Source organism: Salvelinus alpinus, chromosome 3 (genome assembly GCF_045679555.1).
Source record: "Salvelinus alpinus chromosome 3, SLU_Salpinus.1, whole genome shotgun sequence".
NCBI classification, from domain to species: domain Eukaryota; kingdom Metazoa; phylum Chordata; class Actinopteri; order Salmoniformes; family Salmonidae; genus Salvelinus; species Salvelinus alpinus.
In genome coordinates, this window is record NC_092088.1 from 40,172,255 (window position 1) to 40,299,382 (window position 127,128).

Here is a 127,128-nt window from a genome sequence, read left to right on the forward strand (position 1 = left end):
AACACAATTCAATATAACTTTTGAAATCCAATACATTTAGTTTATTAATTAACTTGTCGACAAGTTAACAAATGATATGCTGAATTCACATCTCCAACTCAATGGAAAATATAAGTTAAAGAACGGGATTCAGCCAGTGAGTCAGATGGAACTATCCAAGCGGTAGATACATCTCCTTTACAGTTTGATATTTGGTTGCGTTTTCAACCAACCACAATTGAATATTACTTTTGTAATATGGTAAGTACAGTGCTTAAAATTCAGGCTATCTTACAAACTAATGTAACATTAAACCTTAAAATGAGTAACACATTCATCACCACATTTTGAGGTTACTGTAACCATAAATGTCTTCTTATATAATCATAGAAAGCGTGCATGTTCAACATAGCATGGCATGCATAGGTCGTCTCAGGTTTGTGGAGATCCTTACAATTGCTGTAATAATCTCGAATTTGCACCATGTAATCTCAACTGCAATCCAGGTCATTTGGTTATGCAATTGGATGAAGCACAGTGATAACATTAATCTGTTGTATAAACAAAAACAAAATATCTGACATTGTATTCCTGTTTGACTTTTGCTTTACTTTTAAATGGTTGAAAGCACAGTGATAGACATTTGGGTGACTAAACCAAAAATCATACATTGTTTTTCCATTGGAATTTGGTTTTGCTTTTAGGTGGTTGAAAGCATAGTGATAACACATTATAAATCCAAATAATTTGGGCAGTTTTTTTGAGTGGGTGAATATAGGTTGTAATCTCATTGATCAATGTCTCAACCAAATATTACCCAGTTATCCACGTTGAAATGACGTGGTGTGCCCAGTGGGCCAATTCTTGTGAGCCTATCAGGATGCAGCTCTGAAAGCTACTTTGCTGCTTAGGGCCGATACAAACTAAACATGCATAGTTGTGCGCACATGCATGCGCTTGGGTAGAGTCAGTGCATACTACAAGGACGAAAAATGACACTCACGTGCTGCGTTATGTTGCATTTAGATTTGTTGCTTGAAGCTTGTATCGGCTTTTATGGCCACCCTACTGAAGGGCTATAGGTCATTTACCCTGGATCACCTGTCAGCCCACAAATTATTCAGTCTGTATGTTTGCCGAGCACATTCACACATTGGTGTTATGGAGAGTTCATAACCCAAGTGCTCTGCACAGGTGGACTCCCAAACCCCACGGGTTGGCTAGAGAAGCAGTTGGCACCTCATTTGAATACTAGTGTGTGGGTGTTGCGTGTGGAAAAACTGACTGTGAACACTGTGTGGTAAAGCATGTGCTCTTCTGATGAGCCTCTGAAAGGTTTGGATAAATCAAATCAGGTTTTATTGGTCACATGCACATGGTTAGCAGATGTTATTGCGAGTGTATCGAAATGCTTCTGCTTCTAGTTCCGACAGTGCAGCAAAATCTAACAGGTAATCCAACAATTCCACAACTCCCTAATACACACAAATCTAAGTAAAGGAATGTAATTAGAATATATACTGTATGTGGTGTTAGTGATGGCTGTTTAACAGTCTGATGGCCTTGAGATAGAAGCTATTTTTCAGTCTCTCAGTCCCAGCTTTGATGCACCTGTACTGACCTCGTCTTCTGGATGGTAGCGGGGTGAACAGGCAGTGGCTCGGGTGGTTGTTGTCCTTGATGATCTTTTTGGCCTTCCTGTGACATTGGGTGCTGTAGGTGTCCTAGAGGGCAGGTAGTTTGCATTGTGTTTATGTGTTTCGGGGCAATTGGGCACATATGCATATGTGTTGTTTGCTATTGTACTTTGCTACATTTCCATGAACCACATGGGGATGCAGAGAAATGCAGAGATTGTGGTTTATTATGGTTGATCATGTTAAATTACTTTCTAAAACCGTGAAAGGAAGCCATCTTTAATCACACCAGCGCTCTCCTTTGTCTTGTTGCATATTGTGCACTGGGATGAACCCAGTTTCTGTCAATATTCTGATTCAGCTCATTTCTTGAAAATTGCATTGGAACACTAACAAAGATCTGGCCTTGTTGAATCCATTAGAGTTTAGATGTCGTAGGAAAGAGCTATATAACAGCAGAGTTCCCTTTGTATCAATCAATGACATACAACCACTTTTGATTACAGAGGTCAGATGTCAATTTATTGTGTTGATGCAGGCTAACTGCCATACATCAAGGTCATTACAGGCATGGCTCACTCAAAGCAGAGCAGAGATAGTTTCCAAGAAAGTACAAACATCCTCAGAAAAAGATCTACTATATACCAGCGATCACTAACTTCGATTTGGATGAAGTTTTCTACTTTAACGAGTCGGCAGCTGTGGATGAACTGCTCATCCCGGACAAGGACCTAATCCCCCTGACTCGAAAGAGGAAGAGACAAAGCAAGAGGCAGATGAGTGGGCTCCATGATGAGACTATGTCGATGACTAAATTAACCACGTCTACACTCTGTTCTATTGGTGAACGTACACTCACTAGAGAACAAGCTGGAAGAGCTCTGTCCGAGACTTTCCTATCAACGGGACCTGAAGAACTGTAATATCCTATGTTTCTCGGCGTCGTGACTGAACAAGGACATGGATAATATACATCTATCTGGTTTTCCTATGCATCATCAAGATCGAATGGAAGGTTTGGGTAAGTTTAAGGGGGATGTGCGTCTTTGTTAACAACAGCTGGTGCGAGATCTCTGTTAAGGAAGTCTCGTGGTTTTGCTTGCCTAAGTTAGAATACCTCATGATAAACTGCAGACCATACCATTTACCAAAACAGTTTATTTGTAACGCTTGTCGTCTGGAGGAGAAGAAGAGGACCAAGGTGCAGCGTGGTAAGTGTTCATATTCTTTAATCCAATACGCAACACTAAACAAAACAACAAACACGACAAACAGTCCTGAAATGTGAAACTAACACAGGAAACAATCACCCACAACACACAATGGAAAACAGGCTACCTAAATATGGCTCCCAATCAGAGACAACGATAAACAGCTGCCTCTGATTGGGAACCACACCAGGCCAAACGCATAGAAAAACAACAACCTAGAAAAAAGAACAGACTGCCCACCCTAACTCACGCCCTGACCAAACTAAAATAGAGACACAAAAACGGAACTATGGACAGGACGTGACATTATTCCTATATTTTTCATAGCTGTCTATTTACCAACTGATGCTGGAACTAACACCACACTCCTAAGCAAACAAGAACATGCACAAATGATTATACCTTTATTTCAACATTAAACAAAGACTGAGACCAAGGTCACTTTGACAGGTGTGCCCTGCGTATACATGTTTACACATACAGTTTAGCTACAATGATTAAGAAACTACACAAGACAAACAAAATGATCACAGATAACACAAAATAATACAGCAGCAGATTGTTACATTTACACACAGGTTATTCCCCTAACAGCACAAGAACTTGCATTACCCGAAGCAGTTACAAGCAATACAAAAATAAAAATCCTCCAATAAATGTTTAAAATGGGCATGGGGGACAAGAGTCTCAAGTTTAGTCTGCAGGCTATTCCATAAGCAAGGAGCATAACAGGAAAAGGCAGCCATACCCAACTCTGTGGAGATCGCATGGGCCTCAAGTGTAATCCATGCTTGAGACCTGGTTTCAGGAATTATAATTATAATGTTGATGAGTGATAATAAATAAGGTAGTTTATTCAGAAGTGCTTTATAGGCAAACACGAGAGCATGTTGTTCTCGTCTCATGGGCAGCGAAGTCCAACCCACATTTGATATTAAACACAGTGGTGAGTTCTGTAGCTAGCACCTGTAATAAACCTAAGTGCGCAATGATAAGTAGCATCCAGCGATTTAAGTGTGGATGCCGTAGCATGCATGTAGATAATATCCCCATAATCTATAACAGACATAAAAGTAGCTTGCACAATTTGTCTTCTATTTGTAGAGGACAAACATGTCCTGTTTCTATAAAGGAAGCCTAGCTTGATTTCTTTTGCCGTTTACAAAGTTCGTCAACATGCATTTTAATAGACAGTTTATCATCCAACCATATCCCTAAGTATTTATATGCAGAGACCTGATTGATTCAAGAGCCATCTAAGCTTGTAAGTGTATTTTCAACCCACCCTTTGAAACAAACAAAATAAAATGTAAAAATCATAAAATGTGTTTCCTTTGCATTTAAAACAAGTTTCATCTGTATAAAAGACCCTTGTAATATCTTAAAATCTGTTTCCAATTGTGATAATGCTTGGTCAGCCAAGCAATAGAGTACATGACGGTGTCATCAGCATATAGATGAATTTTACACTTTCTTATCTCATCACCAACATTGTTTATGTAGAGAGTGAACAGTAATGGACCAAGTGTAGAACCTTGTGGGACCCCTGTAACCAACTCCAATGGCTCTGACTGGATGTCGTCGACTCTTACAACCTGACTTCTATCCTTTGGATAGTCATGAAACCAATGACAGGCATCCGATCCCAGTCCTATTAACGACAGCTTACCCAAAAGTATCGCATGGTCTACAGTGTCAAAAGCTTTAGACAAATCTATGAACAAGGCGGCACAGTACTTTCTATTATCTAGGACATTAGTAATATCATTTACAACACGTACAGTGGCCGTAGTGGTACTATGTTTAGGTCTGAAGCCAGATCGATTGCTAGAAAGAGTATTGTTAACAGTTAAAAATGATTGTAGTTGCCTATTCACCAATGACCAATGATTTTAGCCAAACAAGAGAGCTTAGAGATGGGCCGATAATTATCCAATTCACTACCATCACCTCCCTTGAGGAATGGTAAAACAAAAGCTGTTTTACGACTAATGTTTTCTTACGACTAATGTTTGATTAAAGATATGTGTCACTGCACGAGGAATAATAGATGCCACACACTTGAGTAAATATGGATCCAGATTGTCAGCGCCTAACGATTTCTTAGAATCTATAGTAGATAGCGCAGATAAGACCTCATCTTCTGTGGCTTTTTGAAAATTAAAAAACGGCCTACTGTTTTCCACATCAGCTGAAGGCCGAGGAGCTGAAACAATAGACCGGTCAGGATCATGTTGGCCACTTTTTATTTCAAAAAGAAAACTAGGAGAAATAAAGTGCTTATTAAAAACATCATTAATTTCAGTTCGGTCACTGATGATCCCAGATTCTGATGTAATTTGCTTCGGAAGGGAAGTCGAGGAGTTTCCTCGTTTAAGTGAGTTAACAGTTTTTCAGAATTTAGAGGGATCACCAGCAGACTCTGCCATAGCGTCAATAAAATACCTAGATTTAGCCTTTTTTATTCCTCTGGTCCATTTATTTCTCATTTGTCTAAAAGCAGCCAATCCGCTGTTTCACCAGTTTTCCTCGCCAAGGCCCATGCTTGATTCTTTTGCAGGTAAAGGATTTTCAAATCAGAGAAGAACCAAGGATTAGTTCGATTTTATTTTACCCTAAGTCGCTTTAACGGGGCGTGTTTATCAGCCATGGAGGTAAAAATGTATGAAAAGAAAGAGAACGCTAAAATTGGGTCCATTATGCAGTTTATGGATAAAAGCTCTGCGTAATAAAGGTCATGGATAAAGGCTTGCCCTGAGAAGTGTTTATAGTTTCTCTTTAGAATTATACGGGGGTCAGGGTTTTTTAGTCTAGTATCTCTTATGCATGCAATAGGGCAGTGGTCACTAGCTATGTATTTGTAAGGTGTATTTGTTAAGATACGGTCTATTATTGTAGATTTTTTCGGGTTTTTTGGATTAGGACAAATATGTATAGTTATTAGTTGAGTAAGATTTAGCTCGTTACAAATGTCTTTTAATTTAAACGATGCTGGCATCAGCCAGTCCAGATTGAGATCTCCGATAATCAATAATTCAGAGTTTGAATAATTAGACATTATCTTAAACAATTTGCATAGAGCAGATACCGGAGCTGAGGGAGGGTGATAAACTCCCGCTAGCATTAATATTACATTATGGCCAAGGACGACATTTAGAACTAAGCATTCATACTGTTTAATATGTTCCGGCGCCGACCGAGATGGCCGCCTCGCTTCGCGTTCCTTGGAAAATATGCAGTATTTTGTTTTTTTATGTGTTATTCCTTACATTGGTACCCCAGGTAATCTTAGGTTTCATTACATACAGTCGGGAGGAACTACTGAATATAAGATTAACGTCAACTCACCATCGTTCCAACCAGGAATATGACTTTCCCGAAACGGATCCAGTGTTTTGCCTTCCACCCAATACAATGGATCTGATCCCAGCCGGCGACCCTATGCGACGCCGTAAAAGGGGCAAACGTAGCGGTCTCCTGGTCAGGCTTCGGAGACGGGCACATCGCGCTCCACTCCCTAGCATACTACTCGCCAATGTCCAGTCTCTTGACAATAAGGTTGATGAAATCCGAGCACGGGTAACATTCCAGAGAGACATCAGGGATTGTAACGTTCTCTGCTTCACGGAAACATGGCTAACTCAAGAGACGCTAACGGAGTCGGTGCAGCCAGCTGGTTTCTTCACGCATCGCGCCGACAGAAACATACATCTTTCTGGTAAGAAGAGGGGCGGGGGTGTATGCCTTATGATTAACGAGACGTGGTGTGATCATAACAACATACAGGAACTCAAGTCATTCTGTTCACCTGATCTAGAACTCCTCACAATCAAATGTCGACCGCATTATCTACCAAGGGAATTCTCTTCGATTATAATCACAGCCGTATATATTCCCCCCCCAAGCAGACACATCGATGGCCCTGAACGAACTTTATCTGACTCTTTGTAAACTGGAAACCACACACCCTGAGGCTGCATTCATCGTAGCTGGGGATTTTAACAAGGCTAATCTAAAAACAAAACTCCCTAAATTCTATCAGCATATCGATTGTGCTACCAGGGCTGGTAAAACCTTGGATCATTGTTATACTAACTTCCGCGACGCATATAAGGCCCTCCCCCGCCCTCCTTTCGGAAAAGCTGACCACGACTCCATTTTGCTGCTTCCAGCCTACAAACAGAAACTAAAACAACAAGCTCCTGCGCTCAGGTCTGTTCAACGCTGGTCCGACCAATCTGATTCCACGCTTCAAGACTGCTTCGATCACGCGGATTGGAATATGTTCCGCATTGCGTCCAACAACAACATTGACGAATATGCTGATTCGGTGAGCGAGTTCATTAGAAAGTGCATTGACGATGTCGTACCCACAGCAACGATTAAAACATTCCCAAACCAGAAACCGTGGATTGACGGCAGCATTCGCGTGAAACTGAAAGCGCGAACCATTGCTTTTAACCAGGGCAAGGTGACCAGAAACATGACCGAATACAAACAGTGTAGCTATTCTCTCCGCAAGGCAATCAAACAAGCTAAGTCCCAGTACAGAGACAAAATAGAGTCGCAATTCAACAGCTCAGACACAAGAGGTATGTGGCAGGGTCTACAGTCAATCACGGATTACAAAAAGAAAACCAGCCCCGTCGCGGACCAGGATGTCTTGCTCCCAGACAGGCTAAATAACTTTTTTTGCTCGCTTTGAGGACAATACAGTGCCACTGACACGGCCCGCTACCAAAACCTGCGGGCTCTCCTTCACTGCAGCCGAGGTGAGTAAAACATTTAAACGTGTTAACCCTCGCAAGGCTGCAGGCCCAGACGGCATTCCCAGCCGCGTCCTCAGAGCATGCGCAGACCAGCTGGCTGGTGTGTTTACGGACATATTCAATCAATCCTTATCCCAGTCTGCTGTTCCCACATGCTTCAAGAGGGCCACCATTGTTCCTGTTCCCAAGAAAGCTAAGGTAACTGAGCTAAACGACTACCGCCCCGTAGCACTCACTTCCGTCATCGTGAAGTGCTTTGAGAGACTAGTCAAGGACCATATCACCTCCACCCTACCGGACACCCTAGACCCACTCCAATTTGCTTACCGACCCAATAGGTCCACAGACGACGCAATCGCAACCACACTGCACACTGCCCTAACCCATCTGGACAAGAGGAATACCTATGTGAGAATGCTGTTCATCGACTACAGCTCAGCATTTAACACCATAGTACCCTCCAAACTCAACTTCAAGCTCGAGACCCTGGGTCTCGACCCCGCCCTGTGCAACTGGGTCCTGGACTTCCTGACGGGCCGCCCCCAGGTGGTGAGGGTAGGTAACAACATCTCCACCCCGCTGATCCTCAACACCGGGGCCCCACAAGGGTGCGTTCTGAGCCCTCTCCTCTACTCCCTGTTCACCCACGACTGCGTGGCCATGCACGCCTCCAACTCAATCATCAAGTTTGCGGATGACACTACAGTGGTAGGCTTGATTACCAACAACGACGAGACGGCCTACAGGGAGGAGGTGAGGGCCCTCGGAGTGTGGTGTCAGGAAAATAACCTCACACTCAACGTCAACAAAACAAAAGAGATGATTGTGGACTTCAGGAAACAGCAGAGGGAGCACCCCCCTATCCACATCGACGGGTCAGTAGTGGAGAAGGTGGAAAGTTTTAAGTTCCTCGGTGTACACATCACGGACAAACTGAATTGGTCCACCCACACAGACAGCGTTGTGAAGAAGGCGCAGCAGCGCCTCTTCAACCTCAGGAGGCTGAAGAAATTTGGCTTGTCACCAAAAGCACTCACAAACTTCTACAGATGCACAATCGAGAGCATCCTGTCGGGCTGTATCACCGCCTGGTACGGCAACTGCTCCGCCCACAACCGTAAGGCTCTCCAGAGGGTAGTGAGGTCTGCACAACGCATCACCGGGGGCAAACTACCTGCCCTCCAGGACACCTACACCACCCGATGTCACAGGAAGGCCATAAAGATCATCAAGGACAACAACCACCCAAGCCACTGCCTGTTCACCCCGCTATCATCCCGAAGGCGAGGTCAGTACAGGTGCATGAAAGCAGGGACCGAGAGACTGAAAAACAGCTTCTATCTCAAGGCCATCAGACTGTTAAACAGCCACCACTAACATTTAGCGGCCGCTGCCAACATACTGACTCAACTCCAGCCACTTTAATAATGGGAATTGATGGAAATTATGTAAAAATGTACCACTAGCCACTTTAAACAATGCCACTTAATATAATGTTTACATACCCTACATTACTCATCTCATATGTATATGTATATACTGTACTCTATATCATCTACTGCATCTTGCCATCTTTATGTAATACATGTATCACTAGCCACTTTAAACTATGCCACTTTATGTTTACATACCCTACATTACTCATCTCATATGTATATACTGTACTCTATACCATCTACTGCATCTTGCCTATGCCGTTCTGTACCATCACTCATTCATATATCTTTATGTACATATTCTTTATCCCTTTACACTTGTGTGTATAAGGTAGTAGTTGTGGAATTGTTAGGTTAGATTACTTGTTGGTTATTACTGCATTGTCGGAACTAGAAGCACAAGCATTTCGCTACACTCACATTAACATCTGCCAACCATGTGTATGTGACAAATGAAATTTGATTTGATTTGATTTGTTTCGGAACAGAAGTTGAAATGAACACATCTATGTTGCATTTAACATATATGGCAATACCTCCACCTCTACCCACTCTGTCTGCTCTGTAGATATTATACCCAGCTAACAGAACATCTGAGCCTGGAACAGAGACACAGAGCCAGGATTTAGATATAATCAATGTGTCAACATTGGATTGTGAGACCAGTATTTCAATAAAATCTAACTTTTGGATTAAGTTTCTAGCATTCAAATTAATAATTCCAAGGCCACTGTTTCGAGAGCTCATATCAGATGGAACATTCAAGGTAATATTAGATGAGCGACAATAAGTGCATCGATGACGTCATCCCCACAGTGACTACATACCCCAACCAGAAGCCATGGATTACATGCAACATCCGCACTGAGCTAAAGCTGACACGCTTTCAAGGAGCGGGAATCTAACCCGGGAGTTTATAAGAAATCCCACTATGCCCTCAGACGAACCATCAATCAGGCAAAGTGTCAATACAGGACTAAGATTGAATCGTACTACATTGGTTCCGACGCTCGTCGGATGTGGCAGGGCTTACAAACTATTAAAGACTGCAAAGGGAAGCACAGCCAAGAGCTGCCCAGTGACACAAGCCTACCAGACAAGCTGAATTACTTCTTTGCTCGCTTCGAGGCAACATTGCAACATGCATGAGAGCATCAGCTGTTCCGGACGACTGTGTGATCACACTCTCTGTAGCCAATGTGATTAAGACCTTTAAACAAGTCAAAATTCACAAGAACGCAGGGCCAGACGGATTACCAGGACGTGTACTCTGAGTGTACTCTTCACTGACATTTTCAACCTGTCCCTGACTGATTCTGTAATACCAACATGTTTCAAGCAGACCACCATAGTCCCTGTGCCAAATAACACCAAGGTAACCTGCCTAAATGACTACCGACCCGTAGCACTCACGTCTGTAGCCATGAAGTGCTTTGAAAGGCTGGTCATGGCTCACATCAACACCATTATCCCAGAAACCCTAGAACCACTTCAATTTGCATACCGCCCCAACAGATCCACAGATGATGCAATCTCTGTTGCACTCCACACTGCCCTTTTCCACCTGGACAAAAGCAACACCTATGTGAGAATGCTATTCATTGACTACAGCTCAACATTCAACACCATAGTGCCCTCAAAGCTCTTCAATAAGCTAAGGACCCTGGGACTAAACACCTCCCTCTGCAACTGGATCCTGGACTTCCTTACGGTGGTAAGAGTAGGTAAGGGTAGGTAACAACACATCCGCCACACTGATCCTCAACACAGAGGCCCCTCAGGGGTGTGTGCTCAGTCCCCTCCTGAACTCCCTGTTCACTCATGACCGCACGACTCCAACACCATCATTAAGTTTGCCGATGACACAACAGTGGTAGGCCTGATCACCAACAATGATGAGACAGCCTATAGGGAGGAGGTCAGAGACCTGGCCGTGTGGTGCCAGGACAACAACCTCTCCCTCAACGTGATCAAGACAAAGGAGATGATTGTGGACTACAGGAAAAGGTGAACCGAGCACGCCCCCATTCTCATCGACGAGGCTGTAGTGGAGCAGGTTGAGAGCCTCAAGTTCCTTGGTGTCCACATCACCAACAAACTAACATGGTCCAAGCACACCAAGACAGTCGTGAAGAGGGCACGACAAAGCCTATTCCCTCTCAGGAGACTGAAAAGATTTGGCATAGGTCCTCTGATCCTTAAAAGGTTCTACAGCTGCACCATCGAGAGCATCCTGACGGGTTGCATCACTGCCTGGTATGGCAACTGCTCGGCCTCTGACCGCAAGGCACTACAGAGGGTAGTGCGTACGACCCAGTACATCACTTGGGCCAAGCTTCCTGCCATCCAGGACCTCTATACCTGGCGGTGTCAGAGGAAGGCCCTAAAAATTGTCAAAGACTCCAGCCACCCTAGTCATAGACTGTTCTCTATGCTACCGCATGGCAAGTGGTACCGATGCACCAAGTCTGGAACCAACAGGACCCTGAACAGCTTCTACCCCTAGCCATAAGACTGCTAAATAGTTAGTACGGATTCTATCATGAAGTGGTATATTATGTGTGTGCGTGTGCATGCGCACATACATGCATGTGTGTGGCTCTTGCTAAAGGGGAGAGATTGTGCTGTGTGCACTCTGCAGATGAAGTCACATTAATATGTGAAGCAGGGAAATGGAATGCTATTTTAGAAGTATCCTAAGGGTAAACACAAATGATTCTGTAAGTAACAGTACACCTAGACAATGTCAATGAAACTGATGCTAACTGAAGTCTGATGTTAGAGTGTAATAACAGCTTCACATTGCATCCACTTCAGTTCAAATATAGGAGTATTGAGAGCAAGTTCAGGGAAATACAGTTTGAAGGCTTTAAGTTTTGTTCTTATTTGGTTCTGTATTTATCTCTGAACTTGTTCTTATGCTGCTAAAATGTCTTCACTTATTGGAGTATTTGCATAAAACTGTGTGATATAAAGACAGGCATCAGCTTACCTTGAACTAATGATCAGATTGTTTGTGATGAGTTAATAGATTAACCAGAAAACATGTGTGAATTAATTGGCAATTAGCTTAAAGTGGCAGAGAGGTGAAAACAGAGATAGGAAAAGGTGCTAATTGTCCATGGTAAAATATAAGGCAATTCTAAGAATAGAGTGCCTTTTAGATAGTGTGATTTTGTGAAAAAAAAACGATTTATTTCACCTAAATGAAACATTCTGTCATGAAGAGCACATGTTCAACTTCATAACAAGCATGTTTCCCAATCTCAAGGTTAAATTAAGAACAATTACTATAAAAGTGACTATAAAAGTGAAAGTGTTAACCATAACAGCACTGCAGGAATGTCCACAAGAAATGCTGCCAGAGAATTGAATGTTCATTTCTCTAAAACAATTAGAGAATACGTCCAACCGGCCTCACAACCACAGACCACGATTAACCACGTCAGCCCAGGACCTCCACATTCGGCTTCTTCACATGCGGGACCGTCTGAGACCAGCCACCCGGACAGCTGATGAAACTGTGGGTTTGCACAACCGAAGACTTTCTGCACAATCTGTCAGAAACCGTCTCATGGATGCTCATCTTCATGCTTGTCATCCTCACTAGGGTCTTGACCTGACTACAGTTCGGCGTCATAACTGACTTCAGAGGGCAAATGCTCCCCTTCGATGGCCACTGGCATGCTGGAGAAGTGTGCTCTTTCACAGATGAATCCCGGTTTAAACTGTACTAGGCAGATGGCAGACAGCATGTGTGGTGTCGTGTGAGCGAGTGGTTTGCTGATGTCAATGTTGTGAATAGACTGCACCATGGTGGCGGTGGGGTTGTGGTATGGGCAGGCATAAGCTATGGACAACAAACACAATTGCATTTTATCGATGGCAATTTGAATGCACAGAGATACCGTGATGAGATCCTGAGGCCCATTGTTGAGCCATTCATTCGCCGCCATCACCACATGTTTCGGCATGATAATGCACTGCCCCATGTCGCAAGGATCTGTACACAATTCCTGGAAGCTGAAAATGTCCCAGTTCTTGGCCTGCATACTCACAAGACATGTCACCCATTGGGCATGTTTGGGATGCCGCAGATCGACGTGTACGACAGCGTGTTCCAGTTCCTGCCAATATCCAGCAACTTTGCACAGCCATTGAAGAGTAGTGGGAAAACATTCCACAGGCCATAATCAACAGCCTGATCAACTCTATGCGAAGGAGAAGTGTCACGCTGCATGAGGCAAATGGTGGTCACAGAAGATACTTACTGGTTTTCTGATCCACTTCCCTACCTTTTTTAAGGTATCTGTGACCAACAGATGCATATCTGTATTCCCAGTCATGTGAAATCCATAGATTAGGGCCTAATGATTTGATTTCCATTGACTGATTACCTTATATGAACTGTAACTCAGTAATATTGTTGAAATTGTTGCATGTTGCGTTTATATCTTTGTTCAGTGTATTAGTATAAAATAACATAATTTCCCCAAAAAATTTGACATACAATGTAGCTCAGTATTTGAATTATTTATTTTATGCAGTCATTATTGCTCATCTTTATCAAGGGTCTCAATACTTTTGGACCCCACTGTATGTGATCCTACTTTTAAATTGAGTGTTTTATCAAAATGTACACACATAGGGCTCTATCAAAGATTTTTCTAACTAACCCAATATCGAACATAGCCTGTCATTTCCAATCGGCGAAAAATGAATCATAGTGGGCAGAGAACAATAGAGGAAGTAGGCAGAACCAAGCTGTCGCGAACGTCGTCAGGAAAATGACCGGACCAAGGTGCAGCGGGGTTAGCGTACATTTCTTTTTATTTAAGAATGTAGCCAACAAAAACAAGAAACAACAAAAACGAACGTGATGCTTACTAGGGCTATACAGGCCACTAACAAAGTCAACTACCCACAACTAAGGTGGAAAAACAGGCTGCCTAAGAATGATTCCCAATCAGAGACAACGATAGACAGCTGTCCCTGATTGAGAAACATACCCCGCCAAAACATAGAAACAGAAAACATAGAAATAAAGAAACTAGAATGCCCACCCATGTCACACCCTGGCCTACCCAAAATAGAGAATAAAAGCCTCTCTATGGCCAGGGCATGACACAAGCACGAGCTAGTGAGATCCTATTGGCGCATTCTAGCATTATTTACATATTTTCATTCGGGAACGCCTACTCTGTGAAGTGCGCAATATCTACATTCACCACTGCACTCTTAAACAACACAATCTTTTGAAACTTTGTCAAAAGGTCAAGTCTACAAAACACAGTCCACTCTGTTAGATGCAGATTCTAGTTTTGGAAAAAGAAAACTATATGGAGATCAAATATTTCATCAATGAGAAAATTAGCAGAATATCAGCCAAAATTCATCTTTCTCCATCTTCTCCCACTGCCAGCCACTGGGCTCTTATCACCATATTTTGTAGTAAGTGGAAACGCCAACCGGAAGCTTCACATTTATACATCCAATGAAATATCTGGCTCATTGTTCGATCTGTGGCTATATTTTAGCTAACACAATGGTAAATCTAAGCACTGGTGGTAGTGCTATAGGTCCAGGGGTATTTCCAAAATTTTTGTTATTTTCACAGTCGGAATGAGCGCTATGAGCACTGTCGTTCACTGGTGCGCGAAAGGGCTGGGTTTTGATGAATAAGCATTTCGCTGCTCTCGCAATATCATCTGCTAACCATGTGTATGTGACCAATAAAACTTGATTTGATATGCCTTGACCTCTTTTTCCCCTCTCTTTCCAGATGAAATCCTGCAACTAGTGAGGTCTGGCCGCCTGACAAACTGCCTGCTCGATCCCATCCCCTCCTCCCTTCTCCAGATCAATCTCTGGTGACCTTCACCCATTCCTCACTTCCCTCATCAACTCACCCCTGACCACTTGCTGCGTCCCCTCTGACTTCAAATGGGCCCGAGTTGCTCCCCTCCTCAAGAAACCAACAATCGACCAACATCAAAAACTACAAACCGGTATCCCTTCTTTATTTTCTTTCCAAAACACTTGAGCATGCGATCTCTGACCAACTCTCTCGTTATCTCTCTCAGAACAATCTTCTTGACCCTAACCAGTCAGGCTTCAAGACGGGACACTCAACCGAGACTGCTCTTCTCTGTGTCATGGAGGCTCTCGGCACTGCTGATGCTAAATCTCTATCCTCTGTTCTCATCTGCTGCATTCGACAGCATGAACCATCAGATCCTCCTCTCCACCCCCTCAGGGCTGGGCGTCCCAGGCTCTGCACACTCTTGGATTGCATCCTACCTGGCAGGCTGCTCCTACCGGGTGACATGGAGAGGATCTGTGTCTGCACTACGTACTCTCATGACTGGTGTCCCCCAGGGCTCGGTTCTAGGCCATCTTCTCTTTATTTACCAAGTCACTCGGCTCCGTCATATCCTCACATGTTCTCTCCTATCATTTCTATGTGGATGACACTCAACTACTTTTCTCTTTCGCCCCTTCTGACATCCAGGTGGCAACACGCATCACTGCGTGCCTAGCAGATATCTCAGCTTGGATGTCGGCCCACCACCTCAAGCTCAACCTTGACAAGACAGAGCTGCTCTTCCTCACAGGGAAGACCTCTCCATCACGGTTGACAACCCCATGGTGTCACCCTCCCAGAGTGCAAAGAACCTTGGCGAGACCCTGGACAACACACTGTCGTTCACTGCAAACATCAAAGCAGTGACTCGCTCCTGAAGGTTCCTCACACAGGAAGGGGTGCAGGTCCTAATCCAGGCACTTGTCCTTTCCCGTCTGGACTACTGCAACTCACTGTTGTCTGGGCTCCTCGCTTGTGCCATCAAACTCCTACAACTTATGCAGAACGCTGCAGCCCACCTGGTTTTCAACCTTCTTAAGTTCTCCCATGTCTCCCCGCTCCTCCGCAAACTCCACTGGCTTCCAGTCAAAGCTCGCATACACTAAAAGACCATGGGTACTTGGAGAAGCAAGAGGAACATCCCCTCCCTACTTTCAGGGTATGATCAAACCCTTCACCCCAACCCGAGCACTCTGTTCTGCTCGGGTTGGGGTGAAGGGTTTGATCATACCCTGAAAGTAGGGAGGTCTCTTTGCAATCCCATATGGGAGGGCAGCTCCTGCTCAGCCCAGTCCAAGCTCTTCTCTTTCCTGGCACCCTAATGGTGGAACCAGCTTCCCCCTGAAGCTAGGACAGCAGAGTCCCTTCCCATCTTCCCAAAACATCTGGAACTATATCTTCAAAGAGTATCTTAAATAATCCCACAGCACCCCCTCGAACACCCTTCTTACCCCGACCCCCAAGATTAACTTTGTTTTCTTCCCCTTAGCTTTGACTTTGCTAATAGATACTTTATTGAGGAAAAATGTATTTACTATGACTGTGATATGTTGTTGTCCCACCTAGCTATCAAACTTCTTAAGCCTAGGCATCCCGCTAGCGGGACAACTTCCGGTGAAACATGACGGCACGCAATAAATAATCATAAAAATTATGGATATTAAGCATTTAGGTACATAAGTCTCTTATATCGGTTGAATTCTTAAATTATTGTTAATCTAACTGCACTGTCCGATTTACAGTAGCTATTACAGCGAAAACATCCCATGCGATTGATTGAGGACGGCGCCCCAAATCAAAATATTTTTACACCGGCACAGGTTTCATAAATTCACAAATAGCGATTAAATATTCACTTACTTTTTTGAAAATCTTCCTCTGATTTGTCATCCAAAGGGTCCCAGCTATAACATGTAGTGTCGTTTTGTTAGATAAAATCCTTCTTTATATCCCAAAAAGTCTGTTTAGTTGGAGCCATTGATTTGAGTAATCCACTCGTTCAACATGCAGAGAAAGGAATCCGAAAATACATTTCTATTTACTCCTCAGATACCCTAAAATGTAATCAAACTATAATATTTCTTATGGAAAGAAGTATGTTCAATAGGAAACCGATTTTAGTAGGTGCGTCCTCTCTTCATCGCGCGCGAAAACACGAATTTCCAAGACTGGGTCCCTGTACTAAAACTGATATTTTGTAATTTTTTAAAAGTTACAAGCCTGAAACCTTGAACATAGACTGCTGACACCCTGTGGAAGCCACAAAAAGGAATTGCATCCAGGGAGCTAATTCTCAGTCTCTCTCAAAAAAAAATTGTTGTTTTTTCTTTGGATTTTCTCCTACCATATCTATTATGTTATATTCTCCTACATTATTTTAACATTCCTACAAACTTCAAAGTGTTTCCTTTCCAATGGTACCAATTATATGCATATCCTGGCTTCAGGGCCTGAGCAACAGGCAGTTTACTTTGGGCACATCATTCAGGCGGAAATTGAGAAAAAAGGGCTAGAGCCCTAAGAATTATTAAGATGAATGCACCAACTGTAAGTCGATCTGGATAAGAGCGTCTGCTAAATTACAAAAATGTCAAATGTCAAATTATACTCATGGCCACTATCAACAGGGGGAGGTGTGGGTTATAAATACACAATAGACCAGACTACGTGCAACCAAATAGGCCTACCCCATGTGGTTCCTAGGGCCATGTATTTCACGCAAGGCTATACAGCTGCTAAAAGCATGAAATGTTGTAATGCAAATAAACCATGGCTAGACAAATTATGATTATGAAAAAAAGTTCGTAGACCCAGTCCTAAATAATAAAAATGCAACAACACCAGTCATTTTTAGTTTGTCTATTCTGCAATGTAATATAACACAATTACTGTATGTTACAATGTAAGGTGACACAATTACTGTCTATGATCTGCTCAACCACCTTGTCAAAACGATATGGCACATATGCTAACCGGTAGAGCGCCTAGGCTATGTCTACATGATACGGTGCAATCTATACCTCCGCACGCTCGCTTTTACACTTTCTCTCCTCAAAAGCGCCTCTCTATTTTGGCACGGCACCAGATCCAATCCATTGGAATACAGAAGGAACAGCTGTGTCTTTGAGTTTAGTAGTCATCATCTATGAAGTGCTTACTACACACACATAGATTTGTAAGATTGGCTACAGGAGTGTTTACATCGTATTTGCTGTTTTTTTTATCGCTACTAGCCATCTTCTGCATCTCTCTGTATCTTTCTGCCCTAGTTTTCTTATATAAAGTGCAGTCACGCACCGAACACAAGCTTGCTCTTGCTGCCATCTCTTTGGATTTACACTTTTCAGAACTAACTTTAGGCTACCAGTGATAAGTCTTTCGAAGTCAAGCTCCAAATAAGTGTATATACGTCATAGAGTTTGCCCCACGAGAGCGCAAATGCACAGTTGTTACCCATCTCCGCTGTTGCAGTTGGCCACATAAAATAATGATATAATCTTTTAGTTTTAGCTAATTCAGCAGTACGCTTTCAATAAAACAAAGAATTTGTCAACAATTTGAGGATTTCGTTTTCGCTTGTTGTGGCTGACAACGGAGCAGAGTTAGGAGTGCACAATCACGAGTCACGTGACCTATTCCCGGCAGCATGTTAATTTGGCCTAGCTACTTTTCTTGTACATTCCACCTTGGGATTCAGTTAATGAATTAATTTCTATATAGTTGTCCAACAAATAGCTGGAAATAATGATTGAAAGGTGCATAATTGTGGTATTCGTGCACATTGCCTACTTGTTTGTCTCTATCTTTTATATTCAATTTCCCATGTTTCTTCAACATTCATTCAACCAATTTATTAACATTATTCATTGTACTTTCTATGGGAGAATAAAAAAGAAAATGATAATAAACACGTGATGATATCATGTTGCCCACATTGATAACACATATTTTTCTATTCATATATAAATTTCCCATAAATTTTTCATGCCTTAATTCGGGCAAAAGTAAATTACATTTTTTAAAAGAAGGAAGGGAGAGAGAGCAACGGGGAAAAAAGTACTGTTTGTTTACAATTTCTGTGTCCTTAAGCTGTATCACATCCCAGTCTTTTTTTACATAAGGGCCATTTTAAATTCTTCCCACCCACTTTATAGCGTATTGGTTAGGGAGCATTTAAAAAGAATGGTGCAGATCATAGCAATCATCATGTTGTCTTGTTCACTTGTCAGTTTGTTACTTAAACAAATAGATCATGGCTATAGCCTACCAATTAATGGGTTACCATTTAGACTGCTTAGCCAATAGTAATCAGTGTTATTAATTTATTTTGGGTTGTGACCAGTTGTAGACCCTGGCTGCAGCGTGTGTCATCTAGTCTGAATTGTAAATTCTTAACTCACATGTTTTATAACCCAGGTTAGAAATGGGCGTTTCCGTCTTCATGGCAAGTTCTCTCGGGCGTATCTAGTTACGAGGCAAGGTGTCAAGATTTCTCTGATCCAGTTTAGAAAACTAAATTCACAGTTCACTTTTACAAAAATATTCTCTTTGATCTGGACATTTTCCACACAATGAACAGTATGTAAACATCAGGTAAATATTATGAAAACTTTTCAAGTTACAATGTTTTCGTTATAACGTCGTCATTTAACTTTTAATAACATAACAGAAACGACATTCATTTTCATATTCCATTTATCGTTATTACCACCATTTTGGCTGATGAAATATATTGTCCCAAAGTCCATTTATTGCATGTTACTGTTCTGAAGTAGATTCTCCATAGGCCCACACAAACATTCCAATCCTCCACACTGAGAGGACAAAGGATTTTGTCAGGCTGCCTTAAGATTTACAATGGGCGTGAGGTGTCATAACCCCCCCCCCCCCATCAAACCTCTATACCTCTCCCTCTCTGGTGGGAGTAAGAGATGATCCACAGTAACCTGACCCGAACAGGCCAGTCATGACAGGGGTCAGTGGTCAAGTTGTTGTAGTGTGTCTGCAGACTGTCAATGGACCCAGATTAATTCACAGCCATCGCTATGAAACTGATAATCCTCATCACCATATACCCACTTGTTGACATTTACGAATGTGTGACAATGTAACGTTTGCCATGGTGTCAGTAGCGTTACGCAGCCATGTCACAACCAAAATAACTGTTCAGGAAATCAGAGTCCACCTAAAAGCCTAAACACTGACCTGAAGAGGTTCCTTCAGCCGTAAGGACATCTTTACCTTTTCATACCGTATTTTAATGGAACCGTATTAATACAAGCGGATGTATTCCTACAAGTATTCTGAAACTCTGGCTGGGAAGGAGATGACAGAAGCACCAGCACACAACAGAGACACTTACAACCTCATCCAATCAGATAACACGATGATTAGACTAGAGCCAACTTTGATAAATTCCATGACTACAAGTGATTCCTCAAAATAATATATCATTATTAATATCAATATATTATTGATGGAATTTTGGTAATCACTCAAAGCTGACATATTTGGAAATCAATATTATTCCTTTGATGGTCACTTAGAAATATGTCACTATGGGACTGAGCAGGAATGAAAGATTGCAAGAAATATTTTTCAAAGTGTCACCTCTTTAAATCATACACTTAGAAAAAAAGGTGCTATCTAGAACCTTAAAGGGTTCTTTGGCTGTCCCCATAGGAGAACCCTTTGAAGAAACATTTTTGGTTGCAGCTAGAACCCTTTTGGTTCCAGCTAGAACCCTTTTGGATTCCATGTACAACCCTTTCTACAGAGGGTTCTACATGGAACTCAAAATGGTTCTACCTGGAACAAAAAAGGGTTCTATTTGGAACTAAAAAATAGTTATCCTATGGGTACTGCCAAATAACCCTTTTGGAACCTTTTTAGAAGCCATATTTTCAGCTGAATAAATCCCCTGGACCCAGAGAGATGTCTGTGCAAATCAACACTGCTCAAAATAACATTTCACTTGATGTCTTTATCATAGTCTGCACATAGCTTTACAGCTCTCACTATCAACCAGTGTCAGAGCTGAGAGAAGTCTGTCTGGCGCTCCTGTCTTTAGCTTTACAAACATCATGCAATTTTAACAAATCAAATACTTACGTGGATATTTTTTTGTTCCTGCCTCTCTCCTTCCGTCGGCGCAGAGCTGCTGAAATATAGATGTGCCCCCTGTTTGCCCTCTCTTTGACTCTCAGAAGAGGCAGCAGGGCTAGCCAAGTATTATGACACATGTTTTAGTAGGTTCAAGTTAGTAGGCCTATAGTGAAAGTAGATGTGACCCCTGTTTGCCCTCTCTTTGTCTCTCAGAGGAGGCTGCAGGGCTAGCCAAGTATTGTGACACACATATTTTTTTACTAGGTTCAAGTTAGTAGGCCTATATTGAATGTGAATGTAGTAGGCCGTGTCTGTGGTGAATGTGTCGTCAAGCTGGAAGTCGCTGTGACACTTGAGGAAAGGACAGCGTAACAGCAGGCGATAGAGTCCAGGCGTGTTTGACTCCCTCTCTTGAAATAGCTTACAGATGTTTTCAAAGGAGACGCTTTCGCTGTCAACTGAGAAGGGATAAATCATCCCTTACCATCTCAGCACTTAAATGTATGCTTGATGACTCATTCAACATTTTTCACAGAATCACATTTTGCACAAACACTTGACTCTAACAACACACACCTGAGATGAATGGAAGACAGACCAAAACATCTGTCACTGCCGGATGTTTTAATAGACGGCACTATGTGACTTAAAAGAAAGCCACAATAATCATAGGCTACTCTGAATGAAACAGACGCATCACATTAGAGTTGAAATGACTAACACCTTACATACATCTTTCCCATAGTGTAAAATATGTTTATCAGAGATGCAATTCGATCAATGAAGCTCCGGGCATAGGCCTACTAGCCTGCAATGTATACTGTAAAATATCCAATATGCATATTCACTTAATTAAATTGGGATGCCAATGACTTATATCATGGCTTTGGCTAGCCCTTGATCATGACTGTCAGTTCCCTTACGTTACACATAAGAGTCATTGGAAGAAGGCGTCTTCTGTACGGGGGACTTATTCAAGAGCCCTGACGCTTGGTCGGAACATTAACATGCATCACTTGCGGTAAGGTTTTAGAAGCATAAGGACCTTATCTTTCGTATCAGCGAGAAACAATTAAAACAATTTACAAAACGTTCAATTGATACACACCTTCATAGGGTTAGGTTTAGAGTTCCCACACGGCCATATCTTCATGTTACAGCACATGTTTACGGGAGACGGATGGAAAACAGAGGGACCACCTGTGCTAATTAGCTATCTGAACCCCTATGTGTAACGGAAGTAGACAGCCAGAAACGTGTTGTCACTGAAAAATACTGTCTGCTGCAACTGTGATAAAGCCGGTTAAAACGATGTACAGTAAGTGCGTATTTTGCATTTGTTTAATGATTTACACTGAACAAAAATAGAAAGGCAACATGTAAAGTGTTGGTCTCATGTTTCATGAGCTAAAATAAACGATCCCAGAAATGTTCCATACGCACAAAAAGCCTATTTCTCTCAAATTGGTTTACATCCCTGTTAATGAGCATTTCTCCTTTGCCAAGATAATCCATCCACCTGACAGGTGTGGCATATCAAGAAGCTGATTAAACAACATTAAAACATTGGGGACAATAAAAGGCCACTCTAAAATGTGCAGTTTTGTCACACAGCACAATACCACAGATGTCAAAAGTTTTGATGGAGAGTGTAATTCGCATATTGACTACAGGAATGTCCACCAGAGCAATGACACGCCTCCAATGTCGTTTTAGAGAATTTGGCAGTAACGTCCAACCTGCCTCACAACCGCATACCACGTGTATGGCATCATATAGGCAAGCGGTTTGCTGATGTTAACGTTGTGAACAGAGCGTCCCATGGTGGCAGTGGGGTTTTGGTATGGGCGGGCATAAACTATGGACAACAAACACAGTTGCATTTTATCGATGGCAATTTGAATGCAAAGAGGTATTAAGATGTGATTGTCGTGCCATTAATTCGCCGCCATCACCTCATGTTGCAGCATGATAATGCACATGTCGCAAGGATTTGTACACAATGTCTGGAAGCTGAAAATGTCCCAGTTCTTCCATGGCCTGCGTGCTCACCGGGCATGTCACCCATTGAGCATGTTTGGTATGCTCTGGATGGACGTGTACGACAGTGTGTTCCAGTTCCCGCCAATATCCAGCAACTTCGCACAACCATTGAAGAGGAGTGGGACAACATTCCACAGGCCACAATCAACAGCCTGATCAACTCTATGTGAAGGAGATGTGTCGTGCTTCATGAGGCAAATTGTGGTCACACCAGATACTGACTGGTTTTCTGATCCACACCCCTACCTTTTTTTAAAGGTATCTGTGACCAACAGAAGCATATCTGTATTCTCATTCATGTGAAATCCATAGATTTGGGCCTAATGAATTAATTTCAATTGACTGATTTCCTTATATGAACTGTAACTCAGTCAAATCTTTGAAATGGTTACATGTTGTACTTATATTTTTGTTCAGTATAGATGTTATATGAAAGTAAAGGGCTTTATATTTCTATAACCATGTCGCAATCGAGAATCGATTCACGTTTAGATGGAGTATTTGGCTGTTTTGGCTGCCAGCGCCAGTCTACCTCTGAAAATAACATACTGTATAAGGTCCTTGGACTTTAAAGAGTAACGGTAAACATTAGGCTCCTTATTAAGAGTACACTTTGGGCTACGCTTTGGCTAGAGTGAAAAATGTAGCCTAAAATCTGTAGATTCCCATTATTAAGTAGCATACAATAATATATGAGTTCACATTCAGAGCTCCTAATAGTAGACTAAATGGTTTACATATATGAAGATAGAGGAGTGGCTGGTGGAAGGAGCTATAGGAGGACGGGCTCATTGTAATGGCTGGAATGGAGTTAATGGAGTGTATCAAACATATGGAAACGACATGTTTGACTCCATTCCATTATTACATTCCAGCCATTACAATGAGCCCGTCCTCCTATAGCTCACCATACCAGCCTCCTCTGAAAGATAGCAACTTTGAATTGGTAGGCTACAACAGCGATTTACCTGGTCACCTGACAAGACTCCTCCTTCCACTGTGCTACTCAAGGCAGCGCTAGGCACAAATCTTAGCACGTTCCGATAGAGTGGTGTGTTTGTGGCTGCTAAGCAGAGGGGATGTAGTCAAACCAAGCTCTTAGAAGAAAAAAAAATCAGGGCTATGTTTGCACCATGTCTGGCTTCAAATCAATTAGTGATGAGAGTGGCTGATGCTCCGGGTGCGCTTCAATGAGAGTGAAAGGGTGACAGACAGTTATATCTTCTAGATTCGACTGCTGGGCTTAAAAGTGCGATCCTTTGGTTCATCTGCGACTGAACTAAAGCCAGACCGATGCCTCCCGGAGATTCCATAACTATCACCGACCTCATGCAAGGTAACCAGATTTTTGTCTCCCAGGACGTAGTCTACTTCTCCGTACATTCTAGTCGAATATCTCTCTCTTTCTCTTCATTTGCGACGCAGGTTTATTGCTCTGTGATTGCATTCTGAAATAGTGTTCTTTCTGGTTTTTGGGTCAGCCGGGAGAAGTTCCAGCTCAATGTATGACCGAGTTTTTTGTAAAATATGTAAAGTCATATTCTGGTAATCTACCATTGTTCCTCGTTGGACAATTCGAATGACTTTTGATCCATTACCAATCTAACGTTCTATTGAAACCAGATAAATGTTATCTTCTATCATGTTCAAAGATAATAACATGTTTGTACACTTAATATTCCATATTAACATATTAATTATATTAATAGGAAAGCTCTACATCATTTATGCACATCAACAATTTAATATCCATGCCTAATTCTCTATTTATTTAATCCCAGCCGTTCTGGAGTGCACATTGCCTATGATACAGTGTCACTTTAATCATAGACAGTGTATATTGGCTCCATAGAAATGATTTAATACACGTTGACGTAAACTGAGGCCTTTTTTCATTTGCGTCTTAAAAAACAATGGAGTTCAACTTTGAAGACCCCAGATCTGATTATGCACTGCCGCTGATTTTTCACTTACATCGATAATGGGGCATTAAGTGGTAAATAGTCATGTCTGTGTCAGCGATTTGAGGCTTGAATCACAGAAATCTATCAGCAGTTTTTCTGGGGCAGTAGTAATTATCATTCCCCTAGAGGGGGGCCTCTTGGGTTCTCAATTGCAACCTGGGCTCAGGGGTCAACGTAACATATTAAAATTGCATTCATATCCCTCCATTGTTTGATATAGTTATGCTTCGTTTGATATGTATTTATTGTCCTGAAATTCGTGTTATACATTACATGGCCAAAAGTATGGGGACAACTGCTCGTCGAAAATCTCATTACAAAAATCATGGGCATTAATATGGAGTTGGTCCCCTCACCCCCTTTGCTCCTATAACAGGAACCACTAAATGTTGGAACATTGCTGCGGGGACTTGTTTCCATTCAGCCACGAGCATTAGTGAGCTCGGGCACTGATGTTGGGCGATTAGACCTGTCTCACAATCTTCGTTTCAATTCAGTTTCAAATCTAAGGTGTTAGATGGGGTGGAAGTCAGGGCTCTGTGCAGGCCAGTCAAGTTCTTCCACACCGATCTCAACAAACCATTTCTGTTTGGTCCTCGCTTTGTGCAGGGGGGCATTGTCATGCTGAAACAGGAAAGGGCCTTCCCTAAACTGTTGCCACAAAGTTGGAAGCACAGAATTGTCTAGAATGTCATTGTATGCTGTAGTGTTATTTCCCGTCACTGGAACTAAGTGGCCTAGCCCGGACTATGAAAAACAGCACCAGACCATTATTCCTCATCCACCAAACTTTACAGTTGGCACTATGCATTCGGGCAGGTAGCGTTCTCCTGACATCTGCCAAACCCAGATTCGTCCAGCCAGATTGTGGAGCGTGATTCATCACTCCAGAGAACCCGTTTCCATTGCTCCAGAGTCCAATGGCGGCGAGCTTTACACCACTCCAGCCGACACTTGGCATTGCGCATGGTAATCTTAGGCTTATGTGCAGCCATGTAGTGCGTGTTACGAATTCCAAATCATAAAATATGTGAAACATTTGCAATAATGTATGATATGTTACGAATTCCATTTTTTTGTAGCTAACGTTAGCTAGGTGGCTATCATTAGCTAAGCTAGGGTTTAGGGTTAGTGGCAGTGTAAGCCGGTCTGTGAAAGTAAGCTGGTCCGGTACGGCATACTGACAAAATAAATAGTGGGGGTACGTCATACTGGTTCAAACATGAGCCAACACAATATATTAAACAAAATGCCAAGAAAACGTTATGCTATTACACTATTTGTCATTACTGCATGTCAGTTGCATGAAAAATGAGAGAATGGACTTGAAAACGGGTGGTATACGCTCCAAAATTATGTGTGGATCGACGAGAACACTGACATTTTTTACCAGAGATGAGGGGCTGAGACCGACGTGCGTAGACACAGGCTACACTCGCTGTATGTCATTAGACTTTTTGGTGTTTCTTAAACCATTGGCAATTTTAGCATATAAAACTTGGTGTGGCAAACTCACCAAAATGTTTTGGATGCATGCCACCGAAGCCACTACACAACACTAAACAATACATTAACTACACTTATAATAGTGCCGGAGGGGATGGCTGCCGTTTTACAGTCCCGTAACCAATTGTGCTATTGTGTTTTTTCACGTTATTTGTAACTTATTTTGTACGTACTGTTTCTCTCTCTGCAACTGGATCCTGGACTTCCTGATGGGCCACCCCAGGTGGTAAGGGCAGGTACCAACACATCCGCCACGCCACACATCCGCCACACATCCGCCACGCTGAGGGGTGCATGCTCTGTACCCTCCTGTACTCCCTGTTCACTCATGACTGCATGGCCAGGCACGACTCCAACACCATCAAGTTTGCCGCTGACACAACAGTGTGATCACCAACAGCGATGAGACACCATGTAGGGAGGAGGTCAGAGACCTGGTCATGTGGTGTCAAGACTTCAACCTCTCCCTCAACGTGATCAAGACAAAGGAGATGATTGTGGACTACAGGAAAAGGAGGACTAAGCACACCCCCATTCTCATCGACGGGGCTGTAGTGGAGCAGGTTGAGAGCTTGATGTGGACACCAAGGAACTTCAACAACAAACTATCATGATACAAACTTACCAAGACAGTCGTGAAGAGGGCTTGACAAAGCCTTTTCCCCCTCAGGAGACTAAAAAGATTTTGCATGGGTCCTCAGATCCTCAAAAGGTTCTACAGCTGCACCATCGAGAGCATCCTGACTGGTTGCATCACTGCCTGGTATGGCAACTGCTCGGCCTCCCGACCGCAAGGCACTACAGAGGGTAGTGCTTACGGCCCAGTAAATCACTGGGGCCAAGCGTCCTGCTATCCAGGACCTCTATATCAGGCAGTATCAAAGGAAGGCCCAAAAAGACTCCAGCCACCCTAGTCAGACTGTTCTCTCTGCTAGTTCTCTCTGCTACCGGAGTGCCAAGTCTAGGTCCAAAAGTCTTCTTTACAGCTTCTAGGCATAAGTCTCCTGAACAGCTAATCAAATGGCTACCCAGACTATTTGCATTTCCCCCCCCCACCCCTCTTTTACACCTCTGCTACTCTCTGTTAATTATCTATGCATAGTCACTTTAATAACTCTACCTACATGTGCAAATGACCTCAACTAACTGGTGCCCCCGCACATTGACTATGTTCCGGTACCAGCTGTATATAGCCTGACTATTGTTATTTTACTTCTGCTCTTTAACTATTTGTTTAGTTTTTACTTCATTTTTTTCTTAACCAACAATGCAGTTAAGAAAAATAAGTGTTAAGTGCTTGTAGGTAAGCACCTGTTGTATTTGGCGCATGTGACAAATATAATTTGATTTGACTATAACTGTGACACACGTTGCCCCCAAACTGTTAGGGCCTATATAAAGCTGTCCCAGTAGCAGAGCTTTCCTTTCAGCACCATGGAGGGATTCCTTACCAATGCTGACTTCTTGTGGATTTGTTTACAGTAAGTCGATAATAACCGCGTTCTATATCAATAATAACGAACACCAAAATATGAGAGAGAGACTCGGTTAGCCCACCATTTGAAGTATTTATTAGGAAAATACAATCATGAGGGTTCACTTTTATATACACTACTGTTCAAAAGTTTGGGGTCACTTAAAAATGTCCTTGTTTTTGAAAGGAAAGCAAAAAATGTTGTCTCTTAAAATAACATCAAGTTGATCAGAAATACAGTGTAGACATTGTTAATGTTGTAGCTGGAAATGGCAGATTTTTTTTATGGAATATCTACATAATCATAGAGGCCCATTATCAGCAACCATCACTCCTGTGTTCTAACGGCATGTTGTGTTAGCTAATCCAAGTTTATTATTTTAAAAGGCTAATTGATCATTAGAAAACCCTTCTGCAATTATGTTAGCACAGCTGAAAACTGTTGTCCTGATTTAAAGAAGCAATAAATCTGTCCTCCTTTAGACTAGTTGAGTATCTGGAGCATCAGCATTTGTGGGTTCGATTACAGGCTCGAAATGGCCAGAAACAAAACTTTCTTCTGAAACTCGTCAGTCTATTCTTGTTCTGAGAAATGAAGGCTATTCCATGCGAGAAATTGCCAAGAAACTGAAGATCTCGTACAACGCTATGTACTACTCCCTTCACAGAACAGCGCAAACTGGCTCTAAACAGAATAGAAAGAGGAGTGGGAGGCCCCGGTGCACAACTGAGCAAGAGGACAAGTACATAGATTGTCTAGTTTGATAAAGAAGCCTCACAAGTCCTCAACTGGCAGCTTGATTAAATGCAAAACATCAGTCTCAACGTCAACAGTGAAGCAGCGACTCCGGGATGCTGGCCTTCTAGGCAGAGTTCCTCTGTCTAGTGTCTGTGTTCTTTTGACCATCTTAATATTTTCTTCTTATTGGCCAGTCTGAAATATGTATTTTTCTTTTCAACTCTGCATAGAAGGCCAGCATCCCGGAGTCGCCTCTTCACTGTTGACGTTGAGACGAGTGTATTGCGGGTACTATTTAATGATGCTGCCAGACAGCACATTGCGCAAACAAACAACCCTCGCTATATTAACCGGAATTACATGGGTCTATTAACTTTTTGTCGACAACAAATAGTCTCTTCCCATTCAAATGTCTCTGGCAATCATATTTACAAAACAACATTAAATAACATTATATAGTATCTCCTCCTCCCAACAATAAAATCATTCCAAGATTGTGTCAAATGATGAATAAGATACTGAGATACCTACAGTAGTATATAAGCAATAGGCCTATAACAATTGATGTACAAACTATGGCATAAGGGAACGATGAGCGGATAAGAGGCAATCCGTAATTTCGATTTAAGACATTAATGAGCGAGCTAAGATGGACTTAGTCAATATAACTGTTAGTTCAGCACCTTTGAAATATACAATGGCAGAATTCAGAACATGGGCCTTCTTACGGTATTCTCCCTGTACACCAAGTCAGGACCATAGGATAAATAAAGGGGGCATATAAGCAGACAAAGAGAGCTTTTACAATATTCAATGATGACATTTCTATATAACAGGCTATAGGCTACATGTGCACCACCAAGTCAGAACAGTAGGCTAAGTTATGAGGGGGAAAGGGACCAACTTAGTAGCCCATGTGTCTTACCCTAATAACAGCTTACTACACAACATACACATAGTATTACTTTCTTAGCTACAGTATACATATCTCCCTGGCATATTACATAATTTATGCAGCAGCATACTAGACATTCTTGGACTCACCTTGTTGTGCTGTGCTCAATTGAACAGGAATGTGGTGCGGCAGTCCTTGTGTGCAAATTTTGTCATCAGGGGGCCTCCCGAGTGGTGCAGTGGTCTAAGTGACTGCAGTGCTAGCTGTGCAACTAGAGATCCTGGTTCGAGCCTGCCTAAGACTCATGGGGCGGTGCACAATTGGCACAGCGTCCTCAAGGGTTAGGGGAGGGTTTGGCCAGCAGGGATGTTCTTGTCCCATCGTGCACTCCTGTGATTGGCCTGGCGCAACGCACACTGACACGGTCGCCAGGTGTAGGGTGTTTCCTCTGACACAATGGTGCAACACGCTTCCGGGTTAAGCGGGCATTGTGGCTGGATAGTGTTTCGGAGGACGGACGGCTCTCGACCTTCGCCTCTCCCGAGTCCGTACGGGAGTTGCAGCGATGGGACAAGACTGCAACTACCAATTGGATACCACAAAAATTGGGGTGAAAAATGGGCAAAAAAATATACTATTTGGTTATCAGAATCTGGAATTCTCTGGATTTATGGTGCTTTCAAGACAACTGGGAACTTGGGAAAAAACAAGGTTGAATCATGACGTCAGTGATCTTCAGGTCGGAGCTATAGAAAGAGGTCCGAGTTCCTAATTTGGAAATTCGAGTTGGATGACCGTTCAAAACGTATTTCCCCATTTGGAGCTAGTTTTTTCCCCCCCACAGAGTTCCCAGTTGTCTTTAACTCACTGAAGTCTGAGATTACCCAGTTTCCAGTTGTATTGAACACGGCAGAAATCATGCTGGATTGACAGCATGGCCAGTATATTCAACCTTTTCTGGCCCAGGGTGACTGTGTGAGAGCGAATGTTTATCCTTTTTAAGCTTGGAAAAGAGACCTTTTCAGACAGATGTTTTAAATCCTTAACCCCAGACTTCACACCCTTTCCACCGAATAGCAGGCAGGGGAAGCAAAATAGTGATTGCTTTGCAACGCTTGCAGTTAGCCACTGATTCCTTCCATACTACTCATTGTTGAATTTGCGATTTCCAACTTGTTGTGTAATGTTAATGTCCAATCGCCGATGAGCACCGATACTGTTTTATCTATAATTTCTCTTCATATGACAAGGATTGAAAAGGATTTGCCAGTAGATTGTCTAGCTTGATAGCTAAGATTTTGAAAGTATGTTGACATGATCAGTACAATCAAAGCTACGGTAGATATAACGTGATTGGACATCATTTATCTGTGGTCAATGACCTTGAACCTTCTTGGATGGGCACTTCTAATGTAAATCTATGGCAGCACCCAAGGGAGCTTGAACTGCCTAGCTCTCCCTGTAGATTATGCGGTGACATAGTGTCCCCATGAGTGACGGAACACTGTTTTTACATTGTTTGCAAACTGATATGTGACTGGAATTAATGCCAAAATAACATGCAAAACAGGCAACAACAAAATAATTACGTGTCGCCACCGTTCGTAACAGATATATCTTTACATTAATCAAATGGCAGGTTCACAGTGCATTATTTGGATGCTGGAATTATTTTGTGAGTTGACGAACGTCCGAAATCTTTTTTGCCTACTACTTACTAAAATGTTTCCAACAATTGTTTAGACAGATTATTTCACTTATAATTCACTATCACAATTCCAGTGGATCAGAAGTTTACATACACTAAGTTGACTGTGCCTTTTAAACAGCTTGGAAAATTCCAGAAAATTATGTCATGGTTTTAGACTATCAGAAGATTCTAACTGATACCTGTGGATGTATTTCAAGGTCTACCTTCAAACTCAGTGCCTCTTTGCTTGACATCATGGGAAAATCAAAAGAAATCAGCCAAGACCTCAGAAAAAAAATTGTAGGCCTCCACAAGTCTGGTTTATCCTTGGGAGCAATTTCCAAACGCCTGAAGGTCCCACGTTCATCTGTACAAACAATAGTATGCAAGTATAAACACCATGGGACCACGCAGCCGTCATACCACTCAGAAAGGAGATGCGTTCTGTCTCCTAGAGATGAACATACTTTGGTGTGAAAAGTGCAAATCAATCCCAGAACAACAGCAAAGGACCTTGTGTAGATGCTGGAGGAAACAGGTACAAAACTATCTATATCCACAGTAAAACGAGTCCTATATCAACATAACTTGAAAGGCCGCTCAGCAAGGAAGAAGGCACTGCTCCAAAACCGCCATAAAAAAGCCAGACTACGGTTTGCAACTGCAAATGGGGACAAAGATTGTACTTTTTGGAGAAATGTCCTCTGGTCTGATGAAACTAAAATAGAACTGTTTGGCCATAATGACAATCGTTATGTTTTGAGGAAAAAGGGGGATGCTTGCAAGCCGAGGAACACCATCCCAACCGTGAAGCATGGGGGTGCCAGCATCATGCTGTGGGGGTGCTTTGCTGCAGGAGGGACTGGTGTACTTCACAAAATAGATGTCATCATCGTGGTGATCCTAACTGAAGTAAAACAGTGAATTTTTACTAGGATTAAATGTCAGGAACTGTGAAACTGAGTTTAAATGTATTTGGCTAAGGTGTATGTAAACTTCCGACTTCAACTGTATGTAGAAACCTGCTTCTCCAATAGAAATCCATGATCACACTTGTAAGCGATGTCATGCGCAGAAACAAAACGCATCAGGTCTTACCGTCGTCTCGTGCCGAACTGAGCATGTGTCGGCCGTCAAATCAAAGGCTGTCCTTCGATATGAAGTTGTTTTAAATGACTGTCACAAGGTTGGAGTAAGTAACATGTTCAGCTACTTAAAACATTGGCTCGAATCTAGGTTGTGCCTTTAGATTTAGGGAAAATGTAACTACTAATTTGTTTACTTCTCTCATTGACTTTTTATACCCCACTCCCTGGTCTGGTATGCGGAGTCTGATTCATAGGCATTCTCGGGAAGTCTCGTAATGTTGGGTCTCTGGGTTTCGATACTCTCTCTGACGATTCTCTTCCTCAATAGTGTGCAGCGAATTCTACTAAATGAAAAGACGAAATGAGTATGACATCCTGGAATGTAAAGCCCCATGCAGTGTTTTCAATTGTATTTTTTAAATCATCACTGTATGTCTAAACACTTTATTTCATGTTCATGTTGACGTTCACTGAGCCTGCTTTTGTCATTGAAATGCTCAGTCTCATCGTGTGGGCATGTTGATGCAAATATTTGTGTTAACATACACGGCCCTGATTGCTGGATAGGATTGTCTGGACTCTAGAGCCTCTTCCATTTTTTTTTTTTTTTTTTTTACTGGATCATGTACGGGTGGAGGAGAGGCAGGTTTGCTGAAAGACAAATTCCAGAAATATAGGTTAGAGAAAACAACAACATTTATTCATTCATATCCTATAGCTTGTTGTTGACTGTGTTCATGCAGCACAAGTCAGATTGAAAGGTAATATATTTTAACTTAAATGACAAATCTTTACTACTACACCTATAGAGATCCTATGTAAATTAATAGGAATTCTATATGTAATTCTATGATTAGGCCCATAAAATGTTTTCATGCAAGCGTGTGCACACATAGAAGGTACCATACCCAGAAGAATTCTACTTTCACCCCTGGTTAGAGGTTAAAGTTAGGTTTCGGGAAAGAGGTTAGGTTTAGGGTTAAGGTTGGGTTAGGGAAAGAGTTAAACCTCTACAGGATCGCCCCCCCCCCCCCCCCCCCACAGGACGTTTGAGCTAATGTGATTAGCATGAGGTTGTAAGTACAAAAAAAAATCACAGGACATAGACATATCAGATATGGACAGAAAGCTTAAATTCTTGTTAATTTCACTGCACTGTCCAATTTACAGTAGCTATTACAGTGAAATAATACCGTGCTATTGTTTGTGGAGAGCACAATTATGAACTTAAATGTATTAATAAACCAATTATGCATATTTGGGCAGTCTTGATACAACATTTTGAACAGATATGCAATGATTCATTAGATCAGTCTAAAACGTTGCACATACACTGCTGTCATCTAGTGGCCCACATCGAAATTGCACCTGGGCTGTAATAATACATGATGGCCTTTCTCTTGCATTTCAAAGATGGTACACAAACATTTTTTTTTCCTTTGTATTATTTTTTACCAGATCTAATTTATATTCTCCTACATTCATTTCACATTTCCAAACTTCAAAGTGTTTCCTTTCAAATGGTATCAAGAATATGCATGTTCTGCTACAGGCAGTTAGATTTAGGTATGTCATTTTAGGCAAAAATTGGGGGGAAAAGGGTCAGATCCTTAAGTTGTTTTAATGAAGCTCCCAACGAACAGTTATTATGCTGACGTTGCTTCCAGAGGCAGTTGGAACTGTGAGTGTTGCAACCGAGGACAGACTATTTTGACGCGCTATGAGCTTCAGCACTCGGCTAACTTGTTGGAAAGATGGCATCCTTTGACGATGCCACATTGAAAGTCACGGAGCCCTTCGGTAAAGCCATTCTACTGCCAATGTTTGTCTTTGGAGATTGCATGGCTGTGTGCGCGATTTTATACACCTTTCAGGAACAGGTGAGGCTGAAATAGCCAAATCCACTAATTTGAAGCTGTGTCCACATACTTTTGTATATATCATGTACATGGGTTTTTGATAACAGAATTTGAAGGCGCAAGGTTTATTAAGACCTTAGAAGGCAGAAAATTATCATAAACTACATTTAAGTGTTGATATTAGTTGGCAGGGGTCTTTAACATTATTGTGTTTATGTATTTTTAACACCTTTAAAAATACAGATATTTTCTAAGATCCTTTTTCCATCTGTTTGACAAGAAATCAAAGCCTTTGCTTATTCCTTTTTTTTGGGATGGAAAATGGTTGAAAAATGTATATATATGCCTTAATTTCTGGAAAATATGAACTCTTAGCTTTCATTTGATACCCAATTTGACATGCTCCTATTAACTTCACATGTTGGTGCTCATGGGTCCTTTTACGTGGAAATTACCATACTTTAGATCTAATGAAATGGAATACAGTAACATGGAATACAGTAACATGGAAAACACTCAAACCCTGAGATTTAATTTTAGTACACCAGAGATGCCTTCACTCTCAATATCCCCCTCTCTGCATTGCTGGTTATTTGGTAGGAGTATTTTCTCCAATGACCTATTTTGGCATTGCTCGCTTGTGCATTACCCAAGTCTCTGTAGACTGCATTTGGCCAACCATGTGTTAATGTGACATCCTGACACAGTGGGCTTTAGGCTGTCCCTCGTGTGTTGTAGGCCAGATCATAGTAACATACTGTTGGTAATAACTGAATTCCAAATAGACCCTAGCCCATCCGATTTGGAATTCAGCATCTGAATCAGTCACCCTCCAGCTATTCACCCCACTTACCATTCCCTCTGCCTACCCTGTCCTTGGCTACTATAGAAAAAAGGAAAGCAAACAAATAAACGTGACAACAATGATTCAACAATGAACCATTCGTGGTAAATCAGTGAAGTATGAAGATAATGATCTGAGCCTTCCCCCTACGGCCCCGTCGACCCTCCATCCTGAGTGATTGTCCATGTGGCGAAGCCTTGTCTTCTCTGACCTGCTAGAGTTTCAGGGAGCTACTAACAATCCTCTCATAGTAGTTATATATTACAATACCTTGTGTGTTATAAATGGTCAATGGCAATGGACACTGCCTTTTTAAGTTATACAGGACTGGATTGCAGTTTTGTATCATCTGGCTGAAGCTTTGGATCTTAATGAAGACTTTCTTTCATCAAAACAGAACTGTGTATTTTACCTTTCCAAAATAAAGCCGCATTAAAATTTGTCTACACCGGGGATGAGCAACTGGCAGCAAGCTCCCTTTTGTATGCCCGTGGATCAATATTGTTTTGTATACATTACCAGTCAAAAGATTTAGAACACCTTCTCAATCAAGGGTTTTTCTTTATTTTTATTATTTTCAACATCGTAGAATAATAGTGAAGACATCAAAACTATGAAATAACACATATGGAATCATGTAGTAACCAAAAAAGTTAGACTTATATATACACTGCTCAAAAAAATAAAGGGAACACTTAAACAACACAATGTAACTCCAAGTCAATCACACTTCTGTGAAATCAAACTGTCCACTTAGGAAGCAACACTGATTGACAATAAATTTCACATGCTGTTGTGCAAATGGAATAGACAAAAGGTGGAAATTATAGGCAATTAGCAAGACACCCCCAATAAAGGAGTGATTCTGCAGGTGGTGACCACAGACCACTTCTCAGTTCCTATGCTTCCTGGCTGATGTTTTGGTCACTTTTGAATGCTGGCGGTGCTCTCACTCTAGTGGTAGCATGAGACGGAGTCTACAACCCACACAAGTGGCTCAGGTAGTGCAGCTCATCCAGGATGGCACATCAATGCGAGCTGTGGCAAGAAGGTTTGCTGTGTCTGTCAGCGTAGTGTCCAGAGCATGGAGGCGCTACCAGGAGACAGGCCAGTACATCAGGAGACGTGGAGGAGGCCGTAGGAGGGCAACAACCCAGCAGCAGGACCGCTACCTCCGCCTTTGTGCAAGGAGGAGCACTACCAGAGCCCTGCAAAATGACCTCCAGCAGGCCACAAATGTGCATGTGTCAGCATATGGTCTCACAAGGGCTCTGAGGATCTCATCTCGGTACCTAATGGCAGTCAGGCTACCTCTGGCGAGCACTTGGAGGGCTGTGCGGCCCCACAAAGAAATGCCACCCCACACCATGACTGACCCACCGCCAAACCGGTCATGCTGGAGGATGGTGCAGGCAGCAGAACGTTCTCCACGGCGTCTCCAGACTCTGTCACGTCTGTTACATGTGCTCATGTGCTCAGTGTGAACCTGCTCTCATCTGTGAAGAGCACAGGGCGCCAAAGGCGAATTTGCCGATATTGGTGTTCTCTGGCAAATGCCAAACGTCCTGCACGGTGTTGGGCTGTAAGCACAACCCCCACCTGTGGACGTCGGGCCCTCATACCACCCTCATGGAGTCTGTTTCTGACCGGTTGAGCAGACACATGCACATTTGTGGCCTGCTGGAGGTCATTTTGCAGGGCTCTGGCAGTGCCCCTCCTGCTCAAAGGCGGAGGTAGCGGTCCTGCTGCTGGGTTGTTGCCCTCCTACGGCCTCCTCCACGTCTCCTGATGTACTGGCCTGTCTCCTGGTAGCGCCTCCATGCTCTGGACACTACGCTGACAGACACAGCAAACCTTCTTGCCACAGCTCGCATTGATGTGCCATCCTGGATGAGCTGCACTACCTGAGCCACTTGTGTGGGTTGTAGACTCCGTCTCATGCTACCACTAGAGTGAGAGCACCGCCAGCATTCAAAAGTGACCAAAACATCAGCCAGGAAGCATAGGAACTGAGAAATGGTCTGTGGTCACCACCTGCAGAATCACTCCTTTATTGGGGGTGTCTTGCTAATTGCCTATAATTTCCACCTTTTGTCTATTCCATTTGCACAACAGCATGTGAAATTTATTGTCAATCAGTGTTGCTTCCTAAGTGGACAGTTTGATTTCACAGAAGTGTGATTGACTTGGAGTTACATTGTGTTGTTTAAGTGTTCCCTTTATTTTTTTGAGCAGTGTATATATTTCAAATAGCAACCCTTTGCCTTGATGACAGTTTTGCACACTCTTGGCATTCTCTCAACCAGCTTCACTTGGAATGCTTTTCCAACAGTCTTAAAGGAGTTCTCAAATATGCCAAGCACTTGTTGGCTGCTTTTCTTTCAATCTTCAGTCCGACTCATCCCAAACCATCTCAATTTTGCGACCTGCGTCCAGGACAGTGGAGACAGGTGGTACAAGGGGACACCATCTTCCTGGACCCAAGAAACATGTCAGACGTCTATAGCAACTCTGGTTGCCCTAGACATATGCAACAACCTCGAGGTCTACTTTCTCACACCAGCTGGACGAGTGTCTTTTCAGGATGTTGCTATCACGTGTGGCACACTACAGTAAATGTTGGAGTGTGGTTTGGAAAGCATGTGCGCACATATGTTCTCTTCCTCTGGTTGATGACTGTTTATATGTCATGTGAGCTACACACTTGCTTTTGCTGTTGGATTTTGCTGTTTTTCTTATTCACACTTTACACATCACAAGACTACCATAATTACAGTCACACCAAAGGATTCTCAACTGTCTTCCTCTTTCAGCCACTGGAGCTGGGTCTAGGAGATGGGGCGGAGGTTGAAGTTGCAGGGCAGAGAGCAAGGGTGCGCCTGGACGGTGCGTTGGTGAGAAGGGCTTGGGTGTTGGGGAGAGGGGCGGGGAGGTGATGAACCAGGCCGGGGAAAATAATGAACCACCAGTAGACAAGCACTCGCCACTCAGCTTTGTCTCTGAGCTGTCCAAAAACACAACCCCCCCCCCCCCCCCCCCCCCACCTACAGATGGCGAATACATTGCAAGCAATCTTACACCATATGCATGGGCTCCTTTTAAGTTAAAATGCTTACTCAAAATAACTGATTCCGTAAACATCGCAATCTAATTAGCACACACCACAGGAGGTTGGTGTCACCTTAATTGGGGCTTGTGTTAAATGGGTTTCCGTGCCCATACAGCTGCACACAAGCCTAAGAATACCATGTGCGATGCCAAGTGTCGGCTGGAGTGGTGTAAAGCTCGCCACCATTGGACTCTGGAGCAGTGGAAATGCAATCCGACAGACAAAACTGAGTTTGGTGGATGCCAGGAGAACGCTACCTGCCCAAATGCATAGTGCCACCTGTAAAGTTTGGTGGAGGAGGAATAATGGCCAAGGGCTGTTTTTCATGGTTCGGTCTAGGCCCCTTAGTCCCAGTGACGGGAAATATTAACGCTACAGCATACAATGACATTCTGTGCTTCCAACTTTGTGGCAACTGTTTGGGGAAGGCCCTTTCCTGTTTCAACTCGACAATGCCCCTGTGCACAAAGTGAGGTCCATACAGAAATGGTTTGTGGAGATCGGTGTGGAAGAACTTGACTGAAACTAGAGTTTTATACATGGGATGGCCAGGGGGTGGTCATGGCTACTTCAGGGGGTCCATAGACCATGACAGAAAATTGGTGTGTTAACCCTAACCTGGCATCTGAGGAGCATGAATGAATCCTATGATGGCTGATTAGAGGTAGAAGTGATAATTCGCTTAACCCAGAGTTCTTCAATGTGGCAGATGGTGTGGTCCAAAAGGGTCACTTCACTAGAATTCTTTAACGTACTAGTTATAGTCAGTGTCTCTACCTTGGCACTGCAGCTCAATTTCTCTCTCACTCACTCTCACATACTGGAGAGACTTGGGTCACTCTGTTTTCATGAATATATAATCTGGGTCTTTTAGTGTTGACCATCCAAAAAAAAATCAGAAAATATCGCTCAAGCATTAAGGAGATAAGATCGCATTTGTGTGTTACATGAATTGCATAGTTTATTTACAAAAAAAGTAAATTGACAATTTGACATACCAGGTATCAAGCAAAAATGGACTTTGTAATATTGATTGACACCAATTATTTTAAAAACTTATATGTGTGTGTGTTAACTAATAGCAAAGAAAAGTTTGAATTGGCCTAATCAAGACCAAATTAAATCTGTGTGACATGTTACCCGTTGGATTTATCATTTTAGAATGTCAGTGTACTAGCTAGTACACAGTGCAGGTTAGGTGCCAAATTATCCTAGGTAGATTTAAAACAGCATAATTCTGCGGTTCTGGTGAGAACTGGCAAAATGTTTCACAACCTCATCCATGTTGAGGGAGCGTGCCCTCCTCGACTCAACACTGAGAATTCCGAGGTGACTTAACCTGTCATCAACCATTGTTGTTCTAAGGTGGGTTTTAATCAGTTTTAAAGCTGAGAAGTTTCTCTCGCAAGAAGCACTGCTGACTGGTGTAACAACAGAAATCTTACAAAGTCGAAATAGCTCATGGAAGACCTCCTTTATAAGGTTCTAGAAACACAACAAAGTCAAGGAGAGTAGACGGTCTGTCCTTTTCCACTTTTCTTTCTCCAATCAAGAAGCCGCTTGGTTTGATGAACCTCATGTTTGAGGTCCTCAATCTGACTCAAAGGTCTGAGCGACGGCAAACAGAGGATCCTCATTCAAGAATGTTGTACTCTTTGGGTTGAGAGACTGGACCCCTTACGTTCTCGCCGTTCTTCTTTGAAAAATGCCTCTGCAGCTCAGCTGTGAGACTGTCAAGCACCTGATGATAAAAGAGCTATTTGGAAGCTCTCACCATCACTTTGGTCACCATTTTTCTGTCCTACAATGCTTATCAATGAGTCGTGAAATCGTACGTTTTTTTTAGGTTATCTTTTACACGCCGTTTGCAGAGCACTGCAAAATAAGTGTACAATCTCTTCCTCTTTCCATAGTTATCCAAAGTAACCCTCACTTCTGTAGTCCTGTAATGTCTGTAAGGGCACCTACTAGATCCACAACCCTTGCTAGGTCAAGAGAGCTTGATTGGAGCATGTCAGAAAGACATTTGCTATCACCAAGCACTTTACAAAAGGTAACCAAAAGCCCTAAGATTTACATTTCGATCTGAGAAAGAACGCCCCTTGCCTCCACTGATCTATCACCACTATTTAAGTGTGATATCCTGTAGCACTCTCAGAACTGCTGGAAGCATGTCCCTCAGATTACGGCATGCCATATACAGTTGAAGTCGGAAGTTTACATACACCTTAGCCAAATACATTTAAACTCAGTTTTTCACAATTCCAGACATTTAATCCAAGTAAAAATTCCCTGTTTTATGTCAGTTAGGATCACCACGTCATTTTAAGAATGTGAAATGTCAGAATAATAGTAAGATTTATTTCAGCTTTTATTTCTTTCATCACATTCCCAGTGGGTCAGAAGTTTACATACACTCAATTAGTATTTGGCAGCATTGCTTTTAAATTGTTTAACTTGGGTCAAATGTTTCAGGTAGCCTTCCACAAGCTTCCCACAATAAGTTGGGTGAATTTTGGCCCATTCCTCCTGACAGAGCTGGTGTAACTGAGACAGGTTTGTAGGCCTCCTTCCTCACACACGGTTTTTCAGTTCTGCCCACATATATTCTATAGGTTTGAGGTTAGGGCTTTGTGATGGCCACTCCAATACCTTGACTTTGTTGTCCTTAAGCCATTTTGCCACAAGTTTGGAAGTATGCTTGGGGTCATTGTCCATTTGGAAGACCCATATGTGACCAAGCTTTAACTTCCTGACTGATGTCTTGATGTTGCTTCAATATATCCACATAATTTTCCTCCCTCGTGATGCCATCTATTTTGTGAAGTGCACCAGTCCCTCCTGCAGCAAAGCACCCCCACAACATGCTGCCACCCCCGTGCTTGACGGTTGAGATGGTGTTCTTCGGCTTGCAAGCCTCCCCCTTTTTCCTCCAAACATAACGATGGTCATTATGGCCAAACGGTTCTATTTTAGTTTCATCAGACCAGAGGACATTTCTCCAAAAAGTACGATCTTTGTCCCCATGTGCAGTTGCAAACCGTAGTCTGGCTTTTTTATGGCGGTTTTGGAGCAGTGCCTTCTTCCTTGCTGAGCGGCCTTTCAGGTTATGTTGATATAGGACTCGTTTTACTGTGGATATAGATACTTTTGTACCTGTGTCCTCCAGCATCTTCACAAGGTCCTTTGCTGTTGTTCTGGGATTGATTTGCACTTTTCGCAACAAAGTACTGTCATCTCTAGGAGACAGAATGCGTCTCCTTCCTGAGCCGTATGACGGCTGCGTGGTCCAGTGGTGTTTATACTTGCGTACTATTGTTTGTACAGATGAGCGTGGTACCTTCAGACATTTGGAATTTGCTCCCAAGGATGAACCAGACTTGTGGAGGTCTAATTTTTTTTCTTCTGAGGTCTTGGCTGATTTCGTAAGTCTCGTAATTCCCTAGGCTGCTGCTGTGGATACAGCTCTTTTTGAACTGCAAGCCACTTGATGAACGTACGAGCCAGATACAAAGTTTTATAAAGCTTCTACAGGAGAGCAATAGGGCTTCTGCAGGAGAGCTAAAAAGTTACCTGCCTCAGGCACTGATTTTACAGCATCGACAAGAATCAAATTCAAACAATGTGCATTACAGTGCACATAAAATGCAAATCTTGCGCTGAAGGACAGAATGAATGGGGCCATGTATCGTGAGATTTTGAGTGAAAACCTCCTTCCATCAGCAAGGGCATTGAAGATGAAACGTGGCTGGGTCTTTCAGCATGACAATGATCCCAAACACATGGGGCCACCATAATTTGCAAATAAATTCATTAAGAATCCTACAATGTGATTTTCTGGATTTTTCTCTTCTCATTTTGTCTGTCATAGTTGAAGTGTACCTATGATGAAAATTACAGGCCTCTCTCATCTTTTTAATTGGGAGAACTTGCACAATTGGTGGCTGACTAAATACTTTTTTGCCCCACTGTGTATATATATATCTATTCTGAAAGGCCCCAGTGTCTGCAACACCACTAAGCAAGGGGCACCACCAAGCAAACGGTGCCATGAAGACCAAGAAGCTCTCAAACAGGTCAGGGAAAAAGTTGTGGAGAAGTACCGATCAGGGTTGGGTTATAAAAAAATATCTGAAACTTTGAACATTCCACGGAGCACCATTTAAATCCATTATTGAAAGAATATGGCACCACAACAAACCTGCCAAGAGAGGGCTGCCCACAAAAAAAAATAAAAATAAATAAATACAAAAGTTTGTTTGTCAAAAGGCATGTTGGAGACTCCCCAAACATATGGAAGAAGGTACTCTGGTCAGATGAGACTTAAATTAAGCTTTTTGGCGATCAAAGTAAACGCTTTTTCTGGCACAACCCAACACTTCTCATCACCCCGAGAACACCATCCCCACAGTGAAGCATGGTGGTGGCAGCATCATGCTGTGGGGATGTTTTTCGTCGGCAGGGACTGGGAAACTGGTCAGAATTGAAGGAATGATGGATGGCGCTATATACAGGGCCATTCTTGAGGGGAAACCTGTTTCAGTCTTCCAGAGATTTGAGACTGGGACGGAGGTTCACCTTCCAGCAGGACAATGACCCTGAGCATACTGCTAAAGCAACACTCAAGTGGTTTAAGGGGAAACATTTAAATGTCTTGGAATGGCATAGTCAAAGCCCAGACCTCAATTCAATTGAGAATCTGTGGTATGACTTAAAGATTGCTGTACACTAGCAGAACCCATTCAACTTGAAGGAGCTGGAGCAGTTTTGCCTTGAAGAATGGGCAAAAATCCCAGTGACTAGATGTGCCACTCCAAGAGACTTGCAGCTGTAATTTCTGCAATATGTGGCTCTACAAACTATTGACTTTGTGGGGATGAATAGTAATGCACGCTCAAGTTTATTGTTTTGTCTTATTTCTTCTTTGTTTCACAATAAAAAATATTTTTTATCTTCAAAGTGGTCATGTGTAACTCATGATGCAAACCCCCCAAAAATCTATTTTATTTCCAGGTTGTAAGGCAACAAAATAGAAAAAAGAAAAAAGCCAAGGGGGTGAATACTTTTGCAAGCCACATGCATTCATCCTTTTCTCTATGAGAGGGTCATGCTTTGCTATTTCTTCTAATATTGTCAAAAAATGACCCTCGAGAGTCATCAGACTCTCGATGACCTCCTCTGCGCTATATGTTGAGTGACTGTTAATAGGAGCACATCTGCAATTGTTTTAATGTAAGTACAGCTTTCCTTTTTCCGGTCCTCATTTATGACATCTAACATTGAGTTGCTGTCAATAGCCCTTTTATGGTGATTCCAAGCATACCTAGCATTGATATGATGCTCTGCCTTCAAATGGAGCTTAAACCCAGAATCTTTAAACGGCACCTTTTTCCAGTTACAAGAACCTGACAGTGATGTGAAGGCAGATTCGGTGTATTGGGCAGAGAAACATGCCTACAGGCGAAACAATAAGTTGAATCTTGACTTACAGAATATTCAAGCCTTGAATTGTCATCATACCAGCTGTTGTTGAAAGCCCATTTAAAATAATATAAATAATTCACCTTTATTTAACCAGTTAGGCCAGTTGAGAACTTGTTCTCATTTTACAACTGCAACCTGGCCAAGATAAAGCAAAGCAGTGTGACAAAAACAACACAGAGTTACACATGGGATAATCAAACAGTCAAAACACAATAGAAAAATCTATGTACAGTGTGTGCAAATGTAGGGAGTTAAGGCAAATAGGCCATAGCGGCGAAATAACAATTTAGCATTTGATACTGGAGTGATTGATGTGCAAGTAAAGATACTGGAGTGCAAAAGAAAGAGGATAAATAACAATATGGGAATGAGGTAGTTGGGTGTGCTATTTACAGATTGGCTGTGTACAGTGATCGGTAAGCTGCTCTGACAGCTCATGCTTAAAGTTCGATCAGCCGATAAGAATGCGGTGATTGACAGTCGAAAGCCTTGGCCAGGTCGATGAAGAAGGCTGCACAGTACTGTCTTTTATCGATGGTGGTTATGATATCGTTTAGGACCTTGAGCATGGCTGAGGTGCACCCATGACCAGCTCGGAAACCAGATTGTATATGTGGAGAAGGTACAGTGGGATTCGAAATGGTCGGAGATCTGTTTGTTAACTTTGCTTTTGAAGATTTTAGAAAGGCAGGATGGATATAGGTCTATTACAGTTTGGGTCTAGAGTGTCTCCCACTTTTGAAGAGGGGGATGACCGTGGCAACTTTCCAATCTTTGGGGATCTCAGAAGATACGAAAGAGGTTGAACAGACTATTAATAGGGATTGCAAATATTTCGGCGCATAATTTTAGAAAGAAAGGGTCCAGACTGTCTAGCCCCGCTGATTTTGTAGGGATCCAGATCTTGCAGCTCTTTCAGAACATCAGCTGTCTGGTTTTGGGAGGGGGGACATAGGCATAGGCAAGTTGCTGCAGGGGGTGCTGAGCTGTTGGCCGGGCGGGGTAGGGGTAGCCAGGTGGAAAGCATGGCCAGTCGTAGAAAAATGCTTATTGAAATGATCGATTATCGTGGATTTTTGTCTCTGGGCTGCCCAAAAACACAACCCCCCCCCCCCCCCCCCCCTCCACCAAAACTTATTGGAATTAGTGATACAGGATGCAAATTTCTGTTGTAGACAGCAGACGTGTATTTAGAGGGCAAGTTGATCAGGATGTTATCAAAGAGGGTGCCCATGGTTAGTTTCTGTGCGATTGAGGGCCCTCTAGCTTAGATTTTAGGATGGCCGGGGTGTTAAGCATATCCCAGTTTTTAGGTCACCTAACATTATGAACTCTGAAGATAGATGGGGGGCAATCAATTCACATACATTGGGGGCTGAAGGGGGTCTATAACAAGTGGCAACGGTGAGAGACTTGTTTCTGAAAAGGTGGATTTTTAAAAGTAGAAGCTTGAATTGTTTGGGCACAGACCTGGATAGCCTGCAGAGTTCTGTCATACTATCTCTGCAGTAGATTGCAACTCCGCCCCCTTTGGCAGTTCTATCTTGTCGGAAGATGCAATAGTTAAGGATGGACATTTCAGGATTTGTGGTGGCCTTCCTAAGCCATGATTCAGACACGGCTAGGACATCCGGGTTGGCGGAGTGTGCTAAAGCAGTGAATTAAACCTAAACCTTCTAATGTTAACATCCATGAAACCAAGGCTTTTACGGTTACAGAAGTCAACAAATGAGAGCGCCTGGGTAATGGGAGCGGTGCTGGGGGCTGCAGGGCCTGGGTTAACCTCATAACCAGAGGAACAGAGCAGGAGTAGGTTAAGGGTACGGCTGAAGGCTATAAGAACTGGTCGTCTAGTGCGTTCGGAACAAAGAGTAAAAGCAGCAGATTTCTGGGCGCGGAGGAATAGATTCAAGGCATAATGTACAGACAAGGGCATAGTAGGATGTGAGTACATTGGAGGTAAACCTAGGCATTGAGTGACGATGAGAGATTTTTGTCTCTAGGGGCACCAGTTAAGCCAGATGAGGTCACTGCATGTGTGGGGGGTGGAACAAAAGGGCTATCTAAGGCATATTGGGCAGGGCTAGGGGCTCTACTGTGAAATAAGACAATCACTATCCAAAACCGCAATAGACCAGGCCTATTGACATTAGGGAGAGGCATGTGTAGCCGAGTGATCATAGGGTCCAACGAGTAGCACTAGATGAGTCAGGGAGCCAATTCCATAGTCGCTGCTACGCTAGGCGAGCTGGAGACACGGCGATTCAGACAGCTAGTGGGCCGGGGCTAGCAGATGGGCATCCGGCGACGTCGCATCGGTAGAGCCTGTTGAAACCACCTCGGACGGTTATGTCGGCAGACTAATCTTGATGGATCGACGGGGTTCCGTGTCAGCAGTGAAGGGTCCAGGCCAATTGGCAAAATAGGTATTGTAGCCCAAGAATTGGATGGTGGACCTCTTTGGCTAGCTGGGAGATAGCCTGTAGCTAGGCCTAACTGGTGCTTGCTTCGGGACAGTAACATTAGCCAGGAGTAGGCACTCTGATAGCAGCTAGCTAGCTGCAATGATCCGATGTAAAGGTTCAGAGCTTGCGGTAGGAGTCCAGAGATGTGGTAGGGAATAAGCATCCCAAATGCTCTGGGTTGATGTCGCGCTGTGCAGACTGGCAAGAATTGACCGGGTTGAGGCTGGCTGATGTCAGCGTTAACGGCGAGGACTGCTAGCAGTGACTGACTACTAGCTAGTAACTAGTTAGCTGGCTAGCTCCTGATGGGGGTTCCGGTTCTAAAGTATAAAAATAGCAGATCCGTACCACATTGGGTAAGGCAGGTTGCAGAAGAGTATATTCCGTCCTTAGATGGAAAGTGAGATTAAAATATAAACGGAGAAAACGATACATACACGGGATGGGACAAGACAAAGAAAACACACGTCCGACAGCTACGCCATCTTGGATCTGACTTTTCCTAGTACCATGCTGAGTTTTTGGAAATGTTTTCACCCGGCTGTACCAGGACCCTCTTCTCTGGATATTGAAATGTCTGAAATACACGTTAAATAATGTGTCACATCTCTATGGAAATGTATAATTAAGGGATCCAGAAGATTAGATACTAACAGCTGCTAACTAAAATGTGTAGTTTAAAGTATAGGCCTGGCCTTCCATTGGGTCCTTTTAGAACAGAAGTCTATCTTTCCCTTTTCATGTTTAATTGACCCTATGCAACCATAAACGGTCTTATTTTTGCATCTAAGCATCCAATTACCCACATTTTAGTTTAATCTTAATTACAAATCCCCATTATCATAACTGTACCTTAAAATCAACTACCAGCCTACTGTAAGTTACTAGTTAGATCATGGCTAGCCCTACTCTGCAGTAAGTAACTTAGCTAGCGATAATTTATTAGCCTGTTTGCTATCGTAAAGGTGTATCTGCAAAAATTGTGGTAATCTTTTGAGTAACGTTAACAGATTAGTAATAACAATTGTTCGTTTTTGAGTTCCATTAACTCAGATCTTCGTAATTGATTTCAAATTGCTGAATGTTAACTTGCTGAACACTGACAGCTGTGGCCTACTAGTTGCCCCACATTAGCTAAACATTTGTATGCTGTAACTTACGACACTGCACTGTATATGCGTGCATTACTAGCACAGATGTAAACATAATGTTAGGCTAAATTGGGAACCGATCTCTCATCTGATTTAACTGTCTGTTAATGGAGCATAAGGTCTAATGTTAACTTACACAGCCACTCAACTTTCGTAAAAGTTGTTCAGGAAAGCTAAACCCAATGCTAAACCTTAAAACTTACTTCAAATATGATGATTTTTCCAATTGCTAAAAGAGCTTGTGGAGCTGTGGAAATGTTCTCTTCTGTATGTTCTTATTCTTCTGTATCTCGCAACTAGCGTTAATATTCTCTCTTCCTCGTCCTCACTTTGAAAAATGCGCCACCGAATGTCAAGATAAATGTTTCTTTCAACGAGGTGAAATGATGTCAATCAGCATCAAACTGCCAGTAGCGAAATACATTTTGGGTTGGCACCCGGGGTGGCCAATCAGATGTCAGGGGTGTCCAGTGCCTCCCCAGACACCCCTCTGGCTCCGCCCCTGCCTCCAAAGAGCCCTGAACTCAACCCCATTGAACACATTTGGGATGTATTGGAACGCCAACTGCGAGCCACGCCTTTTCACCCAACGTCAGTGCCCGACCTAACTAGTGCTCTTGTGGCTGAATGGAAGCAAATCCCCGCAGCGATGTTCAAACATCTAGTGGAAAGCCTTCCCAGAATAGTGGAGGCTGTTATCGCAGCAAAGGAGGGACCAATTCCATATTAATGCCCATGATTTTGGAATGAGATGTTTGATGAGCTGGTGTCCACATCTTTAAGATCAGTTGAGGCTCCTCAGAGGAGGAAGGAGAGGACCATCCTCCTAATTTAACTAAATAAAAATTGTGAAACTAAAAAGGATAACTTTAATGTTAACTATACAGTATGTCACCAAATAATTGATTAAAATGCATTGTTTTGCAATTGAGGTCTACTGTAGCCTCAACAGCCCTCTGTAGGTTCGCACCATGGTGTAGCCAGAGAACAGGTCGTTTCCATCCTCCTCTGGGTACATTGACTTCAATATAAAACCTAGGAGGCTCATGGTTTTCACCCCATTCCATAGACTTACACTGTAATTATGACAACTTCTGGAGGATATCCTCCAACCTATCAGAGCTCTTGCAGCATGAACTGACATTGGGAGGACAATCAAAGGGTCGGAGAATGAAACTAGTACCAAAATCGTAAGCTACAGCTAGCTAGCACTGCAGTGAATAAAATGTGTTGCAGTGGTGTAAAAATACTTTGACTTACTACTTAAGTAGTTATTTTGGGGTATCTTTACATTACTACTATTGAACTTTTACTCTACTATATTCCTGAAGAAAATAATGTACTTTTTACTACATACATTTTGCCTGACCCTGAAAATTACTCGTTACATATTGACTGCTTAGCGGGACAGGAAAATGGTCCAATTCACACACCAGGTCGCAGTTGTAAATGAGAATTTGTTCTCAACTGGCCTACCTGGTGAAATAAAAAATTCATAAGAAATAAATGTATCAAAATAACCTCTCTGGTCATCACTACTGCCTCTGATCTGGCGGACTCACTAAACACATACTTCATTTTTAAATGATGTTGGAGCCCCTGGCTATCTGTAAATAATAAGAAACCCGTGCTGTCTGGTTTTCCTAATATAAGGAATGTGAAATGATTTATACTTTTAATTTTGATACTTAAGTGTTGCAGTAATTGTGAAAAATCTACTTAAGTATTTGGTTTTAAATATACTTTTGGACTTTTACTCAAGTAGTATTTTGCTGGGTGACTCACCTTTTACTTGAGTAATTTTCTATTAAGGTATCTTTTCTTTTACTCAAGTATGACAATTGGGTACTTTTTTCCATCACTTAGTAGTTGACTCAAAAGAGAGAAAATAGTTGAACAGTTTTCAACAAAATGAGAGAGAGACTTAATGAATTGCCACCAGAGCCTGCCAGTGTAACTGCTAAACTGCTTGCTGACTGTACTGCATGACTGTAGCGGGTTTACTAACGGGTTAGTTTTAATAGCTATGTTGACTATGACGTTATTTAATATGGTGATGATGTAGGCTGTGTATAGCGGTTATGATAGGAAGGTTTGGTTTGGAAACGTTTTTCGTCTGGTCACAGACAGCTGATGTTGTGCACTGAAGTCCACAAGTGAAGGGAAAAGGTGAGAAGAGGAGAGTGCGTAGATGGGAGAAGGAATTATACAAGAAGGAAAGTGAACATGCTGTTTGTATGTGGCTGCTATAAAAGTGAACTGTGTTTGCGTGTGATGACGGGTGTATTCATTCTGCCAATTCTGTTGAAAAACATTTCTTAAACGGAAGCAAACGGAATGAAACAAACATACAGTTGAATTCGGAAAATTACATACACTTAGGTTGGAGTCATTGAAACTAGTTTTTCAACCACTCCACAAATTTCTTGTTAACAAACTATAGTTTTGGCAAGTCTGTTAGGACATCTACTTTGCATGACACAAGTAATTTTTCCTGACAAAATAGAGAGCCGCAAACTCTAGGAGCTCAGATGCAAAAATATTTGTCCAACGTTTCGACAGACAAGCTGTCTATTTCAGGCTCTCCTTTATCTTTTTTAAAGTGTTCTACTTCGCTAGCCAGCACCTCGACACAATAGGTGTGCATTTCTTTCGACACAAGTAATTTTGCCAACAATTGTTTTACAGACAGATTATTTTACTTATTCACTGTGTCACAATTCCAGTGGGTCAGAAGTTTACATACACTGAGTTGACTGTGCCTTTAAACAGCTTGGGAAATTCCAGAACATGTAATGGCTTTAGAAGCTTCTGATAGGCTAATTGACATAATTTGAGTCAATTGGAGGTACACCTGTGGATTTATTTCAAGGCCTACCTTCAAACTCAGTGCCTCTTTGCTTGACATCATGGGGAAATCAGCCAAGACTTCAGAAACAAACATTATAGACCTCCACAAGTCTGATTCATCCTTGGGTGCAATTTCCAAATGCCTGAAGGTACCACGTCCATCTGTACAAGCAATAGTACGCAAGTATAAACACCACTGGACTACGCAGCTGTCACACCGCTCAGGAAGGAGACGCGTTCTGTCTCCTAGAGATGAACGTACTTTGGTGCGAAAAGTGCAAATAAATTCCAGAACAGCAACGAGTACTATATCGACATATCCTGAAAGGCCACTCAGCAAGGAAGAAGACACTGCACATTGGGACAAAATCGTACTTTTTGGAGAAATGTCCTCTAGTCTGAAACAAAAATATAACTGTTTGGTCTCCCGGGTGGCGCAGTGGTCTAGGGCACTGCATAGTGCACAGTGCTAGCTGCGCCACCAGAGTCTCTGGGTTCGCGCCCAGGCTCTGTCGCAGCCGGCCGCGACCGGGAGGTCCGTGGGGCGACGCACAATTGTCATAGCGTCGTCCGGGTTAGGGAGGGTTTGGCCGGTAGGGATATCCTTGTCTCATCGCGCTCCAGCAACTCCTGTGGGGGGCCGGGCGCAGTGCGCGCTAACCAAGGGGGCCAGGTACACGGTGTTTCCTCCGACACATTGGTGCGGCTGGCTTCCGGGTTGGAGGCGCGCTGTGTTAAGAAGCAGTGCGGCTTGGTTGGGTTGTGCTTCGGAGGACGCATGGCTTTCGACCTTCGTCTCTCCCGAGCCCGTACGGGAGTTGTAGCGATGAGACAAGATAGTAATTACTAGCGATTGGATACCACGAAAATTGGGGAGAAAATGGGATAAAAAAATAAATATATATATATATATATATATAACTGTTTGTCCATAATGACCATCGTTATGTTTGGAGGAAAAAGGGGAGGCTTGCAAGCCGAAGAACACCATCCCATCCGTGAAGCACGGGGGTGGCAGCAAGATTGGTCGCAAATGGGTCTTCCAAATGGACAATGACCCCAAGCATACTTCCAAACTTGTGGCAAAATGGCTTAAGGACAACAAAGTCAAGGTATTGGAGTGGCCATCAAAGTCTTGACCTCAATCCTATAGAAAATTTGTGGGCAGAACTGAAAAAGCGTGTCTGAGCAAGGAGGCCTACAAACCTGACTCAGTTACACCAGCTATGTCAGGAGGAATGTGTTAGGGGAAATAATTCCTTATGTTCTCATTATTTAAAATCACTCTGTCTGTTTCTAAGAATTTGTAAGATTCTTATTAACATAAAATAGACAGTCTTATTAAAATTAGATAATAGTATTTATTCTCGGGGCACGCTCCCATTAACCACAAACAACAGTTTATATACAAAATATGACGTCATTGGTTACAGAATAAAGCTCCTCCTCTTGACCAAGATAAAACAGGTTCAAAAGTTCATTCCTACTCACCAGCGCACACACATGACACACAATATCATTTATTCTCCTGAAGGCTCACTATAATTTATTACCACTTTAGCAGACAACTCAAGATAATGGAAGACCTAAGACGTTACTCACTGCCTTATCTAAACATCTCAGGGCTAAGTTGGGTCGGTTCATAGTTTAACGATCCTTTTTGCTTACTTTATAACCCTCACCACACACCTCTGCAACTAAGTTGGAATGGTGTTTATTATGTTTTAATTACTCCTTGTTCATGCTACATAATCCCGTCCTAATGAATTAACATTATTTTTTTTATTTTATTTTTTTTTTAAATTTTATCCCCTTTTCTCCCCAATTTTTCGTGGTATCCAATCGCTAGTAATTACTATCTTGTCTCATCGCTACAACTCCCGTACGGGCTCGGGAGAGACGAAGGTCGAAAGTCATGCGTCCTCCGAAGCACAACCCAACCTAGCCGCACTGCTTCTTAACACAGCGCGCCTCCAACCCGGAAGCCAGCCGCACCAATGTGTCGGAGGAAACACCGTGCACCCGCCCCCTCGGTTAGCGCGCACTGCGCCCGGCCCGCCACAGGAGTCGCTGGAGCGCGATGAGACAAGGATATCCCTACCGGCCAAACCCTCCCTAACCCGGACGACGCTAAGCCAATTGTGCGTCGCCCCACGGACCTCCCGGTCGCGGCCGGCTGCGACAGAGCCTGGGCGCGAACCCAGACTCTGGTGGCGCAGCATAGCACTGCGATGCAGTGCTCTAGACCACTGCGCCACCCGGGAGGCCATGAATTAACATTATTAATCAGATATAATAATACAGGGTAGAGTTCAATTAGTTATAGTTTTATCTAAATGTAAACATTGTTTAGTCATTATTCATAAAATTCCTAATAGAATGGGCCAGAATTTACCCAACTTATTGTGGAAGGCTACCTGAAACGTTTGACCCAAGTTAAACAATTTAAAGGCAATGCTGCCAAATACTAATTGAGTGTATGTACACTCAATGTGATGAAATAAATAAAATCTGAAATAAATTTCACATTCTTAAAATAAAGTGGTGATCCTAACTGAGGTAAAACAGGGACTTTTTACTAGGATTAAATGTCAGGAATTGTGAAACTGATTTTAAATGTATTTCGCTAAGGTGTGTGTAAACTTCCGACTTCAACTGTACCTGAATGTGTCCAATATAAACCTTTTGGAGTAATGATTACACCCTAGACCAGCTAGATGCAGGCAAGAGTGTCACCTTTTATTAAGCACATTTTTCTCTCACGTATGTTGTAGACTTTAATTAATTTGCTAGGTTGTAGCAACCTCATGATGGGTATAGGGAAAATGTATGTAATAGCCTAAACTTCTCGATGTTACATTGGGCTGGGTGAATGGAGTATGAATGACGGTCATTCAGTATGCTGTAATAGAAATAAGGCCATGCTCATAGCAAAAAGTCCCCCCACCGACTGCCCAAAAAATATTGAGGGCAAAGAGTACACTGTCCTAACCTGACTGTTTAAGACATTTTCAAATTTATCTTCATGAGTTTACAGAAGTAATAGGTAAAGGTAGATCAATTTTAGTTTATGAATTAAGTGATTTAAAACTCGAAAATATGTTACCAAATCGTCCGGACCAAATCTGAACCAATGAAAGACGTTTATGTTTTACACGTTTGAACCATACATTGCATTACAGTAGAGTACAATACAGTGAAAGTAAGAAGCTATAGGCTACATAGGGTCAGTTCCAATACCATATTTACAATGTGCAGGGATACTGGAGTGCGAGGTAGATGTGTATAGGGGTAAGGTGACTAGGCATCAGGATATGTGATCAACAGAGTAGCAGCAGTGTATATGATGATAATGTGTGTGCATTAGTGATGCGTGGGTTGACTCATAACCTGCGGTTATATCCACGGGGCGGCCGGGCTTAGAAGTGCGGGTTGAATAAAGAGAAAACAATACTTTAAATCCATGAATGTATCATTCGTGTGTAATTTATATCTGTCGCCTACAGGTTTTTCTTTCATAATTTTAGGATATCTGGCATTAGTGCATAAGCCTTAGGGCTTAACTGTGCGCTTGCCAAATAGCCTACACGGCAATCGCCAAATGCTTTTGGGAATGGGCAGAATGTTACCCTAGTCAAAAAAAATCTAATATAAAAATCCTATCAGATTTCGGAACCTATAATATAAGTTTTTATGCTATAGGAGTCTAATAGGACTGGTTCCAAAATCGGATAGGATTTTTATATTAACCATACTGCAAATTAACTTGCAGCCTTGAATCACTCCCATATTGTGATGGTATTTGGAAGAGGTTGAAAACCTTAGGGAATTATCACTGGTGTGAGTAGGCAAAGATGTGGAGATTGTGCTCCCGAGGATGTTCCTCAGTTTACTGGTCTTTACGTTTGAACATAAATGTTCAGGTTTCTGTGCAATATTTAGCTGTGAGATTTGTCCAATAAAGCTGTATTTATCCAATTGTAGTGTCCATATTTATTTAGATTTTAAGGCACACTTAACCAGCATGGCTACCACAGCATTCTTCAGCGAAACATCCCATCTGGCTTGTGTTTAGTGGGACTATCATTTGTTTTTCAACAGAACAATGACCCAACTCCCCTCCAGGCTGTGTAAGGGCTATTTGACCAAGGAGAGTGGAGTGCTGCATGAGATGACCTGGCCTCCACAATCACCCGACAACCCAATTGAGATGGTTTGGGATGAGTTGGACCGCAGAGTGAAAGAAAATAAGCCAACAAGTGCTCAGCATATGTGGGATCTCCTTCAAGACAGTTGGAAAAGCATTCCATGTGAGCTGGTTGAGAGAACGCCAAGAGTGTGCAAAGCTGTTGAGGCAAATATGTTTTGATTTGTGTAACACTTTGTTTTGGTTACTACATGATTCCATATGTGTTATTTCATAGTTTTGATGTCTTCACTATTATTCTACAATGTAAATAGTAAAAATAAAGAAACCCTTGAATGAGTAGGTGTGTCCAAACTTTTGACTGGTACTGTATGTCTACTTTATCAGCCTAAATTGAAATGTTGATTTTAGATTTTTACACATTCAATTATTTTATATTTCAGTAATTATCTGTACGTCGACAGTATGTTACTACATTACACATCTTCATGATTTGACCACATCAAATTGAGGGTAATTGCACATGCTTTTTTACCTCAGATTAGTGATGTTAGTATAAATGTTTTATAGTAATTTAAAAAATCGGTTGCTCAAATCAGATCAATATCATTGGTGTTGTACTGTTGATTTTGTCATACTTGCTGTCGGACTTAGAATTCTACATTTCATTTTCAAACTCAAATGGCAGGGGTGCTCTCTGTATAAAAGTCGCTGGCCGCACACCTATAGAGTCGAACGATCACTCAAATAACAGCCATCCTTTGTCACTATTGATATCCTATAGCGGGTTGTGATTTGTTGGAGTTAAATATCAAAGCAACAGATTTTGTTTCCTTCCCCGTTTCGGCAGCCTCTCAACTTCCATCCGACATTCTAGAATTTAGATGAATGTCTTCAGCAAATTGTCTTTTAACCATAGATATAAAAATGATCAGATTCAGTGTTGCCTTTGATTAGAGTTAGTTTAAACAGTGCATGCACCCCAAACGTTTGCCCCTGCTCTGATTTCAAATGTATATCTATGAGTAAATAACAAAATAGTGTTGTGTTTAACTTTCCGCGATGGTGACCCACTTGAAGCACAATGCAACAATCCAAAGTGTACCTGGCTGTCCGCTACAAGTTGTCAAATAACCAGTGATATACATTGAGTATACCAAACATTAGGAACACCTTCCTAATATTCTGAATATTTTCCCTCAGAACAGCCTCAATTTGTTGGGGCATGGACTCTACAAGGTGTCAAGCATTCCTGTCAAGTTTTGACCTCTTTCTTGTGCAATTCCCCACTTGAAAAGGACAGTCCCTCCACATGAAGATTTTAACTGGATTTCACTCAATAAACAGCCATGGAATCAGTTGTTTGTCTTTTATTTACCATTCTTTGGTTGGCAGTAAACAGGTGAAAAACCTCAAAAAAGAGATGACAAATACAAGTTATTATTTGAGTTGACAGCCTAATTAAATACACAAAATTATCCACATTCACCTCAGATAAACACATTTCTGCCATTATAAAATACAAGGTTTCCACTTTTAAGCAAATGTTTCCCAAAATAGAAACCCACCATTTTTAATTAAATGAGCAGAATCAGCATATTTGTATCTAAATTTGCATTTTTGCCAAATACATTCAAACTATTTTTAGTAGTAAAAAATTACATTTATTTTCTAATCAGTAGTTTTAAACAGACAAATCTTTCATTTTTTAGCCAAAGATTTTTTAGACTATACATTTGTTACTGAATTAAGAACTTGGTTTACTAAGATTTCTACAAAGTTTAAATTACTTTTAACCATTTCAAACAAGTTCTTTGTCAACAATGAATTTGGCTCTTCTTACTTTTCCTTTATACCCCACAAACAACATTTGAAGTTATAAATACCACTGCAAAAGTCCTATCAAAGTTAAGAGTTAAGAGTCTGTGTTTTCCAGAGTATCATTAGCAGTGCACTGCTTAAGTCAGTATAGTCAAGCATGGCCAATATGGCGCTTACCGGCTGTCTTTCACAGTTTTGTGGAGGGCTTGGACTTGCACAGTCACCTTGATCACAAAGATGAAGTTTCCTTGGTCTTGTGGTGTTATAAATGCTCCTTTCACTGCGGTCTAAAGACAACAGCAGAGCCAGGTGCTGGCACGCCCTGATTGCCTGGAAGATTTGTTCCACCTGGTTCACCACTGATTGAAGGAGGAGGAGTTTCACCACTGAGGAGCTCCCAGGCAGTTTGTCAGCACACCTCCCACTCAATCTTCCCACGGAAACCGATGGAAAGATCGTAAATCAGCACCTACATACTGCCGGTCAGCTCCGAGTTTGTCTTGCTACCAGTTGAGGATCAATCAGGCGTCGAACATCTCTGTGCAGGACTGTGGTTTGCGTAGCTTCTTTCAGGACTTTGGCCGATGGCCGGTTTAGTGCGGGGTTTGTGACAGGAAGGCAGGAGCTTTGGACCACTTTGACGTTCACGTCTCGAACAATGCCCTTAGCATCTGGATTAACGCTCACCACCCGTCCTAGCTTGAATTGGCCCCTCACTGCATTTTGGTCACACAACCAGACAATATCTCCGACAGCAACGTTGCGATATGAAGTGTGCCATTTACTTCTCAGAAATAAGTTTGGGCCGGCAAGCTGGCTCCAAGACCTCCAGAACTTGTTGACCTGGTTCTGCATCTCTCTGAGTCTCTTGTAAGGGTAGTTCGCAAAGTCAAATGTTCTGATCTCACCGCTTGGAGAGGCTTGGCCCAGGAGAAGTGTGTTGGGTGACACATACTGCACGCTTTCTTCATGGCTCTGCACCCTGGCATCTATTGGGCATTCGTTGGCAAGGTTTGCAGCAAGTAGTAGTGTTGTCTGAAGCTCGCTGTAGCTAAGGCCAGTGTTGTTGCCCAGGCTCTGCAGTGCCTTCTTGAGAATGCGAACAGCGGCTTCAGCAGCCCCATTGCGGTGAGGTGAGTCAGCAGGGTGAATTGTCCACTCCCATTTGGTACCTTTTTGAGCCGACATCTCTTCTATTGAAGTTCTATTCTGAGCATCCAGGAACTGGTAGAGCTCTCTTAGGACAGGTTTGGCGCCGATGAAGTTTGTCCCCGGGTCGGACCAGATCTTTCTTGGGTGCCCTCTAATTGCAGTAAAGCGTTGGTAAGCCATCAAGAAGCTCTCTGTCGACATTGTGTTGACCAGGTCTGCATGAATTGCCCTGCTGGCCATACAGCTGAAGACGACACCCCACACTTTCATTGAGACCCGTTTCTTGATGTCATCTTTGACAAGGTACGGTCCGAAGAGGTCGACTGTAGTGAACTCAAACGGAGCTGCAGGTGTGGCTCTTTCAGCAGGTAAGTCAGCCATTACCTGTTCGCACCTTCTTGCTCTTGACTTTTTGCAGAAAAGGCAGTTATCCACTACTTTTTGGGAAATTTTTCTTCCTTGGATGACCCAGGCTTTCCTCCTCATTTTCAGCAGGGTTGCAGCCACACCTTCATGACCCTCATCGTGCGCCTCCCGTGCCAATAAAGTAGAGACCCATGCATTGAAAGGCAGAAGGGGAACTGCAGCGCCATCCTCCCTGAAGCCATGGATTCTCCCACCGCAGACTAGTAACCCAGATTCTGGCTCTCTGTACACAACCAAGCGGTCCGTAGTGGTAGTTGGGAACGTCACCCCCTCTTGAGCAGCAAGATAGATGTCTCTTATTGCCTCTTGACGTTCTGTGGCGGTGATAACTCCTTTTGTGGGAATCGCCTCCCACTTTGGGGTCTCGATGGACTTTGTTGCAGATCTAAACTTTTTGGCAGCTCTCCAGATAAAAGCAACAGTCTTGATTAGACACTTTAGGCTACTAAAGCCCCTCTTATCCACCAAGTTTAGGACAGCTGCACCAGCAGGAAATCGTCCCACAAGACTTGGAAGACTTCTTTTCGCTTGGGCTCTGGTGAGTGCTGCCACAAATGACTTCTTTTGCATATTGTTAATGCTCTCTCGAGCTGTCACAGACACATCTTTTGACGACATAATTGGCCACTCGCTCTCTGGAAGATATAGAAACTCTGGCCCTTGCTGCCACTCTGAATGGGCATCAAGTTCCTTTGGCCCAGCTCCTCGAGTGATAATGTCGGCTATGTTGAGTGGTCCAGGGATCCACCACCAGTCCTGTAGCCGTGTGCTCTCTTGGATCTCTCCAATTATATTAGCGAAGAAAGTCTGAAATCCATAGCTTTCACGCTGGATAGCTCCAAGAACAGTCTGACTGTCTAACAAATGGTACCACCTTTTTATCTGGATCTGGGTATGCTGTTCAAAGTACTTTTTCAGGCAGCTTGCAAAGACTGCACCGCAAAGTTCTGCTTTGACTGCATCCCCCTTCTGGTCTAGTGGTGTCAGCTTTGCTTTTGACTCCACTAGTCGAATTGTTAATTGTTTGTTGCAGTTCCACCGCAGGTAGAGGACAGCACCATAGGAGCTTTCACTGCCATCTGAAAAAGTGACAGCGACTGGTTCAGTTGTTGCCTTTGGTGGAGTAAGAGCTCTTGGGAACATTACTTTGCTTAGCTGGACGTACTCCTCAAAAATTCCAATTGCATCTTTGCGGAGCTCATCCGACAGGGGAAGGTCCCATGTGTCCTTGACCATGCTGCACTTTGGTTTTGCCTCTTGGAATGCCCTTCGGACCAAGATAGCCCCTCTTTGCTTTGATGGCGTTGTCAGGCCAACTGGGTCGTACAAACCAGCAACTTGACTCAGCAGTTCACGTCTTGTCAGCGGGTCTGGTGTCTGTGCTCGTCCTTCTTCTAGCAGTAAGTCTTGCCCAAGTCTCATCTTTTTCTTCCGCCTGGAGAAGTTGACCCTCACCATGACATGCAACATGTCTTCATCCACAATGTAGCCGAGACCGAGCGCCTTGTTGTCTTCCTCCTTAAGCTGATTTGGCAGGACAACAATATTTGGTGATGCCTTTTCTCTTTCTCCTTTATTTTGGCCTGAGAAGACCCAAGGCTTCAGTGCAAACCCTCCTGCTTTTAGAATCAGCTCCACATTCTTTGTGATGACTTCGAGTTTTTCACGGCAGTTGTGGGATGTCAAGATGTCATCGACGTAGCTGTGCTCATGTAATACTTGGCATTCATCTGTGAGGTGGCTGAATTGAGGCAGGTTAGCCGTCTCCCTCATGGCCAGTTGTGCTATGCACCCTGCTGGCTTGTCCCCGATATTCACTCTGGTTATGGCGTATTGTTCCACCTCATCGCCCTCTGAATCCCGCCACAAGAACCGGTGTAGATGGACTTCCCTCTCCTCGAGCCACACAGAATTGTACATTTTTCTGACGTCTCCTAGAGCGGCGTAGGAGCCTTGGCGGAACTTGAGGAGGACAGCTCGAATCGGATTGAGAACGTCAGGGCCTTTCATCAGAAGGTCATTGAGACTTTGGCCTTTGTACTTCTGACTGCTGTTCCAGACAAGTCTTACCGGAGTTGTAACAGAGTGGGGGTTGGGTGCGATAAGATGACTAATATACCAGATAGGTCCATTCCAGTTGGTTAGATCCTCTTTGGTCAGCTTTCTTGCAGCCCGGCGGTAAACCATTTCGTGGACTTGAGCACCATAGGCTTTTTTCCACTGCGGTTCTTTGGCGAGCTGTCTCTCTGTTCTGAGAAAGGTTGCCTCCACTGCTTTTATGTTGTTTGGCAATGTAGATGGGTCAATGAGCCATGGATACCTTGCATGCCAGTGTGGACTATCACTGTGGTCATCAGCACCAACATAAGTCAGGCCACCCTTAACAACTTCCAGCTCCCTTTCTTCAGCCAGAGTCATTTCTTTGCCACCAAGTTGACAACTGCCGCAGCGACATCCTCCACATTTTGGGGTGCAGGGGGCGCCAATGCTATCCCATCTCCACCACTCAATAAAATCCCGAGTGGAAATAGCAGAATAAGAAGACTTGATGGTAGGTTTGGCGCAGATATGTTCTTCATACATCAATGCTGCTGTTCTCATGGATCTGGCGAAGTGCGCTCTGGACTGGTGTGCTGTAACTGTAGCCTCTTCAAACAGACCAGGGTGTGTCCCTGCAATTGTCTTTCCCAATGGCCCATCCCATAGTACAAGGTCCCCAACGGTGCGTATTTTCTGTGGGACCAGTCGCCCTTCCTTATGGCTTATCAAAAGCTGTATCTGTCTTGGTCTAACAAGTTCATTTTGGGGGACATCTGGAAAGAATTTTTGGAGTCTTTTGGCTGTCACATGTTTGTGAATCTCTGCAATGCTGTCCAAACCATAGCAGAGGAGTTGGTGGGATCTGACATTGCCTTGCTCTGTGCGGACCCGGATCTTTAGGAGGTACCGTTTTGTGGTGACTTGAACTTTCATTCCTCCCACACCATGGACAACAAGGGTTATGGCTTCACTTCTAAGGTTCAAACGATCAGCTGCATCATGAGTTATATAGTTTGTATCCGATGCCAGGTCGATCAAAGTCCCAACTTTTTGTCCTGCATTGGCCGTGACCTCTAAGAGCATCATGATGACTGGCCACTCCACTATTCCATTCTCTGCTAGAAGACTGGGTTGGTTGGACACAAGAGAGGTTCTGGCTATAGTGTTGCAAAAGGCATTGCAACACTTCTCTGCAAGTTCAGGTGAGAGACTTTTAATGAACTCTTCTTGGGCTTGGGTATAACGCTCTCTTGTGTTACCTCCCACTTTGCTGTTATTGGACCTCTGGACGACATTCCCTTTGGATGTACCAGCTCTCGGGCAGAGGTAATAGTGGTGTTCTGCAGCACGCTGTTCTATACAGTCTGGCCTCCTGCACAGAAACTCTGATTTACAATAGTCACCTTCCTTGTGAATCTCCAGGCATCTTTTGCAGGCTCTCAGCTTCCTGACAGCATCTCTTTTCTCTGACAGCTTAAGCGTGCGAAACTTTTGGCAGAAATATAGCCTTTTCTTATGCTTGCAGTCTCCGCAGACCACACATCCTTGAGCCTGGTCGCTTAGTTGGGTGGAGGTTCTGGTTCGAGCTTGCCGAGGTTCAGATTTCGGTTTTGGTTCCTCCTCTCTCAGTTGGTCCAGCTTCTCATAGATGGCTTCTTGACCTTGAAGCAACTTGTGGAGGTAGTCAAATCGCTTGTCTTCTTCAGCTTCATCACCTTTGCCAGCTACATGAAGAAGCCATTCCTTCTTCAGGCCATCAGGAAGTTTACTCTCTATTGTCTTTGTTACAAGAGGGTTCTTTATAGCACCGGTCTTGCCAAGCTCGTTCAGATCGACCAGGGCTTTTTCTACAGATTGGATGAGCTCAACAATCCTCCTGGGCTGGTTACCTTTAACTGCTTGGAGTCTTTGGAGCTCTTCTACTATCTCAAGGGCTATAGTTGTCTTATTTCCAAAGCGGTTCTCCAAGACCCGGAAAACCTCCTCAGCAGTTGTGTAAGTTGTAAGGTGAAGGTCTCGTATGGTCTTTTCATCCACACTGTCGAGAAGTTGGAACTTTTTAACCTCTCTGGATCCAGTAGGTTCTCCCTGCATCTGGAGCGCTTCCCAGTCTTTTTTCCACCGGTGAAACTCTCGGCGGATGCCAGAAAACTTTGGGAGTTCAGCAGGCTTTAATTTAATTGCTGGTGTGGCCACAGAACTGTTTGAAGTAGTACTCAATCTGCTGGTTTCTCCTCTAACGTGTGCCCCTGTAAAGTCTGCTTGTCTTATTGTGAGATTTGGCAGGATAGTTTCAAGGTCTTTGATACGACTCTGGAAATGTTGTTGCTCTGCTGGGGGGGCCCAGCACTTCCAATGTCTATGCACCTCCTTCGCAGCCTTCACAAGTTTCTCTAGTTGTCCGATCATGAAGAGATATGCATCTGGGTTTTTACTTGGGTCCACAGCTCCCACGTTTTCTGCTTGCGATTCTGCTGTTGTAATTGCTTGTGTCAGTTCATATTCCCCGAAATTGGCCCACAATGTCTTTTGTATGAGGTCCTTTAGCTCTTGCAGTTTTTTCTCACACTCATTGGCTGTTTTAACAAAGTCAGACTTCTGCTGCTTGCTCAACTCCTCTGCATCAGAGTTTTCTTCAATACATTGCCCCTCTACATCATCGTTGGCTTCCAGGACTTTGCCAGCTTCTGCAGTGAGCTTCCTAAAATTGTCTCTGAGCTCCTCTTCTGACATCATTGTATGCATTCGTAGCACATTATTGGCCAGACGGGAAAACTGACGCTTCGCTGATGTCCTTGCGGTCTTTAGCTGCTCCACCAGTAATGAATCAGCCATTTCAAACACAGCAGCAGGCGGGAACCGTCTTTACTTGTCTCTCTGGACACGTGTGGTCACTTTTCTGGTCCTTTTCCAGTCTTGAGCCACGGTTTTTCACTGTCAAGTTTTGACCTCTTTGTTGTGCAATTCCCCACTTGAAAAGGACAGTCCCTCCACATGAAGATTTTAACTGGATTTCACTCAATAAACAGCCATGGAATCAGTTGTTTGTCTTTTATTTACCATTCTTTGGTTGGCAGTAAACAGGTGAAAAACCTCAAAAAAGAGATGACAAATACAAGTTATTATTTGAGTTGACAGCCTAATTAAATACACAAAATTATCCACATTCACCTCAGATAAACACATTTCTGCCATTATAAAATACAAGGTTTCCACTTTTAAGCAAATGTTTCCCAAAATAGAAACCCACCATTTTTAATTAAATGAGCAGAATCAGCATATTTGTATCTAAATTTGCATTTTTGCCAAATACATTCAAACTATTTTTAGTAGTAAAAAATTACATTTATTTTCTAATCAGTAGTTTTAAACAGACAAATCTTTCATTTTTTAGCCAAAGATTTTTTAGACTATACATTTGTTACTGAATTAAGAACTTGGTTTACTAAGATTTCTACAAAGTTTAAATTACTTTTAACCATTTCAAACAAGTTCTTTGTCAACAATGAATTTGGCTCTTCTTACTTTTCCTTTATACCCCACAAACAACATTTGAAGTTATAAATACCACTGCAAAAGTCCTATCAAAGTTAAGAGTTAAGAGTCTGTGTTTTCCAGAGTATCATTAGCAGTGCACTGCTTAAGTCAGTATAGTCAAGCATGGCCAATATGGCGCTTACCGGCTGTCTTTCACAGTTTTGTGGAGGGCTTGGACTTGCACAGTCACCTTGATCACAAAGATGAAGTTTCCTTGGTCTTGTGGTGTTATAAATGCTCCTTTCACTGCGGTCTAAAGACAACAGCAGAGCCAGGTGCTGGCACGCCCTGATTGCCTGGAAGATTTGTTCCACCTGGTTCACCACTGATTGAAGGAGGAGGAGTTTCACCACTGAGGAGCTCCCAGGCAGTTTGTCAGCACAATTCCACATGGATGATGGCTCATGTTGACTCCAATGCTTCCCACCGTTGTCAAGTTGGCTGAATATCCTTTGGATGGTGGACCATTCTTGATACTCAGGAAACTGTTGAACATGAAAAACCCGGCAGCGTTGCAGTTCTTAACAAACTGGTGCACCTGGCACATACTACCATGCCCCATTCAAAGGCACATGCAGATGTTATCTTGCCCATGGCACACACAAACAATCCTTGTCTCAAGGCTTAACAATCATTCTTTAACCTGTCTCCTCCCCTTCAACACTGGTTGAAGTGGATTTAACAAGTGACATCAATAAGGGAGAATAGCTTTCACCTGGTTAGTCTGTCATGGAAAGAGCAGGTTTTCTTAATGTTTTGGATACTCAGTGTATATTAATATACAATAACAAAGGATAAAAACATATTTATAAACTGCTATAACAATACAATGACTCAAAGGACATACAAATGGCTACAACTTAGTCAGCTGACAGGAAAAATGTGGCTAACAATAGTCATAAAAACGAGTGCATAAAATGCTGTGTAATGATGAAAATATTACTAAAACATTGACAATTTTGTCAGCAAACATAAGGAAGCAAATACTGTTCTTGAGTTCACGAGCAGTGAAGTATAAAACAGTTTGAATAATAATGTTTGAAAACCGGAGATTCTCTGCACAGCCACAGGTGGCAAGCTGAACTTGGGAGTTAGAATAATTAACACTGTGAGCTCGTGCTAGCTGTGACGTCTTCAGTCAATTTTTAAGGGACAGGCTTTCTTAGGTGAATAAAACAGAAATAAATATTGAACGGTTTCTGATAAAGTTAATTGTTTTATTGTACTGGAACTAATGATGACAAACTATAATTTAATGGTTTCAAATTGGGGTGACAAAATCCTACAAAACGGATTACAATCGGATTACTTATGATTTCCAATAGGGGGGGGGGGAGTAGTCCAAAAGGATTCTCATAAAAGTGAAACAAAATCCTATAGGACTACGAGAATCCTATATGATTACTTTTGATTTCCAATAGGAAAAAAGTATTCTAATAGGATTCTGTAGAGATTACACAAAATCCTATAGGATTGTGAGAATCCTATATAATTCTATTGAATAAATGCCTCGCAAGAGGCTGAATGTATCTCACAGGAGAAAGCATCCAAGCGAGCGAAACCTTTCTCTGTGTAGGGCATCCTATCTGATGCTGTCTGGTCCAAACGAGTCTGACATTTTTGCCACCCCTAACATTGAAGGCAACGGAAGCCATCTGGCCTGCCTTGACGACAAAAAAGTATAAAACATTAGCCAATCAGCGTTGAGCTAAAGTGAGCGGTCCTTGCGCACCAAAAAAAAGTGTCAAGGGAAGCTGTCTTGGATTTGGCGTCACTCCTATCAAATCCCATTGAGAGTATACGTCATTGACAGAAACGTGAATTGTTACATCTCGTTGTGTTGTCCTCCGGTGGTTAGCTAGCTAAAATTGTGTGTGTGTGGGAGGGGCTTGGCTTCCCCAGTAATTTTACCCACGCACCGCTACTGGCGCAGACTAACCTATGTTCAGTTTGAAAAGGGCCACACAAAGATGAGAAGGAGGACCGGAGGTCCTTGCTACACAAAGATGAGAAGGAGGACCGGAGGTCCTTGTTACTACTATTATTGATTATAGTAAAAACGATGTTTCTTGCCCATGATGTATTTGAGTTATTGGTCTTACTTTAAGCCAGATTTGTGCCGTAGGTGCTGCCTTACGTTTCAGCAACACAATGGAAATGGACAGCTGATGGTGCTGATAGGCATATTTTTATTAGACTTTACTAACAACAAGAGGGCTTTGTTGGAGCCTATTTCTTCCTATCTAAGAAATAAGAGGCCTACCTGTTTGACAGACAAAATTAGGCTATTGGCTGCTATATCCTTAGATTTGTCAGTCAATTCCTCTACCCACCATAGCCTACCTCTGTGTCAGTGAAGGGTTAAGTTGAAACCAAGACTCGAATTGAGCAACCTGGTCTCAGAACATTTAGAATGATTCTGTACTTAAATCTGAGACACTCTTTTTAGTATGATTCTGTATGTTTCGTATGGTATGTATTAATTTGTGGATGTCATCACCCATTTCATATGTTACGAATTACAAATCGTATTAGTGTTACAAATTAGCAAAACTTATATCTTCCTAATCTGCAAAACGTATGATGCGTTACGAATACTAGTTAATGTTAGCTAGGCTAGGGGTTAGGGTTAAGTTTAGGATATAGGTTAAAGGGTTAGATGAAGGGTTCGCTAAAAGGGTTTGTGTTAGGGGAAGGGTTAGCTAACATGCTAAGTAACTAAAAAGTCGTTGGAAAGTTGCTATAATGCTAAAGTTGTCCGTGATGAGATTCAAACTTACAACCTTTTGGGTTGCTAGATGTTCACGTTATACGTCCATTCTCAGATTTTATTATTTGCAAATGGGGACAGTTTCATTGCAAGACACACTCATTTGACATTGGAGAAATACATAAGATGAACACATAGGCCTAGCCTGTAATTTGTATGGTTTGTATTATTTTATTTTTTTACTGACATACAATTGCATGAAATGTTTATGAAAGGCACATTCTTTTCTTGGACCTGCAAATATGATAGGTTCATGCAATGCTTTTACTATAAAGGAGATCTTTCCACCCCTACTCTTGTCCACGGTAGTCTGCGAACCTACAACCTTCTGGCCCGCAGCCCTATGCGCTATCAAAATTCCTGTATTTCCATGTAATGCTTACAGGATGAAGAACAGTTTCTAAAACTGCATATCAAAAGCTCTAGTCTGTCCAAGAAGTGAGGGTTAACAGTAGACATGTTGTCTGCTTTCTTTAAAAAGCTTTTATTAGGGGTTAGGTAAAATATATTTTGCTGAAAGGAGGGCCATCCATTTTTATTTCAGAGGTCCGATTTATTTATTTTTAATTTAAAAAAAAAATGTTTCTCCATAACCATTTATTATAAATAACGTTCACTCCCTAAGAGTGTACCATCAGGCCATCATGGGCAGCTGAATAGCATGTCTCTAGGGAAATCCAGTCTCAGTGAGAACTCGTGATGAGAAAAAACAGTAAATGATCATCAGCTTAGCTAGTACAAACGTAGCTCTTACAAAGCTGGCTAGTTGGAATCAATACACATTGAAGATCAGAGTATCAAACAGAAAAAAAACAATTTTGCACACAACTTGACTATGGATTTAAGGAGTGTTGATTCTGCTCTCTCACTGGTAACTGAGTGGGTGGCCAAGCATTGATGTAGAGGCCATGCATCAGGTCATTGACATGTTTCAGGAACTGTATAGACAGAGACGACTCATGATTAACCATTACCTAAGGTCTTCACTAAGTTGGACTTAGCCTAGCAAGTACATTTGACTATATTGCCCCTCAGCAATCTGGCAGTCAGGCAGACATACGGAGAGGGATAGAGAGAGATCCTGTGTTTTGCTGTCTATTTACGTTTCTTAGTCAGCAGGCTGGATAACTTCTGTACTCCTTCCCTTTGTTCCCTCCTCCTTCCTTCCTTCCAAGCTAGAAGATTCCTGCAAAAAATAATCAAGATTTGAAAAATGCAGCTGAGAGTTGTAACGTTAGAATGATTGTTGGGGGGGAGCAGGGATAGGCAAAATGTATAGTCAAATACAAAATACAATTATCCCTGATGAATCAAGAAACACTTCACATCCATATTGGGGTGTACACGTTTCAAGAATTAGGCTAGCTTAAGATGTCACAGACACAGCATGACACAATGTTGACATGATGACAATCTTTTCTACAAATGATTGTGGTTGTCATCTCTCTCACACAGAACACACGCATCAGCTAGCATGACAGCGTTGCAATGACAATGTTTTTCACAAAGTTATTGTGATCATCTCTCGGTCTCTCTCACTCTCAAAAACACACAGCATAGATTGGTGTCTATTAATTGAGTAGCATTTAGACAACCGGTCAGTAGATTTCAACCAAAATAAGAGGTATTTTTCATTCAACTGGGAAGCTGCATATATATATCTAATTATAGACATGTTGACTAACAAATAGTCTACCAAAATGTCAGAAATTATAAGAAGAAACATATTTAAATCAGGCCCCCCAAAAATAATGCACACCTGTCAAAAGATCTCCTGGTCACAGCCGTCTGCGACACAGCCTGGGATGGAACCTGGGTCTGTAGTGACGATGCAGTGCCTTAGACCGATGGCGCCACTCTGGAGGCCCTAGTTCCGCCATCTTTGACTGAAGACTATAGTGCATTTTCTGTATTTGAAGGTTAGGGTCAGGGCCTTTCACTTTTTCACATATAGTCAGGAAGTTTCTGATGGGTTATTAGCAATTGCGGGTGCGTGTGAACAAACAGTTGACCTGCGCAACTCTAGTGTGCATGTTGTGTGTGTCAGTGTGCAGGAGTGTGTACAGTCTTGTGAGTGTGCAAAAATAAAGGGTTGACTCAGATAGTCCATATAGCTATTTAGCAGTCTTATGGCTTGGGGATAGAAGCTGTTCAAGGAGCCTGTTGATGTCTGACTTTATGCACCGGTACCACTTGTCGTGTGGAAGCAGAGAAAATTGTATAGTTCTATGATATAAAAAATAAAAAAATGTTTAGATTTGGTCCGGAAATTGTCTTGTTCGGTGGCGGAGCTCATTAAAATAATAGTCAGTGTGTAGAATAATACAGAAATTTGCAATGGAGGATATTGCATTTGTCTACCTTTTTTGTACCCATTTAGAATACATCACCATGAAGAGAATGACATTCATATCCATAATTATTAAACATTAAACAAATTGATATCTTCCGGCGCCGAAAAGAGATGGCTGCCTCGCTTCGTGTTCCTTGGAAAATATGCAGTATTTTGTTTTTTTACGTGTTATTTCTTACATCGGTACCCCGGGTAATCTTAGGTTTCATTACATACAGTCGGGAGGAACTACTGAATATACGATTAACGTCAACTCATCATCGTTCCTACCAGGAATATGACTTTCCCGAAACGGATCCAGTGTTTTGCCTTCCACACAATACAATGGATCTGATCCCAGCCGGCGACCCTGTGCGACGCCGAAAAAGGGGAAAACGTGGCGGTCTCGTGGTCAGGCTTCGGAGACGGGCACATCGCGCTCCACTCCCTAGCATACTACTCGCCAATGTCCAGTCTCTTGACAATAAGGTTGATGAAATCCGAGCACGGGTAGCATTCCAGAGAGACATCAGGGATTGCAACGTGCTCTGCTTCACGGAAACATGGCTAACTCAAGGGACGCTAACGGAGTCGGTGCAGCCAGCTGGTTTCTTCATGCATCGCGCCGACAGAAACAAACATCTTTCCGGTAAGAAGAGGGGCGGGGGGGTATGCCTTATGATTAACGAGAAGTGGTGTGATCATCATAACAACACACAAGAACTCAAGTCGTTCTGTTCACCTGATCTAGAACTCCTCACAATCAAATGTCGACCGCATTATCTACCAAGGGAATTCTCGTCAATCATAATCACAGCCGTATACATTCCCCCCCAAGCAGACACATCGATGGCCCTGAACGAACTTTATCTGACTCTTTGTAAACTGGAAACCACACACCCTGAGGCTGCATTCATCGTAGCTGGGGATTTTAACAAGGCTAATCTAAAAACAAAACTCCCTAAATTCTATCAGCATATCGATTGTGCTACCAGGGCTGGAAAAACACTAGACCATTGTTATACTAATTTCCGCGACGCTTATAAGGCCCTCCCCCGCCCCCCTTTCGGAAAAGCTGACCACGACTCCATTTTGTTGATTCCAGCCTACAAACAAAAACTCAAACAACAAGCTCCCGCGCTCAGGTCTGTTCAACGCTGGTCCGACCAATCTGAATCCACGCTTCAAGACTGCTTCGATCACGCGGATTGGAATATGTTCCGCATCGCGTCCAACAACAATATTGACGAATATGCTGATTCGGTGAGCGAGTTCATTAGGAAGTGCATTGACGATGTCGTACCCACAGCAACGATTAAAACATTCCCAAACCAGAAACCGTGGATTGACGGCAGCATTCGCGTGAAACTGAAAGCGCGAACCACTGCTTTTAACCAGGGCAAGGTGACCGGAAGCATGACCGAATACAAACAGTGTAGCTATTCTCTCCGCAAGGCAATCAAACAGGCTAAGTCTCAGTACAGAGACAAAATCGAGTCGAAATTCAACAGCTCAGACACAAGAGGTATGTGGCAGGGTCTACAGTCAATCACGGATTACAAAAAGAAAACCAGCCCCGTCGAGGACCAGGATGTCTTGCTCCCAGACAGGCTAAACAACTTTTTTGCCCGCTTTGAGGACAATACAGTGCCACTGACACGGCCCCCTACCAAAACCTGCGGGCTCTCCTTCACTGCAGCCGAGGTGAGTAAAACATTTAAACGTGTTAACCCTCGCAAGGCTGCAGGCCCAGACGGCATTCCCAGCCGCGTCCTCAGAGCATGCGCAGACCAGCTGGCTGGTGTGTTTACGGACATATTCAATCAATCCTTATCCCAGTCTGCTGTTCCCACATGCTTCAAGAGGGCCACCATTGTTCCTGTTCCCAAGAAAGCTAAGGTAACTGAGCTAAACGACTACCGCCCCGTAGCACTCACTTCCGTCATCATGAAGTGCTTTGAGAGACTAGTCAAGGACCATATCACCTCCACCCTACCGGACACCCTAGACCCACTCCAATTTGCTTACCGACCCAATAGGTCCACAGACGACGCAATCGCAACCACACTGCACACTGCCCTAACCCATCTGGACAAGAGGAATACCCATGTGAGAATGCTGTTCATCGATTACAGCTCAGCATTTAACACCATAGTACCCTCCAAACTCGTCATCAAGCTCGAGACCCTGGGTCTCGACCCCGCCCTGTGCAACTGGGTCCTGGACTTCCTGACGGGCCGCCCCCAGGTGGTGAGGGTAGGTAACAACATCTCCACCCCGCTGATCCTCAACACTGGGGCCCCACAAGGGTGCGTTCTGAGCCCTCTCCTGTACTCCCTGTTCACCCACGACTGCGTGGCCATGCACGCCTCCAACTCAATCATCAAGTTTGCGGATGACACTACAGTGGTAGGCTTGATCACCAACAACGACGAGACGGCCTACAGGGAGGAGGTGAGGGCCCTCGGAGTGTGGTGTCAGGAAAATAACCTCATACTCAACGTCAACAAAACAAAGGAGATGATTGTGGACTTCAGGAAACAGCAGAGGGAGCACCCCCCTATCCACATCGACGGGTCAGTAGTGGAGAAGGTGGAAAGTTTTAAGTTCCTCGGTGTACACATCACGGACAAACTGAATTGGTCCACCCACACAGACAGCGTTGTGAAGAAGGCGCAGCAGCGCCTCTTCAACCTCAGGAGGCTGAAGAAATTCGGCTTGTCACCAAAAGCACTCACAAACTTCTACAGATGCACAATCGAGAGCATCCTGTCGGGCTGTATCACCGCCTGGTACGGCAACTGCTCCGCCCACAACCGTAAGGCTCTCCAGAGGGTAGTGAGGTCTGCAGAACGCATCACCAGGGGCAAACTACCTGCCCTCCAGGACACCTACACCACCCGATGTCACAGGAAGGCCATAAAGATCATCAAGGACAACAACCACCCAAGCCACTGCCTGTTCACCCCGCTATCATCCAGAAGGCGAGGTCAGTACAGGTGCATCAAAGCAGGGACCGAGAGACTGAAAAACAGCTTCTATCTCAAGGCCATCAGACTGTTAAACAGCCACCACTAACATTTAGCGGCCGCTGCCAACATACTGACTCAACTCCAGCCACTTTAAAAATGGGAATTGATGGAAATTATGTAAAAATGTACCACTAGCCACTTTAAGCAATGCCACTTAATACAATGTTTACATACCCTACATTACCCATCTCTTATGTATATATACTGTACTCTATATCATCTACTGCATCTTGCCATCTTTATGCAATACATGTACCACTAGCCACTTTAAACTATGCCACTTTATGTTTACATACCCTACAGTACTCATCTCATACGTATATACCGTACTCTATACCATCTACTGCATCTGCCATGCCGTTCTGTACCACCACTCATTCATATATCTTTATATACATATTCTTTATCCCTTTACACTTGTGTGTGTGTGTAAGGTAGTAGTGTGGAATTGTTAGGTTAGATTACTGTTGGTTATTACTGCATTGTCGGAACTAGAAGCACAAGCATTTCGCTACACTCGCATTAACATCTGCTAACCATGTGTATGTGACTAATAAAATTTGATTTGATTTGATTTGATTTGGTCACAAAAAAAGAAATCACGAGATTTTACCGAAATTCGGTTACCAAATTTTGCATCTGCACAGTTCTTCCAGTAAATGTGTTTTAGTAAAATGTTCAGTGTAAACTGTTAAGTAGTACTTGTGCATAGAGTTGTATGGTTTGTGAAACTTTGAAATCAATGTTGTTTTTTGCCATACATTTTAAGTGAAAAATCGACGTCATAACTTAATTCCGTTACCTTGGAATTGCCAGTATCTTTTTCAAGTTTTCTTCATCAACACCAATAAGACAGCACAAGAATTATATTAATATTAGATGAGGTTGTTTGCTCAATTAAAAGAAGAAGCATACCAGCGGAGGGAACATTTTTAAACATGTAAATGTATTCCATATTTCTTTTATGGGAAAACATTTTTGGATTCTCCCTCAGGAGGTGGAGTAGCTATCATGAAAGCAGCAGCGTTTTCAGCAGTAATGTGTGCCAGATTCAATTTCCAAACCCTAATATCTTGAGTTAATTCATATTCTCCAGTTAGAAGCAGGCCTATCGTCCTAATTTGGCCATTTAGAGATAGATGGAGTGGGGGCGTGGCCTATTCTGTTGCCATGGCAAGAGGACAGGTATCCTATGTCAGGTTTCCTCTTAAATCTAAGCTGTCATATGTCAACGATTGATTGAAGCTAATGATTGTGTTGCTGATCATAGGGCCATGGTGACTCATTCATTGTGCTTTTGCCCTGTGCTGCATATGGCAGTGGCCGCATGTGGCCTGTGATTTCAACCTCTCGTAGACCAAGTAACATCCTGTACTACTGGTGGGACCTTGTTGTGCTGATTGTGGCTCTACATACAGTACATACTGTACCAATCATTATAGGACTATTAGTCAACAGGAAGCTTTTGTCATCGGCCTACATTATGATGGTCTTATGCAGTACAGAGACCTATTTTCTGCATGCATATAGAACCTTAATTTCTGTCCCCTGTGGACTGATTACTGATCACACTAACACTTTTTATATTAGCCTTTGGGGAGAATCAGGGGGGTTAGGAACTACTTCATGCTCATTCCCGCTATCATATAGGCTTGCAAATCCTACCGATGCCATTGTTATTTTAAGTAGCTTGAGGTTTTGGGCTCCCGAGTGGCGCAGCGGTCTAAGGCACTGCATCTCAGTGCTAGAGGCGTCACTAGAGACCCTGGTTCGATTCCAGGCTCTATCACAACTGGCTGTGATTTGGTGCACAATTGGCCCAGCGTCGTTAGGGTTTGTCCATGGTAGGCCGTCATTGCAAATAAGAATTTGTTCTAAACTGACTTGCCTAGTTACATTTTTAAGGTTAAATAAATATAAAAATGTTAAGCTTGGCAATTGAGCATGCTGGTGGAACCCAATGCTAATTCCGCACGTCTTCAGCGATCTAGTGCGGCGTAACCGAAGAATGTGGAGCCACCTCCCCTTTTATTCTGCCCCCTTCCATGTTAGCTAGTGACTGTGTGGAGACGACTGTATGAAGTTAGCTGCCAGGCCTTCTTTCTTCATATCAGCGGCTCATAAATAAAATATATGTTACAGTACAGGGGCATAACTAGGCTAATTTCATATTTGCATATTTGTACAGAATTCATTATTCATGAGTACGGCAGGGCTTTGTGGATCGTAAAGCTACCTAGCCTACTGTAAATCTCACTGGCTGATCCCACTCTGCCTCCCTGCCTGCCTTTGCATCAGTAACCAGGAAACACCATATGAAAAAGCAGTATTTAAGCTGCGATGCTTTTGCATCAAAAGCCCAGAGTCTAAACTCTTGCCTGAGCAAAGCCTTATTAAAGGCATGGGAATTTGATGAGGTTTCCTAGATACATGCTACCAGACAATGAGCTTTGTTCTGCTCAATTTGCTGTCATTTTAGAATAATGGGATAGAGGGAGGGAGTGGGTGGGAGCGCAGTAGACAGGAAGAGGCTCTGACACCTAATTCAGAAAAGATTTTATGGGGCATTTTTTAATCGGGTTCAGAGGAGAGGCAGACACCATAATTTCCATGTGTTATGAAGTAGATTTATCCTTCTCCTTCTAGATGACTGGCATCTTTTTTATTCATTACCTTTTGTTCCCTCCCTACCTTCCTCCGTCAGGTGAGTAGGCACATGTTAACAGATCCCTCATTAATGGGTATTGTGTCGCATACATACCTATTTATGTTGCAGCCATACCTTGTGATTTCTGTCACATTAAATGGGAGGGATCACGTTTTGAGCGATCTTAGCCCTGTCATGTGGAGAGGGGGGTTGTTTGGATTTCAGCAGGGTTCTGGTCTTATGTTTCAATGTTATTTGTTCATGTGCATTTTCATTGTGTGTTTGAGGTGGTGGTAGTTGTGTGTGTCTCATATGGAAAAATGTTGCTATGAGTTGGACCACAGAGTGAAGGAAAAGCAGCCAACAACTCCTCAGCATATGTGGGAACTACTTCAAAACTGTTGGAAAAGCATTCCAGGTGAAGTTGGTTGAGAGAATGCCAAGAGTGTGCAAAGCTGTCATCAAGCCAAAGGGTGGCTACTTTGAAGAATCTAAAATCAAAAATATTTGTTGATTTGTTTAACACTTCTGGTTACTACATGATTCTATTTGTTATTTCATAGTTTTAAAGTCTTCACTATTATACAATGTAGAAAATAATAAAAATATAGAATAACCCTTGAATGAGTAGGTGTCAACTTTTGACTGGTACTGTATACATTGGAATATGTTTTACTAGCTACCGCAGCATACTGTAAAGTCAAAATATATTTAAATGTATAGAAATACGAAAACAAGCATTTTTTTTATGTCCATTTATTTTTGTAGGTATTTTTAATATAAGTACATATAAGGCTTAAACATATATTTTGTAATTTACATATGTGAATACATGTACATACATGATAAAATATACACTCACGGCCCATTTCTAGGTACTCCCATCTAGTACTGGGTCGGAGCCCCTTTCCCTCCAGGACAGCCTGAATTCTTCAGGGCATTCTGCAAGGTGTCAAACGTTCCACAGGGATGTTGGTCCATGCTGATGCGATGGCATCAGGTCTGGGGACTACGCAGGCCACTCAAGTAAACTGAACTCACTGTCATTTTCCAAGCAATGTTTTTCCAATCCTCAACTGTCAATTGTTGTTGATAGTGTGCCCTCTGGAGCTGCTTCATCTTGTTTTTAGCTGATAGGAGTGGAAGCCGGTGTGGTCGTCTGCTGCAATTGCACATATTTGACAAGGATTGACGTGTTGTGCCTTCCGAGATGCCGTTCTGCACACCACAGTTTTACTGTTCTGTTTGTGGCCAGCCTGTTAGCTTGCACAATTCTTGCCATTCTCCTTCGACCTCTTATCAACTAGTTGTTTTCGCCCACAGGACTGCCGCTGACTAGATGTTGTGCGTGAAAAGCCCAGGAGGGTGCCCATTTCTGAGATACCGGATCCGGCGCCTGGCACCCACGATCATATCACTCACACAGTCACATAGGTCGCTAGTTTTGCCCGTTCCAGCATTCAATCGAACAGTAGCTGAATGCCTCGATGCCTGTCTCCCTGCTTTATATACAAGCCACAGCCACATGATGAATGGGGGGGTGTACCTAATAAACTGGCCAGTGAGTGTGTGTTTTTATATATATATATATATATATATACTTTTTCCATATGGAATATGTGGGTCTCGCGTGTGTGTGTGTGTGTGTTAGAGTAGATTCTAGACATATACTCTACCCTTGTGCTGGAGGCTGTAAGATAATATTTTTTATTTAGTGATCTCTGACTGTTCTCATGTTTATAAAATATGCCCCTATTTTGTGTCTCTGCCTCAAAGTAGAATTTTCTAAGAAATAATTTAGCGAAGTTATTTTAATTTAAATATGTAAATAGACTTGGCACAGAGGCATTTCTTTTTTACTCTAAGGAGATTTTAAGATGAGTGCATTCATTTGTCTTGACGCTTTGACAAGGTGATAAGGAGGGACTCCATTTGAGGGTCACTTTATGCACATATTATGCATTTTGTTAGACAGAGTCATAGCAACTGTTGGGTTAGGGCCTCAAGCTGTTGTCAATCATTTCTACTGTTTCACACGAGCGGCATTTGACACTTGAATGAAAGATTTGAGTTTGACTAAAAATGTCTATTTCTAGGCATTTATTGAGGTTGATGTAGGTGAAAAGGTCAGTCAACTAAAGGGCAATCCAGACCACATGCATGCAGTGCTCTTATGAATGGCTTGTAGTTGTGTGCGCCCTGTCATTGAAGTCCGAATTGTGGCACAGTATGGGCTAGTGACAGTGCAATTGGGATAGGGGCAGAAAAAAGCAGGACAATGACATTGCTGAAGCCATATTGGGCAATCCTTCTGTATATAAAGGCCTCAAATTAATGGATAATTGAAACTTGTATGGAGAGTGTGCTTTTACACAGCCTACTACACTAAGAGAGATACCAGTTGATAGAAGAGCACAGGGTGAGAAAGTATCCTGTAAAGTATCTAACTGTAGGCTTTGTGGCTTCAAACTGTTTACCCTTTGCCAGAGTGACAGACTAAAAATACTTACTTGGTGCTCTCCCTGGTCCTGAAAGATTTAAGTCACTTGCTGTGGTTCTGTATGGACAGCTCCGTCTTAGCCTTGGGCTATGCCTTTCTCTCCCCACCACTTGTGCTCCCGGCATCACTGCTATATTTGATCATTGCACATTCAATGCCAGGGCTGTACCTTGTTGACGCAGACTTCAACATGTTGTGTCCTGTGGTTGAGAGAAGTGTATACAGCATGTAGTCCAGTATGTTGTATACAAGAGGCTGCAGATTGTAGCTGTGGCAGGCAAAGCAAACGCCACAGGGGGAGACTCATTGCCCAGCAAATTAAACCATCACCTCCCCAATCTGAGTTACAGTAAATATGGAGAAATTACTCATGTTATGGGCGATTTTTATTCACTGATGCAGCCGTATAAACAATGGCAGGTATTCATTCCCTGATGTTAATTACGCTCCTTGGTGAGATGAGGGGTGCAATTTTTGTCAAGGGATGTAGTAGAAGTGTTATTAAAAGATACACAATGCTAGACCAAAAATAAACTATTCTGTTCTTATTCATTATGAGAGGACTCTCCATTCTGAAGATTCGTCTTCATTATCCACTGGAGCGGCATTTACAGATGACGCTGCTGCGTCATTTGCTTGCTGAGCCTCAATTTTCCCAGAACGATCATACAGCTCCTTTAGTGAGGCTCTTGTAAACGACAAGTGGAGCTATTCTCCATGTGCACACAGGATTACAAAGGTTAATCATCGCTGTAAAGCTAATCTTTGTTAAATACCGATATAGATTTGGTGCCTGCTTGTGATAGATATAATCAGGCGAACCAGGAAGAATCCTCTGAGCCTAAAGTAACTGCAGAATGGCTCATTTGGGGTTTATAAGAGAGTCTGTGAAGAAGAGAACTGCATTAAACATCCTTTCCCCAGTTCCCACAAGGCTATTATTGTCTTTCCTATTGTTTTAGACCTGTGGCATCTGAACTTGTTTGAACGTTAGGCAGTTCTATGGGCATAGGCCTACTTGACACTTTTTCTTGCCACTGTATTAGTAAATTATGTGAACCCTTTGGAATTATCTGGATTTTGGCAAAAATTGGTCACAAAAACAGACAGTCTGCTTAAACTAATAACACAAATTATTGTGTTTTTCTTGTCTGTATTGAATACATTTAAACATTCACAGTGTAGGTTGGGAAAAGTATGTGAAGGCTAATGAGGCTAATGATTTTTTTCAAAAGCTAATTGGAGTCGGCTAACCTGGAGTACAATCAATGAGACGAGATTGGAGATGTTGGTTAGAGCTGCCCTGCCCTATAAAAAACACACAAAAATTGAGTTTGCTATTCACAAGAAGCATTGTCTGATGTGAACCATGCCTCGAACAAAAGATCTCAGAATCCCCCAGATTAAGAATTGTTGACTTGCATAAAGCTGGAAAGGGTTACAAAAGTATCTCTAAAAGCCTTGTCTATAAATGGAGAAAGTTCAGCACTGTTGCTACTCTCCCTAGGAGTGGCCATCCTGCAAATATGACTGCAGGAGCACAGTGCAGAATGCTCAATGAGGTTAAGAAGAATCCTAGTGTTAGCATGTTCCAGAGATTTCTGTAAGTCTTTAGCTAACATCTCTGTTGTCTACGATACGTAAAACCGTAAAACACTAAACATGAATGATGTTCATGGGAGGACACCACGGAAGAAGCCACTGCTGTCCAAAAAAAAACATTGCTGCACGTCTGAAGTTCGCAAAAGAACATCTGGTTGTTCCACAGGGCTACTGGCAAAATATTCTGTGGACAGATGACACTACATTTGAGTTGTTTGGAAGGATCACACAACACTGTGTGGAGAAAAAAAGGCACAGCACACCAAACCTAATCCCAACTGTAAAGTACGGTGAAGGGAGCATCATGGTTTGGAGCTGCTTTGCTGCCTCAGAGCCTGGACAGCTTGCTATCATTGACGGAAAAATGAATTCCCAAGTTTATCAAGACATTTTGCAGGAGAATGTAAGGCTATCTGTCCGCCAATTGAAGTAAATGAACAGAATGGCTTCAACAGAAGAAAATACGTCTTCTGGAGTGGCCCAGTCAGAGTCCTGACCTCAACCCGATTGAGATTCTGTGGCATGACCTCGAGCAGTTCACACCAGACATCCCAAGAATATTGCTGAACTGCAACAGTTTTGTAAAGAGGAATGGTCCAAAATTCCTCCTGACCGTTGTGCAGGTCTGATCTGCAACTACAGAAAACATTTGGTTGAGTTCATTGCTGCCAAAGGAGGGTCAACCAGTTATTAAAACCAAGGGTTCACATACTTTTCCCACCCTGCACTGTGAATGTTTACACAGTGTGTTCAATTAAGACACATGAAAACGTATTGTTTTTGTGTTATTAGTTTAATCAGACTGTTTGTCTTGTTGTGATCTAGATGAAGATCAGATCAAATTTGATGACCAATTTATGCCGAAGTCCAGGTAATTCCAAAGGGTTCACATACTTTTTCTTGCCACTGTAGGTCTTCAAAAATAACATTGGGATGGTTGTGATATCAAAGCCAATTAGTCCTTCATGACATGTTTTTTTTGTCATGAAGTCTTCTACAGATGATGATCATGCTTTGAACAGTCAAAGGGACGAACACGAACCATATGAGTCCCCTTGACTACTACATATTCGCTGTGGAGTGGAGATAATTATGGAGTTTGGTAAATTATGCAACCAAGGCCACAATCGCTCTTCCTCAGTCTTGGTAGAGTAAGTAATGAATTCAAATTTCTTCGCAAGTGATTATTCAGACAACTGGGAATAGGAGCGCCAGTCATTATTTTAGTGTGGTGGAACGTGGTGCTTTGCCAACTAACTTTTAACTAACTCCTAGTCAGATATCTGAAAGGTAACATTTGTATGGAGTAGCAATAGAATGGCGTATGATTCCAACCTTTTTAAAATTTCTGTTGAATATCATCAAACGTTAAGTATTATAGGTTGTCAAGAGGGATGACTTGGTGCAGCGTGGCTAGAAGTAGAGGATGTTTGTGCTAGATGTTTTGGAGTCCATCTGTCTGTCTGGTCATGTATGGTGGTGACTTTATTTTATGGAATCCTAGGCTTGGCTGTTATGTTGGTGGTGATCCAAGGCTTGGTAAATGCTTTTGTTTGCATGAAATCTGAGTAGTTGTCATGGCACTTATTGTCATCTCATCTGTGTCCTCAGTATGGTCACCATGACCAACAAGGCACATTCATGTCAAAAGTAACCTTAAAATATACAGTATGTGTTTTTTTCCTCCATTGGTAAGCCTTTTCTGCTCTGTGGGTAGTGTTAGACATGCGGGAAATGAGAGCAGACTAAATTAATGCCATTGTCACTAATTTGACAGACATGTAGAATGACTTGAGCAGATAAAGCTAAAGAAAATCGATTAACTGAACTCATTCCGAGACGATTCTGAAGTCTAGACAACCATGACATTCAGGTGTTGCAGAAAAGCTTACCATGCTTCTCCCAAATTTTTTTATACAGATATTGCTTTGAGGTTACAGAGCTCCTATCTCTCCATTGAGGCTGACAGCACAGTGCCAGACCAGGCCAACGAGATCCTGCAGATGCTGCCTTTTTCAATGGCTGTTTTCATTCCCCTGTTATGCCTCTTATGTTGGGTCCAGAAACTTCTCTAATTAAAGATTCATCTTCAGTATGGGCTCTCAAGTAAAATGTCTCTCGCAGTAGAACGTGGAGTGATAAAAAGGTGTTATTGGGCGTGCGACCTTCATCGCCTCTTATCTCCCATAAACACTTCAGTTGGTTTTACAGGGCCACGGAGGCGGCAGAACGATGAGCAATAAGCCAAAGGCCCTGATGACTTATTCATGGGCAGAGCAGAACAAGAGGCACAGATGAAAGTGACAGAGACGTTAGGACGATAAGTCATTACAGTTATGATAAGGCATCTCAAAAATACTTGTGTGCTGATTAAACGTTGACTCCGGGCCAACTTTTGTGTCTTCACATGTACTTTATGGTAAAGTTTACAGATGATGCGCTTTTGCACAGTTCTGAAGCAATATTATTATGGACATGTTTGCAAATGTATTGCTTTGGGTTGCTCAAATAGCATAGAGAGGAAAGTGAGGTCTGGGGCTTGGATAACTATGACATGGACTTGTAGCTCTGGCCTAATAGACAACCAGCAACAGAAGGCTATTGATATTGGAGAAGATATCCCGCCCCAAGCAATTCCTGATTACACAGTTATAACATGATTCTGTCAGACAGTAAAAACTATACAAACACAATCACTAATTTCCTCTACGACAGCCTTTTGGTGTTTTTAAATCACATCAGATAGCTAATTCCCTCTTGGGGATTAAGTTTACTTTGAGTCAGAAATAATTACCATGAGTTTTCACACCTTCAGCTGTTTTCTGCAGTTCACCCTGCACTGATTTCAACTGATGACATGGCCACCTCTAGATAGATTCCCTCTAAGTAAAGTGCTAGATTGTTTTTCACACTCCCAAAACCTCCCTTAAAACGGTGTCCCAACGGAGAACGAAAGAAGAACTATTAGGAGTTGAGAAAGTGAGAGAACCAATAGATCTGCATCTTTGCCAATGTCTCGCTGAGGTTAAACGCTGGTCGAGCACTCTGCTGAAGGCAGATTCTGGAGCTACGTTGCCATTCGGTGGAGATGGGCACTGGGGTGCAGCCTAGTGGGCATCGCAGGGGGAGTGCATGCTGGGAATAATCTAGCCCAGCTCACTACCAAGAATACTAAGCTCAGATGCTGTTTACATCTGCCCAATCAGATATCTCTAGCACTCCTCTGCTGGAGAGCCAGAGCTGTGATGTAGGGAAATGGAGCTAGAGATTGTCATTATAGATAAACATTTCCCCTCCGATCTATTCCGTTTACGAGTGGGAAATTACAAGGATACCGCAGAAAGTTTAGCTTCCGAAGGGATACAAAGTGTGTTCAGACAGCAGCTGAACACACGCATACAGTACCCGTCAAAAGTTTGGACACACCTACTCATTCAAGGCTTTTTATTTATTTAGACTATTTTCTACATTGTAGAATGATAGTGAAGACATCAAATCTATGAAATAACACATATGGAATCATGTAAGAACCAAAGAAGTGTTCAATCAAAATATATTTTAGATTTTAAAGTAGCCAACCTTTGCCTTGATCCAGCTTTGCACACTTTTGGCATTCTCTCAACCAGCTTTACCTGGAATGCTTTTCCAACTGTCTTAAAGGAGTTCCCACATATTCTGGCCACTTGTTGGCTACTTTTCCTTCACTCTGCGGTTTAACTAATCCCAAAACATCTCAATTGGGTTGAGGTCAGGTGATTGTGGAGGCCAGGTTATCTGACGCAGCCCTCCATCACTCCTTCTTGGTCAAATAGCCCTTACACAGCCTGGCGGTGCGTTTGGTCATTGTCCTGTTGAAAAACAAATGATAGTCCCACTAAGCGCAAACCAGATGGGATGGCGTATCGCTGTGGTAGCACTGCTGGTGTGCCTTGAATTCTAAATAAATCCCTGGTAGTGTCACCAGCAAAGCACCAACACACCACCTCCTCCATGCTTCACAGTGGGAACAACACATGCGGACATCATCCATTCACCTACTCTGCGTCTCACAGAGACACGTCAGTTGGAACCAAAAATCTCAAATTTGGACTAATCAGACCAAATGACCGATTTCCACCAGTCTAATGTCCATTGCTCGTGTTTCCTGGCCCAAGCAAGTCTCTTCTTATTATTGGTGTCCTTTAGTAGTGGTTTCTTTGCAGAGATTCGACCATGGCCTGATTCACGCAGTCTCCTCTGAACAGTTGATGTTGATGTGTCTGTTACTTGAACTCTGAAGCATTTATTTGGTCTGCAATTTCTGAGGCTGGTAACTCTAATAACTTGGGTCTTCCTTTCCTGAGGCGGTCCTCATGAGAGCCAGTTTCCTCATGGCGCTTCATATTTTTTGCGACTGCACTTGAAGAAACGTTCAAAGTTCTTGAAATTTCCGGATTGACTGACCTTCATGTCTTAAAGTAATGATGGACTGTTTCTCTCTGCTTATTTGAGTTGTTCTTGCCATGATATGGACTTGGTCTTTTACCAAATAGGGCTATCTTCTGTGTACCACCCCCACCATGTCACAACACAACTGATTGGCTCAAACGCATTAAGAAGGACATAAATTCCACAAATTAACAAGACACACCTGTTAATTGAAATAAATTCCAGGTGACTACCTCATGAAGCTGGTTGAGAGAATGCCAAGAGTGCAAAGCTGTCATCAAGGCAAAGGGTGGCTACTTTGAAGAATCTCAAATATAAAATATATTTTGATTTGTTTAACACTTTTTTGGGTTACTCCGTGTTTGTGTGTTATTTCATAGTTTTGATGTCTTCACTATTATTCGAGTGTAGAAAATAGAAAAATAAAGAAAAACCCTGCAGTGAGTTGGTGTCCAAACTTTTGACTGGTACTGTACGCCGCTTTTAAACGTTAACAAGGTGACACGCCATCTTAACTCTTCCACATTTCCTGGATTGACTGAACAGTGCTGAAAATAACCTCCCCCGACCAGTTTTTCTTTCTCAAGACCAATAGTCGAGAATCTAGTTTCATGCAATTATTTTTTACGCCTGCTACGTTAGGTTATGCACAGACAGACTTGACCTCATCCACCTTGACCTACATCATTCGAGCTGAGTAATTAGGTTACAATCAATGTTTTTTTTTGTTGTTGTTTTTTTTTACCTTAAATTTAACTTGGCAAGTCAGTTAAGAACAAATTCTTACTTACAATGAAGGCCTACTGCGGGGACGGGGGCCTGGGATAAAAAAATATATATATAATAAATATAGGACAAAAGGCAGCATGCATGTAGTAGTGCAACAACTATTACTTCTGGGAACTCGGCACTAGGATCGTCTTGTGAACATTTGTTTTTTTGCATGAGATCGAGGTCACGCGCTGTGTGCAAATGTGCTTCCAGTGCTGATGTCCATACCAATCCCTAGCACTTTTGATCTGCATATCTCACAGTCTAGGCTAGAATGGTTTACAGATAGGACACACTGCACTAGATACCTAACACTCTGTGGAAAACTGGAAAATGCTTTGGATCCAATGGAGTTCCCAGCTGCAGCAGCAGTCGAAGTGCTTTAGTGCTTGGCATTCGGCATCGGCTCACAGAAGGGCCAGCTCCAAACCCAATAAATGTTTGTCTGCGTTGCCTGCTATGTACATATTTGTCATGACAAACTCTGGCGGGACTGCACTGTGCATGTCATCCAATAGAACGCTGTTGTGCCAGAGCAGGGAACAGAGTCTAATATGTGGAGAACACAGACGTATACCAGCTGTAAAGTTGTAGAAGATCAGAAGTTATGGCTGTCTGTGGTTACTGGTTAACCCTCTAGAGAATTTGGTTAGGCCTACTTTCCAGAATGGTACACGCGAGCTGTGTTGAGGAAGAAGCAACTCCAGAACATCCACGGAGTTGGAGAGTTCAGGGCCTGTATTCATAAAGCTTGTCAAAGTAGGAGTGCTGATCTAGGATCAGTATTTCATTTGAATCCTAATGAACAAGTATACAGTATATGGACAGGAGAGAAGGACCCTTGTCACAGAGTAGGAGTGCTACCTGTCCATATAATCTTAGGCATTATGATTCCCAAGGCAAAACAGATTCTAGATCAGCACTCCTACTCTGAGAGCATTTATTGATACTGGCCCAGATCCTACATCAGCACTCCTACTCTGAGATCGACACAGAATTGCTCCACATACTCCTGCTCTGTGCAGCTTATGAACAGAGTCCGTTGGATGGAGGATAAACAAAAAACGAAACACATTCGCTAAATGATTCTTACTCATTTCCTGCTGCTTTGAAATCTTTGTCAGCACTAAACAGGCCCTGCTATAGTCCCCTCGTTAAACTATTCATCAAAGATGAAGAGTATCCCCGAAGTTCATTACAAGTTGCCCTGCTTTTTATTTGATGAAGTCATTCATCCAGAATGAATGTGCCTCCAGTGGTCTGGAGAGGAACGCCTGGCTCAGCCTTCCAGAGAATGAACAAGGGAAGGAGAGATTAAGCTGAAATGTATGTTTTAATTAAGTAGGGAGAGCGAGTGCATGTCTGCGACTCAGATTTTTTTATTAACTTTTAGAAAACTTTGGACCGATTTACTATATGAGAACCTCAAATCGGAGATCACTTTTTGAAAAGACCTAAAGATGCATGATGCGATAATGTGTGTTTGTGTTTTAAATGCTTGTGTCTCTGTCTTTGTCTCTGTGTGCCTTCTTGTATCTTTGTCTATGTTTGTGCATGCTTGCGTCTTCGTCTTGACAAAATGTTTTATCAGAACTGTCCGGTAGAATGAAGCTCATCTGGCCACTCTTCTTGGAGCCTTTCCTCAGTGTCACTATTATGTCTGACCGACTGTAGACAGATTCCCTGAGTGCGTCCGCGTGGGTTCTGATAGCTGCCTCTACCAATCCAGGGGTGATGAGTAAATCGGCCTGTTTTGACTGCCAGAATGCCTCCAGAGAATTTAGACAATATCTAGGTTTCCATCCAATTGGCGACAGATTTCCATGCAAATATTCTAATTCTAAATGTACTTTTTCACTTACAATTTCATGTACCAAATAAAAGTCTAAAGTTTTCCATCGCATTTTCAACTCTGATAGTTTTGTCCCAAACCGTTGCGTTCAATTGCAAATGTGTCTACTCTGGTCTTGGCATGGGTGCTCTAGCCAACAGCTCACAGATACAAGTGGGGGTAGGCTAATCTACATAATGAGATTATGGATAAGAGCGATATTTTTTTTCTTTTTTTCTCAAACTGCAGTCAAGCATCGCTCATCATATCACCAGAATAAGATCCTCGTCACCAGAATGACTTTCACCACCCTGTGAAGTTCATCATAATTTATTTAAATTATGTAGCCTAATAAACTGCATGGTTTCACGAGTTGTAGTGGGAGAACCACACACCATATCATAGCATGACTCCAAGTTGTCTTCGATATGATGATTATTATATCAATATTTACCCATAAAGATTTTCCACTGCCATGCCTCGCGTAATTCATTTTACCGACCCAACAAGATCCCATCGTGTTGAACGATTTTAAGTCGCATTTTAGAAAATTGTACTGAAACTTCCTGTTTCCATCACAGCTGTCGTGATTTGTTTTTATATGGTATGACGTTACTCGCATAAAAACTGTGGATGGAAATGTTGTTTATGTCAGTTGATGTTAAATGTAAATCGTCAGACATTTGCCAAATGTCAAAGCAACTTTGGGAGTATATGGTACAGCATGCATATTCTATGTGGTGCAGGGTAGACCTATCATCCATTTCCATGTCTGTTTATCCTATATATCCATTGTTATATAGTAAGGGACAGTGGTGGGAAAAGTACCCAATTTTCCTACATGAGTAAAAGTAAAGAAACCTTACTAGAAATGACTCAAGTGAAAGTCACCCAGTAAAATACTACTTGAGTGAAGTCTAAAAGTATTTGGTTTAAAATATACTCCAGTATCAAAAGTAAATGTAATTTCTAAAATATACTTTAGTATCAAAACTAGAAGTATAAATAATTTCAGATTCCTTATTAAGCATACCGGGCGGTATTTTTATTTTTTTATATAATTTTTTTTAAATGTACAGATAACCAGGGGTACACTCCAACACTCAGACATAATTTACAAACAAAGCATTTGTGTTTAGTGAGTCTGCCAGATCAGATGCAGTAGGGATGACCAGGTTTTTTCTAAAGATAAGTGCGTGAATTGGGCCAGTTTCTTGTCCTGCTAAGCATTCAAAATATAACAAGTACGTTAGGGTGTCAGGGAAAATGTATGGAGTAGAAATTACATTATTTTCTTTAGGAATGTAATGGAGTAAAAGTTGTCCAAAATATAAATAGTAAAATACAGATACCCCCAAAATCTACTTAAGTAGTACTTTAAATTATTTTTACATAAGTACTTTACACCACTGGTAAGGGATGATTCGATGGCATGGATATGTTGGGTCATATTGGCTGCCAGGGTATCTAGTCAGTTTCCAAACCCACAAAAGGTTCGTGCTCACTGGGGGCATACTCATTGGGAATACTGTACACCTTAAAGTGCTGTAGACTATCCCTACAACTGCCTTCTGGCATTTAGATGGATCATCATGGATCTATGTTGTCTGCAAACACATGCATGTACACACACACACACTGAGAACCAGCCAAGTGCTGCTATCTACAGATGGTGGTGGGTAGACGGGTGTCTAATTGTGAGATGTTGCTCTCAACAGTAAAGTCCATTTCAGTGAACTGAACAAAGAGCAGAGCAAAAGATTAGAGTTAAAACGCCACAATTAGTGTCTGCGCTGAGGACGTGTATCTGAGTGGACCATTTAATGGCAGATTACCCACTCTCGGCATCACATAATGAATGCCTCGGCTGACAAGTGGGTTTGGATTAGGTCATTGCCTTACTCAAGCGCTCCAGAAATAGCCAAATAGTTTTTTCCAAGCTAGCGCTGCCAACAGCTCGCCAATTTCAGCCCAAACAAGATTTTCTTCCATCGCCATTATCATTCAGAATTCAGCATATGGTGTGGGAAGTCTGTATGTGGTGCCATAGAAATATAATCTATTCATTCTATTTATGTGTGTTCTGTGGCGCCATCTTCATCAAGAGAAGGACATCTTAAGATACTGGTTGCTTCAGAGGGGTGAAACTTGAAGACTGGGATCAAGTTAGTTGTTTGAGTTGCAGCAAGGCATGCATCGATTTTGGGTCTTACTGAATTATTGCTAGTCTGACAAGCCAGGTTTCACATAATGGTGATTGACAGAGGTGGGTAGAAATGGCCAAAGATGTATTTGTTGACCACCGGGGGGCCCTGTAGGTATACATTGTCCTACTCCAACATGATGATGTTGAGAGAGCAGCAGTCTCCTACCTACCTCCCTTATCTCTTAAGCCCCTTGTGTGACCTTTTGAATATATGCTGCTTGCAAATAATGTATTCAAGGAATGTCTCAAGTACCTGGCCTGTTGAACAGGTCTGTACTTCCTATGAAAATGTACTCTTTCTCTGGCGCTTAATCATTTTCTTAAATAGAGCGCTATTATGGGAGGAATGGTGGAGTGACACAAAGCCTTTTTAAACATTGAAATGAATGTGGCCTTGTTTACACAGAACTCTACGTTAATTGGGTTTTACTGTATTCTTAAACATTCATCATTACTGGCAAATGTCAATGTAGCAATATCAAGTTAACAGAGTTGTAGACTCGAGTCTGACTCAAGTCACACATTTAATGACCTGGGACTCGACAGAATATAAATTCACTTGACTTGGAGACTCAGGACTTTGACTTGAGACTGATGACTTGAAATTATCTGGACAGGTTTTGTTATGTTTTGTCACAAATTTTGTGGAACTGAGTCTACTTGGATTACCTTACATGCCGCCAGAGACTGTAGCCACAGCATCGCCCAAATCTGCAACAGATTGGCTAGTGAAACGCACACTCTGCACTCTGATTGGACAAGCAAACTGTCAATCAACACAGGTCAGGTGAGCTAGCGAACAGATTGCTGATTTGCTGTACAGCTATAGGATGGTGTGCAGCGCAAACATCACATTTTAGGGGGAGAGGATTAGAATAATAAATAAATATGCGTCTCCAAAAAAAATTGGTGCTCAAGAATATTAACTGTTTACTTTGCAAACTCACCAGGTAACAATTACTAGCATAGGCCTACTGGTCTTTTGGTATGTAACAATTTATTGAAATGTATAATTTACTTTGGAATTTTTTGTTAAAATGAATTATTACTGTGGTGATGACACACCATCAGGGTGGAGAGTAACACTTTTTCTCTTGTTGAAATGTTTTCTGTTGCTTTCACACATTTAAATTCGTAGGCCCTATGTGGTAAATCTATATTCCATCTATTACTACAATAATTGTTAGCATTTTGTCATTCCATCCTGTACCGTTTATCGGAACACGTAGACATTTCCGTTTAGTGTTTGATAGGCCTACGATAGTTTCATTTTATAGCAAACCATTTCTTAAATGCTGACTATACCGGGTGCGCGTCTGCGTGCGATATCACATGCATGTTGATTTTGTCCATCCAGAAGTGATCAGGTCACGCAGATTGAAATATCAAAACTAACTCTGAACCAACTATATTAATTTGGGGACAGGTCAAAAATGAATAAATATTAAGGCAATTTAGCTAGCTAGCTTGCTGTTGCTGGCTAATTTGTTCTGGGATATAAACATTGGGTTTTTATTTTACCTGAAATTTACATGGTCCTCTACTTCGACAATTAATTCACAGATAAAAGGGTAAACCTAGTTAGTTTCTAGTAATCTCTCCTCCTTCAGTCTCTTTCTTCTTTGGACTTTATATGGTGGTTGACAACCAACTTTAAGGTGCATTACCACCACCAACTGGAATGGAGCGTGGACCTCAGTTCATCTTTCAATCACCCATGTGGGTATATGCTCCTAAAAACCAATGAGGAGATGGGAGAGGCGGGACTTGCAACCCGTCAAATAGAACTAATTTCTATTTTACCGCCTGGCTACGCAGACACTCGTTGATGCACGAGAGCAGTTTGGATTAAATTGTTGAATAACCTCTGTGTACATTTTATTTTGCAGCGCACGTAACGCGAACGGTGTGGTCAATATGTTACCCTCTGAGTGGGCGCGATGTTTATAGTGCACATGAACGTTCACAAAGACTCATGAGGTAAAAGTTCTGTTTATTTAATTCAATGTATGGTTTCCTTCATATTTCCCTTTCCTGTGTTATGTCGTAGTTCACTGTCTGTTGCCGTGTTCAAAACAACTGGGAACTCAGAAATCTCTGAATTAGTGTGTTCGTAACAACCGGGAACTTGGGCAAAATCACTTTGAACGGTCATCCAACTCAATTCCAACTCGGGCCACTTTCTAAAGCTCCGACCTGAAGATCACTGACGTCATGATTTGACCGCGTATTTTTCAGAGTTCCCAGTTGTTTTGAACGCGGCGTAATTCCTTTCTGTCATTTTTGTTGTGCGTAATAGGAGCGTGCGCGCCTCCAGTACAGACAGAAATAGGCTACGTGGCCTACGCTCCATGCTTTGGAGTCAGAATGTTGAATAACAGAAAATGATAGTTCTACTTGAATATTTTGTATGATATGGCGCTTTCACCTTTTGGATCACCAAGACCTGTGAATAAATCCACTCTGAGTACGTCAACCTGCCTTGCCTTCTGCTGATTTCATGCCCTTATGAATGCTACAAGGTCCATATTTTAGAATTACAAAGGCTAACAAAGATCCAAAAAAAAAAAAAAAAAAAAAAAAAAAAAATACAGTGTATTCGGAAAGTATTCAGACCCCTTGTCTTTTTCCACATTTTGTTAAGTTACAGCCTTATTCTAAAAAAAATTATAGAAATTCCCTCATCAATCTACACGTAGTACCTCATAACAACAAAGCAAAAACGGGCTTTTAGAAATGTTTGCAAATGTATTAAAAATAAACTGAAATCACATTTACGTAAGTATTCAGACCCTTTACTCAGTACTTTGTTGAAGCACCTTTGGCAGCGATTACATTCTCGAGTCTTCTTGGGTATGACGCTACAAGCTTGGCACACCTGTATTTGGGGAGTTTCTCCCATTCTTATCTGCAGATCCTCTCAAGCTCTGTCAGGTTGGATGGGGATTTTCAGGTCTCTCCAGAGATGTTTGGGTTCAAGTCCGGACTCTGGCTGGGCCACTCAAGGATATTCAGGGACATGTCCCCGAAGCCACTCCTGCGTTGTCTTGGCTGTGTGCTTAGGGTCGTTGTCCTGTTGGAAGGGGAACCTTTGCCCCAGTCTGAGGTTCTGAGCGCTCTGGAGCAGGTTTTCATCAAGGATCTCTCTGTACTTCGCTCTGTTCATCTTACCCTCGATCCTGACTAGTCTCCCAGTCCCTGCCACTGAAAAACATCCCCACAGCATGATGATGCTGCCACCACCATGCTTCACCATAGGGATGGTGCCAGGTTTCTTCCAGACATGACACTTGGCATTCAGGCCAAACACTTAAATCGTTGTTTTATCAGACCAGCGAGTCCTTTGGGTGCCTTTTGGCAAACTCCAAGTGGGCTCTCATGTGCCTTTTACTGAGGAGTAGCTTCCGTCTGGCCACTCTACCATAAAGGTCTGATTGGTGAAGTGCTGCAGAGATGGTTGTCCTTCTGGAAGGTTCTCCCATCTCCTCAGAGGAACTCTAGAGCTCTGTCAGAGTGACCATCAGGTTCTTGGTCACCTCCCTGACCAAGGCCCTTCTCCCCCGATTTCTCAGTTTTGCCGGGTGGCCAGCTCTAGGAAGAGTCTGGTTTTTGCTTTGATATGCACTGCCAACTGTGGGACCTTATATAGACCGGTCTGTGCCTTTCCAAATCATGTCCCATCAATTGAATTTACCACAGGTGAACTCCAAGTTGTAGAAACATCAATGGAAATGGGATGCACCGGAGCTCAATTTCGAGTTTCATAGCAAAGGGTCTGAATACTTATGCAAGTAAGTTATTTCTGTTTTTTATTTTTATGACTTACATAAATGTAAAAAATATATGTTTTCTGATGGAGTATTGTATGTAGATTGAGGATTAAAAAATAAAATTTAATCAATTTTAGAATGATGTAACAAAATGTGGAGAAGGGTAAGGAGTCTGAATACTTTCCGAATGCGCTGTTCATTAGGAACCAAACGGAAGAAAACAGAGCTGCTTACATTCTTCTACTCGGAGGGGGGTAAATCTGGAGGTAGGCTATTCTCGTACGCTACCTACGCACAGTAGGTGGTACGAGATGTGTGACATTTGCAGCGTAACACTTAGGTAATATCCCATTTGGGCACACACTGGTTGAATCAACATTGTTTCCACGTCATTTGAATAAAATTGCGTTGAACCAATGTGGAATAGACGTTGAATTGATGTCTGTGCTCAGTGAGATTTGTATCCGCAGGTATTTTTTTGATAACTCTAGTAAGAGAGGGACCTACATAGGAGTAAGTCCTATGTTTCATGGAGTGCTTTTTAAGTCCTGCCTTACAATACCATAAACCTGGAAAATAAAACTGAATTATTCATTGTGCTTTGAATAATCTTTTGTACCCAGTTTAGGAGGAATTTGTGACATCACTGGCAGAACAAAGTAGATTTGCCTGCCAATGTAAGTGTTTTTTTAAATATATATATTTTAATATATGATTCATATAAAGGAACACATTCGGTGTGTGTGTGTGTGTGAGAAAGAATATATTATTTGTTCTACATCATACAATTTAAGCTAGGGAGGTCATAGAGAATGTGTTTATTATACCCAGTGATCGCTCTGCAGATAATGTATCCATTATTTAAAAGCCATACTGTTGATATGGTCTCACAGAGTTTGTGAAAGACTGTGGTAGGGATAACTGGAGTGGAGTCAAATTTGTTCCGCCCTGTTTGTGCAGTTAAAGTATGGGATAGACGGAGAGAAGAGGGGAGACATGGAGGGAGTGACAGCAATTGAAAATAGACAGGGTCAAGGACTGCATTTTATCTCTCAGATAAAGGCATTGTGTGTTTGTGGGATTTCCATATGTGTTTGAACCGGCCATCAGGCATTTGAGAGGGGGAAAAAGAGGGTGTTTGAAATATATAGAAAGCTGAGGATGAGTCTTCTTTTACTCTAGGTAAAGGGGCAGTGGGTTTGAGGTCTAATACTACCTATGCAGGCGACAGTGACGACAAAATGAACGAGATAAAGAGGTGGAGAAAGACTGAGTTATGAAGGATAGCTTCATGGCCTTACCTCACTGTGTGAGCTGCAGTTGGTTTCCTCAGCAGGAGGAGCAGTGTTGCACTTGATTGGACTTCAGTCCCACCTATCTATAATCAGCTGGTGTCCACTCCGCTAGGCTACTGCTCACCACGGCAACACTGTAACAAGCCCCCGGAGCCAGGCCGAGGGCTAGTAAAGTAAAATGTACAGTGTAAGTCAGTCTAGAAGTGTGTTATAGAGCGTTTCCCCATATCACTCTCTGTTCAGCCACTGTATGTCCAACACAGGATCCTCTGCCCTAATAAGACTTTGCTTTGCTGCAGACTTAACAATACAAGTCCACAAACTTTACTATTCAGGGAAGCTATCCATATCTCTGCTCCAAGACAGCTCTGGAACCACAACAATGAGGTCCTTGATCCCATTCCAGTCAGATTCCACTGTTCGATTAGTCTTTGCATTGAAGAGGGTATATCTGCATACCTACATATGAATAGTAATACCCCAGAGATACTTTGGGATTTTGATGGATGTTTCTAACTAGCGTTAGTGCAATTGCTAACTAGCATTAGTGCAATGACAATCTATGGGTATTTGCTAGCATGCTAGTAGATACCCATAGTCTTCCAGTCATTGCGCTAGTTAGCATTGGCTCACGAAACTACCTCTAACTTCCTTCATACTGGACACAGAGACATAAAAATTGTATCCACTAGTTCATCTGACTCTAGGGAAGTAGATAAAGGGCCTATGCCAAAATCACAAAGTTTCCCTTTAGTTAGCTAGCGTTAGATTTCTGGCTAGCCTGTATCTAGTGGTTCTTATGTTGTGTAACAGCGCAATAGGTCTAGCTATGTACATGTCATTTGGACATGTACACAAATTAGTTTAGAAAATTATTGTTTGCTCTGTGTATATGTGGTGTGTAGTTGGTTAGCAAGCTGAGATCTGTGCTCAAGATAGCTAATGTTATCTAGGTTGCTAATAATGTTTTTGAGGAGAACAGGCTAGCTCCCTGTAGCATCAAGACAAGAGGGGATTGGGAAGAACATTAAATGTGCAGTTGCTTCATCTGGCTGATGCAGTGCCCAGACAAGATGAGCTACCTGCTACAGAGATAGAATTTGAGAAATCTCACCTTAAAAAAAAAACAAAAAAAATCTTGATTAGCCTCTGAGATATCAATGTCGAACCAATGCAATGCTATTCATTTTATTGGCTTGCTATATGAGCTGCTTTTGAAAATGTCTGTCTGATACAGTTAGCTTGTTGTTTTTCTAGTGTCTGTTAAATGCTACAGCCACAACATCATGATCATGTAGTCATGCATCTGCAGACCAGCAAGGAGGAGAAAGGCCTGCATTGGGTGAGCTAGCTAGAGCAACATCAGTTAGCTAGCTATAATATAAGATAAACATTTTCAGGTAAAGCATGGATAGAGCTACAGTGGTTCTTCCTTTAAAAGTTATGAGCTTATGCCGTGACCGTTTGTGGTAGATGGTGGCATTCTGTAGTTGCACCACACTATCACAAGGGGGAGTTAGAATGCTGATCTATTGGTAGTCTAAACTGTGGCAATTAATGGAGGAGCTTTCAGTCTGAGTCTCTCTCCTCTGGCGCTAGAGTCCAGCGATCGGCATCGACAACAAAAACTGTCGGTGGTCCTGGAGTTCGGAGAGAACTTGGGTAAATACAATAGGTTGTCTCACTTGACATGTGGACTGACCTTTTTTTAAATTTATTTTTATTTTTAAATAGGCACAGAGGGCTTTTGGTTTCTCCCTCTAAAAACATAAGTAGTTCTAAACTGGCTTTATTTACAAATTAGTAAGAATGTCTCACCCCATGTTCAAGAATGGCCTTTTTCCCTTTATTCAGATTACAATCGCTCACTTTCGGTTATTTGAAACAATCTTCTCCAAAATATAGTTTTTTATCAAGTTAATCTGCTCATGTTGTGTGTCCAATTATTTGTGACATTGTGGAATTTAAAGCATATTGAAGATAGAGTTCCGAGGGCCGATCTGTTATCCAGCGATTTAGTTTAATAGCCCGGCTCCTGTAGGTGAAAAAATCCCCCCCAACTTGGAATGTATTCGATGCTTAAGTACTCAAAAGTTTTACACACTATCTGTTCATCAACATCTTTATGCTTTCATTAATAAAATAATGATAAATACTTTCAAAATGCAGATGTACTGTACAGTAGTTGAAATAAACATCTCAGCTACGTTTTAGTTGCACTTTCCCTCAGCTCCACGACCATGAGTAAAACCTTGCTGAGATCAATGTATTTGTTGTGTTGTATCGTCAGTTTCTCAAGTTACAGATACATTTTTCAGAATAAAGTAGGCTAATGAAGGCAACAAATTGTTGCTTACTGGAACACCCAAAGTCATCCAATTGTTATAATAGGATTTAAAGCAATAGCCTACCTGCGTGTGGTCAACTATTTCAAAACCGTTTCGGACTGATCTTGATAAATCAATTAGATTTTTATTTTCAATTAATCTCTGTTTGGGTATTGGTTAGTCTACAATTAGGTTGTGGAAATGTTAGCATTATTTTGCTCTTAGTAGCCTACTCCCGAACGGTCACGTTGTACAGCGCCTGACAGTTTCGTTTATTGGGGGAATAGAAACACCATAAAATTAATTAAACTACATTTCCTAAAATCAATCCCATATACTATGTTCTTACAAAAAAGGTTTTAAATTCTCTAGCACAGGCAATATTAAAAACTGTCAAATGGTTCTCAAAGATGCCCCCTGGTGGTCAAACTAGCATTAATGGCAACAATGGCTGACACTTAAATAACGTGATGCAACTTTTAAAGGAAGAACCACAAACTGTCTAATAATTGTATTATTTTAAACCACCTAATGCACATCTGTATCTGTGTTACATTGCAGTACAAGTACATTAAAACATACTTTGCATTGTTTTCTGTCTCAAATTTTTACAAATCATCAGCATGAAGGATACTGAATTCTGTTTGAATTGTCAAGTGGACTGAATTGTCTTTCAAATAATGTTGTGCTTCTATCAGATCTGCTAAGCACATGTCTGGCTCTGCTAGCCACACAGCCACTGCCTCAGAGTGGTTGGGTAAGCTCCTTCATGGCTGGCCCTGTCCAGGGACAGGGCCACAGTGTCTCCCAACTCCCCTATTTCAGTCCCAAGTAATTATTCTGCAATAGTTTATGTGCCAGGGGTCTAGGGTCAACTTGTCTTATCTGGACCAGTATTCACACAGAGTGCTGATCTAGGATCTGTTTTTAATTTTAGATCATAAAAAATCAAATTATTTTGCCTGGTGCGACCTGACCTTAGATCAGCATTTCTACTTATTTGCCTATTTCCATACAGGATTTACCTCAGTGTGTTACCTAAAGCGCTCAGACTTTTCTCTTTCCATCTATGCGGTCTGGCACCCGTGTCTCACTAAACTATGGCTCCAGCGGACCTGCTCTCACTTGCAGTCAAAGTCAGGCCGTTGGTACTTTTCAGCCTGCATTTACATAACAATGGCTAACTGTGAACTTGAACATCTTCCCACAAAGCAGCTGTTTTGATTTATGCAGAGGTTGATGATTCTGCTCTTCACAAGTCCTCACTGCCAGCACTAGCTATGGAAACGATTTCCCTAGTATAACATAAGGGTGTATACACTGGTGTAACACTGTTGTTAGTCAAAAAGCAGCATTGGATGCTTTGTGAATATTGGCCCTGGTGTAATGTGAGATCTTAGGCATGCTCCCATTGACAAGGAGGGGGGCATCCTGCCCTTCGGTTAAATCTTCATCCAGCTCTTCTTCATTCTCAACAGCATCTGGTAAGAACAAGGGTCAAGTCTGCCACTCAACCATGAGCCTGAATTAGCCTAGTATAATGATTCATAAAGAAACAAAGAAGTAATTTATTGATTATTAGATTGTAAATGTTAATTACACATTAACAAATAATTAAATACCTAATTTCTTTGAACCAAGGTCAACTCAGCCTCTATGCAGGGAGACTGAATTTGATTGATTATTTACTATTTTCTCAACATCTCATCACATGTGTACTATATGTTTGGGTTCCTGGGGTTCATCATTTTCCTCATCACCTGCTCCAAGGCCAGCATCCTGCTGTGCTACTTCCACTTGTATGCAGAGGTGGGGGGAGCCATACACATATGGATCTGGTTGTCACAATAATGGCATACTGTTCTCTTTGTATGTAAATGAATTGTGTAATATTTGTAAAACGGATTTCTAATGTTTACATAGAAAAACATTGTCCCATATACAACAGATTGCGGTGTGTTAATTAGAAAAGTGGTGGTGGATTGCATTGGGGGGGGCTGTTGGTTAGAGCATACCTAAGATCACACATTACACCAGGGCCAATATTCAAAAAGCATCCAGTGCTGCTTTTCGACTCAAACATCAGTGTTACACTAGTGTATAGACCCATATGTTATACTAGGGAAATTGTTTCCGTAGCTAAGGCTGGCACTGAGGACTTGTGAAGAGCAGAATCAAGATTGATTTTAACAGCTGCTTTGTGAGAAGATATTAAAGTTCACTTTTAGTCATTGTTATGTAAACACCAGCTGAAAAATACCACTGGCTTGACTTTGGCCCAAGTGACAGCAGGTTTGCTGGAGCCATGGCCCAGTGACACACGGGTGCCAGCCTGCGTAGATGGAAACAAAAAAGTCTGAGCCTCTTGGGTAGAACTCTGAGGTAAATCCTGGATGGAAATGTGCCACGAGTAGGAGTGCTGATCTAGGGTCAGGTTCCACCAGTCAATATGATCTACAATTAAACACTGATCCCAGATCAGCACTCCTACTCTAAGACACTTTGTGAATACAGGTCCGGATAAGAGAAGTTGACCCTATCCCCCCGGCACAAACTATTGCAGAATAATTACTGGGAATTGAGACAATGGGGTTGGGAGACAGCGTGGCCCTGTCCAATGTCACCTCTGGACAGGGCCAGCCAGGAAGGAGCTTACCCAACCACTCTGAGGCAGTGGCTGTGTGGCTAACAGAGGTGTGCTTAGCAGATATGAATCAGAGGCACAACATTATTTGAATGACAATTCAGTCCACATGACAGAATTCAGTGTTCTTCATGCTGATGATTTGTAAAATTTGAGACGGATAGCAATATAGTACAAATATATTAAAACATACTATGGAATGAAACACAGATACAGATGATGTGCATGAGTTCGTCAAACAGGTAGGCCTACCACGTTTTAAATAGGAAGAATTAGGCTCGATTCTATATGTAATACTATGATTAGGCCCATACAAAATGTTTGTGCGTGCATGCACGTAGAGTACCAATCAAAAGTTTGTACACACCTACTCATTCAAGGGTTTTTCTTTATTTTTACTATTTTCTACATTGTAGATTGATAGTGAAGACATCAAATCTATGAAATAACCCAGATAGTAGGGTTCCTGCTGGCATTGTTTGGATGTGTGGCTTGGCCTGGTGCGACCAACTGTCCCTGAGATGGACATTTTCAGGAAAAGCAGTTCACATAGCAAGCCAATATTAATGAATATCATTGCATTGGTTTGACATTGAAATCTCACTAGCTAATCAAGATAGGAATCTGAGAGATCTCACTTTTTTATCTCTGTAGCAGGTAACTCTGTCTCATCTCGTCTGGGCACTGCTTCAGCCAGATGAAGCAACTGCACATCTCACGTTCTTCCCCATCCCCTCTTGTCTTGATTCTACAGGGAGCTAGCCTGTTCTCCTCAAAACATTATTAGCAAGCTAGCTAACATTGATCTCAGCTTGCTAACTAGCATAACCAACCAACTACACACCAAATATACACCGAGCAAACAATTTTCTAAATGAATGTTAGACTCAACCAAATGACAAGTACATAGCTAGACCTATTGCTCTGTTACACAATGTAAGAACCACTTGATAGACTAGCCTGAAAGCTCTAATGCTAGCTAGCTAGCTAGCATCAGCTGTGTAACGGTCATGCTATGTGGAAACACTCGTTTTAATTCTTCCCTTCGTCTTCCTCACCAATGCCTTGTTGTAGCTTTCAAATTCTGTCAATGTCATTGAGCTAGCTAGTCATTTTTACAAATTCTATCCATATTTAGCACAGTGGAGAGAGTGCTTCCAGACCGGAACCCTATGAAACGTGAAAACATGCCCTGTCCACTAGAGCTTGCATATTTCTCTGCTGCTTCCTTGCAGAATTTTTTTTTTTACGACTACAAAGCTTTTGGCCAAGATTAGTTGCTAAATTAGTGCCAAAACTCTGAGCACACGAATTTGACAACGGCAAATGTAGTTTTGATATACAGAAGAAGATTCACCAGTCGCAAGTTTAGTAAATTAGTTGCATTAATTCTCAAATTGTTGCATGCTTGCAATTGTTGTATTTATTCATACCACGTTATGTTCTTGCAAGTGTTGTTGCATTTATTCTCATAAAAAGATACATGTTTTTTGCAAAAACATTACTGATTATACAGGTGCAACTCCTATTGTACATGAGCAAATGATACTGTACATGCTTTTACACTTAACGCACTATTTTACCTTCATAGGAATAGCGCATAAAAAAAGTATCATTTTGGGGGTGAGTAAATGTAGTTGTACAGGATCCCAACACTTTCTCACTAAAGTATACTTACCTGAAGTTCACTGGCATACTCTGATAATAAAATGATCTGCATCACGAGTAAATACACCTCTGGACAGTTGTCTCACAATGTTAAGGTGCTGAGTTCCTGACGTCTATAGCCACGTGCAGTATAATATCGAATCCCCAACGGGTCAAAAAAAAATGCTTGAAATGTGGACTCACGTTTATTGTAGTATTGTGTTGGGAAGAAAATTACAATCATCACTTTGAAATTAAATGGGCTCAATTCAATCCATCCCACATTGCTGTATTGACGCAGTAGCTATTTTTCCAATGGTCAAATTAACTCACAGATTGGTTTTGGGAACTGTATAAAAACCTACACCTACGTAACCCCTCTCACAGGTATGCTTTCACTTTTCAGAATTAGAAGTGTGTGGGAACAGGATGAATATGGTGAATAAAGGGTTAAAAAAAATCCCCTTGTGGGATTAGAACTCATGAACTATGACCCAATTTGTTTAGTGGATTGGGCCGCCATCAGTCATAGCAGTGAAGGGGTGGGGGGGAATAGAGCGTGTTGCCATGATCACCATTGTCATCCATTTATTGTTATGATAATGTTGCTACGAATATTAATGTATATAATCATCAAAGCCTACATGTTTTTTTGTTGTGTAAAACACACAGTAAGCAAACATGTTGAATTTGGTAATATGTGGAAATGTGCCTTAATGCCTTTATACATTTTATGTAATGTCAGTGGTCTACTCAAGGAAGCATTATGCAAAACATATTGACACACTCCACTTACAAACACCATTGCCAAATAAGGCGCACTGTCACCTGCTTTCATAGAAAGTCTTGAGGAGGTACCACCCAGCACATCAAGAAGTGTATTACCAAACCCCTCCCTTGAAATAACGTAGAGGCGCCTCTACATCCCAATTTCAATGGCAGAGTTGAACCACTAGGGTCAAAAAGAGCTAGATTTACTACTAAAATAGATATATATCACTTTTGTAACGAACTGTCAAAGTAAAGACCAGAATTGACGTATTTCACTAACTAAGCCAAAAACATCTGGTTTTAGATGAAAGTTACTCTTTAAGAAAACAAACTTTGCAGTACAATACCTGCTGCTCGCCACATGAAACAGAATGGGAAACCACTGAATATGAATGAGAAATATTTGTATCCCGCTTTATTCCACAGAAAAAGCACCAATATACAATATTATATAGAATAATAATAATAGAATAAACAAGTATGTCTGCTCATTTGTGGTAATTTTTTTACATTTTCAATGGTTGCCCGAAAAGGGCGCTCTACGAGCTGCTCGTTGAACATCATTCAGCCCTAGGTCATAGCGTGAGAGAGATTAGACATGGTGGTTTGACGGTGAGTAGCTTGCCACAGCAACTAAGTAAATAGTGAAAAGTACACTTCACCAAGCAAGCAGCCCTGTCCTCATCACATTCTCACTTAGTTAACGTTAACTGGCTAGCTAGCCAGCAAGGTAGTTAGCTTCGCTAGCTAGCAATCTGTGCTCCTTATGTGCCAACACTGAACTGGCGCCAAAGTGAACACTCAACCATGATACAAAAAGAGCACTGTTGGGGCGTATTATAGCTAGTGTGCTTATTTAGTTTCAGTTCCAAAATATGCAATCTGCATAAAGCAGTTGGCGCAGATATATTTATTCAGGCCATGTGCTTGCATTCAGGATGAGATAAGTAGCTAACGTTAGCTAGCTAGCGTAGCACCCCATATTATCGGCATATTTAAGAAATATATATAATCTTCAACAGTGTTATCTTGTGATCAAGCCATCACTGACCCTCTCATTGCAAGGTTGCCATAAAGTGTTAGTTTACACAGTGGCGGTGCGTGGGTAAAATCACTGGGGAAGCCAAGACAGAAAAAAAGCCATAGTACAACATATGTGTTCATATGCCTTGACACCGTGATATACAGGCCTAAGGTAGAGACAATAAAAAGACACAGTGGCAGAATAAATTCAACCACACATTTGTTTCATTACAAAACTGGAGAGAAACATCTGTCCGGTGAAGTCCACAAAACATTTTGCATGTAACAAACAGTTGCTTGACCATGCTGTAGGTCAAGTAAGGTAGTATTTCCAACACTTTCGGGCTACTAAACAACTATTGCTTAGTCTAATACAGTGACAACTAAAAGATACTAAAAACAATTTAGTCCAATCAACATAAGTTCAATATGTGTCTCTGTGGTGTGTGTCATGTTGCCTAAATGGTCTAGGACTACAGGCTTTAAATGCTTTACATTTTTGTTGTACTAGACTACCTGGCTAAAATGCTTGCTCACAAGCCCAACTTCCTTTCATGGGCAACGATGCGCCAGGCCAGCTAGTTAAAATTAGCATACTACATCTAGCTACATGTTGCACTTCCATCCTCTCAGGTCAGGGAAACAGTGTATGAATGTAATGGTTGGTTCAGAATCGCCATTATAATCATTGGCCAGTACGGAGAATTAAGTAGAACCACAAGTCCAAATCCCTATCTCCATCTATGGCTAATTTAGGAAAGGGACCATTTTAGCTAGCTAGCCACCGGTGGACAACGAGATGCAACAATTCACGTTTTTTTCTGTTAATGACGTTTGACTTCTATGTCATTGGTCTGAATCCAAACTGGCTTCCCTTGACTTAAAAAAAATAATAAAAATGTTGCGCCAGGACCATTCACAGCTGAATTCACACTCAGTTTGCCCCAACGCTGATTGGCTGTTATTTTATCAAAAAAATGTATCAAGGGAGGCCAAATGCTCGCTGGCTTCCTTTGAATTCAATGCTATGGGCGGCAACAATGTCATACTCTTTTTGGACAGACAGCATCAGATACGCTACACATACTGAGACAGAGGGGTGCTGTTTTGTTAGCCTGGATGCTTTCTCCAGTGGGGTACATTCATCCTCTTGCGAATTGAAGGAAATGTATGAAACACAGATAGACGAAAGACATTTTGTATGTTTTTTTTTTTCTTGGTCAATTTTTTGGAGAAGCCTGGCTTCCCTTGGGATTCATGAATACACACCACTGTGTTTACATTACCTTTGGCTGTTTTGAAAACTGTAGTAGATCTACTCAAGGCAAATGCTGATGCTGACACCTATTATGAACGCCATGTTACTGCATTTCAACGCTTATGCTTATTTGTGAGCAGTGCAGATTTACTTTGAGACAAAGTTTAATTCATTCAGCCAGCCAACCCTTGTGGTGGTTTAGCACCACGACTTTTGCATACTTCTTATCCACTACCATAGAAAGACACATCTTTAAGTTGTACCTAAGAAGGTGCACTAAACTTTTCCTGTCGTATTTATAGAGGATATAGTTTATTTTTGGTGTATATCCTGTAAACCACAAATAAAATGTTCTTAAATAATGTTATTATTGACATCATCATTTAGAGTACACTATACTGTATATGCAAAAGTATGTGGACACCCCTTCAAATTTGTGACATTCTAGACGATTCTGTGCTTCCAACTTTGTGGCAACAGATTGGGGAAGGCTCTTTCCTATTTCAGCTTGACAATGCCTCCGTGCAGAGGTCCATACAGAAATGTTTTGTAGAGATCGGTGTGGAAGAACTCGACTGGCCTGCACAGAGCCCTGAGCCCGGGATGAACTGGAACGCCAACTGTGAGCCAGGCCTAATCACCCAACATCAGTGCCCAACATCACTAAGGATCTTGTGGCTGAATGGAAGCAAGTCCCCACAGCAATGTTCCAACATCTAGTGGAAAGCCTTCCCAGAAGAGTGGAGGCTGTTACAGCACCAAAGGGTGGACCAACTCCATATTAATGCCCATGATTTTGGAATGAGATGTTCGACAAACAAGTGTCCACATACTTTTGGTCATGTAATATATACACTGCTCAAAAAAATTAAGGGAACACTTAAACAACACAATGTAACTCCAAGTCAATCACACTTCTGTGAAATCAAACTGTCCACTTAGGAAGCAACACTGATTGACAATAAATGTCACATGCTGTTGTGCAAATGGAATAGACAACAGGTGGAAATTATAGGCAATTAGCAAGACACCCCCAATAAAGGAGTGGTTCTGCAGGTGGTGACCACAGACCACTTCTCAGTTCCTATGCTTCCTGGCTGATGTTTTGGTCACTTTTGAATGCTGGCGGGGCTTTCACTCTAGTGGTAGCAAGAGACGGAGTCTACAACCGACACAAGTGGCTCAGGTAGTGCAGCTCATCCAGGATGGCACATCAATGCGAGCTGTGGCAAGAAGGTTTGCTGTGTCTGTCAGCGTAGTGTCCAGAGCATGGAGGCGCTACCAGGAGACAGGCCAGTACATCAGGAGACGTGGAGGAGGCCGTAGGAGGGCAACAACCCAGCAGCAGGACCGCTACCTCCACCTGCAGAACCACTCCTTTATTGGGGGTGTCTTGCTAATTGCCTATAATTTCCACCTTTTGTCTATTCCATTTGCACAACAGCATGTGAAATTTATTGTCAATCAGTGTTGCTTCCTAAGTGGACAGTTTGATTTCACAGAAGTGTGATTGACTTGGAGTTACATTGTGTTGTTTAAGCGTTCCCTTTATTTTTTTGAGCAGTGTATTTTAAATCCTCTGTAGCTCAATTTATGTAAAAGAGGTTTTTCATTCCACCTCTAAAAAACAATATATCAGGAGATGTATTGGTAATTGGTGACTTTTGCCTCCCTAAATTGGTATCGGACCCAAAAATCACATATCTGTCGGGATCTATTCTAGACCATGCTTTAGATATAACTGGCTGGCTGGTTTGAGTAATTAGTGGGAGTTGGGTTCCTGTGGAACAGGAAACCTGTGGCTTCTCCCTCTGTGCCTCCTAGGATGATGAATAATAGGGTCGAACCATGAGCTACACTAGCTCAGGCTCTCCGTGAGAATGCTATGAGGTAATAAGCCACAGTCTCTGCAGCCACTGACAAACTGTCAAATGAGATCACAGAAGATCAGCGCAGCGCCACGTGTGTGATAGTCGTAGGTAAATGATTGCAGATGCAGGTGTTAATGGGCATTTTGATTTCATGTCTCTTTTTTTTTACAATGGCAAATATATTCAATATCTTGTGTTATTCAGCCAACTGCAATGTGACCTCATACTTAGTTCTGGACTAAGTATATTGCCAGTCTCTTGTCTGTAATCTGTCGGTATTCCGTTTCTATCTCCAATAGTCCAATATTTTTAGTTAAAGGCTCTGCCAGATGCTGAGATGGTGTGCCGAGCCGGCTGTGTGATGAATGAAAACCTGAAGATATGCATCAAGTCTTGAATAAAGCAATGCGGCTCAGCGGGATGTGAAACAATGGCTCATTCCAGGTGGCGGTGTGCTGAGGGAGTGAGGGGAATTGGATAAGACAGGAAGGTCGCCTGGCTGCCTGGCTGTTAGCATTGGACTTGGCAGCTCTCCGCCATGGAAGCGCTGACCGGCAGGCGTGCCTGTCACAGCGCGTAAGTGGCTCCCTGCGCAGACATTCACAGTAGAGCACCTTTTCTTTATCCACAGTGCTTCAGCCCCCCCAGGGCTGCATCCCCTATAGCCCTAGCCCCCATACCTAGTCCATGCCCCAGCCCTCATACTTGACCCCGGCCCCAGACCTTATACGTAGCCCAAGCCCTCAACTCCACATCTTGGCCGAGCCCCCAGCCTTATTCCCATACCCACAGCTACCTAGCCCCTGCTCTATTCCCCATCCTTAGCCCCAGCCCCATACTTAACATCCACAGCCCCCTGGACCCCCTTGGCCAGAGATTAGAGCTTTATGGCGGTCCAGGTATCACTCCCTTCAGTCTGCAATGGGAAGACCTGATTAGAGAGCGGGAGAGGCTGGTAGTGGCTCTGTGGGAACAGACAACCCTCTGGGAAGTGGGGGACAGATTTGTCCTCCGCTGTTTAGGGAGTGGGAGGGTTCATCCAGAGTGAGCTGTGACTACTGTTGTTCCTTAGCAATAGCTTTCTGTTTATTCAATCATAGCCATGGTAGTGGTTGATTTTAATATTGGGAAACAGCAAAGTGGAAATGATAAAGTAATATTTATAGAGCCTTACCATGACCTTTTGTTGGATGTTTATGCAGCAGAGCGGTTATTTTGACTGTCACGGAGAAATGTTTTCCTCGTGAAAGTATTTGAGAAGACTTTTTAAGGTCAGAAGTATTCAACTGTTCAGTGTATCCAGTATTTTAAATCCTAGTCCTCCTGTCCTAGTCCTACCTTTGTTGTATCTTGACTCTTCAGATTAACTTTAGACTCACGCAGGAATGGGGATGGAGAAATCGTTTTGGATGCAACGAGTGTATGTACTGGAGTTGTGCATCTTACATTACTTCAGGAAGTCTACTCTCAACAACCCACTTCAGTGCCCATGATACTTAGCGTTAGAACTAAGGCTACAGAAACCCACTAGAACATAAATACTTTGTCCCAATACATAACATCCTTCACTTGGCCTTGCTTTTGATCTTGCTTCACGTGTATGGAGAATCTAAGTTATCCAGAACTGAAAACTCCTCGTATTTCTACAGCCACACTTTGTCCTTAAAACCTACCTATGCTGTCTGGATTGAAATGTTCCAGGGCGGATATTAACTGGATCGATTTGAGTGAGGATTATGAAGCGGTAAAACACGATTGAAGTAGTGTGACCTCTGTTTTGGCCCCGAGTCACGCTCTCACATATCTGGCCCACATTTTGTAATGAGCAAAAAAATATATATTCCTGTGAAATTACAGCATAGAATTAAACGTAAGTGACTCTTGATATGGGAAGGAGAGTTCTGAGAGGGAGATAGAAGAACTCAAAGGGAGATGAATAATGATAACCGAAGGAGAGGAAACACTTGAGTCAGACATACATTCTATGAATTACTAGAAAGCTTTGTCAGGTAAAATAAGAAAGTGCTTTGGGCCTATGCTAGCTATTCAGATGGGAAGATCTAAGTCCTTTTCTTCTTGTCTTCTGTCTCTCCAGATGTGCTTTGGACTGGCTGTGGTTTCTCCTCCTCATCATCCTCCTTCTGATGTTCAATGGCAGACACAAACCGCTCCCTTCTCCTTTCCTGTCATCTTTGATCTCAGAGAGATGGCTCTGATCCACAGCTAAACAACGGGACATCCCTCTCTGATCTCCTCTCTCTCTGACCATCTTCTCATCACCCTCCCTCACCATGGCCTGCTTGCTGGTAGCAGTGTTCCTCCTGGTTCTCCAGGCATATGCTGCCTCACCAGATGTTGTTCAGAGTTTGGATCTAGGCCCTGGACTCACAGCTAATGACACTCTGTCTCCACCCCTGGGGACTAGTAAATGTGCCCCCCACAGCATCATCATTGGGGTGCGCAAGGGAGGCACACGCGCCCTCCTGGAAATGCTGGACATCCACCCTGAGGTCGCTGCCGCTGCCACAGAGGTGCACTTTTTCGACTGGGACGAGAACTACGCTAAGGGCTTTGACTGGTACCGTGAGCTGATGCCATATTCCTACCCACACCAGATCACAGTGGAGAAGACGCCAGGCTACTTCACCTCTGCCTTGGCGCCAGAACGCATCCGTGCCATGAACTCCTCCATCAAGCTGCTGCTGATCTTGCGGGACCCAACTGAACGTGTCATCTCAGACTACACCCAGGTCTACTTCAACCGCCTGGAGAACCACAAGCCAGTGCAGGCCATTGAGAACCTGCTGGTGCGCAGCGGAGCCCTCAATACCCGCTATAAGGCCATCCAGCGGAGCCTCTACGACTTGCACATGAGCAACTGGTTGCGCTATTTCCCCCTAGAGCAGATCCACATCGTTGATGGGGATACTTTAATCCGGGACCCGTTGCCTGAGCTACAGAAGGTGGAGCGTTTTCTCAACCTGCCCCCCAGGATAATGTCCTCCAACTTCTACTTCAACCAGACCAAGGGGTTCTACTGCATCCGGAGTGAAGGGCGAGAGCGCTGCCTGCACGAGTCCAAAGGGCGTCCCCACCCGGCTGTCAACGGTACTGTGCTGCAGCAGCTACGCTCCTACCTCCGGGAGCACAACCATAACTTCTACCGGCTGGTGAAGCGCTCCTTTGACTGGCAGTAAGGCAGTTCACCCCTCTACCTATGAGGACTAGTTCCCCCTGGCCCACATATGACTGTTCAAGGACTGACTGACCAGTGTTATAGGGGGAGAAGCACTTTACGAACTCTGACACCCAAACACCCCTGTCAATCGCCTTTTACTCTGCTCTGGTGTCAACAGAGCAGTTCCACATTTACGAAGCAAGAACTTACAAACTAACATGGAAAAATCCCCAAGATTGAAGTCATTCTCTGTACTGTACCTGCCAAAAGTGAAGTGATGCAGATTGTGGAAAAACTCATTTGTGAACCTGATTTAACTTTTGTTTGATATTACTGTACTTGATAATAAATTGTTTTGCTTTAAAAATGTAACAGTGGAATGGGATCTTTTTCTCCCTTGGTTATTTGTGCTACTCTCCAGCTCCTAACCTGAGTTATTTAGAGAGCATGCTAAGGTAGACTGAGGCATTAGGCTAAGCGTTTGATTCGCTGCGGTGGAAGAAGGACATTAATGCAGGGAAATGGTTTCCCTCGAGCGCCGCTTTAGTAGTACAGAAATCACTAATGGATTTGGACGTTGAAGGTAGTGCCTGGAGCAAAAGGGGCCGAATCACAAGAGTCAGCAAGCTGAAGTCAAAGAGCTCTTCCTGTATTTTACCACTGTTCAGTGTTCAACAGTTGATTAGGCTGTAGAAGCAGCCAGTAAATCAAATGCTTATTGTAGCAGTTCTCACAGGAATTGTGCTGTATGTAAGATGCCGTTTCACATGTGTGATTATTCAACATAAACAGCAGAGAAACATATGACTATTTTCATCATGATTATCTCTGGTTATTATGGATGGATACTTTGTGTTTTCTTAGAACCATTCTGTCTGATCACTTGCCATTCCATGCCACAGAGAATCGGCACATTTCAGATTGTCACGGGTCATGTTTCCTCCTTGATTAGGCTTTAAACAGCAGCCAAAGCTGCCTGTCTGGAGAGACCACTGGTGCTTATGTGATCTCCCTTCTGTCTGGTGGCTCTGTCAGATGCTAAGAGAGTGCTCCCGTTCTCCAGGGGGGACAGACATCAATGCTGCCGGCTTTATCCCTTGCCAGCAGGAGGGGTGTGTTGGTCTATCCACACTAAAATATGAAGTTCGATACAAGCAATGTTTTCACACTTCGTCTTGCCATATCCTATTTACGGATACTATATTATGTTTTATTGATGTTGTGTCATCTTAGTTTATTCAACCATACTTTTGTTCTACAGCCTGTGTTGGATGGAGCCATCAGAATACTCTATAAACTCAGCGGTAGCACTTTAATTATAGTGTCATATCTTCTAATACGGTCATAACCATGTCATAAGAGCTGACATAACTTGTCATAACTGTCATGACACCTACATTTAGACCTGTTACATGTATTGTGTTATTGTATGGCTAGTTATGACACCTACATAAGGGTGTCAAAACCTACCACTCAAGGCAAACCATTAGCCATATTATTACCTTTGCAATTGCACACACATTGGTGTCAGAATTGTACCTACCCAATGCTCTGTTGCTGATGATTGGGATGAATGCAGAAGTATTTGGGAGCAGGACAAGACACCCTCTTTGTGACTGACGATGACTGACATAATAGTCCAAGGGCCACCCACCAAAACTGTGTTCCGTGACCCAGAAAACGGAACTGCAAAATGTAAACATTATGTCGATAATGTTATGAACAGTAACACTGTCTGATTCCAAAATTGTAAAAGTTGCACATTTATCTTTAATCAAAGTCATGATATTAGGCATCGAAATTACAGCACATTTTAGGTAGTTTCACCTTGGTTACTTCTGTTGTACACTGACGTACAGAACACAAAACGATTTGTGAGTTTTGATTTTCGAAACTACCTACAAATGCGCTGTAATTTCGATGCTTAATACACTGCTCAAAAAAATAAAGGGAACACTAAAATAACACATCCTAGATCTGAATGAATGAAATATTCTTATTAAATACTTTTTTCTTTACATAGTTGAATGAGCTGACAACAAAATCAGACAAATGATCAATGGAAATCAAATTTATCAACCCATGGAGGTCTGGATTTGGAGTCGCACTCAAAATTAAAGTGGAAAACCACACTACAGGCTGATCCAACTTTGATGTAATGTCCTTAAAACAAGTCAAAATGAGGCTCAGTAGTGTGTGTGGCCTCCATGTGCCTGTATGACCTCCCTACAACGCCTGGGCATGCTCCTGATGAGGTGGCGGATGGTCTCCTGAGGGATCTCCTCCCAGACCTGGACTAAAGCATCCGCCAACTCCTGGACAGTCTGTGGTGCAACGTGGCGTTGGTGGATGGAGCGAGACATGATGTCCCAGATGTGCTCAATTGAATTCAGGTCTGGGGAACGGGCGGGCCAGTCCATAGCATCAATGCCTTCCTCTTGCAGGTGCAACTGCTGACACACTCCAGCCACATGAGGTCTAGCATTAGGAGGAACCCAGGGCCAACACAAGGGGTCTGAGGATCTCATCTCGGTACCTAATGGCAGTCAGGCTACCTCTGGCGAGCACATGGAGGGCTGTGCGGCCCCACAAAGAAATGCCACACCATGACTGACCCACCGCCAAACTGGTCATGCTGGAGGATGTTGCAGACAGCAGAACGTTCTCCACGGCGTCTCCAGACTCTTTCACGTCTGTCACATGTGCTCATGTGCTCAGTGTGAACCTGCTTTCATCTGTGAAGAGCACAGGGCGCCAGTGGCGAATTTGCCAATCTTGGTGTTCTCTGGCAAATGCCAAACGTCCTGCACGGTGTTGGGCTGTAAGCACAACCCCCACCTGTGGACGTCGGGCCCTCATACCACCCTCACGGAGTCTGTTTCTGACCGTTTGAGCAGACACATGCACATTTGTGGCCTGCTGGAGGTCATTTTGCACAAAGGCGGAGGTAGCGGTCCTGCTGCTGGGTTGTTGCCCTCCTACAGCCTCCATGCTCTGGACACTACGCTGACAGACACAGCAAACCTTGCCACAGCTCGCATTGATGTGCCATCCTGGATGAGCTGCACTACCTGAGCCACTTGTGTGGGTTGTAGACTCCGTCTCATGCTACCACTAGAGTGAAAGCACCGCCAGCATTCAAAAGTGACCAAAACATCAGCCAGGAAGCATAGGAACTGAGAAGTGGTCTGTGGTCACCACCTGCAGAACCACTCCTTTATTGGGGGTGTCTTGCTAATTGCCTATAATTTCCACCTTTTGTCTATTCCATTTGCACAACAGCATGTGAAATTTATTGTCAATCAGTGTTGCTTCCTAAGTGGACAGTTTGATTTCACAGAAGTGTGATTGACTTGGAGTTCCATTGTGTTGTTTAAGTGTTCCCTTTATTTTTTTGAGCAGTGTATAAACGTTCCAATGGTGCTATGTTTCACCTTGGTTACTTTTGTTGTACACTGACGTACGATTTGTGCGTTTTGATTATCGTCCTTGCATTTTTATCAGTCGTTCATTGATCCAGATGAGCCCCTAAACGAGGAAATATGTTTGAACCATTTGCAGTGGTTTTCTCAGTTAAATAGACGTTTTGGCGGAGGTATTTAGCCTATAGGGCCATCCTTGCTTTTGCCTGCTAGCCAAACTAAAGACAGCACAACTTTGCTAGCTAACACAGCGCTCAAAACATTCAAGGTCCCGACAGCTACATAAAGCGCTGTTCTGGCATCTGAAAAAATCTATTTAGCACGTTTCAATAGCTTCTTATCTCGTATTATTTCAGGATTCGTCCGGTACATACAGTGGGCTCCAAATATTTGGACAGTGAAAATGTTTTGTTGTTTTGGCGCTGTACTACAGCACTTTGGATTTGAAATTATACAATGATTATGAGGTTAAAGTGCAGATTGTCAGCTTTAATTTGAGTGTATTTTTTTTATCCATATCTGGTGAACCGTTTAGAAATTACAGCATTTTTTTGTACACAGTCCCCCCATTTTAGAGTATCAAAAGTATTGGGACAAATTCACTTGTGTATTAAAGTAGTCAAAAGTGTAATATTTGGTCCCATATTCATAGCACACAATGACTACATCAAGCTTGTGACTCTACACACGTGTTGGATGCATTTGCTGTTTGTTTTGGTGGTTTCAGATTATTTTGTGCCTAATAGAAATTCATGGTAAATAATGTACTGTGTCATTTTGGAGTCACTTTCTTTCTAAAGAAGAATCCAGTATGTTTCTAAAAACTTCTATATTAATGTGGATGCTATCATGATTACGTATAGTTCTGAATGAATCGTGAATAATGATGAGAAAGTTAGACGCACAAATATCATACCCCCAAGACATGCTAACCTCTCACCATTACAATAACAGGGCAGGTTAGCATTTTTGGGGTGTATGATATTTGTGCGTCTAACTTCCTCACTCAACATTATTCACAGTTCATTCAGGAGTATCTGTAGTCATGGTAAAATCCACATTAAACGTAGAAGTATTTAGAAACATATTCTACTCTTATTTACAATAAGAATAGAATGTCATTTCAAATCCAAAGTGCTGGAGTACAGAGCCAAAACAACAAATATGTCACTGTCCCAATACTTTTGGAGCTCACTGTACGTTGCTTTCTGCATGCATAGAGAATGGAATCTGTGTAAAAATTGTAACCAAGATGTAACCTTTTGGGAATTACCCAAAATGTGGTATGATTTAGAAATGTTACCTTTTGATTTATAATATTTAATTAATGTGCAACTTTTACAAGTTTTGAATCAGTGTTCATGTTCATAAAATGATCTACATAATGATGTTGAAACTTTGCGGATCTGTTTCCTGAAACACCTTTTCTGAAGCCTTTTTTAGTGGGTGGTGTGCTTGTGGTTTTTGACCATAGAGATCCTATTAAATTTAAAAATATATATTTAACCTTTATTTAACTAGGCAAGTCAGTTAAGAACAAATTCTTATTTACAACGACGGCCTTGGAACAGTGGGTTAACAACCTTGTTCAGGGGCAGAACGACAGATTTTTAACTTGTCGGCTCAGGGATTCGATCAAGCAACCTTTCGGTTACTGGCCCAACCCCCCCCCCCCCCCCCCAAACTAGAGGGGCTATGTCATCAACATAAACCCTCAAAGTTCCAGAATGGAGTAAAAAATGTCAGCCACATTGGTCAAAGAGAAATCCAAACCAGTCTAATTGGAATGAATGGCAGTAGAGGCAGAATCCTGATTTGACTTATGCAGGAAAATAAAAGTAATTGATGTGATGTATCAGAAATTGTGTAATATAATTGTCAACCTAAACCATTGTCATATAATTATAAATACAGTTTATACAGGTTTTAAACACGTTCTGTATAAATGGCCTCTAAAATATATGTAAACAGACCATAAATATCAGTGTTTTCTTGTAAAGCTATAAGTGCTATTATATGATACAATATCAGAACTTGTTGCATTTACAACTTGTCTATCTATCATCAACTGATTTCAGCCAGTGTATGGCTGTGGATTGACTGCGTTGTTTGAGTGGAAGGTTGGCATATTGGCAGTTGATTTGAAAAATGTATGGAACTGGCTGGCTTGCTAGCTGGCTGGCTTGCTAGCTGGCTGACTAACAAACATACAGTGCAGATAAATTATTTTCATAAAAATTATACATTATTTTCACTATCTTATCACAGCACGGGCAAACCATGGTTGACCAACTCCCTGACAAAAATGGCAGATTTTTATCCCATAAGGTTCATGTCCATTCTAATTCCTAATTCTATGGTTTTATACTCTTATGTAGGTGTCATAACAGTCATAAAGTAATGCAAATTTCACAATTCTAAATGTCATGATAGTGTTTTGACAATATTGACAAGATATGTCAGCTGTTATGACTGTGTTATGACGCTATGCTTCAACTAAAAAGTTGCCAACTCAGCATGCTCTTTTGTCTTAGAGGAGATGGTAGTGTTACAAAAGTCATTTGTTATTACAGTAATGGGCCTTAGCTATTTAACTCAACTGATTTTCTACAAAAACAAATAATACAATACAAAATAAATCGTATCTAGTTAGTTAGCGAGCTAAATAAAGAGATTTGTAAAAGTGGTCTTACCGCGCAGTAGTGTTTGCATCCAACGTTTGCAGCATGCTCGTACTACCTATATCAAGGTTTGTGAGGTAAGACCACTTTTCCAAACATCAATGACCAGGCATGGATCATGTTTAGTACTTCATCCAACAATAATCGGTAAGATTGAAAGCTAAAACAACTCGTAGATAACCTGTAACTTCGATCGCATACATTTTACCGCTGTCTTTTGACTGCATGTGCCTCTCTCTCCATGCACCTAAGAACATAGCAACGAATACTATAGATTTTTTTCTGTCATTACATAGCCCAGGCAGAATTTGCCAAATTCTAGCAACGGACGCTAATCTAATCCCATTGTGACGCAGGGGTGGACACATTTTGGCAAGTGGACACTATTTAGCGTGACAGGCCCAGGGCTGTTATTACCCTTTGTTTTGTATTCACTAGGGGGCATATAGGTCCTTCAAGAATAACATGAGGCGATGTGTCTGGACATGCTCTTTCGAGGGTTCCACCTTTATAAGTATGTGCAGGTTAAGAGGTTGTGACAGGGATGTGACCATTGCCAAGTCCTGCCCCATCCAGTGTGTGTCATGTGTCTGGTCACCTGCCAGAAAATCCCCATCCTTCCATACAGGGAAGTGCTGTCCAGGTCAAAGAGCCATCTCAGCCGTGTGTACATGCTTCCAGACCATCCAGCACCCGCCCAGCAACCCCATTTCTGAATGTAGACACACTCACTGTGTCACACTTAAGGAATACACTGTTTCCAAAGTGTGAAGATCACTTTTAACAGACCATTTTTTTTGTGATGTCTCACAGCAAAAAGCTGCTGTACGAGGTCTGTAGGCGTTCAATACTAAGTGTCTGTTTTTTTGGAAGGGATTTAACACCTAAACAAATATAAAACATGAAACTATATTTATTTACATGTTACCTAATGTAGTATTCTTTATTCTAACTTTAATGTAATTTTTGTTCTTAATTTTGTTCTCAACTTTTTACCTGTTGGTAAATCCGGGTGACATGAAAAGGTACAAAAGTTATTGATGCAAATTAATTAGCACTGGATGTTTAAAATAAATCTATACCTTCCACTGTCCACCTCCAGTGTAATTAGAGGTTTATAGAGTATTTGATAAGATGATCATTATTTCTTGGGCGTAACTGCCTTGGCCTATTTAATCATTTCAGAGACCTCTAATGATCAATTCTGAATTGTGATGCATGTATAGTACTTACCATTGAATCAACGGCAAGGAAGCGTTCACTGCTAGCTAAGCTGTTTGCACACCAACCGCCACACTGTAAGTGCATGATACAAGTCTAATACGGCCGTGTCCTTCATGTGAATTTAATGACCTCCGTGAATTAATGACCTCCATGTCAATCAAATCGGACTGTGCCGAATACAACAAGTGTAGACTTTACAGTGAAATACTTACTTACAAGCCCTTAACCAACAGTGAAGTTCAAGAAGAGTTAATAAAATATTTACCAGGTAGACTAAAATAGAAAGTAACACATTAGGAATAACAATAACGAGGCATAACAATAACCAGGCTATATACAGGGGACACTGGTACCGAGTCAGTGTGCGGGGGTACAGGTTAGTTAAGGTAATTTGTACATGTAAGTGAGGGTGAAGTGACTATGCGTAGATAATAAACAGTGAGTAGCAGCACTGTACAAAATGGAGGGGGGAGGGGGGGTCAATGTAAAATGTCTGGTGCCGATTTTATTAATTGTTAAGCAGTCTTATGGCTTGGGGGTAAAAGCTGTTGAGGAGTTCTAGACATGGCGCTCCGGTACTGCTTGCCGTGCGGTAGCAGAGAAAACAGTCTATAACTTGGGTGACTGGAGACTCTGACAATTTTATGGGTTTTCCTCTGACACCGCCTATTATACAGTATAGGTCCTGGATGGCAGGAAGCTTGGCCTCAGTGATGTACTGGGCCGTTCGCACTCCCCTCTGTAGCGCCTTACGGTCAGATGCCGAGCAGTTGCCATACCAGGCGGTGATGCAACCGGTCAGGATGCTCTCGATGGTGCAGCTGTAGAAACATTTGAGGATCTGGGGACCCATGACAAATCTTTTCAGTCTCCTGAGTGGGAAAAGGTTTTATTGTGCCCTCTTCACGACTGTCTTGGTATGTTTGAACCATGATAGTTCGTTGGTGATGTGGACACCAAGGAACTTGAAACTCTCGACCCGCTTCACTGCAGCCCTGTCGATGTTACTAAACTCAGCAATAAAAGAAACGTCCTCTTACTGTCAACTGCGTTTTATTTTGAGCAAACTTAACGTGTAAATATTTATGAACATAAGATTCAACAACTGAAACATAAACTGAACAAGTTCCACAGACGTGACTAACAGAAATTTAATAATGTGTCCCTGAACAAAGGGGGGGGGGGGGGGGGGTCAAAATCAAAAGTAAGTCAGTATCTGGTGTGGCCACCAGCTGCATTAAGTACTGCAGTGCATCTCCTCCTCATGGATTGCACCAGATTTGCAGGTTCTTGCTGTGAGATGTTACCCCACTCTTCCACCAAGGCACCTGCAAGTTCCCAGACATTTCTGGGGGGAATGGCCCTAGCCCTCACCCTCCGATCCAACAGGTCCCAGACGTGCTCAATGGGATTGAGATCCTGGCTCTTTGCTGGCCATGGCAGAACATTGACATTCCTGTCTTGCACAGAATCATGCACAGAACGAGCAGTATGGCTGGTGGCGTTGTCATGCTGGAGGGTCATGTCAGGATGAGCCTGCAGGAAGGGTACCGCATGAGGGTGGAGGATGTCTTCCCTGTAACACACAGCATTGAGATTGCCTGCAATGACAACAAGCTCAGTCCGATGATGCTGTGACACACTGCCCCAGACCATGACGGACCCTCCACCTCCAAATCGATCCCGCTCCAGAGTACAGGCCTTGGTGTAACGCTCATTCCTTCGACAATAAACACGAATCCGACCATCCTCTCTGGTGAGACAAAACCGCGACTCGTCAGTGAAGAGCACTTTTTGCTAGTCCTGTCTGGTCCAGCAACGGTGGGTTTGTGCCCATAGGGGACATTGTTGCCGGTGATGTCTGCCTTACAACAGGCCTACAAGCCCTTAGTCCAGCCTCTCTCAGCCTATTGCGGACAGTCTGAGCACTGATGGAGGCATTGTGCGTTCCTGGTGTAACTCGGGCAGTTGTTGCCATCCTGTACCTGTCCCGCGTGTGTGATGTTCGGATGTACCGATCCTGTGCAGGTGTTGTTACACGTGGTCTGCCACTGCGAGGATGATCAGTTGTCCATCCTGTCTCCCTGTAGCGCTGTCTTAGGCGTCTCACAGTACGGACATTGCAATTTATTGCCCTGGCCACATCTGCATGCCTCCTTGCAGCATGCCTAAGGCACGTTCACGCAGATGAGCAGGGATCCTGGGCATCTTTCTTTTGGTGTTTTTCAGAGTCAGTAGAAAGGCCTCTTTTTAGTGTCCTAAGTTTTCATAACTGTGACCTTAATTGCCTACCATCTGTAAACTGTTAGTGTCTTAACGATCGTTCCGCAGGTGCATGTTCATTAATTGTTTATGGTTCATTGAACAAGCATGGGAAACAGTGTTTAAACCCTTTAGAATGAAGATCTGTGAAGTTATTTGGATCTTTACGAATTATTTTTTAAAGACAGGGTACTGAAAAAGGGACGTTTCTTTTTTTGCTGAGTTTGTATGAGCACAGTGAATGAACTGGCAACAGACATGACTTAATAGTTCTGCAGCATTATGGTTTGATTAAACCTTTGACATTGTTTGGAATAAATTATAGCTCTACAGATGTTATAAAATTATTAGAGATTTACAGTCAACATGTTTTTCAGTTCATGAAATACCCTTTAGCATAGCCGCTGGAATTAGGAGTGCTGAGGGTGCTGCAGCAACCCCTGAAACATTTGAATATTTGTTTTACAAATAAATACATCTTTACAACTCCTGTATTAGCGGACCAATATAGCCATCTGCATATATGTAAATATTGCCACCCCCGCAAAACTGGAATAGTCCCACTAAGCAAAATGGAGTTGAAAAGACGTCTAAAAATACACATTTTCCAAATGTTGAAGTAAGGTTCAATTTAGGTTCTGAATGAAAGGTGAAAATACGTATTTTCCGGACATTGAAATCAGGTACATTTTCGGTTTTGAGTGAAAGTTGAAAAGACTAAATGTATACACATCTATGTTTGGGCCTAATCAAGGCCGTTCCAGACTGGTCCAAAAACCAATGTTCGTGGAAATCAAGGCCAGTCTGGACTACACCAAAACCAAAAACTGCTGTCCAAAAGACGTTGGTGTCGGTCCGTGCGTGCTTACTGGGGTGTTGCCTACCATGTCTGCCTACAATGGAATTTTATGAATTCCCATCCATGTTAGGCCCACTGTTTGTAAAACAGGCTGTTGCATTGGCTTTATTAGTCCTGATTCCTGTGACTAATCAATTTGGCTGTTTAAGCTCTGAATATCATCAACCCAATTTTATCAGGAGTTATCCTGAGCCTATTTGCGATGTGTTTACACAGCGGGAAATGCATAAGTATTTTAATTTTAGCTATGATGAGCTCGTCAAACACTTATGGATTCAAACTTGAAACTACTCATCATGACAATTTAGCCCATGGGGTGAAACTCCTGGACAGCAGTTGTGAGTAGCCTGATTATCCATTCCATATTGTCCATTTTACATTGACCTGTCAGCACATTTTTTTATTTGATTATGCGCCATTTATGTTTGGCTATTTGATCGGAGAAACCTGCATAATGTAAAATAGTGTCTCTCATTACATTGTCATACATTTTATCTCCAGCCTGTAGGCTACAGAAAAGGCCAGTCTTTCTACCATATACTATATCTGCTACATGATTTATGTTAGATGATTCCTTGACGGAACTTTGGTGGAGCGTGGCAGCGATGTGTCTCTCCAACAGCACCCTTGTAAGGCGTGCTGGGAATGGACCAGCGAAATACACTATATGAGCATTCGTGAGGTCGCGCACTGATCTGGGCTATTAGGCCTGGCTCGAAGTCGGCGTTCCAATTCCTCCCAAAGCTGTTCGATGGGTTTGAGGTCAGGGCTCTGTGCAGGCCAGTCAAGTTCTTCCACACCGATCTTGACAAACCATTTCTGTATGGACCTTGCTTTGTCCACGGGGCATTTTCATGCTGAAACAGGAAAGGGCCTTCCTCAAACTGTTGCCACAAAGTTGGAAGCAGGGAATCGTCTAGAATGTCATTGTATGTTGTAGTGTTATTTCCCTTCACTGGAACTAAGGGGCCTAGGCCAAACCATGAAAAACAGCACCAGACCATTATTCCTACTCCACCAAACTTTACAGTTGGTACTATGCATTCAGCCAGGTAGCGTTTTCCTGGCATCCGCCAAACCCAGATGGTGAAACGTGATTCTTCACTCCAGAGAATGCGTTTCCACTGCGTTTCCACTGCGTTTCCAGAGTCCAATGGTGGCGAGCTTTACACCACTCCAGCCAAATCTTGGCATTACACATGGTGATCTTAGGCTTGCGTGCGGCTGCTCGGCCATGGAAATTAATTTAATTGAAGCTCCCGACGAACAGTTATTGTCCTGAAGTTGCTTCCAGAGGCAGTTTGGAACTCGGTAGTGAGCTTTGTAACCGAGAACAGATGATTTTAATGCGCTACGCGCTTCAGCACACACCAGTCCCATTCTGTGAGGTTGTGTGGCCTACCACTTCGTGGATAAGCTGTTGTTGCTCCTAGAAGTTTCCACTTCACAATAACAGCACCCACAGTTGACCGGGGGAGCTCTAGCAGGGCAGAAATTTGACGAACTGACTTATTGGAAAGGTGGCATCCTATGACTGTGCCACGTTGAATGTCACTCAGCTCTTCAGTAAGGCCATTCTACTGCCAATGTTTGTCTATGGAGATTTCATGGCTGTGTGCCTCGAATTGTATACACCTGTCAGCAACAGGTGTGGCTGAAATAGATGAATCCTCTAATTTGAAGGGGTGTCCACATACCTTTTGTGTGTATATATATTGTATTTTTTGCGCCACTGCCTTTGACAAGGTGGGCACTGCTTATCACAGGACAGCATCAGCGCTCACCTTAAGCCCATATACCACTGGTTGCGAGAAATTCTCATTGTTTTCGGGCAGAATTGTGAGTTTTTTTTTAATGTTGTTGGAGGTGCATCTTGGTCATTTTAGCTAAGAAAATGCCATCCTCTTCAATGTTGCGCAACATGAGCTCATGGGCTCTCATGAAGTGTTTTATTAGATTTTAGTTTTCGTTTGCATTTTATGTCAGAGTGATTAGAGGGACAATAGAGTGCTGAGTACCAGGCAGTTAGAAAATTTGGTAGGTTACTAACGGCCATCATCAGCATCAGAGCTTGGAGAACCCTAATTACCATGACTAAAGGGTCACATGGAATTTGACTGCCATCATGACTCGTGACCGCCGGTGTGGTGGTAATACGGTCACCGCAACAGCCCTAGTCAGAGCCCCATACAGGGAACCAGAACCTGCTGCAACTTGGTTATGTGTACTGAAGCTGCCACCGCAGACCAAGTCCATAGATCCCACGGTTCCAAGAACATTACTTGCCTTGCAAGCCTGAAATGTCAGAAAGTGTACAAGGAACTGCAAGTCCAAAATAATATAACATCTGTTGTGACTTGGTAAAGTGTGCTACATAGCGTGCGCTACATGCGTTACATAGCAGCAACTAGAGTTGATGAACCACAGCAGCCTGAGGCTCAAACCCAGAGGAAACCTGAAGCAACCTACAAACGGTGTACTCACGCTCTGCCATGGCAGCCCAAGGCTCAAACCCACAGGAAACTGTGGTAATGCTGGTAGTCCACACTTTATGCGCTGCCGCAGCCCAATGCTCATTCCCACAGGTAACTGGGAGCAGTTACATCCAAGCGATAAAACCTCAAAGGTATGTGGGGAACCCCAACTTGCTGCAGCACAGATATCAGCAATCGTCATGCCCCTGAACAATACCCAAGAAGCCCTAGTGGAGTGAGCACGCACACCACTAGGCAACGCTTGTCCTTTGCTGGCAAATGCCAGGGAGATGGCCTCCACAATAAATTGAGAAAGACACTGCTTAGAAAACGCCCTACCCGAGCTGGATTAGCAAAACAGACAAAAAGCTGGTCACAAAGGCAGATATATTTGGTCCTATCCATATACACTACTGTTCAAAAGTTTGGGATTCACTTAGAAATGTCCTTGTTTTTGAAAGAAACTCGTCAGTCTGTTCTTGTTCTGAGAAATGAAGGCTATTCCATGCGAGAAATTGCCAAGAAACTGAAGAGCTCGTACAACACACTGTGTACTACTCCCTTCACAGAACAGTGCAAACTGTCTCTAACCAGAATAGAAAGGAGTGGGAGGCCCCGGTGCACAACTGAGCAAGAGGACAAGTACATTAGAAACAGATGCCTCACAAGTCCTCAACTGGCAGCTTCATTAAATAGTACCCGCAAAACACCAGTCTCAACGTCAACAGAGTTCCTCTGTCCAGTGTCTGTTTTCCTTTGCCCATCTTAATCTTTTATTTTTATTGGCCAGTCTGAGATGGCTTTTTCTTTGCAACTCTGCCTAGAAGGTCAGCATCCTGGAGTCGCCTCTTCACTGGTGATTTGCGGGTACTATTTAATAAGAGTAGTACACAGCGTTGTACGAGATCTTCAGTTTCTTGGAAATTTTTCGCATGGAATGCTTTCATTTCTCAGAAAAATAATAGACTGACGAGTTTCAGAAGAAAGTTCTTTGTTTCTGGCCATTTTGTGCCTGTAATCGAACCCACAAATACTGATACTCCAGATACTCAACTAGTCTAAATAGACAGTTTTATTGCTTCTTTAATCAGGACAACAGTTTTCAGCTGTGCTAACATAATTGCAAAAGGGTTTTCTAATGATCAATTAGCCTTTTTAAAATGATAAACTTGGATTAGTTAACACATTGTGCCATTGTAACGCAGGAGTGATGGTTGCTGATAATGGGCCTCTGTACGCCTATGTAGATATTCCATTAAAAACCTGCCGTTTCCAGCTACAACAGTCATTTACAACATTAACAATGTCTACACTGTATTTCTGATCAATTTGATGTTATTTTAATGGACAAAAATGTGCTTTTCTTTTAAAAACAAGGACATTTCTAAGTGACCCCAAACTTTTGAACGGTAGGTTCTGTGAATGGGAAGGTGAAGGTGAAGCATGAGGTAATACAGTAGGGAGAGTGTGAGGGCTTCTCAAATGTATTGTTTTATGAATTTGTATTTGTATTTATTATGAATCCCCATTAGCTGCTGGCAAGGCAGCAGTTACTCTTCCTGGGGTCCAGCAAAATTAAGACAGTTATACAATTTTAGAAACATTACAATACATTCACAACTGATTTCACAACACATTAAGTGTGTGCCCTCAGGACCTTACTCTACTACCACATATCTACAATACAACATTTTTGTGTGTGTATAGTGCGTATGTTATTGTGTGTTTGTATGCATGTGTCTGTACATACTGTATGTTTGTGTTGCTTCACAGTCCCCGCTGTTCCATAAGGTATATATTTTTTTAAATCTAATTTTACTGCTTGCTTGAGTTACATGATGTGGAATAGAGTTCCATGTAGTCGTGGCTCTATGTAGTACTGTGTGCCTCCCATAGTCTGTTCTGGACTTGGGGACTGTGAAGAGACTGCTGGTGGCATGTCTTGTGGGGTATGCATGGGTGTCTAAACTGTGTGCCAGTAGTTCAAACAGACAGCTCGGTACATTCAACATGTCAATACCTCTCACAAATACAAGTAGTGATGAAGTCAGTCTCTCCTATACATTGAGCCAGGAGAGATTGACATGCATATTATTAATGTTAGCTCTCTGTACATCCAAGGGCCGGCCTTGCTGGCCTGTTCTGAGCCAATTGCAATTTTCCTTAGTCCCTCTTTGTGGCATCTGACTAAATGACCGAACAGTAGTCCAGGTGCGACAAAACTAGGGCCTGTAGGACCAGCCTTGTTGATAGTGCTGTTAAGAAGGCAGAACAGCGCTTTATTATGGACAGACTTCTCCCAATCTTAGCTATGTTTTGACCATGACAGTTTACAATCCAGGGTTACTCCAAGCAGTTTAGTCACCTCAACTTGCTCAATTTCCACATTATTCAGTTTAATTAATGATTTGTCCCAAATACAATGTTTTTAGTTTTTGTAATATTTAGGACTAACTTATTTCTTCCCACCCATTCTGAAACTAACTGCAGCTGTTGGCTAAGTGTTGCAGTCAGTTCAGCCGCTGTAGTAGCTGATGTGTATAGTGATGAGTCATCCGCACACATAGACACACTGGCTTTACTCAAAGCCAGTGGGATGTCGTTAGTAAAGATTGAAAAAAGTAAAGGGCCTAGACAGCTGCCCTGTGGAATTCCTGATTCTACCTGGATTATGTTGGATAGGCTTCAAATCATCAAATCAAATCAAGTTTATTTTATATAGCCCTTCGTACATCAGCTAATATCTCGAAGTGCTGTACAGAAACCCAGCCTAAAACCCCAAACAGCAAGCAATGCAGGTGTAGAAGCACGGTGGCTAGGAAAAACTCCCTAGAAAGGCCAAAACCTAGGAAGAAACAATTTAAAGAACACCCTCTATGTTTTGTTTGACTGGTAACTCTTTATCCACAATATAGCAGCAGGTGTAAAGCCATAACACATACATAACACATACGTCCAGCAGCAAACTATGATCGATAATGTCAAATGCTGCACTGAAGTCTAACAAAACAGCCCCAGCATTCTTTTTATCATTAATTTCTCTCAGCCAATCATCAGTCATTTGTGTAAGTGCTGTGCTTGTTGAATGTCCTTCCCTATAATTGTGCTGAAAGTCTGTTGTCAATTTGTTTACTGTAAAATAGCATTGTATCTGGTCAAACACAATTTTTTTCAAAAGTTTACTAAGGGTTGTTAACAGGCTGATTGGTTGGCTATTTGAGCCAGTAATGGGGACTTTACTATTCTTAGCTAGGCTAATGACTTTTGCTTTCCTCCAGGCCTGAGGGCACACACTTTCTAGTATGCTTAAATTGAGGATATGGAAAATAGGAGTGGCAATATTGTCCCCTATTATACTCAGTAATTTTCCATCCAAGTTGTCAGACCCCGGTGGCTTGTCATTGTTGATAGACAACAATATTTTTTTACCTCTTCCACACTCACTTTACGGAATTCAAAATTACAAAACTTGTCTTTCATAATTTGGTCAGATATACTTGGATGTGTAGTGTCAGCGTTTGTTGCTGGCATGTCATGCCTAAATTTGCTAATCTTGCCAATAAATAAAAAATGTAAGTAGTTTGCAATATCAGTGGGTTTTGTGATGAATGAGCCCTCTTATTCATTGAATGATGGCCCGGAGTTTGCATTTTTGCCCAAATTTTCATTTAAGGTGCTCCAAAGCTTTTTACTATCATTCTTTGTCATTTATCTTTGTTTCATAGTGTAGTTTCTTCTTCTTTTTATTCAGTTTAGTCACATGATTTCTCAATTTGCAGTATGTTGGCCAATCGGTTGTGCAGCCAGACTTATTTGCTATTTATTTTGCCTCATCCCTATCAACCATAACATGTTTAATTCCTCATCAATCCATGGGGATTTAACGTTTTTTACAGTCATTTTCTTAATGGGTGCATGCTTATTAGTAACTGAGATAGGCAATTTTGTAAATGTGTCAAGAGCAGCGTCTGGTTGCTTCTCGTTACACACCACGGACCAACAAATTATTCTTTACATCGACAACATAGGAATCATTCTCCACACACTCGTCCTGACAAGAACGTGCTCCAGAGAATGTGGCCGGAGAATGCACTCGGAGCATGAGAGTGTGGAGCACGGTAGTGTGCATATTGAGAAACACCCTCTGTTTTTTGAGCTGGTAGGGGAAGTGAGTTCTAGGAGAATGATGGGATGAGGGATAGGGAAAGAGCAAGGGTCCTATGAATCAAGTATCTCAGAGTAGGAGTGCTGATTTAGGATGAGTTTTTCCTTTAAGATGACAATTAATAAGGTTACATGGACAAGGGGGACCTGATCCTCAACTGAAGATTGCCAGCTAACTACTTACCAGCTATCAGTTAGCAAACCATTGCTAGCGGTCATCAGCTAACCTTTAGCTCGGAAAGCGCTCGCCAGTTCGAACAACGTGACTCAAACCAGAGCATAACGGACCTATTTCTCTCCATATCTCCGGATTCCTACCGCAAACTCTGAACATGTTCATCTGGATCTTCGCAACTAGCTAACCGCAATCCCGGGTGATCACTCCTGGCTAGCGTTTCCATCCCGGAGCAAGCACCAATTAGCCTGAAGCTAGCCCGGACAGGGCTCCTGTGCTACCACCGAAGCCCACTCCTGGGCTACAATATCCAGATCCCTTCTACTGCTGGTACGGGGCACGGAACCCCGGACGATCCTCTACGACTGGAATACCGGCATAATCTGCCCGAGGACTCCAACAGGCGCGACGCCCGCTGAAGGCCCATTCTGCTAACCTGCTAGGCCTGCTAGCTACCTGGAACCCTACTAATTCCACGACTGGTCTATCGATGTCACAGCACGAAGAGGCAAAAACAGACTTACCCCCATCGCGACGTCCCCCAAAGGCTAACTTGCTAGCCCCGGTCTGCTAACTGCTAGCTTGTCGGCCCCAATCTGCTAACTGCTAACTTGCCTTCCCCGGTCTGCTAACTGCTAGCCCCTGCTAACTGCTTGCTTGCTAACCCGGTCTGCTAACTGCTAGCTTGCCAGCCCCGGTCTGCTAACTGCTAGCTTGTTTAGCCCCGGCCTACTAACTGTTAGCTTGTCAGCATCGGCCTGCTAACTGTCTGAATCGCCGTGTCCCCAGTCAGCCCAACCCCTCACTGGACCCGTATGTTCACTTGGCTACGCATGCCTCTCTCTAATATCAATATGCCTCGTCCATTACTTTCCTGGTTAGTGATTACTGTCTTATTTCACTGTAGAGCCTCAAGCCCTGCTCAATATGCCTTAACCAACCATGTTGTTCCACCTCCTACATATGCGATGACATCACCTGGTTTAAACGTCTCTAGAGACTATATCTCTCTCATCATTACTCAATGCCTAGGTTTACCTCCAATGTACTCACATCCTACCTTACCTTTGTCTGTACACTATGCCTTGAATCTATGCTATCGAGCCCAGAAACCTGCTCCTCTTACTCTGTTCCAAACGTGCTAGACGCCCAGTTCATATAGCATTTAGCCGTACACTTATCCTACTTCTCCTCTGTTCCTCTGGTGATGTAGAGGTTAATCCATGTCCTGCAGTGCCTAGCTCCACTCCCACTCCCCAGGTGCTCTCATTTGTTGACTTCTGTAACCGTAAAAGCCTTGGTTTCATGCATGTTAACATTAGAAGCATACTCCCTAAGTTTGTGTTACTCACTGCTTTATCACACTCTGCCAACCCGGATGTCTTAGCCGTGTCTGAATCCTGGCTTAGGAAAACCACCAAAAATCCTGAAATCTCCATCGCAAACTATAACATTTTCCGCCAAGATAGAACTGCCAAAGGGGCGGTGTTGCAATCTACTGCAAAGATAGCCTGCAGAGTTCTGTATTACTATCCAAGTCTGTACCCAAACAATTCGCGCTTCTACTTCTAAAAATTCACCTTTCCAGAAACAAGTCTCTAACTGTTGCCGCTTGCTATAGACCTCCCTCTGCCCCCAGCTGTGCCCTCGATACCATATGTGAATTGATTGCCCCCCATCTATCTTCTGAGCTCGTGCTACTAGGTGACCTAAACTGGGACATGCTTAACACCCCGGCCATCCTACAATCCAAGCTTGATGCCCTCAATCTCACACAAATTATCAATAAACCTACCAGGTACAACTCCAAATCCGTAAACACGGGCACCCTCATAGATGTCATCCTAACTAACTCGCCCTCCAAACACACCTCTGCTGTTTTCAATCAAGATCTCAGCGATCACTGCCTCATTGCCTGCATCCGTAATGGGTCTGTGACTAAACGACCACCCCTCATCACTTTCAAACGCTCCCTAAAACACTTCTGCGAGCAGGCCTTTCTAATCGACCTGGACGGGGTATCCTGGAATGACATTGACCTCATTCCGCCAGTAGTGGTGCGGGGGCTGTGCTTTGGCAAAGTGGGTGGGGTTATATCCTTCCTGTTTGGCCCTGTCCGGGGGTATCATCGGATGGGGCCACAGTGTCTCCTGACCCCTCCTGTCTCAGCCTCCAGTATTTATGCTGCAGTAGTTTATGTGTCGGGGGGCTAGGGTCAGTTGGTTATATCTGGAGTACTTCTCCTGTCTTATCCAGTGTCCTGTGTGAATTTAAGTATGCTCTCTCTAATTCTCTCTTTCTTTCTCTCTCTCGGAGGACCTGAGCCCTGGGACCATGCGTCAGGACTACCGGGCATGATGACTCCTTGCTGTCCCCAGTCCACCTGGCCTTGCTGATGTTCCAGTTTCAACTGTTCTGCCTGCGGTTATGGAACCCTGACCTGTCCACCGGACGTGCTACCTGTCCCAGACCTACTGTTTTCAACTCTTAATGATCGGCTATGAAAAGCCAACTGACATTTATTCCTGATTATTATTTGACCATGCTTGTCATTTATGAACATTTTGAACATCTTGGCCATGTTCTGTTATAATCTCCACCCGGCACAGCCAGAAGAGGACTGGCCACCCCTCATAGCCTGGTTCCTCTCTAGGTTTCTTCCTAGGTTTTGGCCTTTCTA

General features: G+C 42.5%; 1 protein-coding gene across 1 annotated transcript; it reads left to right on the forward strand.

Annotated features, from left to right (window-relative positions):
- Window positions 1–24,048: 24,048 nt before the first annotated feature.
- LOC139570701 (heparan sulfate glucosamine 3-O-sulfotransferase 1-like) lies at window positions 24,049–107,991 on the forward strand. The gene is made up of 2 exons (XM_071392824.1): window positions 24,049–24,379; window positions 106,105–107,991. The coding sequence occupies exon 2, from the start codon at window positions 106,301–106,303 to the stop codon at window positions 107,204–107,206; it is 906 nt and encodes a 301-aa protein (XP_071248925.1). The 5' UTR covers window positions 24,049–24,379; window positions 106,105–106,300; the 3' UTR covers window positions 107,207–107,991.
- The last annotated feature ends 19,137 nt before the right edge of the window (window positions 107,992–127,128 follow it).

Bases quoted from the DNA above. Each gene is read 5' to 3' on its own strand.
- LOC139570701 (XM_071392824.1), top strand. From the start codon at position 106,301: ATGGCCTGCTTGCTGGTAGCAGTGTTCCTCCTGGTTCTCCAGGCATAT.